General features: G+C 36.3%; 15 protein-coding genes across 29 annotated transcripts in view; 8 read left to right on the top strand and 7 right to left on the bottom strand.

Annotated features, from left to right (window-relative positions):
- LOC103933217 overlaps positions 1-2,528 on the bottom strand; it is an 8,202-nt gene extending 5,674 nt beyond the window's left edge. Inside the window, exons 1-2 of the mRNA XM_009342881.3 lie at positions 1,805-2,528; positions 183-282 (exon numbers count right to left, since the gene is read on the bottom strand). Of these exons, the coding sequence (XP_009341156.2) occupies positions 183-282; positions 1,805-2,004 (300 nt within the window). The 5' untranslated portion in view covers positions 2,005-2,528. The remainder of the gene's footprint in view (positions 1-182; positions 283-1,804) is intronic.
- Positions 2,529-13,074: 10,546 nt separating this feature from the next.
- LOC103933236 (probable peroxidase 26) lies at positions 13,075-16,979 on the top strand. The gene is made up of 4 exons (XM_009342907.2): positions 13,075-14,146; positions 15,135-15,314; positions 15,767-15,926; positions 16,114-16,979. Exons 1-4 carry the CDS (start codon positions 13,889-13,891, stop codon positions 16,539-16,541), a joined length of 1,026 nt encoding a protein of 341 aa, XP_009341182.2. The 5' UTR covers positions 13,075-13,888; the 3' UTR covers positions 16,542-16,979.
- LOC103933216 (small G protein signaling modulator 1) lies at positions 16,643-27,482 on the bottom strand. 4 transcript variants are annotated; one of them, XM_009342880.3, is made up of 12 exons: positions 27,333-27,482; positions 26,836-27,123; positions 24,472-24,570; positions 23,765-23,868; positions 22,322-23,130; positions 22,069-22,191; positions 21,837-21,925; positions 21,554-21,754; positions 20,631-21,026; positions 19,351-19,434; positions 18,221-18,415; positions 16,643-16,976 (listed from the first exon to the last, which is right to left on the bottom strand). In XM_009342880.3, exons 2-11 carry the CDS (start codon positions 26,962-26,964, stop codon positions 18,374-18,376), a joined length of 2,076 nt encoding a protein of 691 aa, XP_009341155.2. In that variant the 5' UTR covers positions 26,965-27,123; positions 27,333-27,482; the 3' UTR covers positions 16,643-16,976; positions 18,221-18,373. The 4 variants fall into 4 exon arrangements, with proteins under 4 accessions (XP_009341155.2, XP_009341153.2, XP_009341154.2 ...); XM_009342878.3 differs by having other exon boundaries at positions 16,643-16,969; positions 26,824-27,123; XM_009342879.3 differs by having other exon boundaries at positions 16,643-16,972; positions 26,824-27,123.
- An 8,264-nt stretch (positions 27,483-35,746) lies between these two features.
- Positions 35,747-39,004, top strand: LOC103933215 (ubiquitin-related modifier 1 homolog 2). 2 transcript variants are annotated; one of them, XM_009342876.3, is made up of 5 exons: positions 35,747-35,903; positions 36,929-36,978; positions 38,264-38,339; positions 38,452-38,534; positions 38,702-39,004. In XM_009342876.3, exons 2-5 carry the CDS (start codon positions 36,956-36,958, stop codon positions 38,817-38,819), a joined length of 300 nt encoding a protein of 99 aa, XP_009341151.2. In that variant the 5' UTR covers positions 35,747-35,903; positions 36,929-36,955; the 3' UTR covers positions 38,820-39,004. The 2 variants fall into 2 exon arrangements, with proteins under 2 accessions (XP_009341151.2, XP_048435805.1); XM_048579848.1 differs by lacking the exon at positions 35,747-35,903 and adding an exon at positions 36,538-36,633.
- Positions 39,005-40,086: 1,082 nt separating this feature from the next.
- On the top strand, positions 40,087-43,185 carry LOC103933214 (peroxisomal membrane protein 13). Its single transcript, XM_009342875.2, has 5 exons — positions 40,087-40,244; positions 41,269-41,505; positions 41,611-41,936; positions 42,240-42,332; positions 42,629-43,185. The coding sequence occupies exons 1-5, from the start codon at positions 40,220-40,222 to the stop codon at positions 42,860-42,862; spliced, it is 915 nt and encodes a 304-aa protein (XP_009341150.2). The 5' UTR covers positions 40,087-40,219; the 3' UTR covers positions 42,863-43,185.
- Positions 43,186-43,523: 338 nt separating this feature from the next.
- Positions 43,524-48,178, bottom strand: LOC103933213. Its single transcript, XM_009342874.3, has 5 exons — positions 47,954-48,178; positions 47,645-47,750; positions 44,764-46,408; positions 44,411-44,504; positions 43,524-44,209 (listed from the first exon to the last, which is right to left on the bottom strand). The coding sequence occupies exons 1-5, from the start codon at positions 48,043-48,045 to the stop codon at positions 44,170-44,172; spliced, it is 1,977 nt and encodes a 658-aa protein (XP_009341149.2). The 5' UTR covers positions 48,046-48,178; the 3' UTR covers positions 43,524-44,169.
- Positions 48,179-53,157: 4,979 nt separating this feature from the next.
- LOC103933208 (GTPase-activating protein GYP1) lies at positions 53,158-60,292 on the top strand. 2 transcript variants are annotated; one of them, XM_048579849.1, is made up of 10 exons: positions 53,158-53,316; positions 54,189-54,348; positions 54,449-54,629; positions 54,949-55,019; positions 55,720-55,857; positions 55,951-56,042; positions 57,148-57,419; positions 58,750-58,835; positions 59,016-59,117; positions 59,909-60,292. In XM_048579849.1, the coding sequence occupies exons 1-10, from the start codon at positions 53,201-53,203 to the stop codon at positions 60,068-60,070; spliced, it is 1,380 nt and encodes a 459-aa protein (XP_048435806.1). In that variant the 5' UTR covers positions 53,158-53,200; the 3' UTR covers positions 60,071-60,292. The 2 variants fall into 2 exon arrangements, with proteins under 2 accessions (XP_048435806.1, XP_048435808.1); XM_048579851.1 differs by having other exon boundaries at positions 54,189-54,345.
- Positions 60,293-60,552: 260 nt separating this feature from the next.
- LOC103933210 (pentatricopeptide repeat-containing protein At1g62350) lies at positions 60,553-63,567 on the bottom strand. Its single transcript, XM_009342869.3, has 3 exons — positions 63,124-63,567; positions 61,543-61,929; positions 60,553-60,866 (listed from the first exon to the last, which is right to left on the bottom strand). The coding sequence occupies exons 1-3, from the start codon at positions 63,484-63,486 to the stop codon at positions 60,840-60,842; spliced, it is 777 nt and encodes a 258-aa protein (XP_009341144.2). The 5' UTR covers positions 63,487-63,567; the 3' UTR covers positions 60,553-60,839.
- A 477-nt stretch (positions 63,568-64,044) lies between these two features.
- LOC103933211 lies at positions 64,045-64,713 on the top strand. The gene is given in 2 exon segments (XM_009342870.3): positions 64,045-64,433; positions 64,435-64,713. Coding segments are annotated over 2 exon segments (501 nt in total). The 5' UTR covers positions 64,045-64,130; the 3' UTR covers positions 64,633-64,713.
- A 2,238-nt stretch (positions 64,714-66,951) lies between these two features.
- On the bottom strand, positions 66,952-69,496 carry LOC103933212 (peptidyl-prolyl cis-trans isomerase Pin1). Of its 2 annotated transcripts, none has more exons than XM_009342872.3 (3): positions 69,318-69,496; positions 68,227-68,629; positions 66,952-67,317 (listed from the first exon to the last, which is right to left on the bottom strand). In XM_009342872.3, the coding sequence occupies exons 2-3, from the start codon at positions 68,465-68,467 to the stop codon at positions 67,193-67,195; spliced, it is 366 nt and encodes a 121-aa protein (XP_009341147.1). In that variant the 5' UTR covers positions 68,468-68,629; positions 69,318-69,496; the 3' UTR covers positions 66,952-67,192. The 2 variants fall into 2 exon arrangements, with proteins under 2 accessions (XP_009341147.1, XP_009341146.1); XM_009342871.3 differs by having other exon boundaries at positions 69,310-69,496.
- Positions 69,497-76,878: 7,382 nt separating this feature from the next.
- On the bottom strand, positions 76,879-80,739 carry LOC103957718 (peptide methionine sulfoxide reductase A5). 2 transcript variants are annotated; one of them, XM_009369915.3, is made up of 5 exons: positions 80,371-80,739; positions 78,437-78,787; positions 77,920-78,032; positions 77,680-77,824; positions 76,879-77,381 (listed from the first exon to the last, which is right to left on the bottom strand). In XM_009369915.3, exons 2-5 carry the CDS (start codon positions 78,737-78,739, stop codon positions 77,184-77,186), a joined length of 759 nt encoding a protein of 252 aa, XP_009368190.2. In that variant the 5' UTR covers positions 78,740-78,787; positions 80,371-80,739; the 3' UTR covers positions 76,879-77,183. The 2 variants fall into 2 exon arrangements, with proteins under 2 accessions (XP_009368190.2, XP_009368189.2); XM_009369914.3 differs by having other exon boundaries at positions 78,437-78,760; positions 80,371-80,736.
- Positions 80,740-87,852: 7,113 nt separating this feature from the next.
- LOC103957717 (peptidyl-prolyl cis-trans isomerase FKBP16-3, chloroplastic) lies at positions 87,853-92,151 on the bottom strand. The gene is made up of 8 exons (XM_009369913.3): positions 92,007-92,151; positions 91,735-91,897; positions 91,012-91,295; positions 90,221-90,304; positions 89,743-89,792; positions 88,732-88,780; positions 88,187-88,261; positions 87,853-88,107 (listed from the first exon to the last, which is right to left on the bottom strand). The coding sequence occupies exons 2-8, from the start codon at positions 91,769-91,771 to the stop codon at positions 87,988-87,990; spliced, it is 699 nt and encodes a 232-aa protein (XP_009368188.2). The 5' UTR covers positions 91,772-91,897; positions 92,007-92,151; the 3' UTR covers positions 87,853-87,987.
- A 12,738-nt stretch (positions 92,152-104,889) lies between these two features.
- On the top strand, positions 104,890-130,588 carry LOC103957716 (transcription initiation factor TFIID subunit 1). Of its 7 annotated transcripts, none has more exons than XM_048579854.1 (29): positions 104,890-105,133; positions 106,730-106,993; positions 107,300-107,419; positions 107,928-107,997; positions 108,856-108,930; positions 109,671-109,772; positions 110,982-111,047; positions 111,141-111,209; positions 113,451-113,508; positions 114,233-114,339; positions 114,568-114,630; positions 114,771-114,816; positions 115,650-115,901; positions 116,028-116,119; positions 117,241-117,388; positions 117,668-118,772; positions 119,394-119,596; positions 119,733-119,970; positions 120,248-120,584; positions 122,401-122,610; positions 122,739-122,831; positions 125,102-125,302; positions 125,475-125,681; positions 125,874-126,363; positions 126,734-126,918; positions 127,077-127,193; positions 127,644-127,703; positions 127,786-128,922; positions 129,892-130,588. In XM_048579854.1, the coding sequence occupies exons 9-29, from the start codon at positions 113,463-113,465 to the stop codon at positions 130,252-130,254; spliced, it is 5,700 nt and encodes a 1,899-aa protein (XP_048435811.1). In that variant the 5' UTR covers positions 104,890-105,133; positions 106,730-106,993; positions 107,300-107,419; positions 107,928-107,997; positions 108,856-108,930; positions 109,671-109,772; positions 110,982-111,047; positions 111,141-111,209; positions 113,451-113,462; the 3' UTR covers positions 130,255-130,588. The 7 variants fall into 7 exon arrangements, with proteins under 7 accessions (XP_048435811.1, XP_048435810.1, XP_048435813.1 ...); XM_048579853.1 differs by having other exon boundaries at positions 106,730-106,795; positions 106,900-106,993; positions 107,300-107,997; XM_048579855.1 differs by lacking the exon at positions 104,890-105,133 and adding an exon at positions 105,991-106,451 and having other exon boundaries at positions 106,730-106,795; positions 106,900-106,993; positions 107,300-107,997.
- Positions 130,589-131,691: 1,103 nt separating this feature from the next.
- LOC103957723 (peptidyl-prolyl cis-trans isomerase FKBP12) lies at positions 131,692-133,607 on the top strand. The gene is made up of 5 exons (XM_009369923.3): positions 131,692-131,848; positions 132,001-132,034; positions 132,195-132,256; positions 132,609-132,661; positions 133,231-133,607. The coding sequence occupies exons 1-5, from the start codon at positions 131,761-131,763 to the stop codon at positions 133,330-133,332; spliced, it is 339 nt and encodes a 112-aa protein (XP_009368198.2). The 5' UTR covers positions 131,692-131,760; the 3' UTR covers positions 133,333-133,607.
- Positions 133,608-135,855: 2,248 nt separating this feature from the next.
- Positions 135,856-138,998, top strand: LOC103957714 (transcription factor bHLH143). 2 transcript variants are annotated; one of them, XM_048579860.1, is made up of 4 exons: positions 135,856-136,014; positions 136,352-137,051; positions 137,273-137,442; positions 137,526-138,998. In XM_048579860.1, the coding sequence occupies exon 4, from the start codon at positions 137,543-137,545 to the stop codon at positions 138,650-138,652; it is 1,110 nt and encodes a 369-aa protein (XP_048435817.1). In that variant the 5' UTR covers positions 135,856-136,014; positions 136,352-137,051; positions 137,273-137,442; positions 137,526-137,542; the 3' UTR covers positions 138,653-138,998. The 2 variants fall into 2 exon arrangements, with proteins under 2 accessions (XP_048435817.1, XP_018505488.2); XM_018649972.2 differs by having other exon boundaries at positions 135,862-136,014; positions 136,363-137,051.
- Positions 138,999-140,101: the final 1,103 nt, after the last annotated feature.

Raw genomic sequence — 140,101 nt, forward strand, 5'->3', positions numbered from 1 at the left:
CGCAAATTTCAAATGTAATGTTAACAAATAATTTCACTAGGCTATTCACATGTTTTCAAACTTCCAAACCAAATATGGTACTTAACAGTTATATCAACATGAGTAAAACCTATAAGCCCAAACCCACACACATTTGAAGTCTTCAAGAGCAAAGGGCAGGAAATAAAGGTAATAAAGCTTACAGTCATCCATCTGCAACGTAAAGCCACATCTCGGACAGTCTTATTCTGCAGCTGCATGGCTATCTTTGCATACCGGATTACGTTTGATTCTGTTGGATATCTGTGAGAGAAAATACAAGGCAATATAACTAGATACCCTAATAAATGAACAGGAATAAGGAGGAAAAAAAATACATGAAAACTAAATTCCACATCACAATATGAAGGTTTTGTAAAGTGTAAACAACCATCATCATATGGACAGCAACTTAGATGTTGGTTTTCGCTTTTCTCTCTTTGTCTGGAGAAACTGACATGACTTACATCAGTTTTCAGCATATATTTTACTCATTTTTCGTGCATATGGTGAGGTGCATCTTTTCTCTGATTTGGGTTTTTACTTTTTGTAAGAAACTTCCTTTGAAAGTATTGGGAGTACACAACCTTACAAAACAATGACAATCAAGGAGCAATATGCACCAAAACAGGGAATCAACAAAATGTAATAAAAAAAGAAACAAGAATAGCAGCAAAGTTGTATGTATGGTGGTAAAACTTTGGCTTTGGTCTCCAGAAAGCTACATTTTTCAGACTCAAATCCCAATTCCTAACAAGCACACCATACCAATAACGAAATATCTTGCTTCAGTACTACCCTACTACATATCACAAACAAAAACTCCTAGATAACTGGAATTATTTGAACAACTGATCATTTAGGACATGAGACCCAAATAACGAGCAAATGAAACATATTTCTCAAGCTACCAAACAAGCAATTGGTCAATTTCAAATTCATCATTCCAACACATCCAAAACCAATTTGAATGTATAAAACTCCAACAGAATAGTGCGCTCAAATTACATGATCATCAATAAATAAGGAAAGACATCAAACGACCAACTATAGGTGTTAGACAGATGAACGTATGTATGTATCTGGCATGTGCATATGATATCCTAACTTCTACTCTGTCACTTAACTGAAATTTTCCAGCAACGTTTCTTACTTGACATGTATGTCAGAATGGAAAAATAAAAAGAAACCCTAGATAGCTAGACTCTGCATAAAAGCTTCGTTTTGATTTCCTTCAAGTACTCAAACTGAAGATTACCAAACAGCTTTGCAAGTACGCTGCCACACATCCTGGCATAAATTCACTTAGCATTGCATAATTATTGACCAGGTTAAATTCTTTATATGCTACTTAGAATCTGGTTATGGCACTCTACAGCATTCTTAAGTCATACATGCATTATATTTCATGAATCTTCCTCCAAACTATATATTGCAGGCTATCTGAAGGCTTCACATTCCATAATTTTCATTAAATACCATAATACCTGTAATTCCTATAATCTAAATATCAAAGAATTGTAAATAAATAAAACTTTTTATAAACTCGTACAAGCAAACAGTCGCCCACAAAAAAAGAAAAATATTATACTTTAAGACTGAAAATTTAATTTATAAGAATAGAAAAGCTCAAACTTCAGGCAATTTCCCAATTCAATCAAGCGCCCAAAAAATGACTACAATTCACCTAAAATTCAAAAGAAACTTTAAAATCCAAGCTGAGTATACACACTACAAGAACCTCAAAGAGTCAAAAAAAACAAAAATCCCCAAATTCACAACTTACTTGGTGAGCCCATCTTCAAGAATTGCCTGCTCCTCTGCGCTCCAATCCATAGAAATACCCGGGTTATGTTTCATGGCCATGGCGGTGCCGGAACTCTCCGGAGCCGACACCGGCACGGAGTTTCCGTTACTCGGGTTGGTGCCGTTGAAGGTGGACGAAGCGTGGCTAGGTTCTTGGTGGTTCCCAGATGGGTTCGCCATGAATAATTCTTAAACTTTTCCTCAAAATTCAAAGAAAAGTGAACAAACTTTCAATTTTTATGGCGAATCTGAGCAAAACCCAGTTCTCAGAATCACGTAATTCGGCCGTTGGTTCCCGCCAATTTCGTTGTCCCCCTCCACGAAATATCGAAAACCCAGATAGAATATATGCGTATATTGAAAACCAGAAAAACAGAGTACGGATAAATGAGAGAGAGAGAGAGAGAGAGAGAGAGAGAGAGAGAGAGAAAGAGAGAGAGGGAGAGAGAATTTACAAATTCAAATTATTTTACATGTGAATATACAAGAATTGAAGACTGAAGGGAGCTCTAGGCAAAGTGATGTACTGAAAAAATGGAGAGAGAGAGAGAGCGGGGGGGAAGAGAGAGGTGTACGGAAAATCAAAGGGGGAGGGTTTTGAGTCACGTTTGAAGGTGTACTGTTTTACTAATGATTAAATATTCATTAAGCATCTAATAAAATGATTAGAAATTAATAAAGTGGATTTGTATTTTCCGTTGATATTTTGTTTGGACAAGTTTCTATTTCGTTGATCCTGCAACTTGCTTCGCCGCAGCCCACACCGAATAAGGAATATCTTTGCACAGACACAAGGGAAAGAAAACGATTGACAAAAATCGTTCTTTTTCCCACTTTGGATTCTTGCTTTAAAGTTTTTATGAATTTACATTCCACATTCCACTTGATCGAAATTATCAATTTTCAACAACGTAATGTTTGTACAAGTTATTAAGGAATTTCAAAGTGAGACGATTGCAAGAAAGATTAACTTGTCTTGGTTAGTATATGTAGTTTGCTCGTATGATCATGTATTACTCTCACTATTGTCATCTGAAAAGGAAATGATTACAAACACTTTTTATGTCCTACACCACCTTATTTAATTTTGTTCTTAGTCAATGTGCAATGATCAACTGGCACCAAACTCTATCAAGGCTCGAGTCGTGGTAGACTTTATTGTGGAGTTCACCTCTTTTTGGAATAAATGACCAGCCAACTCTGGTTGGTCAACCTGCGACCAATGCATGCACAACTCAAGGATCCCAAGTTGGCAATCTCAACCAAGCAGATCGCTTGCATGACATGTAGCACTTGCATGCATATGAATCTTTTAACCATAAAGGCACAAGTGAAGGACTTGTACTGATAACCCTTGATGGATCTATGCTTGAACAGTAACCCTCGCTTGGATTCAAGGCCTTAAAAAACGAGGCAAAATATAAAAGCACTACTTGCTGGCCCACAGCTAGCAAATGAATTATCAGCCAAAAAGCTGTCTATCCATTCTGATTCTCTGCTAACCACCAATTAGGCATCCAGACAATACATGACAAAGCACTCAAGGGTGATCCAATACTTGAAAACAGTTCAAAGCTCTTCAAAGCCTTTCCAGTCTACACTATAACACAAGTTTCCTGAGCAGAAAAATCTCATGTTGATGCCCTTGCCAACCTCAGATAGACCATGAACCACCAATTCCGAAGCTCAATCCATGTCGAACACCTCGAACGACCTAGCATTGACGAGGTTCAACCCAAAGTAACGCAGATTGACATTTCGCGTGGCTGTTAAGACCTTATCATCGACTATCTCATGAACGAGACTTTTCCTTAAGAAAAGTTGGAAGCTCGCAAACTACAACACAAAGCAGCCTGCTTTTACATGAATGGCAGTGCCCTACACCGTCAAGGATTCACTAGCCTTGACTTGAATTTCATCCCCTACCCTAAGATCCTAGCCATCACGAGTGTCATACACGAGGCCAATTTTGGTAACCACACTAAGGGCATATATAAAAGCACTACTTGCTGCCCCACATCTAGCAAATGAATTATCAGCCAAAAAGCTATCCATCCATTCTGATTCTCTGCTAACCACCAATTAGGCATCCAAACAAGACATGACAAAGCACTCAAGGGTGATCCAATACTTGAAAACCGTTCAAAGCTCTTCAAAGCCTTTCCAGTCTACACTATAACACAAGTTTCCTGAGCAGAAAAATCTCATGTTGATGCCCTTGCCAACCTCAAATATACCATGAACCACCAATTCTGAAGCTCAATCCATGTCGAACACCTCAAACGACCTAGCGTTGACGAGGTTCAACCCAAAGTAACGCAGATTGACACTTCGCATAGCTGTTAAGACCTTATCATCGGCTATCTCATGAACAAGACTCTTCCTTAAGAAAAGTTGGAAGCTCGCAAACTACAACACAAAGCAGCCTGCTTTTACATGAATGGCGGTGCCCTACACCGTCAAGGATTCACTAGCCTTGACTTGAATTTCATCCCCTACCCTTAGATCCTAGCATCACGAGTGTCATACACGAGGCCAATTGTGGTAACCACACTAAGGGCATATCACTCACCTACAAGGCCCAACTCGCAGACTATTGCTAGCTTACCCCTTGCCAAGATGATGAAAACTTAGCCAAGCAATGTGACAAGTGCCAGCATTTCAAGCCCTTCAAAAACGCACCAGTTGACAAGCTTCATTCGTAGTTCAGCCCTTAGCCTTTCTGCAATGGGCCATTGCTCTAGTTGGCCACTAGAGATAGGAATTAAGAAAACCACCATGCTTATTGTAACCACATACTACTTCACTAAATGGGTAGAGGCTAAGCCAATCACCTCTACCACATAGGTGGCTATCAAGAAATTCTTATAGAAAAACATAATTTGTCATTTTGTAATCCAACATATTATCATTAGCAGTAATGGGCCCCATTTTGTCGATGCAAGATTTAATGAGTTATGCAAAAGATATGGCATACGAAAGCAAATGTTAACCCCTCAATATCCTTAAGGAAGTGAGCAAGTCAAAGCTTTCAACAAGACCATTCTAGATAACCTAAAAAATAGGCTACACCATGAGAAAGGAAAATGGGTCAAAGAATTTCCCTGAGTGTTATGGGCATAGCACACCACCAGAGGAAGACCACTTGGGTCATTGTTCTCCCTTGCTTACGAAATGGTCGCTATTATGCCTTCTCACATCCTAGTCTCTTTTCCGTCTACCAATATGTCAAACTTGGAGCAAAATGCATGAGAAATGGCAACCAACAATGATCCCTTAGAAGAAAACCGTGACAAGACTGTCTTACGAATCCTACTATCAAAAAAAGGTTTAGCCTATATATTTCTTAATTTGAGACATAGTTCTAAGGAAAGTTTACTAGACCGTAAGGGGAGAAGGATCCTGAAAGCTAAAGGCATCATAGAAGGATACTACATCATAGATTGAGTTGGTGAAAATGAGAATTACACCCTAACTACCATGAATGGCATCATCCCATGACTGTGGAACACCTCCAACTTGAGAAAGAAATATGCATAGGCAGTCTGTTGCCGTAAAGCACACCTAAGACTAAGGCAAAATCTATCTTTATTTTGATATTATTATCTGCCAACACCTGTGTAAAGTCTGTTTCAAGCTATCGATAGCCACACAGTAACACTCAAGGTGGTAAGAAAACTCAGCAAGCCAGACTACACATATGACAACTTATTTTTACTACTGCTCAAAGACATTTGAGAACATGTCATTGGTGCCTGATACACTATAAGGATGCCTAACTGAGGTAAAAATCCACAAATCAATGGTCAATACTTCCAATGATGTGCTCAAGAAGTGTAAGCTATTACCCTTATCATCATGGTCTACCTTATGAGCATGAGTTAACGCCGATCGACCAACTTCATCTCAAGTCCGCATGGTTTGCCCTAGGATACAAGATCTAATCCCTCATTTTCAAATATTATCTCTAGAATCTCGAGGTATGATTTGGTTTTACATGATCTGCTTTAAGTGCCTAAATCGAAACTAGTATGCATTTCCAAATATTAGCTCTAGAAGTGCTAGACACTAGTCCGCCTAACAAGCAAGTTATAAGCTAAAACTTCATTTACATGGTTTGTCATAAGAGCACAAGTTAATGCTATTCAGCCCAACTAGAAACTCTCTTCCGTATGGTCCGGCCTAGGAGCATAAGTTAACAATCAGCCTCTCAAAACTCGTCTCTACATGTTTTGCTTTAGGCATCTAATATAGAAACCCTTGCTTCTAATGATCCGCTCTAGAAACCCTATCTAAGATTTGGCCTCGCATGACTTGATTTAAGGGTTTAAGTTATAACTAGTTTTCACGTTCAATGACTCGTTCTAAAAGTGCTCTGCTAATTTTAACCTTTCTTCTAATGACCCGTTCTAGAAGCTCGAGATATGACTTATCTTGGCATGATCCACTCTAAAAGCTCAAGTCAAAATTAATCTTCACTTAGGACTAGCTCTAGAAGTGCTGGAACTAAACTTAACTTTGCATGACCCACTTTAAGAGTTCAAGTTGACGTTGATCATAACTTCCCATAGCAATCTCAGGAAGTTCGAGGGCAAAAGGAAATTCATCTCGCATGCTCAACCATCTCATTCGACAAAACTCAAGAGTTTACACCTTTAAAAGCTAATAAAAGGCGAAAACATGTGTAGACTGACTCCCGACAATAGGCCACACAACATGCCACCATTGCCAGTGTATAGTAGGTTGAATGCCAATTAATGCGAAAAAGTGTGCCTTACCCTGCTCACTGCTACCAGATATCGACAAAATCCATTGGCATGACATGTTCATAACGAGTTGTGCCAAAAAATGTTGATCAATTATGCCAAGACAAGTGTCCCACAGATAGACACAGACATGGGCCATCGGCAAAATGAGTCTACGACAGGCCAAGTTGAGTCAACGTTGTCACGCATAGCATTCGCCTACAATATGTCCTCCCAACAGTTTTGAGCTCATTACAAGATGACAAGTCGATTAATGAGTCATACTAAGTGGAAGACAAACGACATAATAAAAGACAGTTTCCAAAATATTTGAGTAATCAAGCAATAGGAAGGAGACAAAAATCTCTTTATTCAACAACAGAAAAGAAGTTCGACCAACGACCAATTAGGTGGAGGATACTCATTGCTCTTGCATTCAGAGAAAGATATTCTAAAAATTTCTTGCATAAAAATAGCCAAAAATATTCAAAAGACTTTCTAAAGAAAACAAAAAAATAATAATAATAAAAGGGCATCGCACCAGGCATCAGCCCAACTAGATATGGCGATTATATTGTGCGTTACCATATTCGTGTCGTTTTCGTGACATATTCGTATCTTAACAGATCATGTTGTGTAATATGGCCCAACTCGAACTTGACCTATTAAAATTAACAAGTAATATGAACCGATTTGTCACCCGTTAAGAAGAAATATATTTTACTTCAATAAATAATTAAATAAAAAACATTATACTCAATTAGTATCAACATACCACATTGTCACATAAATATTACTTCAAAACATAAAAACACAAAGTATTACATGCCCAAAAATAAGAGCCTAATAAAAAAATATTAATACATTAGTACATTACTACAAAATACTAAATGTACAAGGATATACAAATTGAAAAAATGAATGGATTCTTAATGTATCAAATCACATTAGATACGCTTGTGGTTGTGGTAGTGGCTTGGACGGAGACAGAGAGATGGTAAAGAGAGAATGACTATTGAGAGTTGAGATAGAGATAATAGAGACAAAGATGGTACTGGGTTACTCGCGGGTAGTAAGGTTTTTTTTAGTAGTTAAAAATTATCAGGCTAACTTTTTCTTAATAGGTTGAAACAAGTTACTTGCAGTAGACCTGTATTAACGGGTTCTTAATAGATAGCCTAATAATAACTCGATTAGTTAACGTGTTGATTCAAAACCCATTGTTTTCATATTGTTTCGTGTTTGATAAACAAGTCGTGCAAGAAATTGCCATGTTTAAGCCTAACGCGCCAGTGCACTTGGCAGAAGGCCCAACCGTGCTCTTTCTCTCCTTTTTTGTGAGCACACCAAGCCTAAAACCTCATGAGCCCCTTGCCTTATCTCCAAGCTCTACGACCCATTCTCTTATCCCTTACATAACCTAGCACCAAGTGCCAGCCGACTTCCTCTATCCTCATCTAAGCAGATCGAGACCAGCGCCAGGCCTAGTCAAACTTTGTAGGGTAGGCCTAATGCTCGCCTCTCTTCTTGCGACTTGGCCCGCGCCAATCCATTTGCATTGCGGTTCCCAGCCGCTTGGCTACAACCGAGCTATTCCAATTTTACACCACGCCCCATTTCACACAATTCTTCTCCTCGACTCCATACCGAGCCGCACCAACCTAGCCCCATGTCATCCAAGCGCGTCGTGGCACACAAAAAAAAATAAAAAAATAAAAAACTTTTCTTTTTCTTACCTTGGGTGCGGCGACAATGATGCAAAAGGTGATAGTCAACTCTTCAAAGGGCAAACAAAGAAGAAAACTAGAGGTGGGGAACAAATTCCTCTTGTTACCTCTCATTTTTGTTTGAAAAAAAAAATTGTTCTCTAGGTTTATTTAAGGGTAATACTAGGGAAACTAAATTTTTTAAACCCATTTTTGCAAACCAAATGATGTAATTGTAGATGGATTATTAATTATCAGTTAACGTGTTTGTTCTTATTGGTGACACATAATTTGGTCTTCCTAGCATTATCTTTTTTTTTTTTTTTTTTTTTTTTTGTTTTTGTTTGTCAAACAATAGATTTTGTTATATTAGATGTTAGATTAGCCACCGACGGAGTCCGAATCCACGCCATCATGCAAGGGCTCAACACCTTTCGTTAAATAAATTCAAGAATAAGTTGGATTCCCTTTCCCATAAGACCTTCATTTCAAATCAAACCTCAGAATGTAATGCAAATTAAGAAACTACTTTGGGCTAGCCTACTCAACTTGGGATTTCTACACCTCATGCACATTTCTACGCATAGCACAACAGGTGTTGAGGCATTTGTGGAGTAAAAAATAATCTCAAAAATCTTGTAGCAGAGATGTGGACTTTTTATATGCAACTGACAAGAATGCCATTATTAAATTGATGAGACCCACGTTTATTTCACCCTGAAGACCTGAGCTAATGACTACAATCTCTCCAAGCTTCAATGCCCATGGCAAGGAAATAAGACAAGGGAAATGAAGATAGGACTAATAACTAATCCTTATCTTTAAGCTTTTCTTATTAAAGATCAATTAAATCAAACAAAGAATCACAAGTAAGGATAGATAATCTCAAGATATTATTTAATTAATAATATATTTGAAACAATTCTTTTCTCCATCCTACGGATATCACACCTTGGTCAATTAATGAAGACACATGATGTAGAAAATCATTAGCCAAACTCCTATAAATACCCCATTCTACACTAATTTTAATAAAATTTTGTTATACAGTTAAACCTTAAATTCTATCTCTTTAGAGAAACTGACTAGATTTTTGCTACCATTGAAGGGACATCATGTCAGGGAAAATATTGAATCATAAGGGAAGATGTAACTAGTCCCACCCAAATAGATAAGAAGCGTAAGGGTTTTGGCTTTTGGTTAAATAAATGAGAATGCGAGATCCCAGAACTGAGTTGGAGTGAAAGGGCTGCAGGTCGGCCAGTAGCCGAACGTGTTGCTTCAGTAAGTTATGTCTTGTTGAACGCTTTATGCTTTACCCGTCAAGTAATCAATCAGAGATAAAGCAAATGGATGAGCTTTCACACCTGATTAGACTGCATTAATTAACATCTTAACTTAATAGATATTGCTTTGACCAGGAAAGACATGCATGTTGCTTCTATTTTCCATACAGAAATCTAATTAGGAACTGGCTTATCTGCCCTTTCAGTTCTTATACACTTATATTTCTTTCTATTTGTATGGTTATGATTAAGTTACGTTAATATTTTATATTACTATTGCTTTTTATCTTATTATCTCTACAAAAAAATTAATATAAAATGTTAATTTAATTTAATCGTGATCGTATAAAATAAAAGAGAATAAAAGTGATAGGAACTGTAAGGGTAGGGAAGCCGGATCCATCTAATTCAGCCAATAGAGTTTGAACTTTGAAGCATGCATGGCAACTTGCATGAATATTAATAATTGAGCTGCCTGGGGTAGACGGCCTTTTGTGGAATCCAGCATTCGCCGCCATATTATTATCACAGTTCATAAATTGGTCTGGCTCTTTAAATATTTTAATACTGAAACTAATACAACAGGTTCATCAATTTTGCTTTTTAGTGTAGCTTGGAATTGAAAATTTTATATTTCAGATGCATAAATGTAACGTATAGATTCTAACATATGAGTTTTTTATGCCCGTGCAGAGGTGTCAAATCCCACGTGGACGTTGGTTGTGTTTGAACGAACCCACTTAATAAAAAAATTAAGCCTAACTTATTTTTAGGCCTAATCACTTTTTACGAACCGTGTCATGCTTTGCCTTATTTAAATACGTCAGTGCCCATACCATGCTCGTGGTCCCCGACTTGTTTAACACCTCTGTGCTCGTGTGAAATGCATCCCATATCCATTTGCAGTTAACAAGTGTGAAAAATAATTTTTTAGTCAAAATGATTCATGAAATTATCATAACTCTTTATTTTGATCTTTGAAATTTAAAATTGACAAAAGTTGTCTTTGAGATTATTCACCGTCAATCACTTTGATCATTATGTGTGAAGAGCCTATGTTTCAAATCTCCAAGTTTACCATGAATGTGGTATTTTTTTTTTTTTTTTGGGCAAAAAGGAATGGAATTGTGTTCTTTGTCGACAAAAAATGCAGTAGCAAAATTGTGAAGTTTACAACAATCAACGCAATTAGTCGTTGAACAAAAAATATGTAAATATTAATTCCTAAAACTTGTCACAATGCAAAGCACTGATCCTTTTTGGTAACACTGTCAGGCCTTTCGTCTAACATATAGGGTTTTAGGATGCAAATAAGGGAGGTATCGGTCTCTCTCCGGATGAGGAAGTTGGCGACCTTGCAGGCCTCTAGATCAGAGTCATCCTACCGACCTCAGTCTTTTCTTCTGGAATAGGATCCTCTTCTAAGCAAATGTTTGGGATCCTCATGACCAACCAACACGGGCTGTTGGATTTTGATCCAACGGTTACAAACAGGAATCCTTTTAAAAGTTATAATAATTGTAGCAGTTGGATCAAAATCCAACGACTCGTGTTGGTTGGTCATGAGGATCCCGAGCATTTGCTCAGGAGAGGATCCTATTCCTTTTCTTCTCGTATAGAATTAGGCATATATAGCTAGGGCTCCTTCTTGTTGTCGGCGTCGCTTCCGACCCCCAAATATCTCAAGAGCGACCCCAGAATTGGCAATAAAATTAGAAGGTTTCTATGGGGCTTAGCTCATTTTAAATGGACGGTCAAAAGTGTTGATATGCTGTTGATGCCGATAAATTAGCTTCAAGTTTCAGAGTTTAATAACACGAGAACACAAACTGTGGTCTACTTTTAGCACGCGATTGCCAAGAACGATAAAAAGATATGTCGTCGGATACATATGCACACCAGACTTCACTTTTTGCCAGTCAACAATTGCATAGGTAAGTTATATCATTGGCCTTTGGCAGATATGCATGCATATTATATATGATATATTATATATAGAATAATGTTAGAGCAGTATATGTTTATACATTAGTCTCATTCTATTGGAGCATCTTTAAGTAACTTTAGTTGAGAGACACCTTGTGATCTCATTCTTTAACTTTTTTTAATAAGATTTTTTAATCAAAATGATCATTGAGATTTGCATAACTCATCATTTTGGTCCATGAGATTTGAAATCAATAGAAGTGGTCATTGAGTTTGTTCATCATCAATCATTTTGATCATTCCTTGAAAAATAAAGGACCAAATGACAAAAATACCCTCAATTTAATAAACAATTGGCCAAAATAATTTGACAAAAATTGAGGGTATTTTTGTCATTATATCTTTATTTAATAAAGATTTTTCAAGAAAATACCAAAATGATTGATGGTGGACAAACTCAGGGACCACTTCTATTGATTTCAAATCTTAGGGACTAAAGTGAGGAGTTATGCAAATCTTTAGGAACCATTTTGGTTAAAAAAACCTTTTAATAATTATAACCGTTTATATTTTAGTGTGTTAGTCAAAGATCATCCTTACAAAAAATTACCCGCAATCCAAAATCACTAAGACCTATCATTGTAGTGAAGAAAATGGACCAATAGGATCTTTGAGATAAACACTAATATGACTACCATTTAATTCAACATTCAAATGATATCGGATTTGGGTGATTTTTTGTAGAAGTAATTTTTGAATAAAGATCTAAAAGATAGATGCTTAGGTCATTGAAATACGATGTAGATTGAGAGATCGCTTACTGAAAGGAGAGTGTTATACATCATGATGATTGAATATATAGCCTTAGCAAAGCTTGTTCATGCCTTAGGAAAATGTCTTCAAAAACCTTCAATATTCTTCAAATAAGCATGATTCAAAAATAAATAAATATTAAAAAAATAATGGTTATGAACTAATGAGTCGCCATACCTTCAGCCATATCCAGCATGTCGAATAACTAAAGCCTATTTAGCACTTATGAACTTTATTTTCTTTACATAAGTCATAAAACTCCTTAAGTACCTATAATTCTCGTAAGTGTTTCTGTTAAGCGTGCTTTTATTGTAATTGTACACGTAAGATTTTAATGAGAATTCAAATGGTTAATGAAAATTCACTTTTAAAACACTTTTATGGGCCATTATAAGACCTTTTAAATATTTTCTGCAAAATACAGTCAAAAGTGCATTCGTTAAACAGAAAGGGCTAAAAGCACTTTCCAATAATCAAATTTTTTTTTTTTTAAGTTATAACGAAAAGTCTGCGGTACTATTCACTTTAACGAAAAATCATATTTTTACACGAAAAAGTCAATCATGATACTATTCCCTTTATCCTTTATTTTGTCTTTATCGTTAAAACTCAAAATTTTCAAGCACTTTTCATTAGTTTTTATTTTTATTTTTTACAGTGCTTGGCAAAAGTAGCTCGAAACATTTTTCTGTTTACAAAGTTATTAACCTAATCTGAAGGTAATAAACTAATCTGTCACAAGCTAGTGATCGACTTAAAATTCAATCAGTCAATTACTACTAACTTGGTAACTTGATCAACCAATACTTGCACCTATCAAATGTTAACAGCTGGTATATGCATCGAGTATCAGGGACATCGATCTAATCGTATAATTTATGAACCTCGGATTCTAAAAATTTATGGGATCACAGAATTTGTCTTGGTAATAAGATTAGATTTCAAACCCTAAAACCTAGGCTGAGCTCGCATGCATCGTTAAATTGGAGGAATTTTTCAATGTGCTGGGAAAACGACCTAATACACCAAATGTTATAATACAAATTGTTGGATACTTAAAAAAAAAATAAAAAAATAAAAAAAATCTACAACAACTTGTATTATAACACTTGTTGTATACGTCCGTTTTTTCAACACGCTGAAAAATTTCTCTCTAAATTGGTCCATGTTCCTTTGTAACTACGATATTATTTAGCTCGGTTATCACGTACAAGATAGCGTGTAAGAAGGTTATTGAAGCCAGCCCTTGCCCTTGGTGCATGTGAACAGCCTATTTTCCCCCGCACTTCCGTCACACGGTGCCGTAAGACTGGGATCTAAGTCACCAACATCTTATAGCTATACCACCCCAAGGCCTTTAAATAATAAATAATTAGAATAATGTACACAAAATTACATATCCAACTTGGCATTGTCGGTCACTCCATGTGTACGAACCACAGAACCCTGAAAAGTTCATGTATATAAACCCCCTTAGGGTTTCTGAAACAGTACAAGTCTCAGTGCATGCAGAAGAGCTAGTACTCGATCGGAACTATTTTCTGAAACGAGGGTTTTTTGGTAGGAGAGAAACAGCAGATTAAAGACGATGAGAAGCCAGATGAGATTTGTGCTTCTCGTGCTCCCATTTTTTGGTTTAGTTGCAGTGAGCTTCTGTCTAGGGTTTGTAAGTGCAGATGGTTCGACAGTGCCAAGGCCGAAGTTGACTTGGCATTACTACAAAACTCACAACACTTGTGATGATGCAGAGGTTTATATCCGGCACCAAGTGGAGTTGTTTTGGAAAAAGGATAAAAGCATCACTCCCAAGCTCCTCCGGTTGGTCTACTCAGATTGCTTTGTAACGGTACGTATTTCGTTTCTACTGTCTACCACCTCCTATTCGTTCTATCACAGATTGGATCAATTTAGTTTGACGTAATGCTAGAGATACCATTTAAAAAATATGATTTAGGTAGATCCTCTCCCTAGCATTTTCATTGAAGTAGCACAAAGAAAACAATATTAATATATCATTCCCTAGTCAACAATCACTCAACTTCCCCACGAACTACTTGTATAAAATATTCTAGGCCCTCCTGACTTGAAGGCAAGGTAATTATTAAAAAATAACACGACAAATTTCTAACATTGTTTAAATCCCTTAGTAAATTGTGATTTGAGTGTGTGTTGGCTTTTTTATTATGTTTTTTTTTCTAGTAAATATCTTACTTTTATTTTTATTATTTAAGTTAATGAAGAGAAATAAAGAGAGGAAATAAAGAGAGTTTAAACTTGAAATGTAGTAAGAGAGAATTTGTTAGTGAGTATCTGATTGACTACTTTTTTTTTTTGTTAGAATATCCACCTCATTATGGTAGCGAATAAAACATAGGGTAATACTATCAAAATCAAAATTTTAAATCAAATTTTGTAAATTTAATGATGTGGATGTTTAAATGTTGATTAACGTGCTTATTTTTTACTGGTTTGTTAGTTTAAAATTTTGATCTCTCTAGCATTATCCTAAATTATATAACACGCCGAAGGATAAATTCTCCATTTCCTTTTTTTTTTTTTTATTGTGTGTGAATATAGCCATGAATATTTCTTTCGAAAATTTCAATTGAGGTAAAAAATATATATTTTGGACATTAAATTAAGCGAACCTACATTTTATGACTCAAAAGAGAGCTCAGTAAAAAGAAATTTTAGCACGTAGTGTACAACTTTTTTTTTTCAGTAAAAAGTATTTCTATTTAAGCTATATGATGAAATAACAAATCATTTAAATTTCTCTGGTTTTTTTTGTTTTGTTTTGTTTTGTTTATATTTTTATACATATGGAAATGCAGGGTTGTGATGCATCAATCCTCCTTGATGGTGAAGACTCAGAAAAAACTGCACCACAAAATTACGGGCTTGGAGCTTTTGTTGTCATTGACAAGATCAAAACCGTCCTCGAGCAGCGGTGCCCCGGTGTCGTCTCTTGCGCCGACATTCTCAACCTCGCCACTAGGGATGCCGTTCATTTGGTACCATATTCTCAAACTATAAATGAATTGAGATCCGCTTAGGATATCGATGAGACATATTCCAAAATTCGAATCACTTATTTTAATCTTACGGTTCTAATTAACTAGCTCACATCACACAAATTAAGGGTCCATATCTCTCTCTCCATCTCATGAATAATCCAGATTTCTCTATATGCCGGCTCCAGACTACTAGATTCGAAGAGGATCTGAATTCTACTATATACAATCTTTTGGTCCGGCTTTAATATATGTAGTACTCAGTGTTACGAGTATTTTAACCGTTAGATTTGATTTCTAATTGTTAATCGTTTTTCATGATCCTCAGTGCTACGTACCATTAAAAAAAAATTGATGATTCTCATGAAAAACTACTATTTGCACCCAAAATTTATATTGTTATTATTTAAAAATAGTAATAATTATCCATGTATTTATTTATATATCAACAGGACGGCGCACCATCTTATCCTGTTCTGACAGGAAGAAGAGACGGTCTGACATCAACCAGGTCATCAGTGGACCTTCCCTCACCCTCCATCACATGGGAGGATGCCCTAAAATACTTCAATTCTAGAGGCTTGAACGTACTGGATATGGCAACCCTCCTAGGTAACACCATCATCCAAAATCGAACCTAAATCGCCGTTTCATTAAAAACCATTTCGTTTTCAGTTTTCAATTTGACTAATAACCAAAAACAAACGGCCCCTAAAACGGAAAATTAGATTATCGCAAGTGTAACTTTGATGTGGGATCATCGGTTTCTCAAACTAAAATGCATTTCAATTGGTTTCAGGTGCACATTCAATGGGGAGAACACATTGTCACTACATTCTTGATCGGCTGTACAATTTCAATGGCACCAAAAAGCCAGACCCAAGCATGGACCCTTCACTCTTAAACGATCTGAGAAAGAGCTGCCCGCCGAGAACGAAAAAGGGACAGACCGACCCTCTGGTGTACCTAAACCCGCAATTCGGTGCCAACTACAGATTCACACAAACCTACTACTCCAGAGTTCTATCGCACAAAGCTGTACTTGGAATCGATCAACAGTTACTGTATAGCAACGACACTAAGGAAATCACTCAAGAGTTTGCTGCCGGTTTTGAAGACTTTCGAAAGGCATTCGCTATGTCTATGTACCGGATGGGAGAGTACCAGGTTTTGACAGGAAACCAGGGCGAGATACGCAAAAATTGCCGAGTTCCAAACAAGAAGTAGATGGCGAGTAGCTGTGTGAACCGTTGAGAGATTCGGGAAGGGAAATGCTGTCATCTCGGTGGTGGTGTTTTGTGTTGGTTAAGGAGGAATAATTTGGGTAATGACCTAAAGAAAAGTACATTTCCAATTCATAAATAAAATTATCTAACAAAGTTTCTTAGATTGTCACTCAGTAGCTCTCAGCATATGATATTTTGTATAACCATCAAACAAAACTCTCCTTCCAAGTTTTCACATCCTCAACTCCGCAACATATAACGAAAACTAAACAGACTTTTGGAAGTGTAAGCGTCATGAAGTAACGAAGATTACAAGATTAATAAAAAAAATCCAAGTTTTCCAAACCTGTAACAGGTATCCATCAAAGCTTAAGCAATCAGAACTCCAAGCACGAAAACAGAGAAACTTCTTCCGACTTTGCAATGTCGCTGCTGGCTTCAAGATAAGTAAGAGAACAAAATAAGCTCTGGCAAATACTAACTGGAAGCATAGAGAGGAAATAAAGGAATATGCTCCTGAAAATCATTTCAGGAGTAACACCATAAATTTGTTAATATCGACCCACTCGAAAGTTAAAAAGGAAAAAAATAGACAATGAAGGAGAAAGGTAAACAGTTATGGAGTCCAGAGCCGACAGATTATAGGAACAAGTTTGTTACTAGAAATCTAGCAAATATTTTGAATACAATATCTGCTGGGGAACCAAATATCTCCCTTTTCTCATTGCCTTTCCATAGAGATATCAAAATATATGGTCAGACACGAAACTGGTGTAATTAAGGGTGACAATTCGTGTTAACAGATTGTTTTCGTGGCGTGCAATTTACAGTTCAATTGGAAAAATAGTCAACCTTAACCAGACCCATATGATCAACCCGTTTATAATAGCACGGTATCATGTTCAAGTTCTCCACCGTATGTTGTGAAACTAAAAACTTCAAACTAAGTTTCCTTTATTTCCAAACTAAACCTGTCCTTTATTGCTAACCAAACCTGTCCCATATTTCTAAACTAAAACTTCAACCCATTTATAAAAATTCACAACCGGTATGATTGTGCCACTCACTGTCCCTTATGTTTTATCCTAATTATATCTTCACCTAATTAAACTTTTTCCTCATGTGGCCAGAAAAATGACCACAATGCAAAAGCAAAGCATCAAACATACAAGAAGATCCCATCTGATCGGAAAGAAAGATCAAAAGATAAGATACTTGTATCTGCATGTGACCAACCAGTTCAAGAATAAGAAGAGTGGTAGAATTGGCAGGAGAGAAGGGACGTAGACCAAACTACGTAAGCTCAAATAAGATGCCCAACAAAAATCCAATTACAACAGGTCCTTTTAATAGGCAGTCCAATATTACCTTCCTATAGTATATAAGCAAATAATTACTATTAAATTAAAAGGTCCTAAAAATAAATCTAGATTCCACTCTGCTAAAACATAAATACGGATTCACTTTGACATTAACCCCATCGACAAATAATATAAAATAACACATCATGATTTTCAGACAAAAAATAATTATCATTTGATTGAATGTTATGTAATGTACCAAAACTAGGAACAGGAAAAGAGAAAGCACTCGTCTAGGAACATTTCCAAATCAGATCAAACTGAAACGATTTCGGGGTTTCCATACAAATGAAAGTAAAGAGAAGTACACGATAATTACCTTGCAAAAAAATGTGAAGGAGACAACATAAATGCAAATAACTGGACCAATCTGCAAACCGCAATGGCACTTCAGCTTGAACTTATGACTATAATTAGATCAGAGTGCCAACACTGTGCTTCAAGCATGATACTATCTGGGAATGAAGAAAGCCTAGTCACCATTCCGAGCTGCAGGGCTGTTTCTCCTGATAAGCTGGTTCAAACAGAAGTTTCAGGAAAAGCATCCACAAAGCAATATCCACAGTTTCAGGCAACAAAATGGTAGTTCCATACGCAGAAATGGAAAGTCTCTGTACATTTCTATTATCACCCGCCTGTGTTTTTGTCTCATTCTTTGTTTATTACTTATTTTCTTTACTTTTTCATCCACAATCACTCCAGTGCATTAAAAATGGTGCCTTCCGTTATATTATATTAATTTTCTAACTTTTCCAAATTATACGAGCAGACTTGCAGTGCATCATAATTATGCACATACAATCATTTGTAGACCTAATCACAACACCTTGTTGGATGCTTGAAAGTTGCACCTGTGGACATTATCTAAAGTGGACGTCCACAAAAGAGACTACCTCTATATGCACATATGTAAAATGTATATGTATAGTCCCCTCCTTGAAAAAATCCCTTTTTCCTAAAAAGCAAAAGGGATCCGATTGTTGGGGTCACCCCACAATGTTGTCCAAGGATCCTAACCGCCTATGTTTTATGTCCACAATTTAAGAAAAGTCTCTGCAAAAATTTAGGTAAACCGAAAATCGCTTAACAATTTAAATAACTAAATGGATTTCCATTTGGATATTATTTCATAATGATTTGTGAATAGGGAAATAGCACAATGAGGGTTGGCCCCCTCATGCAAGCCCTTTTGCTTCTAATCGAAAGAGATCCCTGTTTATGAGTTCCCCCCACATATTTAGACACACACATTGGATTTTAGATTGCAAATAGAGAAACTTCACGAATAACAGAAAGGGGACACGATAGCAATGTACAGTGCTATCCCATGATTTATTTCTTAATTTAGAGAATGGTGAGAAAATTCCCTTCAAAATTTACAGAGAACTTCCAGTCCTCTAACTCACTCACTAATTGTTAAGAGGGAAATAGTAAATCAAAAGATCTAACCTTGTAGAAATATTTCTTCCGAAGCTTGACCGCTGAGCGGATGCATCTTTTCACATTGATTTTCAGCAACTTATCATTGAAAGTCTGCGGAGCAATGAATAGTGTCAAATAATGATTGTAATACTATTAGCTGCGTCCAACCACACAACCCCCCCCAAAACCAAAAAAAAAATATACACATATACAGTAATTGTCCCTTGATATTACACACACACATAATTAATAGCAACACTTGCGCAGCTTTGACTTTAGGATACCCCATATCATTATAGGCCTCTATGAAAACACACATACTCCCAAAAAATTAATACATATACTCCCCGGGTACTAATCCAACATTTTCAATCAATATCATTTGACGCTTATACAACTTTGACTTTTTAAATCTGTATCATTCTGCAATTGTGTTCACAATGCAAACTTGGTTGCGGCTATTGGATGTGTTTGGAGTGGTGAGGGGTGTCCTTTACATTTCTATTTCCTGTTGGTGGAGAGATATTCCTTTTGGGAATGACAACAGGCAGTCACTTTCTTTTCTTTTCTTTTTCTTTTTTGAGAAGAACGATAACACTCTATTAAAAAATAACATGAATTACAAAATAGTGGATAAGAAATCCACCATCTAGCAAAACTAGCTAAGACCTCTCAAGTAGATCTATTTACAAGTAACATAACCTCAACCAAAATCATTAAACGGCTGCTAACAAGGCAGTCACTTTTGTGCAATATTAGCTCTTTTGTGGATAGCTCGGTTGAAATGAGCAATTGGATTCAGTGATGACAAGTGGGAATGAATTTTCTTTAGACATTCATTCCAAGGAAGTAAAAAGATATGCCTTTAATATTATTTATCTTGAATTAGGGTAATTTAAACTTAAATTTGATTTGAGCCCTTAGTTTGAAGGTGCATCTTAGATTTTACGAGCTTCTCATCCATTCTACTTAATACTTTTTTCCAGTCTTAAACAAAGGTTGTGTTGCCACTAGCACTTTGGTATAGTGGTATTCCTCTAAGTGGGAGGTCTGTGGTTCAACTCCCATGAAGGGCAACTTCCATACCAAATTATGGCAGCCCATTGTGTGGCTTAGGCCAATTCCCCACCGCCCAATATTGTTGTATAAAAAATATTTAAAAATAAAAAAAGGTTGTGTTTTATCCGAAAAACAAAAGTGCAGAAAATCTGACCCAAAATGTTATATCCCAGGTCACCAGAAAAGTAACCATTGACAGGCTGAAAACAAACAGAGAAATTGAATAATTAAGGGATAGCAGCACCTACCTTTATCATATCATCAATTGAACGCGTCTCGCGAATAATTTTCTGACGGTTCATGATGAGGATTGCTGCAACACAGAAGACCGGTAACTCATCATCTCCATTCCTCGTTGATGAGACCACAGAGCAGATGTGCATCCGGTCATTCCTTGACCAAAAATTCCTTGTCAACCCGCAAAAATTATAGGCTGATCCAGACTTCATTCCAGTGTCAGACACGGAGCATTCTAGATTGCCACTATTTGTACGTGATCCGCTCTTTGTATGACCACCACTCTCAGCAGTTTCAACCCTCAATTCTGCTTCAGAGTCACTCGGCAGTTGTACTACCAAGGCTTCCAGACAGTTGTCATCTAAATTGTAAGCCAAGGATTCTTGAAAATCAGCGGCCCACATCATCTGCATTTAACATACTGACAAGTTAAAACTATACAAATACACACTGCAGTTTATGAAGTAAATATGTAGTAGAAAATATCTCATTCTAACTTATCATATACATTCCGGCCAAAAGAAACAAAGGATAATAAAAATAAAAACAATATTATAGACATGCGTAGAGCTTACTCTCCAAACTCCTAACTCCATAGGCTAAGTTTCCTTCCCACTTGTAATTTTTATAACGCCAAGCTCATCATACGTACTACAATACAAGGAAATGCGCTTATAACCCTAAAACCAATATTATGAAAGATGCCCCTTTGACGTCAAATAATTCAGGAAAAGTCACACAGCAAAAAGAAGCAGCAAGCCATCATTTACTGTATGAAGTATGGCAAGGTCACACAAATTAATATTTGCATCTAATCAATACCATAGCTCATCCATTTTGTTACTGTCAATGCAGGCTATGTGGCCCAAATTTTCATAAATTCTTTGGGTAGTCTACCATATCAAGCATGAGAGAGCAACTGAAGAGCACAAACCTCCCACATACAAAGAGCATCATTAAAAGACAACTCCCGACGAAAGAGAACGAGCAGCATCCGGAATGCAAAATGCAGGCTTTCAGCACCTATGTTTGACAGGTGTGAAAACATTTCCCTGTCTGTGAGTTCCAAGATATTCCACAATCCTTGCAACTGCTTCATTACCCCAGTCGGTCCTTCCATTTGGAAATTTTCACGCTGAAAGAAAGGTTTGAAAAGAAAATGTAAGTGATGGAGTATAGAACTATCAAGCTCAATTTATATGTAAAGTTTAGAATACCATTCTTCTTAGAAGCATCTCAAAGCACCAAAATGCATCAGCATCATCCTCAAAGAGAACCACAAATGGAGACAGCAAGTCACTCATACCTAAAATAACAAATTTCCTTTCAAGTCAAACTTACGTCTGCAGCTTTTGAGATAAGTTGGTAGCTTAAGATTTTACTGTTAGAGAGAAATTATGTGGTGACAGAAAAGAGCCTTAAGAAAACAAAACTAATAACAAAAACAACCTTGACAATATCCTGTAGCTGGATCCACCCATGCATAAACAGCAAGAATATCTGACATCCTAGCTAAATTTTTAGCATCCTCGTAGAATTCAAGATGACTATCTGTTCTTACCACATCAACAACTGAAAAAGACAGATTTTGTCAACTTAAAACAATTCTTTAAAAATATCCATGGATGAGAATGAGTAAATTTCCCACCTCCATATAGAAGTACGTAAATACAAGTAAGAATAAGTAAGAAAGGAAACTTACCTATTCGGTGGAGAGTCCAAAGCCATTCAGATACCCTGTCTTCATTCACAGCCCCTCCTTGAGACATGATTGTATTTCTAAATTCTGTTTCTGGTACATCTGATATTTTCAACTCGTTTACCATTTCTGTCTTGTTACCCGTATTATTCGGCTGCGTCACCAATTGATGGGCATCAGTAGAAACCAATTCAATTTCAGAGTTAATGGCACATGAAACTTTCTTGGATGGTGAGCAGTTTGATTCAATAACTAAGTCTACATTGTTATTGACTTGAAAACTGTGCATGCTGTGCTTTTTCGACCTGGACTTATGTTGCAGAGAAACTTTATCATCGTGCACTCCACCTTCTTTTTTATCTTCTTCACACTTTCCAAACAAATCAGCAACAGGTAAAGGAGGAAAATCAAAATAACTTTGTGGTACATGTTTTGTTTCATCTGCTTCGCTCCCTAGCTTTGGGGAGCTGCAGTCATGTGGCCCTGAAGTACGTATGAAAGAAGAAGAATCATATGCTACACTATCTGTGCTCTCCCTCAGACTGACAAGGTCAACCGAATCGCTAGAACTCTCTTGTTGGCATGCATATGATGTATCTGTACAATTATTATTCCTATCACAATAATTCTCTACTTTGTTAGTATTATCAAAAGAAGTTTGTCTATGTTCAACTTTAGCTTCCCTCCCATCCTCCTCTTTAGACGGTGCCCTCACATCCATAACCTTGGACCCAACAACATAAGCAAGTGAACCAGTTCCAATGCTTGAATGGATCATTTGGCACTGCTTAATCAGGTCACTGTAACGTTCCCTGCATGCATAATGAAGATGATGAGTACAAACAAATCCAACAGATTGTACTTCAATTGCACTTACTAATTCAAAAAATAAATAAATAAAATAAAATTCTTTACTGAAAAGAAAAGTTCATGGTGCATTTTAATGTGTAAAAGGGGAATAAAAGCTGAATTACGGCTTCTGATTTATTTTCATTCTTAATCCCTGTCTACACTAAGGATAAATCTACTCCAGAATTTATTTTACAGACTAACTTACACCATGGCTAGATGAGATGAGGCCTGGTTTGCCATCTAGTTTAATAGCACAAGCAACATATCAAAGGTCGAGCTTGGGTGATATGCATGACAAGCCATATAACCAGTCACGTTATGGACAAAATGAGTCTAGAAAGGTTGGGGCATTTCCCTTCAGACCAAAGAAAAAACGATTTTGCATTGTCCTTATCTTTTGACTAAAGTGAATGGAAAGGTACTACATGCCCTGCATACATGACGTCAAATTGACCCATCATTGACCACATGAAGGCCAGTGAATGAAGATGAGGACTGGAATAAGTGATCACTTTCCCAGTGGTACAAGAGATTTAAAAAAGTATAAAATTAAACAAAACAAGAACACTAAGAACTAAGAAGAAAGAACTAGACCTCCGGGCTGTCCGCAACTGCCGCCGAGACTCTTCAGTGCTACCCAGAGCATAACAACCAAGTAAAAATTCCCAGACTTCTGGTCTTATAGATGGATCGACACCCTATAATGCAGCACCAAATTCATTGTAATCATAAGTTAAAAAGTTACATTAGCCATCTTTAACACAGGAATTTCAATACTTCAAAATCACAAAATGACTCAACATTCTTGAAACAAACACGTATAAAACAAAGTTAGCTTTCGCAAACAAATCAACACAGTAAACCAGACAATGATCACTGAAAATGCCAACAGAATACCACCTGAATAGTTAACGTTTATGCCATAGTGAAATGAGAGTTTTTTTTTTTTTTTCGGTTTTAAATGAGAGAATGTACACCAGAAATTCCATGCCTATTCACAGTTGATAGTACAAGTTGTACCAAATAAACAAATATGTGCATCTTCTCTTCAAACACGTTTACCACATTTCTAAAGGCAATGAAATCAAGTGAAAGGATTTGGGATGTTGCAAATAGAGGTCATCTGCAACCCTAATAATGATGTATTTATAACCCCAATCATGATCCTACTATTTGTAAAACAAATTAGTCATAAAAAATAACATAAACAGACCTTTAATTTATAGAAAATTCAATTGAAATGTTAGAAGAAACTCGCTACCTATGAGACACATATTATATTCCATGGTAAAACAACATACCCCCAATGCTATTAATTTGAGTGCCTTCTGAAAACCAAAATTCTTCCCATCGCTATCAAATGTTGCCTGCCACTTCTCCGGCTTAAGCATTTTGTTCACCTGAATCATTGGGACATAAAACATCAATGCTCCATAACAATACAACAATGAACAAAAGAAAACTCATTATGGTAATTTAATTACATGGAGGTCGATTAGTGGTCCACTCTTCACAAATTGTTCCACCCTACGTTATGGTGGTCAACTAATGGTCAGTCACAAAATGTTCCAGCCTAGCCATGACTCTAATATATCATACGTAACTCCCTCACCCTTGTTCCAAAGGCCCAAACTAATAGAAAGATCTGAAGTAGTTTATTTGTGACTCTAATATCACTTCCAATGCCCTCATCCTTGTCCAAACAAAACCCAAACTACCAGAAGATTAAGACGTAGTCTGTGACTACTGGACTGGAGGATTAACCTACCAACAAGGTACAAGTGGAGTTCCCTTGATTTAATAATGACATTGGTGCATGCAGCGTTGGAAATTTCTTCGATATGGTTGATACTCTTGTGGAATTATCGAAAAATCAGGGAAAGATATGGAAACTGGGGGTGAAAACTTCACCCCATATCTTTCGGGAAATCAATAAATTTCTTTGAAATCGTTTATATCAGTGCAGAAATTTCGGCAGAGAATATGCAGATTGGTGGTTGATTCATTTTCTTCTCTGTTTCTTTTTCACGTTTTCTTTTGGTATCATTTGCTTACTTGAAGATTGAGTTTTCAATCTGTTCCGTGAATTCAACTTGCTGATTTCTAGTGTAGCAGAGGTTTGGAAAAGTTTGGCAGATCAACTATTTGATGGGTTTCAGGTTTTCAGCAAGGTTATGGTTTCAGTCCTTCTCGGTGATATATTTGGAGATTCGTTTGAAGTTGTAGGCACGATGCCATTCACTAGGCGCACGTAATCTGTGATCATAGAGTTGAATTATTTTTGGGTTTTCATCTATACCATCTGGGGTTTCAAGATCAAGCGCCGAATTGGACACAGTTGTCTAGTGCACTCTTGCACGTAATCTGTTCGACAAAATGTCTTAGTGAATTGAGGTTCTGCCTTCTTCAATTTTACATTCAGTATTATTTCAAGATTCTATCTTTGTGACTCTAGTATGTTGCAACTGGTAATTTTGATATCAAGGCACGAAGCCAATTGTTAAAACTTAAAACTTGAGGTTTTGGGTACAAAGCATGTTATTGAATGTTCTCAAATGTTGAGCTTTTAAACATGATGCTTGCTCTCTTGTTTTGGGTTTGTTCATGTCTCGATTCATTGTTTGGTTTGCTGAGAGCCTGGTTGGAGGAGAAAGATATGTTAAGGCTTAAAGTTGTTAAGGATTTAGAATTAGGTGTCAAGAAGTTTGTGTAGGCATTGGTGCAATGGGAAAGTACTACGTTGGAAGGCCTAGTCAAAATGAAAGATTAAGATATCAGTTTTAACTACATGAGCCTATGCATTCTTTATGGCATTAGTTTAATTTAATAAGACTTGTGTTGCTTTCATGATGAAAGTTTCAATTAAGTTATGTATAATTTTATCCATTATATCCTTTACTTTATTACTTGTCATTAGAAGGAAGTTGTCATTCTCGCACATCACATACTTATTTTTTTACATAGTATTGAATCATTAATTCTTGATTCATACATAGTGTGGTTTCACATGAAATTCTCTCGAGTTTGATTTTAAATTTTGGCATTTTTGAGCAAATTTCTATCATTTCGATCAAAGGCAACCGATATCGATAATTGCACAAATTTGGATATCGATATTTCCATTGATGCCGATATTTTAGACATTGGGTGCATGATATGCTCCAAAAAAAATGTGGTGGAATGCACAATCTCACATCAGTCATAAACCAAATCCTAATATGTTATATGAGCTTGATTTCACCAGAAAAAGGCATGGCATTATACGGTTGTATTTGACAACTTTTTTGGAAACTCCTTGACTCCTTACCTAAATAAATAATACCCCACCCGCGCGCACACACACACATACAATGTATATACATATATCTAAAAATGTTCTCTAACGAGAATCTAAATTATAACAGATATGCTGGATAAAAAATCCACCTGATCAAGTTCAGACAGGTTGTCTAACAATATAACACGTCAAACTATCTGACAACGGAACATGTTAACATATATATGCGTGCAAAATTCAATATTCTCAAACTTAATCAAGCATTAAAACGAACCCAAATACGCACATGAAAGGTAGTTGGATTGACAATTCACAGGCCATAGACGGAGGTAAGTAAAATGCACAAAGACAAATATTGGTAATGTGAGAATCTTACAGTTATAACCACCTTTATAGGTGACTGAGAGAGGCATGGGTCGCTAATCTCTCGCACAATTGAACCAACTCTTTGCAAATTAATGGCGGCACCTGATTTCCCACAACCACATTGCTTGTCCTCTTCACCTCCACAAGACATGCCAATACCAAAGTTAACCGAAACCCGCCAATACAACCACTACCTATCCTCTTCTTCTCCTTCTCCTTCCCTCTTCTCCTCAACCTCCACAACTACCATTACACAGCGGGGAAAATAAATAGGAAAAACCTCAAATACCCAATCCAGAAATCCAATCAACTGCCAAAGGACAATCCACAACCAAAAAGATTAAGAATTTACGGTGAAAAATGCAGCAATGAATGGAAATGAAAATTGAAATTTGGAACTGGATCCAGGAACTGATTGATGATCAGACGGCGATCGGATCATTGATACAAAATGTTTGTGTGTGAGTTTGTGTCTGTAAATATCCACACACACAGAGAGAGAGAGAGAGAGGAGCTTACCTAAGGAAGAGAGGCTACGGAATAGCATGAGATCTTTGGAGGAGAGAGAGAGAGGGAGAGAGAGAGAGAGCGCGTTGAGGAGGAGCTCCTCCATCACCATTTAACTCACAAACCGTTTTTGTTGGATTCCCCCTGTGTTTTACTTTTCTTTTCTTTTTCTTTTTTTTTTTTTTTTTTTCATTTTATTCTACTGACACATTCTTTTTTTTAACTAGCATATGAGCATACACAAAGTATATTAGAAAATTTTTTATTTTTTTATTTTTTGAAATAAAAGGAGAGAGAAAGAAAGTGATAGAGAAAGTGGGAGTGGAAATATTTTTTTAATTTTTTTAATTAGAGACATATTAGGATTACATGAATGTGAAGCTTTGAAAAAAAAAAAGCAAAATTTGGTTGTGTAAAATTACATTTTTGCCTTATATTTCTTATTCATATTCTGTTTTAATTAAAAGATTAAACTAATAATTTCATAAAATTTTGGTTGATAATGGGTGTTTTATTAATTAGTAAAGATTTGAACCGATCAATCTTTAAGCCGTGAAACAAATATTATATCTAGATAAATGAATAGTTATTCAGATAATAAATTTTTGGAGATTTAGACTTAGTCAAATTGGAATTCTATTATTTATAAAAATAAAAGAATAAGGCAAATAATAATGGTTCACAACAATAATTAAATCGCCAATGTTGAAAATACTGATGGGTAGAGAATGTCCATAGTGTTTTGGTAGAGTTTTTCAATGCCTTCACATATTGGTCTTTAACATTGGCATTGTTTATGACTACACACACACATTGTCAATTCCCATAACATATTGAAATTGACTTTGGGATGCAGGAGATCATATTTTCCAAAAAAAAGTGGTGTAATTTTTCAATGTGTAATTAATGTATCAGTATTAGAGTTGCTCTATAAATAGAGCACTTCGTATGCTTTCAAGATATAGAAAGATATACAGACATAAAAAAAGAAAGATCAATAACATCATCTATTCCTCCGTATTTATTTGTTATCCTCATGTGCTATAGTTTCAGTGTGACATTTTACGCATGCTTTACTCCATTCACTAAAAGATTATCTCTCTAACTTTGACCTATTTATAACACGTTATCAGCATGAGTCTCTAAATATAATTATTCTTTCATTTCTCTTCGCTAAACGAAAGAAAGAAAAAATGTTTCTCCTAAGGTTTATCATGTTCATTTTCTTCCTCTGCCTCAACTGTGCGGTATACCCTCGCGATGAACTATTTGCTCAATGCCTATTCTTACTTCTCAACCTAACGGTTACATACATCTTTGATTTCTTATTTGGTTTAAAGATTGATTACTAACCCAATATTTATTTATGTTAATTTTACTGCAATACAAGATGGCATGGTACAATCGCCCATCTTGAACTGCAAATTTATTCTTACTGCGATCCAAGACGGTGCGATATCATCGCCTATCTTGGACTGCAGATTTAATTTTATCGCAAATTTTAGGTGAAGCGGTATAATTGCCCACCCTACCCTGCGTATTTAAATTTACCTGCTGTTTAATTTCATTGCAATTTTAGGTAATGCGATATAATCGCTCACACTGCTATGTGTATTTAAATTTTCCTGCTACTTGAGTGGTGCGGAATAATTGCCCATTTTATGTTACATTGTTTCAATGAGAATGGTGCGGTACAATCGTCCTCTGCATTCATCCTGAAAATCTCGAGCCAGAAGTTTCAAGTGCTTATCATTTTGGCCTGAAGATCAAAATGAAAAATTTGTAAGAACCAGAAGTTCTAACATCATATTCCTCCACGAATATATATTATTGCAAGTTCTTACACATCTTATTTTCTTTCAAAAAAAAAAATGGCGAACTTGGCGAAGCTTGAATTTGTTGCCTAAATATTACCGGGAAGAATTACCTGACTTGGGTACTGGATACCAAGATCCATCTGGAAGTAGGGAATCTTGGAGATACCATCAGGGAAGAGAGCAGCTCATCCTCTCAGGATCGGGCAAAGGCCTTGATTTTCATTCATCGTCATCTTGATGAGGCGCTAAAAAGCGAGTACTTAACGGTTGAAAATCTGTTAGCTCTCTGGAATGCCTTGAGAAACAGATACAATCACCAGACAACAGTGATTCTTCCAAGGGCCCATTATGAGTGGACTCATCTGAGGATCCAAGACTTCAAGGCAGTGGCAGAGTACAATTCTACGTTGTTCAGAATTACCTCTCAGATAAAGCTCTGTGAGGATACTATTACTGAGGGACATATGCTGGAAAAGACTTTCAACACATTTCATGCCTCTAACGTGCTTCTGCAGTTGCAGTATAAAGAGCGAGGCTACACTAAGTACAACCAGCTGATATCTGTGCTCCCAGTAGCTGAACAAAACAATGAGCTCCTGATGAAAAACCATCATTCATGACCTACTAGATCTGCACCATTCTCAGAAGTGAATGATGCTTCCCTCGAAGTGAACGCCACATCATCTGGTGGTGATAATCATAAACGAGAACGTGACCACAAGCGAGATAGGTGAAATAGGAAAGGCAAGAATTATGGAGTTCAGTTTCACAACCAGATTCAGAGGCATAATTCAGGCCCTAGCTTTAAAAATGTGAATCGCCATAAAGGCAAAGCTCATATTAACAATGCTCCTAGGAACTCTGAAGGAGCCTGCCATAGGTGTGGTGGCAATGGGCATTGGGAGCATACTTACCATACCCCAAAACATCTGGTGGATCTGTATCAAGCCTCCCTCAAAGAGAAGGGTCTCGAGATAAACTTTTTCGACCAGGCTAAACCAATGGATATACCTGATCCAGTGTTTGACTTATCATGGCAGTTGAACACAGCCCACCTAGATGTTCCAGACTTTATTATGGAAATGGGGAATGAAGTATTCCGGTCCGACTAAATCGTTTATGTTTGATGTACTTTTATTATGCTGAAAAATAGCATTTCAATTTAATAAAAGTGGCATTTCCTGTTATAAAATGTTTGTTAACTGTGATTCCATTTAATTAGAAAGCATGGATAAAAACTGTGGTTATTCTCAGAACATGAGAAATGGCAGAAATATTTGTCTTGCAGACAACGCAACCACACATACAATACTTCGTGATCGAAAGTATTTCTTAAGCGTAATACTTGCAAGAGTAAGGATAACAACAATATCAGGACCTTCAAATGTAATTGAAGGCTCAGGGAAAGTCCAGATTATGATTCAAAGGTTTACATGATTTGGCATGACCATCTGGGTCATACAGGATCTACTATGATGCGTAAGATCATTACCAACTCTAATGGACATCCATTAGTGAGCAGACACATTTTTATCTCAAATGATAACCCTTGCAAAGCTTGTTCTCAAAGGAAGTTAGTAATTAGACCATCACAACTAAAGGTTGATGCTGAATCCCTATCATTTCTGCAAAAAATTCTAGGGGATATTTGTGGGTCTATTCAATCATCTTGTGGACTATTTCGATATTTTATAATTTTGGTCGATGCATCTACCCGATGATCACATGTTTGTCTCTTGTCTACTTGGAATGTAGCCTTTGCGAGACTTCTTACTCAAGTAATTAAGTTACGAGCACAGTTCCCAGATTATCTCATTAAGTCAATCTGACTTGATAACGCTGGTGAATTTATTTCTCAAACTTTTGATGATTATTGCATGACATTGGACATTGATGTTGAACACCATGTTCCTCATGTCCATACTCAAAATTGTTTAGTATAAGTATTGATCCAGCGGCTTCAGTTAATAGCTCGCACTTTGCTTATGAAAACCAAATTGCCAGTCTCTACATGGGGACATGCCATCTTACATGCTGCATTATTGGTTCGATTGAGAACTATAGCCAACCATTAATACTCTTCAATACAACTCATGTTTGGACATCAACCAAACATTTCACATTTACAAGTTTTTTGTTGTGTTGTTTATGTGCGTATTGCACCGCCGCAACGCACTAAAATGGGATCTCAGCGTAGACTGAGAATTTACGTGAGTTTTGATTCACCATCTATCATTAGATATTTGGAACCCTTGACAGGTGATATGTTTACAGCTCGTTTTGCTGATTGTCGTTTTGATGAGATAGTATTCCTGTCGTTAGGGGAAGAAAAGATCGTTTCAGAATAACGGAAAGAGCTGACATGGATTGTTCCCACCTTGTCTCATTTTGATCCTCGCGGCATTTAATATGAAAATGAAGTAAGAATGATCGTTCATCTTCAAGGCATTGTCAATCAAATGCCAGATGCATTTAATGATGCTATGAAAATGACAAAATCACATATATCAGCTGCAAATGCACCTGCAAGAATTGATGTCCCTGTTGGACAAAATAAAGTGGCAACGAATGATTCATCTGGTACAAGCCTGAAGCGTGGTAGACCCCCATGTTCAAAACATTCAGCGCCTCGAAAGAGAAAGTTGAGGGCACAACTAAATACAAATGAAATCATTCAAAAAGAGAAAATGAATGATAAATCCATAATTCATGATTCTGGACTTCCAAAAAAAGAAAATATCCTTAATGAGACATATGTCTTTAGAGCGACAGAAGTATATGAAAGCAAAGAAATCTCCATAAATTATGCATGTATAAATAATTATGGGATCGGAATGAAATAAGCATCGATGATATGTTCGCATTCGCAGTAACCACTGAAATTATCTTAAATGATGATATTGAGCCCTGCTCTATTGGTGAATGCAAACAGAGACAGGATTGACCTAAGTGGAAAGAAGCAATCCAGGCAGAATTAAACTCCTTGGAAAGACGGAATGCTTTTGGACCAGTAGTCCAAACCCCGCCTACTGTAAACCCCGTGGGTTACAAATGGGTATTCATAAGGAAACGCAATGAGAAAAACGAGATTGCAAGATACAAAGCACGACTCGTTGCACAAAGCTTTTCTCAAAGACATGGAATTGATTATGAGGAGACATACTTTCCTGTAATGGACGCAATTATGTTTCGTTACTTAATAAGTTTAGTGGTTTCAGAAAGACTTGACATGCGACTTATGGATTTCATCACCGCGTATCTATATGGAGAATTAGATACTGACATATATATGAAAGTCCCAGAAGAACTTAAGTTGCCTGAAACAAGTAACAAACCACGAGGTATGCTCTCGATTAAATTAAGACGATTATTGAATGAGCTGAAACAATCTGGACGAATGTGGTATAATCGTCCGAGTGAGTATTTGATCAAAGAATGGTATATCAACAATGTCATTTGCCCTTGTGTGTTCATTAATAAATTCAATTCTGGATTCGCTATAATGGCAATATATGTTGATGATATGAACCTAGTTCGAACTACTGAATAGCTCAATAAAACTGCTGAATATCTGAAAAGCAAATTTGAAATGAAAGACCTTGGAAAAATAAAATTTTGTCTTGGCCTGCAGATCAAGCATTGTGCTAGTGGAATTTTGGTCCACTAATCAGCTTACATTGAAAAAATTCTGAAGCGATTTGGTATGGACAAGACTTATCCACTCAGCACGTCAATGGTCGTTCGTTCTTTGGACATTAAGAAAGATCTATTCCATCTAAAAGAAGATGATGAACTGGTCATTGGTACAGAAGTACCATATCTGAGTATAGTAGGTGCTTTGTTGTATTTAACACAATGTACTAGACCAAATATAGCTTTTTCAATTAACTTGTTAGTAAGGTATAGTTCTGCTCCAACAATTCGCCATTAGAAGGGTATCAAAGATGTATTGCGGTACCTTCGTAGGACAACAGACATGAGTCTCTTCTACTCAAAGAACTCCACAAATGACCAGGTCCTTGTTGGATATGCAGATGCTGGTTTTCTTTCTGATCCGCATAAAACCCGCTCACAAACTGGATATGTGTTTAAGAATGGACATACAGCAATCTCATGGCGCTCAACCAAACAAACATTAGTTGCTACATCTTCAAATCATTCATAAATACTTGCTTTACATGAAGCAAGTCGTGAATGTTCTTGGTTAAGATCAATGATCCATCATATTTGTAATTCATGTAGTCTAACTTCGAAGACAAACAATCCAACTGTCATCCATGAAGATAATGCAACTTGTATTGCCCAAATGAATGAATGATTCATTAAGGGCGATAAGACTAAACTGATATCTCCAAAAATTTTCAGTGCACATGAGTTTCAGAAGGCTAAAGTTATTGAAGTCAGACAAATTCGTTCAAATGAAAATCTAGCGGACTTGTTCACCAAATCTCTACCAAAGTGCACGTTTCAGAAGTTAGTGCAAAATATCGGATTACGTCGACTTTCAAACAGCTAAATTTGGAGAATGCGGAATCAGGGGGAGTATCCATGATACATGCTTGTTGTACTCTTTTTCCTTAGGATTTTTCCTACTGAGTTTTTCCTATCAAGGTTTTAACGAGGCAACATAAGCATGCTTGACACTATATCAACAATTCAGGAAAAGTTGTACTCTTTTTCCTTCGCTATGATTTTTTCTCACTGGGTTTTTCCAAGCAAGGTTTTAACGAGGTAACTCATGTTGATATGTGGGCATCCAAGGGGGAGTGTTGAAAATACTGATGGGTAGTGAATGCCCATAGCGTCTTGGTGGAGTTTTTCAATGTCTTCACATATTGGTTTTTAACATTGGCATTGTTTATGACTACACACACATATTGTCAATTCCCATAACAGATTGAAATTGACTTTTGGGGATGCAGGAGATCATATTTTCCAAAAGAGTGCTGTAATTTTTCAATGTGTAATTAATGTATCAGTATTGGAGTTGCTCTATAAATAGAGCACTCCGTATACTTTCAAGAGATAGAAAGATATACAGACAGAAAGAAAGAAAGATCAATAACATCATATATTCTTCCGTATTTAGTTGTTATATAGTTTCAGTGTGACATTTTACACCTGCTTTACTCCATTCACTAAAAGGTTATTTCTCTAACTTTGATCTATTTATAACAACCAAAACAATTTTCAATTTGGACGATTGACTCAGGATTATAGTACTAAATGGAAAGTGGGCTTCAACAAGAAAGTAAAGTCACAATAACTGATGGTCAGCAGTAGAGCATTCTTATTAAGAGAGATTTAACGAAAAGCTCCCGATACTATTCATTTTAACAAAAAATTATATTTTTACATTAAAAAGTCAATCTTGGTACTATTCACTTTACCCTTTATTTTATTTTTATCGTTAAAACTCAAAATTTTCAAGCCTTTTTCATTATTATTTCTTAGTATTAACTAATCATTTGGAAGGTTGTCATTAGAATATCAATCTTTTTTACAGTAAAAAGAAGCTGGAAGGTATTTCTTTGAAACCGCAAGCTTTTTTAGTTAGCTAATTTCCTACATTGTATCAATATGTGTATGTAATCATTCTACTTAAATTTCTTTTAGTCTTTATAGTTATATGATTAGTCTCTGATTACTTGGTTGACACGGCAACTTGATGAGAATATCTCATGGACTTCATAAGGTAATATTCATGTGCATTCACTTAGAAAATTAATGTTGAATGATTCAGTTATTTTAGGACTGTGAGATCAAATCATTTAGTCAATATATCAATATACGACTTTGTTAATTTAAGTTAATTATAGAGGGAAATCAGTTTTGATATTTGTTAACGTATGGTCCTTTAAAACCCTAAAATAATATATAGTTGTAAGTCAGACCTAGAAGTTTTATAAATGTAGCATTGTGTGTGGGCAATAGGCAAAAATGTGATAAATGTTATACATTAACCAAAAGCCATCAAGTATCTAAATGTAGCATTGCGTGTGGGCAATAGGCAAAAATGTGATATTTTGATTTTCTTTACATTGCGGAATTTAATTAACACATAGTATTTCAGTTCTTTTTTTTTTCTACAACTTATTCACGCACTCAAATTCATTTTTTTTTTAACGATAACATTTGAGTTAAATTGTTAGTTGTTTATGAGAAAGGAGATTGGTGGGATTCAAATCCGCACCAAGATGCACCTTAATTCCTGCCATCCTTCTAATTTCACTTACAATGAAGCACCTTATTCTTACACACTCAGTCTTACTTAATTAATTTTCTAGTAACTAGATTAATTTCAATCTCGTTTATTTTCATTTTCAATTCCTTTCACTTTCTAACATGACCTTTACCTTCACCTTCACCTTCATTCAAAGCCTTGCCTTGTGTAGAAAGAACTTTGGGCAAAAAAAAAGTTCCTTACTCGGTCGTTCAATCATTTTATTAGAAGTTAAATTCAAAGTGTAAACACAATCACTTAATCAAACGATTGAAAGGCTAAGCAACGAACCTTTATTGGGCCCATATTATTTCTTTCCCTATTATAAGCCCAAACTATTTAGGCCGGTTTGATTGATTAGCACAAATGGGTTGAACCGTCTGCTTCCCGCTCCTATAGCAATTAGCAGCACTACGTTGTTGCAAAGGAAAGGCTCCAACGAACAGAAGAAAAACGCTCTCGCCCCTCTCTGCGTTCTTCAATTCCCGTCGCGAACTCGTTCTTCTAACTCTCTCTGAGCCTCAGCCGTTCCTTCTTATAAAGGTAAACAACTCAATTTTCTCACTGTATGTTTGGTTGCATGTAACGATCCCTATTTCCCCAATTTAGGGTTTAGGGTTTAAGATTCAGGGTTAAATTGTTTGGTTGGCGTGGCTATTTAACTTATTTGAAATTGGGTGGGTTAGCAGCTACTTATTAATTTAGAAATTGGGAGGAAGCACGAGCTGTAATATAAACATAGAAGAAAGCATGAAGGATGGTGTCTGTAAACTGCGGCACTGAGCCTTTTTTTTTTTTTTTTTCCTTTCATTTCTCCATTTAAAGTTCATAGAAATTAGAAATTATAAAAAAGAATGAAACATGACTTATATTTTTGAAGAAATGAAATTACAAATCTATAATTTTTGAAAAAAATTACTCTTCTGCTGTGCTCGTTGGGTTAGTGATTTAGTGTTAAGGGTTTTAATTGTGGTAGTGAGGACATTTTCCGACGCAGCTATTTTATGAACAAAATGATGATGGATTACTGAAATTTGGGTGTTATGATTGATGATTTAGCTATTTAAATGATTGACAGCGTGGATAGCCTGTAATAACGGAGTACTAGCTTTGATCTCATCATAAAATTATTTAGCTTTTATCTCGCTGATATCATTAAAATTTTTGTTCACCGAGTGTTCGGAACTCGTGGACTGTCTTTCATGCTAGGTTGTAACCCATTGACTCAGGTCCAATCCCCTTTCTGCATATACAGTTGAGGGTTGTTATAAATGTAATGCTTATTCCATTGTGGCACTCACTTATTTGTTCGAATGTGGTTTCATTTTATTTGTTTATTGAGCATACCCTATTCATCGGCATTTCATTGTATTAAAGTTATAGCGTGAACATGCTTCAGTTCCTTTGGAATTTTGATCATGAGCTGCACTTTTACAGTGTGTATGAACACTTGATTTTGATTTAAATTTCTGAGAATAACAAGAGTTTTATGAAGCTGACCCTGCATGGGAATGATGTTTCAGTTAAATTGAGCTCTCATTCCTTCTTCTCACTCTCTTGTTCTATAGGTCTGTAAACTCTGCAGCTTTTACAATATGCAGCTGACCCTTGAATTCGGGTAATAAATTTATTTTCCCTGTGTACTATTTTTCAAATTTTATTAATGGTTTATTGTTCTTGAGCTGTTGATTGATCTTGGTTCTTGCTTCAAAGATTGTTTTACCTAATATGAGCATTATCCTAATTAGCTTGGAAAAATTTATTAAAATTTGATTTTATTGTACATTGTTATATATATGTTGTGTTCTTCAGATTTTCAGCAGTGGTTCCTGTATTGTTTTCGTGTAGAATACTAGAATGTGCAGGAGGTTATGATGTCAATGATTTTGAATTCATAGCTTGGTTGGCTACTTTGATATTGTAAAACTGAAGGTGCTTTTGCATTTACAGTTGAATGGGGAAAATAAAAACCTAGCTCCACCATTTTTCTTTTTCTGTTCTATAGAACAATGGTGAAAAGAATTTTTTTGGTATTCCATTGAATTGGATCTTTTCTGGTGATGGATTTATCTCATGATGAATATTGTACTTTTTTGGACTCACACTTTCTTTTTAACAATATCTTTGCATGTCACTTTGGTGGTCAATCTTCTATGAAAATTATTTCGTACGTTTCCTTTTTAGGGTTAGGTATTGTCCACTTTTGATGCTTTGGACATATAGTAAACATGACTGATGAAATTCAAAACTTCCATTAATAAAACATGACAATGATGAAATTCAAAACTTCCATTAATAAAACATGACATCCAGAGCAAGATTCACAATACCATTTTGGGTCTCTTTACACTATGTTCTAGAAGTTTGCAACTCTTTTGTGTTCCAAGAGATTTTGAATTTTTTTTTTTTTTTCCAGTTTTCTCAGATCTTAATTGTAGTGGGAATTGGCATACGTCATTACATAAATGAAATACTCTAATACCGTGACACATCACTAAAATAAAAAGAGGACAGCATGACAGTATAGCACCATTAGCTTTATGGCTATCTACGAGCCATTCTTAAAGTTGACCGGACTTGTTTCGGTATTGCGCTTGGTAGATTCTTAAAGTTGACCTTACTTGTTTCTGTATTGCACTTGGTAGTCTCCCTTTTCTATCATGGGCAAACTCTTATCATGGGAGAACTTTTACATCAATTTTTTTTTTATTAACTTTTATGCCTTTTATAAGGTATTCAGAGTTTGAGTTTGAGTTTTTGACAATATCTTTTGTGTTTTTATGGCAATCCGTTTCAATTGTGTGTGCTTGCACTCTTATCCTTTTTCTACCTTGTGCCTTTTGAACTGAGTGAAACTATGTTTGTTTCCTTATGTGGCGTGGAATCATGTTTTCTTTCTGCAGCGGAGGATTAGAGCTTCTATGCAACTCTGTAAAGATTCATAATGTCAATGTTGAATTGCAAAACGGAGCAGAAAAGGTAAACTTCAGCTTCTGTTAAGGCTAAGAAGAATAAGTAAAAATCTGAAGTGGATTTGGTCGCTTTTATTTATTTCTATTAGTCAACACTGTTTTCGTTTTCTTCTTCTCAGCTAACCATGAAGGATTTGCTCTCTTGGATCCGTATCAATTTGATCAAGGAGAGGCCTGAAATGTTTATGAAAGGGGATACTGTGTAAGCTAAAATCTGTTTCAGACTTGAATTTAAAGTGAACGTGTTCCTCAGTCGCTTTGATAATTTTGTAATAAATATGCGGTTAGTGGTTTTGATAGGTAAAACAAATAACTTGACACAGGGCTATAATACTCTTGTGATAACATGAAGCTTCGGTTGTCTTGCAGGAGACCCGGTGTTCTAGCCCTTGTGAACGATTGCGACTGGGAGCTGAGTGGGCAACTTGATACGACGCTAGAGGAGAAGGATGTCATTGTCTTCATTTCAACCTTGCACGGTGGATAGTATGTGGATCGTTGTATTGACTTTAGATTCTCACTAAAGCCTATATATGGCATGTGATTGTTATTTCGATATAGGATAATGACAAATGGTTTCGGATTCTCACCAAAACATCATACTGTGTGAGCTATTCTGTTGATGTCTCGACATAAAAGATGTGATGCCGGTTGTGATGGGGCTTGTTCGGTGATTACTACTTCGTTTTTAGTTTTTGTGCTGTTTTGTGAAAGGGATACAGTGAAAGTACATGGGAGAATTGGAGAATGGAGAAGAATGAAGTGGGGTGGTAGGAGAAAACAAAAACTTGAAAGTGAGGTAACATCAAATTGTTATTGATCGTTGATCTTTTAGTTGGGAGATTTCAACACGCTTTATTGTTGGTACACGGGAGTGGGGGAGATTTCAACACGTTTTAAAACATTTCACTTATAAGTGAAGATGAAAAATACTAAATTACAGTACTAAGTGAAATGCCCTTTGGTCTTTTAGTTTTTTTGTTTTACTAGAATTAGGTTTAATTCCCTTCTTCTTAAAATACCCTATTTCCTGCTTTATTACTTTTAAGTCTTTATATATTACTATTTAAAATAATCAAATTTCTGGTTTGTCTTCTTTCGTCAACTCATAAATTCAACAAGACTAAAATTCGACAGAGATCTTTTCTTAATTGAGGTTCTCTGCATCAATTTGACATCAGAACAAGATTCGAGTCATGACAACACATTCAAGTAAAAACTTAAAAGAAAAACATATAAAAAATATTCAAATTCATATGTAAGACGGAAATATAAGTAGGACGTAATCTTAATCAACTAACTTAATTCACTTTACTTTAGAATAATTTATTTCTATTAATTAATAAAATCCTATTTATCAATAAAAGATGGTGAAAAGGCATATTTAATCACACAAAAAAATGATAAGCAATAATATAATTTCATATGTGATGTTAAAATACCTTCAATATTAAAAAAAAAAAAACCGAAATAAAAAACCTCCCACTTCTCTCATGTGCTCTCTCTATCTTCCTCCCTCTCTCCTCATTTTCTAAAAAAATATATTTATATACACAAAGTATGTAGACAAATTTTAGTATTTATAATGTAAACTAGGAAATTTCCTCGTAAAAATCAGAGAAACTCCACCAAACAATTACAATGACCGATTCAAGGCCGCCATAGACGTAGGGCCCAACAGCATTGACGGTCCACACTGCAATATGATCGTTCTTCACATTACCCAACAGAATCAGAAGCCGACAAATCGCGCTGGCCAAAATAAATAAATAAATAAAAAGATAAATACAAATAAAAGAAAATAACAATAAAATCATGAGAGAAGGATAGGGTGTCTTGAAAAGTGGAACGACCTCCTCTGTCGGTTGACGTGTTTCTGCATTCCGGATGGACTCGAATTCCCAGCCCTCAGGTTCCAATCCCTAATTTTTCATGAATTTTGCAGCTAATCGGTTTAATTTCTTGTTATTCATTTTGAATTTCACGGTTTAATTTCTGGGTTCAGCAAAAATTGAATTTTTCTTATGCCTTTTTGTATGATTGCTAGTTTGGTATGGAGGGTTTTGGGAGTTTTGATTGGTTGTTCGGGATATTGGAGTTTTGGGGTTTTTGATTGTTGATTAGGGATTGTAATTTCTGGGTTTGGGAATTGTTTTTGAGGTTAGGGTATGTTTGTTTCCCGAGAAAAATTGTGAGGAAAATGGAACGGGTTCTAGTTTGGGATGATCTGTTGTTCATATTTTATCGCTCTGTGTAATTGACTGAAAATTACTCCCCTGCTTTGCGCGTTGGGTTAGTGTTAAGAGTTTTAATTGTGGTAGTGAATTAATTTTCCGACGTAACGATTGTATTAACAAAGTGATGATTGATTACTGGAATTTTGGTGATATCAATGATGATTTAGCTATTGAAATGATTGATATCGTGGTTGATTTGTTAAACAGAGTACAAGATTGTATCCAAGCATAAAATTATGTAGCTTTGCTTGTGCATAACTATCTTTCTCGCTAAAGCTATAATTAAAAGTTGTCTTCACCAAGTATCCAGAACTCGTGGACTGTCTTTCATGTTAGGTGGTAACCCCTTGACTCATTGTCCCCTTGCTGCGTATAACCACACAGTTAAATGTAACGCTTATTCTGTTGTGGCGCTCACTTCTTTGTACCAAGTTTGTTCTAAAATTTCAATATATTTGTTCATGGCACATACCCTATTCCTCGGCAATGAGTTGTGATTTAAATTTATGGGATAGCAAGATTCTGATGAAAACTAGGATGATTTCTTTTATTTTTGCTATGAAATGTTTGGCTTTTGTAAGACATTTGTTTGTGTAACTTCAACTTTTACTAACTTGGCAGATTGTGGTTAAGTTCATGTGGTGGTCATGGTATTGTTTTTGCTTTGGAAATTGAGTTACATTGTGTTCATTTTTGCAGCTAATGGTCCTCCCCCAAAACCATGGGAGAGAGCAGGTTCCTCATCTGGTCCTGCACCTTTTAAACCCCCATCAGCTGGAAGCACGAGTGATGTAGTTGAGGCATCGGGAACTGCTAAACCTGGAGAAATTGTTCCAAGTTCTGATAGAAATACCGCTGCTAATAGAAATGCTCTGGCTAGGCCGGTTCCCTCAAGGCCTTGGGAGCAGAACTATGGAAGCAGCACCAACTATGGAGGTTAGTGAAACATGATCTTCTCCATCCCCTTATTTTGGCTTTCCAAATTACTTTGTTGGCTTTCTAACATTAATTTAACATTAAATTTTGTTTTACCCATTCCAGGATATGGTTCTACTATGAACTATAACTCAGGTTACGGTTCTGGAATATCTGGAACGTCTGGAATGTATGGTTCATATGGTGGAAGTGGAGGATTATACGGTGGGGGGATGTATGGCAACAACAGCATGTATAGGGGAGGGTATGGTGGTGGTGGGCTTTATGGTTCTTCTGGAATGTATGGAGGTGGGATGTACAATGGTAGTTTAGGAGCCCCAATGGGTGGTTATGGAATGGGTATGGGTGGTCCTTATGGAGGTCAAGATCCAAATGATCCATATGGTCCTCCTCCATCTCATCCAGGGTTTTGGGTTTCAGTGCTTCGGGTGGTAAGCATTTGCTGTTTTTACTTGTTTATAGTTTCCTATTGGTCGGATGAAAAATGCATAAACATGAGTGCATTTATAAATTAGGTAGGCTTAATTGACTATGAAGCTTTCTAAATGGCTAAGATGCAGCAAAATGAGAAGTCTATGTATTTCTCGTTTATCTTGGTTTGTGGAGCCAGCTCACATGTCATCTGCAATTCTCTTTTGGGATGGGAATTGATAAAACAAGAAGAGGATGTAGTTATTTCAGGATTCTGATGACGTCCGTGTGATTACTTATTCAAAATTTTATTATTCTTGCAGACGCAAGGTGTGGTTAACTTTTTTGGTCGAATTGCAATTCTCATAGACCAGAACACCCAGGCATTCCATTTGTTCATGTCTGCACTTCTACAGGTTTTTCATCTGTCATTACATCTCTTTATCTGCCCTCAGTGTGGAATCAACTGTTGTACACATATGTTTTAGAGAATTGCATCTTGTTCAATTGCACACGGCACATCCTTATATTTTATGACCTGAACTCTTTAGTACATGATATTAAAAGTCAACGGTAGGATTTCCGGTTTATAAGTTGCCATATTCCTCATATCGTTTGGGTTGAATGGAAGACTAATGACAGATTTGAGACCATTTTAAGACTTAGAGCTTGTTTGTGCATTATGTAACTGTTTGACTTTACTTTGATGCAGCTTTTTGATCGTTCTGGATTATTGTACGGAGAGCTAGCTAGATTTGTATTCAGGATGCTGGGAGTTAAAACAAAATCCAAGGTTCATCCTCCAGGTCCGAACGGGTTTAATGGACCGCATGGACCCAACGGACCCCATGGACCCTACGGAGGAAACCAGAACTTCATCGAGGGTCCGAGACCTGCTCCTAGTGGTGGTTGGGACAATGTTTGGGAAAATGATGCCGGTAAATGAAGAGACAAGTGATATTTTGCCCGCCCGGTGAATCGTGCTTGCAACCAGGAAAACAGGGAGGAAGAAAGGAATATCTTCAACCCCCACTTTAGTGAACAAGAGTGCCAATAGAAGCGAATGTAGATGTGGAGTCCTGTATCTTTGGTACTGGTACCAAATTGTTTGTGGGTCGTTAGATGAGCCAGTGAAAAAAAAAAAAAAAAAAAAAAAGTGTGACAAAATAAGATATAAGCATTGTGGACGTCTTGAATCTGAAATGTTTATGTTTAATTATAAGTTATTACATTCTTAACATTAGTTTCATCTGGAAATTTATTATTCAACTAAGGGTGTGTTTACTTGTGAGGAATAGAAATTAGAATCATTTGTTTCTCGTGTATCCGTGGTTTACTAGAACAGGGCTGCATGAGAATCATTTCACTTTTTAACTTTCTCGTGTTCTTACTCATACATTTGGAATAAAAAAAAGTACCTAGTTTTCCTTGAAATCCGTAATGAAATAACTAGGAATTGGAAATTAAATCAACTAGTAGGGTTAGTTGATCCAATTTTCTTTCCTTCCCATATTTCTAAGCAAACTAAAAATGAAAACTCGGCTTCCTGGACGGCTTCTACGTTTGTGAATCTTTGCATAAACAAATAACTACAGCACGGTAAACTGTTTACAGTACTAAAACTGGTACTTCATATTATTTGCAGGGGAAAACATGAACCGTTGTATAAACAAATACAGAGCACATAGTCGCACTTGCAAGGTCCAACAAAAAAACTTCCTAGTATGAGTTCGGAGGTACAAGGCTTAAACTCGACGAGTAAGATTACTCGATCGGCTGGAACCAGAAATTAAAATTGTCTGCAACTAACATGATTTCTTGTTCTCAGGTATCAATAATTCTTGTGTAATTTCTATACATACAGCTATACATTTCGATGGTTTCCTCATGCAGCTAACAGAACTTATGATATTGTGGGCAGGGGTCACGGGACAAACCGTTTCATAAATAATTGCAGATCTCTGCCATGCAAGCACCTATGTAGCTCCAGTCATTTAGTTAAAGCTCAAATTTCCAAGATTTGATTGCTGGCTGGTCTTCTTCAATGACAAACAAGCGGCAATGACGAATAAGTACGTGTTAAGTCCATATTAAGTTCCTGACCTCATTGTATAACTAAGCTCCTTCAACTCGCACAGTGGCTCCTGGCGAGAAGAAAAACAAAGCCGCGGTACAAGCTTGAGGATGAGTGTGAGAATTCAGCATATTCTTCTGGAATCTTCTGAAAATGGACAACCAAAACCTCCCAAGATGCTATAGTAGGCTCATCAACTTCTTTAATGCTTCTATTCCACTGCATATACAGAAGTTGTGCAATATCAATACAGACATCAAGTGTTTTAAACAAGTTTTTGTTTAAGGCACTACACATCGTCTTCTGTCTGACAGATTCAGGATCTCTTTAAGAAAATAATTTCAAATGCTACACCAATCTAAGCAGAAATCTCAATGTAAAGCAAAGTTACAATCATCCAGAAAAGCGAAGCACTGATACCTTTTTGGAAAAGAGGGTATTAGATCCTCAATTACTCGAACAATTATTGTACCATCATCATTTTCCTGAGCAAATGTCTGTTTTTCTTCTACCTCTGTCATGAGCACAAAAATGAAGTCTTTATGTTTTCACTTTCGACCACAAAGTGGGGGAATAAGGGTAACAAAAACGTAAATCATGTACCATTTTATTAGGAATCTTTTTTATTTTGGATACAATCAAGTCTTAAGTAGTTATGAAAAAAAATTAAATCCTAATGATGGGTTTCATTTTTCTCATTAGGATTTAATTTTCTTTAGTTCACTCTCCATATGACATGAGAGAAGGAAAAAAGAATAATAATAGTTGGATACCTTGATAATCTTCTTGAGCTGCACAATTACCTCTCAGATATAAACAATCATCCCAGTCTAAACCCAATCCTTCTCTCTGTGCAAAATCATCCAACATATGACCAATGAGATTATACGCAATCATGCTTGTCTCATCACATACCTCTTGGACGGCAAGGTATTCATTCTTACAAGTAGTTTGCTTATTAAGCGCCTCTTCTGGGTTGAGATGCAGCGAGTTTTCCGTATCCATTCCAGTATTACACTCAGGTTCATGTCTCTCATTGAAATTTCCATCAAACCCTGTTCTGATACCACTGCAGTCTACAGAATCAGCTTGAGTGGAGAGCATATGTTCAAGTCGCTTACTGTTGTGAGATGTAAGGAGGGGATAACTGCAATTAGGGGTAGTATTAGCAGTAGGTGGCTTGCAAAAAGATGGCATTGACTCCCCAGTACTTTCAACTTCACCATATGAATCATTAGAATGAGATCTCTCACTTCCAGATATTCTATCTTCCTCGAGCCAACCCTTGTTGTCAATATTATCGTTGCCGTCGTCGTCATCATCATTATCATCACTTTCTTCCATTTCTTCCATATATGCATCAGAGAAATCTACATCCAAGTCATGATCAGGAAACGTATCCCAAATAATCTGCTTTATCTGAGCACTCACATTCAATATGCATTCTACCTCTTCTTCAATTTCATCCTTTAGGATGCGTCTATCTGATTTACTCTGGGAATTCCTATTGATAAAAACAAGTGCTTCTAATAAAGACTTGGGAATGGTATCCATATCACCACACTCGAAAAGAAATTCAGTTAGCATTTTCCTAATTGCTCTCCTCAAACTCCTGTTGGATACTTTAGCATTCGGGTCTAGCAGAATCTTCAAGTTTCTCAGCTCTGGTATTGTAATCTTTGTCTTAACTAACCAAATAGCTCTAGCTATCTCATCCTGCAATATCTTTATTTCTGGTGAGAATTGGTGAAACTCTGTTGCGGTGGAATTATGAAAACCTGGTATTAACTTCATTGATAAGCCTACTACTGCCAAGGCTTTGGCTAATGGCTGCTGCAGTTCATCACCTATGCCAAGTTCTGTGAGCATTTCCTGACTTGTTTCCCTCACTTGATTAATTAGTCTATCTCGATTCCATCCACTTTTTTTAGACCGTAGTTGAGGCAGACTTTGTCGCCCTCTAAGCTTTTTGTTCATTGCAATTAGAGTCTCAAGAGGCATGTCCGGGAGTCTATCCAACAGCTTTCTAGCGGCAGCACGATTAGATTGTGATCTGGAGGATAGAACTGTGATAAAATTATCTCGGAAATATTGTGGCTCATTGAGAAGTTGAGAAAGATATTGAGAAATTTCCACTTTATCATCATCTTTATCTTGGCTTCCGAAAACTTTTGGCAAAGATTCTCTGATAACCTTTTTCATCTTCCAACGAGTTTTCTCAAACTTGGCTGAGCCTCCTGTTAGTTTCAAAGCAAAAAGGTAAAGCCCCTTGTTAGTCAAGTCATCAAGGCACGATGACAAGACTCTGGATATATTTGGTGTGTCAAACAGCTGTATATCATCTTGAAATACTCGAGTCCCTCCAACTTCACATCCTAAGGCTGCATCAACACAAGACTTTGCAACTTCATAGAACATCTGACAGACAGATTGAGTAGATCGTAAGCATAATTGAAAAAAGGTAATCAAACAACTTTGGAATAATGCTAGAGGAACACAAGCCAGGTAGAAGAAACACAGAAGAAAACTAAAGTTCTGCCTGGTAGTGCTTCTTTATGAAGCACTTCCAACCAGCAGATCTTCTGTTGGAATCACAATTTAGAATACACACACACATTTGTATATATATTGATACACACACATTTGTATATATCTTCTGTTGGAATCACAATTCAAATACGTTTATTTGAAGGATATCTTTTAGGGCCCCCTATGTATTGTAGATTAATGATGCGACCATCAATTTTTTAAATCTTCCCTCAAAGACCAAACTCTGCAAAAAATTTACCCAAATCAGAGGACAAATAACCATTTGATCCCAACTAGATGTCTTAATGGTTTATAATTTGTCTTAACTTTTTTCCAAGGAAGATCTATGATTGAAGATTCCAAAACAAGGTTATTGGATTATTCAAATACGCTGGGGATTGTGCCCCACAAGGGGTCACTCAAATAAGCTTATTTGAGGGATCCCTAAATGGAAAGGGACTCATGCAGAAGTGCTTGAACTAAATCCCACTAGCACCTTAATGCAATCAGCTGACTATGTAGAACCGATACTGGTACAAGAACGAATGATGATCATATTAAGCATGCATTTTGGAAGACTAAAAGGTTAATACTGATGCATATTAAATTCTGTATAACAGCAATAAGCACTTTTATTATGCTGATGGTGCATGTTTACAGCAGGAGGATCTAAATGTCACTGTCAATCTTTTTGCCTTCTGAATAAGAAGCTCCAGCTTTAATAAGAGCAGTTCAAAATAAAGAAGATAAGGCATAAAACCTCTGTATGCATAGTTCCAAAAACAATGCATTGGTATCCAGTGTTTGTCTACTTAACACGCACTCCCACACGGCAATCCAATTATCTATGTTGTAATCTACATTACATAAGAAGAACCAATAAGAATGGCACTGCCACTTAATCTTAAAATGTCGCGACGAGGCCACACCTCTAGATTCCCGAATTGGTGAAAACACAAATTATTCATATTCCGGGGTTATCATATGCTACTGGACACTACATCTATGCCTAATGCACACATTATATGCACTCTTCTTTCAAACGCAGTAAATGCACACATTATATGCACTCTTCTTTCAAACGCAGTAAAAGCACGTATATATCGACAAGAGAAATAAACTCACGTCGTCTTCCCTAAGAAACGATTCGGGCAACGCCTTGTTTTCTAAAAACTCAGGATTCTCAAACTTCTTTTGCTCAGCATTGGAAGCAGGAAGCCCCAACAACCACCTACACAGAAAATTCAAAAATTCAAAAAATCAATCAATCAATAAGCATAACTATTGGTCAATTAAAAAACTTTTAAGAAAAACAAAATTTCTGGGCACAGAAGAAAGAGCTTAAATTTATCAATTCGCACACAACCAGGGACTGAATCGAAGAAAGGAAATTGGTAAATCGGAAAAGTAAAAAGAAAAGAAAATTTGAATGACCTCCTTTTGAGTTGAATCTGCTTCTCTTGGCGTTTAATTTGTGACCAAATAGAATCGTTATCCGTGTTGTAAATCTCAAAGTCTTCCTCCATCAGCTGCGATTTCGATTTGATATTTGTTTGAGAGACGGAGAAAATGTATCTGTCTGCACTCTCTGTAGGGTTTTAGAAGCCGAGGGGTTCTGAGGGGGGAAGGGTGCGGGAGGACAAAGTCTTGAGTTCCGCATCGCACGTATCTGTGCGGGCCTTAAGACAAAATCCCCAAGCCCACCACAACCGGGGTGGGGTCAAGAGTGATGTGTGAGAGGGAAATTTTGTAGTACGTCGAGAAAACAGCCCGTAAAGTATCATAATAAAATTGTTTAATTTTTTTTTTTAAATTTTCAATCAATTTATTATTATATTTAATGAGTCAGGTCGTGTTCTCAGCACACTGAAAAATCAAGAAAAGTGGGGTAGGGAAATTATTTTGTGTGTGGGGCCAACAAGTTGGGTCTTGTATTTTAGAATTTCTTTACCGCTACCTCATGTAATGACTCCATCCTTCTCTCACATCGCCCTTTGGCCCAACACCTTCGAATTCCTCACATAAGAATTTCTCATGCGAGAGAATCTTGACTCCGGAACAACCTTAGCACCTTTTACCAAGTTATTCTGCAAGTTAGTGCACCGTCTGAAAAATTCTATCCTCAAGATTTCTGAGTCTAGTTGCCCCCTTTGGACTCGCTTAAGCACGACATTGCCGCAAGACGAACTGATTTGGTACGCTAATCCATAATAGAAGTAAACGTACTTTGGCCCTCGGCGGCAAAATTCATAAGTATTACCCACATGATTTTCGAAACTCCCTTTGCATTATTCTCTCAAATGGTTAAAGCCTGGTTTGAATCGTATAACCCATAACCCTTGAGTTGCATAAACTTTCCAAAAGCCAAATGGTTGGTTGGATCATCGAATAGCAGGTTCAGGTCCCAAAATTCGAAGTATGCCTAATGTAACCGCTCTTAAGACGTTTACTAAAACTATTATAAAATATAATAACATACTATTATGTCAATTTTTGTATCATAATCTACATTTTGCTGTTATTAGGCATACTTATAAAATGATATAAAAAAAATTCATTAAGAACGTCCAATAACTTACATGAGACAAGCGTGTGAATGTGGTTAAAGCAAACGAGGCCACACATGCTAAAAGAAATAACACAACTCCATAACTACAAGCTTATTTAAAGAACAATACAATTCCTCAATCACAAAAAGATCCCAATCCTATCAACACAAAAGATAACAGTCACGAGAACTAAAATGTGTTAGTTGCATAACTATCGAAATCATCACAAGGTAATGACTGCAACATCATATGCTGATCTTGTAATTGTTGACAAAAAGCATCTGTACTATGAGTCAACTTGAAGTTATTCTTGATAGTCATTTACCATGCTTATAAACCACTAAACCACAATTCAAGATTTAAACAATAATCGTTGCTCTAAGATCCAAGGTTGAATGGTAAGCCACAACTGTTAACAAAAGTTCTTCTTAATAGAGCGAGAGAGTAACCACAATCTCAAAGACTACTACAAGAACGAGAGTGATCACCACTAAAAGCATGAACAAAAGGTTCTAGCCAACCCAAAAGCTAAAGGCATGAGTCGGAAGTGGCATAGCTTTTCTTTGTTTGTTTTTACTGCTTGCAATTTTTTTTTAAATTATTACTTTTTATTTAGGACACACTTACAAGATTTTAAGACCTAACTTAATATAACAGTTTTCGAATCTTCCTCTCTAATAATTTATTTAAAATAATAATAATTTATGGTCATTTGATAACCATTTCGTGTTTTTTTTTCCTTTTATTTTTTTAAAACATAAATCTTGTTTGGCAACTACATGCAGTTTAAAAAAGTGAAAACTATTTTCTCTAGTTTTCAAAATTTGCTCTTGAGTTTCAACCTTTGGTATACTAAACAAGATTTCAGCTTTCAAAAAAGTGAAAACTTAACTAAAACGAGATGGTTATCGAACTGTCCCTTAGACCATTTCCAACTCTTGGGTTAAAACTTAAAATTTTTAGCAAGAAAATTTAGTTTTAACCCAGAAACAACTTTTCTGCTCCAACCCTTTTGATCTAAAATTTTTGCCCAGATTATTAAAGAATAAATTTAGGCTTTTTTTTTAAAACAAAATTATGTAGACTATCCCAATTAATTTTATGAACATTTTAACCTTAAAATATTTAAATTTCAATAAATATTGAAAAATCACTAAATATACACATGAAACTTAAGAAACACAATAGAAGAATATGAAACACAAGATAGAGATGTATAAACACAAAACACACAAAGCACATATGAAGCATATACAAAACATATGATAGAGATGTATAACACATTAAACACATGAAACACACAAAACAAACGAAACACATACCAAATACATACAAAACACATGAAACACAAACCTATACACCTGAAACGCAAACCTTCAATCATCCTCCATATAAACATATGTTGAATATCTAACCATCACACAACATATTCACCAATCATCCAACTTTTATGGTGTTTTTGTTTTCTCAAAATTATCAATATCTCATCAATGGATGATAGAAGAATGCGTAGATTGGTAATGTAAAGGGCACAATACCAAGCAAGCCTTGCAACTAGGCATGCAGAAATGAACAACGAAGAAGCCGAATTAGCAAACTCGTTTATGCAATATGAGCACCATGTCGGATCTAGCTATCATGGTTCTGTCACGAGACGTTCATTTATGCAGCGTGATTTTCAGAGGCAATATTGGATGAGAAGAGAGTTTTTTTTTTTTTTTTTTAAAGCATCTTAAATGCAGTTGTCCATCATGACCACTACCTTGCAAGGAAGATAGATGTCATAGGCTAATAAAGTCTATCACCTCATCAAAAGCTCACATTTGCATTCAGATGCTAGCTAATGGGTACTCTGCATACTTAACTGACAAATATTGTCAACTTGCGGAAAGTACTGCTATTGAGAACCTTAAGCGCTTTTGTAAGACAATTAAAGCCATATATGGAGCCACATACCTCCGAAAGCCAAATCTTGAAGACTTGAAGAGGCTTCTACACAAAGTAGACAAAAAAAGGCTTCCCTAGCATGATAGGAAGTCTCGATTGCATGCATTGGGAGTGGAAGAATTGTCCTACTGCTTAGGCTAGCCAATTCAAGGGAGTGCAACAATATGTACAATAATTATTGAAGGCCTTTTGAATTATTGAAGGCATCTATTGTACATCAAAGTGCAAAAATATGTAGAATAATTATTCAAGGCATCTTGAATAGAAACAATAATTAATAAGCTATAAATTTAATACAAACAATAATTAATAAGTCATAAACTTAATACAAATGATAATTAATAAACTACACAAACTTAATACAAACGACAATTAATAAACTACATATACTTAATACAAACGGCAATTAGTAAACTACATAAACTTAATATAAACGATAATTAGTAAACTACATAAACTTAATAATGACATCCACCACCTTGACTTGGTGGTGACTTGGGATATAGCCTTGAGATGAATCATTATCTTGAAAGATACTCTTTGTGGCATGCTTTCGTAAAATTTCCTTTTACTTATCATGTAAGACTTTCTTCCTATATGGAGTGTATTTGTTGAGGTCCTCCTTATCAAATCACATTCGAACCTTTCTTGCTCCCTTTCCCCTTCCTTCATAAAAGCCAAGCGCATTCGGGCCGCTTCTTCCTCCCAAGAGCTATAGCTTTAAGCCAATTTTGTAAATTTGATAGAAATCGTTGCACTAACCGGATCTTGGAACTTCCCTTTTCTCTTTGCTTCCTTTGCTTATCTCTTCCCAGAGGCCTTGCAAAATAAGAAATTGGGGTCAACGAATCGACACATCATTGACATCATTTGTCTTCGTGGCTTCACTACCAAATAATTTTCCTCATTATTGGTCCACATCGGTTCCCCACCTTTGACAATCCTTGAGGACATCCCAAGCATGATGCAACTTAAAAGCTTGGTTTTTTTGCGTAGTTCTTGTCTTGTAAATTGCCATTGCTTTGTCACCCTATGCAAGAAATACACAAATACAATTAGTTACAAAATAAGATTATGTACATGACAAATAACATATCAACAAAGAAACTCACCACTTATATGGCACTCGTTTCACTAGCCATGTCAATCATAACTTTCTCCAAGCTTCCTTTCTATAAAGTGCATACTTTGTTGATAACCTTCCACTAATCGTAAACACCACCAAATTCCCTTCGGCCAGAGTTAGAATTTTCATTGAACTTATCAACGATTTTAGCCCACAAAACCTTTTTATTTTGATTCATGCCAATGGCATAATAGCAACTCATGCCACACATAAAGCAAAATTTTCCTCAAATGACCAATTATGACCTCTAATATGATCTTTTGCCATCTTGAAAATTTGAAATTGGAAGAAATGGTTTTGGAAGATGGTAGAAAGAAAAATTGAAAGAATTGTTGGAGAAAAGTGACTTTTGTGTGGATATTTGAACATGTATTTATAGAGTTTTTGGGTGAATTTTGAGTTAAATATATACTTTTTTGTTTTAGCCGTTGGATTTAAAGTTGGACCGTTAGATCTTTTTTTTTTTTTTTTTTACCATTATATTTGATTATCGATCTCACATTGGATTCAATAAATGTATAAATATAAAACTATAAATTGAATAAATTAAAGTGGACCGTTCGATATCCAAGGTCCATTTGATTTATGGCCATTGGATCATAAAAATGAGTCGTTGGGCTCGTGTCACGGGGCGACAGCCCCACATGGGTGGGCTAGGGAAGCTAAGGTGGGCAAGCACTGTGCAGGCTGTGCGCACGTTTAGGCTGGGCGAGTTCAGTTCACTTCCCTTGTTCCACTCTCAAATGTGGGCTTCACCACTAATTTTGGGCTAAATTTTGGCCGGAATTTGGGTTTTTTTTTATGAGTTCTAACCCTTAAACCCCATTTTAGCACAAGGGTTGGAATGAAAGGGGGGCATAGAAGGGGAATTTTAGGACTTACTCCAAGGGTTGGAGTTGGTCTTAAGAACTAACCTGGGAGGAAAAAAATGTGGAAGACTAAAGTAGAAAAACTCTAAAATTTAGGGGCAAATATGAAATAAAGCCGAACAAATTAATGTTGTAACTGGTACTGAGGTCCAGAGCAAAGGATCACTGAGCACAGAAGATCTAGTCAACCATGAAGAACCACAGCAACCAAAAAAACAGCAGAGAAGAAGAAAATCACTCCAAAGATGAAGGTTCTATCTCATCCCTCGATTCAACATTCAACCAAACGCTCCGAAATGTTCAAGGGTACCTCTCCCTCTTCCCAACAATAGCTCTTTCTTTTTCTTTTTTTTTTGTCGTTTTAAATTTACAGTTTGTTTTCTCATTATTTGTGAATTTTGGTAAAGATTTTCCTCAGATTTGAAAACCCATTTGAAAAAGCTTGTTCTTTTACTACAATTAACTATTGGGAATTCTTAATTCGACTGTCTATTTCACACCCACAAATGATTTCAATTCCTTGCATTTGGGAAAACCCATGATGGAATTGGTCCAGTACGTAAATTATAGATTTTTTTCTCCCAATTTCTACAATTTGGCCGAGGAACGAATGTGGGTTTTGGTGGTTCCTTTTGTTATGTAAATCAGTGGAAAGAGTTCAGTGATTTGTGAGATCTATGTGCTTAGATTGAAGAATCCATTAATGCACATTTCTGTTTGGTTGGTGAGAAAATGGGGACAACAGATGCAATCAGACTATTGGAATTTAGAGTTAACGGGCGATTCACAGTTTTAATCCCGCTTATTGTGCTTTGTTTTCCGTCGGCCTATTGTATAAATGAAACCGTAAATTGATGTCATATTGCTGAAAATTGGTTGTAGGAGATTCAGTTTTTTGCTGGATTTGTTTCAATGACTAAGAAGCATGTGTGTCTCAGATTTACTGATTTATGGTAGAATGGTTATGTGTAGGATAATTTGGTTTGTTATATTGAAGTTCGGAAGAACGATTCAGTTCTGCACTAGTACTGACTTTTACATTGTCTTACTCCTGCACCTTCCATCAGCATCATAGTTAGATATTAGTTACATTTGGTATAAGTCCGATTGTGTTTTGTCTTAAAGTTAGCTAAATATCTTATTTTATTTATGTTCTGATTCTATTTTCTGATATCTAGGTTGCTCAAAGGGCGTAGCATTCCTGGTAAAGTGTTACTGAGTCGGAGATCAGACCCGCTAGATCAGTCAAACATCCAAGACCCCTCTCCAAATTATGAAAGGAGCTTCTCATACAACGAATCTGAAACAAGCGATCGTATGGCCAACGAACTGGAGGTATATTTTGATATATCTTTTGTGTAATAAATTTCTATATCATAGTATTTGCACTAAATGATTAACTCAGAATGTAAAAGCTAGGATTTTACTTCTAAAATAGGAAGTGCAGAGTTCAATCAAGCCAAACAATAATGAAAATTCAAATAGCCTAAATTCATCCACTTCCGATACTGAGAATACTTCCAAAGAAGCTCAGAAATCCACCACGGGTGCTAGATGTACTGATTCTGCTAGAGTTGCAAAGTTCACAAAGGTTCTCTCAGGGACAACAGTCATACTAGGTATAATGACTTTCTCATCACTCTTTCCCCTGTTATTTTCTCCTGCATATATGGTGATAATATTAATATTATAGCAGCAGGGTGGCCCTTGGACCTGTTAGAATATGCTCTCGATTATGTTTCTTTACGTTTTTTTATAAGCGTATCATCATGATTAAAGGACAACCTTATCACTTGAAATCTGAATTTTCCATTATTTTCTTTATGATATATCTATCACTCCACAAATTTTGGTTCGTGCTGAGCTGACTGAGCTCTGTATTATTTTAATTCCTCTTTCCTTTTTCTTTTAAAAATTAGTTTTTAATTGTTTGTGTAGAGAAGTTGCGTGAGTTGTCTTGGAGTGGCATACCACCATATATGCGACCAGACGTATGGAGGCTTCTTTTGGTAAGCTCGAGGTTTGGATCCTTTTAAGAATTTGAAATTTTTTGGATGCTAATAATTGGTTTATTGGGCATTAGCTTGTACGGATGCTGAAAATATTGAAATATTGCCCATAGAGCATTATGCATGAAAAGTATTCACTTTGTGCGGGCATAGTTGATGTTGAATTTAAAGGATCTACTGCTGGATAGATACCTTTTGGCCGTAATCCTCTTGGTAGTAGCATGTAATGTGTAAATGTGACGACCGGATACTTTGTGTGGCTTGCATATAGTATACTCTGTGCTAACATTGTGATAGGAAGCATAATGGACATTAAGGATGCAAGGTTCTCCTTAAGGTCCACTGTATTGGCTTTTGTAATTCTACAGTTTTGTTCATTACAACCATATCTGCAGCTGGGTCATGGATGTCAAGTGCACCCTGTGGGTGGCCATTGTTCTGCCCATGCTTTGAAATTGATGTTTTATGCATTTTTGATCCTTTTGTGGTTATTTTTCACTTCATATCGTTGACTTTTTCTTGTTTATGAATTTTTTGTTGCTTTGTTTTTTATAATTGGAATGGAAGTTTTAAAGAATTTGTTTAGATAACATTATGTCTTAGAAAGGGAGTTCATTTTTTATATCCCCTTGTAATAACCTGGGATATCTTTATCTGGTAAGTTGTTACTTGTATGAAATTAAACATGAACTGACAACAGGGATATGCACCACCTAATTCAGATAGAAGGGGGGGAGTTCTGAAAAGGAAGCGCCTCGAGTATCTTGATTGTGTTTCCCAGTACTATGACATTCCGGATTCTGAGCGCTCAGATGATGAGATAAACATGCTTCGCCAGGTGCCTTGATATATTCCAAAATGCCCATCTGCTTAGTTCTAAATTTCTAATACGTTTTTTGGTGAATTTAACAATAACTTATTGTTATCTTAGATTGCTGTTGATTGCCCAAGAACAGTGCCAGATGTATCCTTTTTTCAGCAAGAACAAGTCCAGAAATCCTTGGAGCGGATCCTTTACACATGGTTAAATACTATTCCTGGTCCCTTTTGAGTTTTATTAACATCTTATGTGTTAATGTGAGAAAAGGTGACATGATGGCTTATGGAATATCTTCTTCAACCTATGTTCAGCAGCTCATGAACCCAAATATGTTTGACCTTCTGTTTTATATTTTTATCAACCTTTGCAATAGCCTGTATCTATTGGACCACTTATGCCTAACAACAAGCATAAAATACTGATCCCAGATATATGGTTTATCTAGAAAGTTCAGACCAATTGTCTTAGTTTAGGGTTCATGCAAAGGACTTTGGTTCATTAAACATGCGGATAATTACGCTGTAGTTACAGTATGAAACATATATCATTTTGGCTCTGCATTGTTGTCTTCCATCTTGAGTAGGGTTTAAAAACCAGCCTATGTCCATGTCTATACTTTAGAGGTTTCTTATTAATAAAGAGACGTAGTTGGATATTTCTGACTTGCCTTAAAGGATTTCCTAAAGTATTAGTTTCAAATTGTGTGGTTCGCGGATGGTGCTTTCAAGTTTGATAGCTACTTGTTTAAGTTCATATGTTCTAGTTCAACTGCGCTATATTTTTGGGTAGGATTGACCGTCTATTTAGAGGGATGGGAATACAGGGCCTGATTCTCATACCCAAACTGTTACTCAACTATTAGTGAGTATTATTATTATTTTTTTTAGAAGAAACTATAACAGTTTATTAAAAAAGAAAAGTGAAATACACAGAAGTGGATAAGAAATCCACCAAGAACAGAACAAGAAAATCTCGCAAGAGGATCTTTTTGTAATCAGGATGTTTTAAGGTCTAGGTCTATTCCATTGGCTTTCCATGGAGCATCTTTTTGTAAATGTGGAGTGTGCGCAGATAGTATGTGATACAACATTTACTTATCGAAGTGAAAATGATTATGCGTTTACTTATTCTGCTAGCATTACGAATTGGGTGAGCAGTTTTTGGGTTTCTGTAATTTAGATTTTAAAAATTGAGTCAGATATGGAGCATGGTTATTATGATCATTTTGAGTTATTTGTTTCTTGAATTTTTTTGTTATTATGATCACTAGTGACATGTTTTCAACTTACTTTTCCTAATTTCTTTCAGGGCCATTAGACATCCTGCAAGTGGATATGTTCAGGGAATAAATGATCTGGCTACTCCCTTTCTAGTAGTTTTCTTGTCAGAATACTTAGAAGGGAGTGTGGATAATTGGTCAATCTCCGATCTGTCTCCCGATAAAATATCTTACGTTGAGGCTGATTGCTATTGGTGCCTATCAAAGTTACTCGATGGTATGCAAGATCATTACACATTTGCTCAGCCGGGAATCCAGAGGCTAGTTTTTAAGCTAAAGGAATTGGTCAGGCGGATTGATGGTAACTCCCATATTTCAGTATCTAGTTTCTCCTTCTTGCACCTCTTTTCCTGCATGACCCAGTACTTTTTTTATAATGAATTTACAAGCTACATTTGGTTAGTTTTATTATTTCTGTCAATTTTTTGAAGAATTGAAACATTTCCTCTGTCATGGTTTTCAAAATGGAATTTTCTTCTCTTTGTTATGCATATTAGGACTTATGGGTAACTACAAGCGGTGAATGAGAGAGCCAAAGCAACATGCTCCATTTCCTGTAGGGTACTTTATAATAATTTTTTGGGTGTTTCTGGGGTGTATGTTCGTATGTTGTCAAAGAGAATAAATAGGATGTGTGGAAGGCAGAATGATCTGAGATTAGTATGGCAGGCGTTGCTTCACATATGGATGCTTTGGCTGCCTAAAGATGGGGCGTTCTAATCATGCAGGAATTAATGAAGGGACATATAGAATTTGTTTTAAACTTATCCAAATTATACTAAAATATAAGCTTATATTTTATTGCCCATTAAACAATAGAGGACATGAACCAACAAAAAGAAATAGAACAATTTATTTCTAAAATAGACCCTACCAAAACACAGACATATTATACACACTGCTGTTTGCCAATATGAGCAATTATATTGAAGATAATCCCTTAATTTAACAGAAACAGTTGCCCAAAGAAAGGACTTAAACTGAATTGGTTCCATAACATCTCAGAGCCCAAATGCGATCATATGCTTCAAACTCTTTCTGTTCCTCTCCTACCAAACAACCCAAAACACAGTCAAGAGCATGGAGTCCCATATAACTCTGGCTTCTTTCCCCTACCTGGTACTTATCCTTCTCAAAAAGAAGGGAAAATAGTCCCTTGGAATAACCCAGCTTACTTCTATTTCTCTAGACAGTTTTAACCAAAGATTTGAAGTCACAGGGCACACTTTCGAATCCTTCTTACACATTATGCACCATTGAGAGTTTAGGCAAACATTAGGCTAAAGTTGGGCTGTGTTAATAACTTAATATATGCTATACAGCTATGGAGGTGATTTTCTTTGCTCTTTCTGTTTGTCCAATTTTTCATGTGATGCAATAAAATGATGGTGCACGTTTTGTATTGTACCAAGGAAAATTCTTTTATTGGTGAATGTGAATTCTTGATAGTGTATTTCTAGGGTTTGTTTTCTTGAAGGCAAGAACAACTTTTGCTTGTATGACGGGCTTTAATATAATGCATTCCAAAAATACCAGTACCTCATGCTGTGTGATGCAACAAACATGTAAAAGTTCTGCTATCATCTTTCATGTGTATACTACTATACTCAGTATTAATTCTATTGTGCTAGAACCCGTATCTACACACGTGGAGGAGCAAGGGCTAGAATTTCTTCAATTTGCTTTCCGCTGGTTCAACTGTCTTTTAATACGGGAGGTATGATTCTAAAGATCTCTTCTCCATGCCTTTCTGTAGTTTTCCCTATTTGAAAGAGATTCACATATGATGGGCAAAGTCACTCTAACTAATCTTGAGGTTACTGGAGTAACAGAAATTTGGTGCTTTTATCATTTATTGCAAAGCTAATAGAGATTTTTTTTTTTTTTTCCTGTTTAGATTCCTTTTGATCTCGTCACCCGCCTGTGGGATACCTATCTTGCTGAAGGAGATTCATTGCCTGATTTTCTTGTGTATATATTTGCCAGTTTTCTTTTAACGGTAAGACTTCTTGCCTTTGCAAGGATAGTTTCCTTGGTTACTTGTACGGATGTATTCACTGTGAAAAGGAAATGCATCTATCGATTTATTGTCAATTAGCAGTGTGGTTTCTTTGCATTAGGTTAATAGTGGAGAGGTCTAAGGCTAGCATTTTGATTCTCGGCCTTTTGGCTAAGTGCTAGTGTGGTAAGGGAGGCTAGTATGTTACCAGCTTTGGTTATGGAAGAAATCCTGTTGCTTATGCTACTTTTTATTCCTTTCATGAGGTTTTAAAGAAAACTCTGATCTGATTAGCATTTAAGAGATATACAACGTGTTCAAAACTGAAAAATTATACCGTCTACCGCTTCCCATTGACAGAAGTAATGGTTTCATTCTTTCTATTCATTTAAGTGCCATTTTGTGCTTTTTTTTTTCCTTTTGAGTTTCTGTCGTAGTTTAGAATTTGGGAATGGTTGCATATGGGGCAAAAGCGTAAGGCCATGCATGATCTTTTTGGTCATGACTGGAAGGCGGAGGCCAAGGTAGTATTGGCTTTTCTGCTAAATTTTTCCTTGTCCATATTTGCCATTTCTCGAGGGTGTTTCTGCACACACCTTGTGGTCGAGTCAATTTGACCGCAGAGAATCCAAGGGGCCATATCTGTATTCTTTGGCCAATTAGATTCCATATGAAAACTTAATGCCTTTCGTTTATTGCATGTCAACCGAAATTGCTTTTCAGTTTTTATTATGATTATATAAATGAAGTAGAGGTCAATGAGTTACAGACCACTGTTGTTTGATATGCAGTGGTCAGATAAGCTTGTGAAGCTGGAATTCCAAGAGTTGGTTATGTTTCTTCAACACCTTCCGACAGATAACTGGACTCACCAAGACCTAGAGATCGTGCTTTCAAAAGCGTTCGTGTGGCATAGTATGTTCAACAGCTCTCCCAGCCATTTAGCCAGCTAAAACCAATTTGTAATGTTCACTTTGTATCTGCAGCTTTCGAGTTGTCTCCCTTTTTCCTGTCTAATTTCCTTTTCGTTGTGCTTTAATTCGTTTTATACAAGTGTTCTCTTATGGTGGAGGACCATGCTCGTATATGTATCCGGTGTCTCTAATATTTGTATTTTCAAGCATTTCTTTGTCGATACGCCTTTTGATCAATTGAGGAAAAAGAAAATTGATGTATTTCTGTTTACTTTTGATTTATTTCTTAAGGAAGGTGAGGAAATTTGTGGCCTAATATTAACTGTAATTGTTAAAAACTCGGGCTTCAAAGAGTTTGGGTAGAATTAACCGAATCCAGGCTTCAAAACTCGAGGTTATGAACTGGAATCCGACTAACTTGTATCCGAAAACCGACAAGTTCTCAACCAACCAGCGTAAATGGCTTCAAAGTTTTGGTGTAATTTTTCTTCTCGATACAAAGAAGACCGAACAGAGAGGGAGAAGGGAAGGGTCGGAAATCTGACATTGCTGTAGAACCATATACGGTGAACAAGATATGTAAACACAAACTTTACTACTAGGATATTTGCCACAAGCCGTACTAGTTCCACTTTTTTTAAAACAAGGTCCCAGAAGAGGATTACTGAACACCCGCATGTAGAACAGAGACAGAAACAGCGATGTTGAGCCATTTGCTTTTGTTCCTCAGATGTATCCGGCAGCTTTCGGTAACTGGTTATACCGCTGTTAACCAACCCTACATTTGCAGTCCCCTGAGTGAAAAATGTTAAACAAGATTGAGTGATCTCCTCCCCTGCCATGATAAAAGGAGCAGTCAGATTCTTAATAGGTCAAAACTAAAAATACCTTCCCGATAAAATTATGATCCAAATTGATGTGATTTTGTCATTTGATGTGAGTGGTGAGAATTTTAAGGAGAATGAGTTGCCCGAAGATTTTGCTTGTGAGTTGCCGACCAAGTACATGGCCATTCCAGCTGCTGGAAAGTCTATTGCCGTGAAACGCTATGATCAAAACAGACATAGTATTTGGATTATGAGAGAGTATGGGGTGGTGGATCATGGACAAAGAAATTCTCCATTGATACAAATGTCATCCCGAATTTCCGAGTTGTACTGGTTATTGGGTGCAGGGCTGTATGACCATGGAGGGAAGACCGGAGAGGTAGTCTCTCATGATCCTAAGAATACTACAGAAATGAATTTCTAGGAATTCATACAGATCCAGGGTATGCATGCATTGAATATTACACGGAGAGCCTAGGTTTACTCGATAGAGAGGGTTGATGAGCATTCCATGAAAGAGGAAGAAAACAAAGATATCATCGCATATATAATACTGTATAAATCCTTCTTTGCCATTCTGTGTTCAATAAGGCATGTAGACCTTAGGTGATATCCTAAGAGATTACTCAATAAGGTGCTGATGAAATGATAGTGAAGGTGAGAACCCAAAGTTTGAACACTTACATGTTTGCGTTCAACTTCTTCAAAAAATTTCTCAGGAGAATCTACATATTCAGCACAATCTTGCCTGACAGAAGCCGCCCAATCTTCCTCTCCAGCCTTCTCAAGGTTTCTAATCAATATTGTAAACGTTAATTTATCTGGGGCACAGCCTGATGCCTTCATCAATTCATAGGTCTTCATTGCCTTTTCCGTCATGCCCACTTGTATATAAGCTCCAATCATCTCAGTGAATGCCCTTGTGTCAGGTTCTAAGCCTTCTTCCTTCAATCCAGAAAAAAGCTCTTCCGCCATTTCAATCAGTTTGTTCTTCCCCAGCAGTAGGATCATGCTACAGTACAAGGAGAGATCTGGCTTATACCATACTTCCTCCCGCACAAATTTGAAGACCTAAAACCTGAATCCAGTTGAGATAACATAGATAATTGAAAAATACAAAATGCTCAAATATTATCAACTTAGTTAAACATTATGAACAAACTAGGTCACAACTTAGTTAAACAGCTTCCAAATTGGAGTCCGACGTTCAGAAACTGACAAACTAGCCATTACCGAAAGAACAAGGAACCACCAAAAGTTCAGATGGTTAACTGCAAAGGTACAAACTATGAACTGATAACAACATGCCTTTTCAAAATAAATAAAGTTCCCTACTTGGTTGAATGAGAAGGCAGAGTTGACAGCCAAGGACTTGTTTCTATTTCATACTTGAAAACGACTGCTTGGCTGCTATTTCTAAGAAAATCGGAAACTGTCTCTCAGAAACACTTGAGGTCTACCAATGTTCTCCTATATTTCACCCCAAATAAAGTTGTCAAATAAGGACTTGCAAAGCATTTCTCAATTGAGAAGCTCTCTTACATTTAGAATATCGTAGACATAATTCCTTGCAAAGATGCATCCTTAGATAAGGAAACCATACATAATTCATATCCTTATAATTAGACTTGTATTAACAAAATATACTCACAAAAATAAGTGTTCCATTACTTACTATCTGATTAGAAGAACAAAATTCATTGAAATCATAGACTGAAAATACACTTATCAGTGTGAACAAATCCATTTGTGGTCCTAATTTCCTCAAATTTCATTTCATTTGCGCGGAGAGAACTCTATTACTTAGTTCCCAGATACAAATGCAGAAAGAATATCGAACCTACTCTCACGCATCACGCTATTATATACAGGGTCCCTTTGGAATTGCTTCTGGAAGTGTTCCAACAACCAAAAAGAGCTTATGGAAGAAAAAGCTGAAAGTGCTACTGGATCATAAACGCAGCTTCAGAAGAAACACCTGCCAGATGCTTTAGATGCTTCTTCAAAAAACACATTGGATTCTTAATAAAATGATCAAGGTGTTTCAAATTGTATAACTTCCAGAGTAACTGCTTTTAAGCATAAGTGCTTTCTAAATAAACAGTCCCAAAAGAGTCTAAATTTGTTCACGTCCACCACTATTACTATTGAAGAAAAATTAGGCCTACCATTTTCATCTCGAAATTTTGTAAATGTAATGCAAGAGAAGAAAAGAAAAGAAGATAGAGAGAGAGAGAGAGAGAGAGAGAGAGAGAGATGAGAAACCTTGAGTGCTAATTGGACTTCATTTTGTCTGTGCAACTCAGCCAAAGCGTCCAACAAGTCAGCTTTCAAGAGCCTGGAGAGTCTTGCATCAAAAACCTCCTCGAGTTTCGATGGGGTTGATTTGGCAAGCTTCAGAGACTGAACTGCCTGAATGGCTTCTGTGGAGAGCACCCTTGACTTCCATAGAGGCTTTCTCGGTCCCCCTCTCAGGCCGCCACAGACGGTGGTGAATTTTGGGGAAGAAGAAGAAGGTGTTGCGGATAAATAGCGCAGGTGGTTGAGTTCTGGGTGATCTTGTTTCAAACCCTGTTGAGGAAGGTGGAATTTCATACAACCCAACAAACCCATCACAGCAGATTTCATGAATGCTGTTGGATGTGGATTGTGGAGTGAGGTTTCGGAAGATTAAAAAGAGAGAAAATGGTAAAAATGGTTTATCAATTTTAAGCTAATTATAACAATGGTGTTTTAACTAAGAATTCATAATTAATGGCCTTTAACGCATCAAAACATATGACTACCGTTATTTTTTGTCAATTTCATCAAAATTTCATAAAAAAAAGTCATATTGAAAGAATTATTGATACAATTAAGTTAAGTTAGAAACCATTACTCTAATTAGATTAAATTTGAGGAACTATTGTTCTAATTAGGTTAAAATTAAGAGATCATTTCATCAATTAGTTTAAAGTTTAGGATCATTGCTATAATTTTTTTTTATTTGGCTTTCCATATTTTTCCTACGTGACTCGTTTTGACAGAAGTTTTAACAAAATTGACAAAAAAGACACGTTTTAATAAATCAAGGAATCAATGATCACGGATTTTACCTAATGTTAAAAGATATTATTCTAAATTGAGTTAAATTAAAGGACAAAGTTTACAATTTCCTTAAAAAAAAAACATCTTTCTTTTCGAAAAATTCGATTCAAAGTTTTGTTGTATCAAGCGTGTGAAACTCAAGGCACAGGCAGTCAGTCGCACGGAACACAATAGAGTGAAAGAGGATGGGAATCTCGGCCTCAAAGCGAGTCAAATCCTCGCTATCCAACTCGCCCGCCTTCGACTCGGCCTGCGACTCGGCCTTCACTCACTGCCTCTCCCTAACGGAGCACGCTTTCGACGGCGTCTTCCCCTACCAGCTCCCCACAGCGTCCGACCACCTCCACAAAACCCTCCACACCCTCCACCCGCACCCTCTCATCCTCAACTGGGTCCCATCTCCCCCGACCCGCTCCCTTGTCGACTCCGCCCTCAAGGCCGTCACTCGTCCCGACCACGCCCAAACTCTTGGGCCGGCCCAGTTCAAGCAGGTGGGCAGTGGAGCTCTTCGCCGGCGCTATCGTCGAGAATGCAGGGAAGGCCGTGATGTTTCGAGTTCCGATCGGCATCGCCGGGATTGCTGGGATTGGGGCTGCGACTCGGTCCGGTAAAGACTTGGTTGGGGCCGTGATTGGCGTCTACTCACTCGGGGTTGCGACTTCGATCTTCCTGAGTTTGTCTGGATAGGATACTTCTGTAGATGAAATTGTAAAACTGAAATAATGGAATGCAATGGAATTGTCGATGCTAAATATTTTTCTTTCTAAATTCTCGTTCCTTAAGCAATTATTGGCATGATTTGTGTATAATCCGAGCAGCTTCATCAACCATCAATACTTTGAGCGGTTTCATTCCTTCTGTGTAGCTCGAAAATGCACATGTACCGTTATTCTAATCGATGTTTCCACCTGCACAAAGCGCCGTGATTATCAATCGCTCATCGTTCCCAAATAGAATTTTATCTCCAATCTCGTGCTTGCTATAATCTCAGCACGCGTGCTGTTACTTCTAACGCGGTTGGAGCGCGTGTTAATGTTCTGCGCTTGAATTTAACTGGGGCAAAGAGTGACCGACCGATCACTGTCTTCGTTTTATCAGCCCCATATTTGTTTTATGGTGTTACGGAGATTGCATTTACTTAAACTGATACAGTTTGAAACTGCAGCTTCTTGGGAATCATTTAGATCGGAGCACATTGCCGGAAATGTACCAGACAGGTAGCATTTTTCGTTGTCAAAGTAAATTGAACTAGATTTCCTACCCTGTAAGAAACACAGACAAACTGGATTAGTAAGTTAAAGCATGAAGACGGCTTCCACACACGAACAGTTGTTGTCAGGTTCACAAGATAGACCGCACAGGGCGTATCTCTCTTGCTCGTAATTTGCATGTATCCAACTCTATCGATAAGCTTTGACGAGCGTATTGAGAGATTATTGCCTCTACTCCGATGAACATATGCAACAAGATACGAATTTCTGGGCCTGTTGAAACGATCAACGCATTTTGGTTTAGTATCAGTCAAGGCAATGAGATCTCCGACCTGTGGCATATATGTTCCTACCATAGTTGCCGGATACGGTGAAAGTGCATCCGAGTTCCTCAACAGGTGGAGGAATGAAAGACTTGTAACTCGTCACGGTTGAAAGAGCATCCGAGTTCCTCAACAGGTAGACACACGGTACAAATTAACCTGATTTTGGTGAAGATGTGGATTGAGAACATCCTCAAGTGACCAAGAGAACACGACATTGATTAAGCCTCGACCTGCTGTAACTTCATAATTGTTCAACTCGCTAGTCTCCTCCTGACGATCCATTACGTTACGTATAGACTGATCGATCCATTACGTACAAATAATATCTCAATTCTAACCAATGTTTCACTTAAGGAAAAAAAAAAAAAAAACATTTAGACCATTTCTCGATTTATTTCTGTTGGCCAATTGCGTTTTCTTAGGAAATAAGAATATAAAGTTATAAGATGATTTTATAGAAATGTCTTATTTTCAGTGTATTGAGATCTATAAAATTATATTCAAAACAAAAAGTCTAACAGAAAAGAATATATTGAAGGAATATGCTGAAAGAATATGCTGGACAACTAAAGAACAAAATGGGTCAGTTTAAAGAGAAACAAATAACAAAGAAAACGAAAAATCAGCCAAAAAAAAACTCCAAACAAGGCTGTCTTCTTCATCTTCTTCAAAATGCACCGGCTCTACAACTAAAAAACTTTCAGATTTCAAATGAAAAAATTTCACATTTCGGCAACTTTTAAACAGTAAGGATGCTTAGTTGAATGCCTCAGGCAAATCTAAGTTTAACCTAATCCCGTTGGGCAGAGGCGTTTTCATGATCCCCCCCCCCCTCCCCGCCTCCAAAGCCGCTTACGTGCATCTTAAGGCGCGTTTTTTAAAACACTGATTCTAACCAATGTTTCCATCCACTCAAAGGGGAAAAACACTTGGTCAGAATACTAATACGGCTATACTGTAAATCTTCATTCGCTCACCCTTCCCAAATAGATTATGTATCCCAAGCCCATACTTGATTGTCATACTAAAGAGACTGGTTAACCAATCTCACGAGTAATTGCGCTGTGTAGCTTCTAACACAGCCATATTGCTTGGGGCACATGTTAGCGTTCTGCACTGCAACTTATAGAGGGCAAAGAGTGAGATGTCGACTGTCTTCGTTTTCCCAAAACACATTGGGTTGAGCAGATTGACCCAAAACGATATTTTTTATTTTAATACAAACGATATTTCTATTTTAAACTTATGGAAAGGGATGGGTTTTAAACCAAAACGCATTGGGTTGAGCAGATTGACCCTAATCACCAAAACAATCCAACTTGCAAATCACTTCCTTTAGCCACCTTTCCGCATTCATGTGCATGTGCAGGACAGGACTCAGGAGTGCATACAACACCAAACAATAACATCACTGCAAACTTATCAACTCGTACATAAGCATAACATCAAAATTCCGAAAACACAGAAAGTGAGAGGAAGAGGCAAAGAAAACCTTAAACAGAAAATCCAAAGCACAACCATTACATTCTCAGAATAAACCGTATCAGAAACGGTGCTTAAATCCATCTTTAGGTACTCAAACGCCAACGAGAAAACATCACTTCATACAATAAGAGTGCCAGCCATAGGCATTAATAATATCAAGGAACAAATTGTGTTTCAAAAGATACTTGGATTCACCCAAAGATCAAGAAGTTTCACTTTCGGTGCTCATCCAGTTCTCTTGATGATATGGACACCACTATCTGTATCCACAATGTCACTCATCTCACCAACCTTGAGAGCAAATGTTGCTTCTTCAAAAGGCTTCTGCATCTGGTTCCGACCAAAGGGACCTGCAACCACAATTTGACATACATTTCAACAATGCCCGTACCATATAATTATTAACGGAATCTTATTTATGATGAGGCGTTATTGTCAAGTTATATTCACTAACACAAACTCATCAAAACAAGGTTCATTTGAGGAATCAAAGTCAAACTTCTCATGCAAATATAGACATTTTTGGGAATTAATCCCCTTCCATTCTAAGCAAGTCACCTAGGAGAGAAAGGAAATATCACTAGTACAAACCCACATTTATGTTACTTGAAAAAAAAATATTTCACTTTTAATCGATTTCTAATTAAGTGAATGACATTTATTTGCTGAAGTTGAAGTTAAAACAATAAATAATTTAACAAAAACATATACTAAAATGTTGGGTAATTCTAACAAGCTTGCACAAATCTGTGCGAAGGCAGAAGGCTTTTGGGGGAGGAAAAAATTCAATGGAACCCGGAGGGATGGGAATTTTTTTGGGTGTTCCGGTTGGAAAGAGTACTTGGACTTGTGATGACTTTAAAGTGGAGACATGGAAGTTTCATGGGGTAACACAAGTTTTTGTACGGTTACTTAGGGCTTTGTTTCTTCGGAGTTTTGGGTCAATTTTAAGCTAGAAAGCTGTTCGGACCTAGATAAGTTGTTGGATAGCTAAAGCTTTTTATTGCAATTATTTGTGGCCAATCAAATTATGCTTGTTAAATAACAATTGTAACTACTTTGGCAAATCAAATTACGCTTCTTTCCAAATAAGAAAATCGAATAAACAAAAGCAGCTCGTATTTCAGATATGAAATGCTACAATTTTTCTGTTTTGGACTTTCAATATGTTGATTCCCTTATCTGGGGTACTTTCTAAGGTCAAAACACAAATGCGGACATAAACCCTAATTATGAACTTCGTGAAGTTAAGTGCTAACCGAGATCGCCACCACGTTTGGCAGAGCTGCAATCAGAGTAGCGAGCGGCAAGATCATCAAACTTGGCCTTTCCAGAAAGGATGTCATCGCGGAGAGCCTTGAGTTGAGAGACGGCAGAGTCTCGGGTGGTGTTCCTGATGATCCGCCCTTCAGGATCCTTCCACGATGCCTTTCTTCTCGAACCCTGGTGCTTGATGAGTATATGGGACGCCCTCACCTGATTCCCCTCTGACGAGGACATTTTTGTCCTTTTGGTCTTTCGAGCAGCCTGCCTTTTTTCTTTGTCCTTGTCCGTGTGATCTGATGCACAGATCAAAGGAGCTGCTTTCTTACGCTTATGCCCGGACGAATCTATCTTTGCAGCTCAAACACACAATTTTGATAATGTTTGCTTACCTGTAGTCTGCATAAGGACATTTTACCGAGAATTATTAGCTTCTTCCATTTCAAGTAAAATTATATTTTCTCACTGGTATGAAACAACATTGAAAGCAGAGCTCGAACAACATTTGACAGGTTTGACATGTCACGCGTTTAACAGTGTCAATTTTCCCCGCAGCTATTCAAATCAGTTGTTAATAGTTATCAATACCAGAGCTCAAATAAAGTTTGATTCTTTCTACTGCACAAAGGCACTTCACCCATAAAATTCTAAATCGAAAGATATCAGGAAACCGAAAAACCAATGTTTGAATTCATCCCTATCCTTCCCCTTAAAACCTACATTACCTCATGGACATGAACCCTAAAATTAAAGGATACACAGAACAAAAAACAATGTTGCAATCAGTCCTTGCCCATCATTCAAAATTCAAATACGAGTTTCACTGTTGCTTGCTATCATACTAGCAATAAAAAAAATACATGTTGAAACAAGAAATTCAGTAAATTTCCGATATTTATACGCATAATCTAAAGTTAACAATAAACAATCACAAAAGTAACAACAATTATCCGCAAAAAATTAAAGCTATTAATTTATAAACCCAGAAACCAAATCACAGCAGGAAACGCTCATAGTAAAGAGATTTCAGCAGTCACAGAAACTAGAAGAAAAAAAATCATCACGAAATCCAAAGCTACCGACAGACCTGCAACGAAGCAATCCAACGGCGGGTGTAGTGAAAGACCTGAGAGCGGGGGATCGGGCTGTGGGGAAGGGGATGGCAAGATAAAGATGCGAGGTGAGAAACTGAGAGACAGAGAGGACGGCGACGGAAGAAGAAGAGATGGAATGGGTTGTGGGAGAGCGACTGTGCGAGGGCAACTCAATATATAAATAAATAAATACACACATTTCTTACTTTACAATCAACGAATAAGATGCGAAGATGGGATGAGGTCCAAATCCGACTCCGCTCTATTATTTTTGTTTTAGATTTTGGCAAATTCATATTTATGTTCACATGGGAGTACACATACTTAAATTCTTAAAACTCAAATTTTGTTATAAATAAGTAAAAGTGAGAGAAATAACATTTATAAGAGCATGAGCGAAGCAGGTGCAAAATATTATATTATAACTTTAGTAGCTATAACACAAAAATGATGACAGATAAAGAGAGGGAAGGATACTGATATTATTTCTCTTAATTTTTTTTGCAGTGCATTTGATAACAGACGGAGTGCTATAATTATAAAGAGACTCTCGTAACTACAACCATCCACAAAGCAATGATGATACTTTTGAAAGTATTAAACATTTTGCCTAGGTCTTGTTCCTTTTGAGTGGACATTCGTTCATCCATCAATCCATTAATTTTACAACATTCCTTCTTGGATGTCCACATATCAACATCAATTACCTCATTAAAAACCTTGCTTGGAAAAATCAAGTGGAAAAAAACCATAGTGAAGGAAAAAAGTACAACTTTACATGAATTGTTGATATAATGTTAAGTACGCTTATGTTGCCTTATTAAAACCTTGATAGGAAAAATCCAGTGAGAAAAATCCTAGTCGAAGGAAAAAGAGTACAACAAGCATGTATAATGGATGCTCTCCCTGATTCCGCATTCTTCAAATTTAGCTGATTGGTAAGTCGACGTAATCCGATACTCTGCACTAACTTCTTAAACGTGCACTTCGGTAGAGATTTGGTGAACAGATCTGCCAGATTTTCATTGGAGCGGATTTGTCTGACTTCAATAACTTTAGCCTTCTGAAGCTCCTGTGCACTGAAAATTTTTGGAGATATGTGTTTAGTCTTATCGCCCTTAATGAATCATTCATTCATTTGGACAACACATGATACATTATCTTTATGGATGACAGTTGGATTGTTTGTCTTCGAAGGTAGACCACATGAATTCCGGATATGATGGATCATTGATCTTAACCAAGAACATTCATGACTTGCTTCATGGAAAGCAAATATTTTTGAGTGATTTGAAGATGTAGCAACTAATGTTTGCTTTGTTGAGTGCCATGAGATTGATGTATCTCCATTAGTGAACATATATTCAGTTTGTGAACGGGTTTTATGCGAATCAGAGAGGAAACCAGCATTTGCATATCCAGTAAGGATCTGGTCATTTGTGGATTTTCCTGAGTAAAAGAAATCCATGTATGTTGTCCCACGAAGGTATCGCAAAACATCTTTAACTCCTTCCAATGAAGAATTGTTGAAGCAGAGCTATACCTTACTAACAAGTTAATTGAAAAAACTATATTTGGTCTAGTACATTGCGCTAAATACAAGCACTTATTGCACTCAGATATGGTACTTCTGGACCAAGGACCATTTCATCATCTTCTTTTGGACGGAATGGATCTTTTTTTAATGTCCAAATAATGAACGATCATTGGCGTACTGAGTGGATAAGCTTTGTCCATGCAAAATCGTTTTAGGATTTTTCAATGTAAGCTGATTGGTGGATCAAAATTTCATTAGCACAATACTCGATCTGCAGACCGAGACAATATTTTGTTTTCCCGAGGTTTTTCATTTCAAATTCACTTTTCAAATATTCAACAGTTTTATTGAGCTCTTCAGAAGTTCCAACTAGGTTCATATCATCAACATTTATTGCCATTATAGCAAATCCAGAATTGGATTTCTTAATGAACACACAAGGGCAAATGACATTGTTGATATATCTTTCTTTGATCAAATATTCACTGAGACGATTATACCACATTCGTCCAGATTGTTTCAACCTATACAATGATCATCTTAATTTGATCGAAAGCATACATTGTGGTTTGATAGTTGTTTCAGGCAACTTAAGTCCTTCTAGGACCTTCATGTATATGTTAGTATCTAATTCTCTATATAGATACGCAGTGATGACATCCATAAGTCGCATGTCAAGCTTTTCTGAAACCACTAAACTTAATAACGGAACGTAATTGCTTCAATTACAGGAGAATATGTCTCCTCATAATCAATTCCAGGTATTTGTCAAAAGCTTTGTGCAACGAGTCGTGCTTTGTATTTTGCTATATCATTTTTCTCATTGCATTTTCTTATGAATACCCATTTGTAACCCACGTGATTTACATCAAGCGGAGTTTGGACTACTGGTCCAAAACACTTCGTCTTTCAAAGGAATTTAATTCTACCTATATTGCATCTTTCCACTTAGGCCAATCTTGTCTCTATTTGCATTCATCAACAGAGCGAGGCTCAATATCATCACTTAATATGATTTCACTACGAATGCGAACATATCATCGATGATTATTTCATTCTGATCTCACAATTCATTTGTACATACATAATTTATAGAGATTTCTTTGCTTTCATGTACTGTTATTTCTTTAGAGACATGTGTCCCATCAAGTACATTTTCTTTTTCTAGAAGTACATAATCTTGAATTGTGGATTTTTCATTCATTTTCTCTTCCTGAATGATTTCATTTGGATTTAGCTATGCCCTTGTCTTTCTCTTTCAAGGGGCTGAATCTTTTGAACATGGGGGTCTACCATGCTTCAAGCGTGCACCAGATGAATCATTCGTTGCCATTTTATTTTGTCCACCAGGGACATCAATTCTTGCAGGTGCATTTGCAGCTGGTATATGTGATTTTGTCACTTTCATAGCATCATTAAATGCATCTAGCATTTGATTGGCAATACTTTGAAGATGAACGATCTTTTTCACTTCATTTTCACATTAAGTACTACGTGGATCAAAATAAGACAATGTGGGTACAACCTATGTCAACTCTTGTCATTCTTCTGAAACGATCTTTTCTTCCCCTAACGACGGGAAAACTATCTCATCAAAGTAACAATCAGCAAAACGAACTGTAAACATATCACCTGTCAGGGGTTTCAAATATATAATGATAGATGGTGAATCAAAACCCACATAAATTCTCAGTCTACGCTGAGGTCCCATTTTAGTGTGTTGCGGTGGTGCAATAGGTACATATACAGCACAACCAAAAACTCGTAAATGTAAAATGTTTCGATGATGTCCAAACACGAGTTGTACTAAGGAGTATTGGTGGTTGGCTATAAGTCTCAATTGAACCAATGATGCAGCATGTAGGATGGTATGTCCCCATGAAGAAACTGACAATTTTGTTTTCATGAGCAGAGTGCGAGCTATTAACTGAAGTCGCTTGATCAATGCTTCTGCTAAACCATTTTGAGTATAAACATGAGGAACAGGGTGTTCAACATCAATGCCCAATGTCATGCAGTAATCATCAAAGGTTTGAGATGTAAATTCACCAGCGTTAACAAGTCGAATTGACTTAATGGGGTAATCTGGGAACTGTGCTCGCAACTTGATTATCTGAGCAAGAAGTCTCGCAAAAACTACATTCTGAATAAATAAGAGACAAACATGTGACCATCGGGTAGATGTATCAACTAAAACCATAAAATATCGCAATGGTCCACAAGATGGTTGAATAGATCCACAAATATCCCCTTGAATTCTTAGAAAAAATGATGGAGATTCAGCATCAACCTTTAGTTGTGATGGTCTAATTACCAACTTCCCTTGAGAACAAGCCTTGCAAGGGTTATCATTTGAGATAGCAATGTCTCTGCTCAATAATGGATGTCCATTAGAGTTGGTAATGATCCTACGCATCATGGTAGATCCTGAATGACCCAAATGCTCATGTCAAAACATGTAGTTTTTTGAATCAATGAACTTCTGGTTCATGACAGCATGTGATTTAATTGTCCTTATGTATGTATAATACAATACACTTGACAAACCATGCAACTTCTCCAATATACGCTTCTGAGTATCATTGAAGGTAATGCATAAATACTCCACATTTTCTGCAATTTTCATTTCAATGTGGTATTCATTTAAACGTATGTTTTTGAAACTCAACAAATTTCGAGCAAATCGAGTAGCATACAATGCATTCTATATGGACAATATTGTTTCATTTGGTAACATAATATGGGTTTTCCCTGAGCCTTCAATTACATCTGATTGACCTGATATTGTTGCTACCCTTACTATTGTAAGCATCAAGCTTGAGAAATACTTTCGATCACGAAGTATTGTATGTGTGGTTACGCTGTCTGCAAGACAAATATCTCCGCTTCTCATGTTTTGAGAATAATCATAACTTTTATCCATGCTTTATGAGTAAAAGGAATCACGATTAAAAACAACTTAGAAATTCAAATGCCTCTTTTATTGAAATGCGAGTTTTTAAACTACAAGTTCAGAATAATAAAAGTACATCAAATATAAATGATTCAGTCGGATGGATACACTTCATTCCTCATTTTCACAATGAAGTCCGAGACATTTAGGTAGGTTGTGTTCAACTGTCCTGATAAGTCGCACACTGGATTAGGTTTATCCATTGGTTTAGCCTGGTCGAGGAAATTAGTCTCGACACCCTTCTTCTTAAGGGAAGCTTGATATAGATCCACTAAATATTTTGGGGTACAACAGGTACGCGCCCAATGCACATCGCCATCATACCTATGGCAGGCTCCATCAGAGTTTCTAGAAGTATCGTTCATACGAGCTTTGCCTTTATGACGATTTCCATTTTTAAGGCTCGGGCCTGAATTTTACCTTGGAATCTGGTTGTGAAACTGACTACCATATTCTTACCTTTCCTGCTCCATCGGCCTTGCTTATGGCCACGTCTTCATTTATGACTATCGCTACCAGAGGATGTAGGCATTCACTTCTGGGAATGATGCAGATCCAGTAGGTTGAGACTGATGATTTTTCATCAGGAGCTCATTGTTTTGTTCAGCTACCAAAAACACAGATATCAGCTAGTTGTATTCAGCGAAGCCTCGTGCTCTATATTGCTGCTGCAGGAGCACGTTAGAGGTATGAAATGTGCTACAAGTCTTTTCCAGCATATCTTCCTCAGTAATGGTATCCCCACGGAGCTTCATCTGAGAGGTAATTCTGAACAATGCAAAATTGTACTCAGCCATTGACTTGAAATCCTAGATCTTTAGGTGAGTCCATTCATAGCTCTTGGAAGAATCACTGTTGTCTGGTGATTGTATCTGTTTCTCAATGTCTTCCAAAGAGCTAACGGACCTTCTACCGTTAAGCACTCGCTCTTTAGTCTCTCATCAAGATGACGACAAATAAAGATCATGGCCTTTACCCGATCTTTAGAGGATAAGGTGTTTTCTTCCCTAATGGTATCTCCAAGATTCCTCGATCCTAGATGGATTTTGGTATCCAGCACCCAGGTAAGGTAATTATTCCCAGTAATGTCCAAGGCAGCAAAATCAAGCTTTGCCAAGTTCGTCGTTTTTTTTTCTTTCTGAAAGAAAAGTGAAATGCGTAAGAACTTGCAATAATATGTATTCCAGGAGGAATATAGTGTTAGAACTTCTGGTTTTTACAAATTTTTCATTTTGATCTTCAGGTAAAAAATGATAAGCACTCAAAACTTCAGGCTCGAGATTTTGATGATTAATGAGAATGACGATTGTACCGCACCATTCTCATTGAAACAAGCATAGGATGAGCAATTATTCCACACCACTTGAACAACAGGAAAATTTAAATATGTAGAGAAGTTTAAATATGCAGGGCATGGTATGCGATTATACCGCACCGCCTAAAATTGCGATAAAATTATGCAAAGCAAGATATAATCGATTTGAATATGCAGAGTAAGATGGACGATTATACCACACCACCTAAATTTTACAGTAAAATTAAATCTGCAGCTCAAGATGGACGATTGTACCGCACCATCTTTGATTACAGTAAAATTAACATAAATAAACACTGGATTAGAAACCAGGTACTGCACCAAACAAGAAATCAAAGATATAAGTAACTGTTAAATTTAGAACGAGAAGCAAACATGAGGTTAGCAGTTCATGGCGAGGGTGCATCACACAAATGAAGCAGAAGAAGAAGAAAAACAAGAAAAACCTTAAAGGAAGCATTTTTTTTTTCTTTCGGTGAAGGGAGATGTGAACTATTTAAGGTTAGAAAGTCATGCTGATAACGTGTTATAAATAGACAAAAATTAGAGAGATAACCTTTCTAAGGACAAGAGCAAAGTAGGTGCAAAATATCACACTATAAATTTAGTAGCTATAACATAAAAAGAATGATAGATAAAGAGAGGGAGGGATACTGATATTATTTCTCTTACTTTCTTTTGCAGTTCATTTGATAACAGACGGAGTGCTCTATTTATATAGAAACTCCCGTAACTACAACCATCCACAAAACAATGATGATACTTTTGAAAGTATCAAACACTATTCCTAAGTCTTGTTCTTTTTGAGTGGGCATTCATTCATACATCAATCCATCAATTTTACAACAAATTTGGGCTTTTTTTTTCAAATGTAAATTTCATTATTAAGAGAGCACAAGTACATATATGGAGGCCTAAATACATTTCAAAGCACAAAAAAAAAAATAAACCCTCAAGGCAACACAACACGAGAGTCCAACCCAAGCTAAGAGCCCAAAATAGAGAAAAACTGGCTTCCTCTGCCGTCGTCGAAGCACCTATTGCCGACCACAAATCAGCACCCCACGCCGGAGATCTCACCAAACACATGCCCCTAATCGGAAAAGAAGAAGACTCCATCTTCCTCCTCCAAACACCATAAAAATTGAATCCACAACCACCAAAGAAAATAAGCCAATTGGAAAATACTTTCTCGTAGCAACGAAGCCAAAAACGGTGCATTTGGAAGGTGGTAGTGTGTACACCCGAACCGTAGCTCTAAACACCTTCCTAGAAAGCAATGAAACGCGGGTGGAAGATATGGTCGCAAATCCGAAGATTTGTGAGAACAATGGAGGACGGAAGTGAACGGAATAGTTAGAAGATTGATGGATTAGAGTCATGGAGGTGGAAAAAGTGGAGGGAGAAGAAAATTGAAGTTGGCATTAAGGCCGATGAAAGGCTTACAGGTCAGAAAACATGGAGAAAACCAAGCGTACAGAGAAGTGAAAAAAGGCAAAAGAGAAGAAAAATGGATGCCACCAACTCTGGCCACTCCTAGGGCCGGGAATTGAAAGAGCTGACGAAATTAGGAGCACTCACACACCAATGAAAAAACCCCTCACTCAAAGAGGTGGTCTCACGCAGAGCCTCAAAATTAAAACTCCAAATTCTCCCACCATTATTTTTTGGACCAAACTATAAAGGTCTAGGATTTGAATCTTTACGTTGGAGATGCTCTTAATTCTGCCAAAATGTGTGGACAATGTAAAAAACCTAATAAGTATTTATCTCACAAGTCTTTTTTATTTGGTTGTCTCACAACCCAAAGCCATCAAAGAATATTAGTATATTACCCTTCAGAATTCAAATGCATTTCCCTTGGCGACCAACAAGCCTGAAAAACTAGATATAACCAGCCCTAACGTAATGACATTGACAGAAGCATATTACATCAATGAACTCAATTGGATTGTCTATTCTAAAGCTTGGGATTCTCAGCAACTAAGGTTGAACATGGACGGGCAGAGATCGATAGAGGGCGTGTTTGTCTAAAGTTCTAATCCGACGACCAGCTACAGGTCTCTCAAAATGGGCCATCCCTTTTTAATAATTTCATTGATTTTTGCATCAATCTGTCTCTGGATTTTCGGAGGGCAAAGCTCTGCAGCATATCCATTCAGTTTTGCAGCCAAATTTGACCTCTCAAGTTCCTCTTCTGGCAAGTTTCCAATTAACTGGAGAAGAAATGGCCTACGTTTCAGCTCAAACTTCTGCATTTTAAAATCAAATCAGCCACGGTGAATCTGAGTTGTTTGTATAAAAGTGATTAAGCAACCCCTGTTTTCTCCAAGTCGAGCACAGAGTTCATTTATACCATACCAAATTCTAATTTATGGCTTACTATGCTATTATCTCTTTTTTCACAGCTCAAAAGAGCTCCATTTCAAAAGACGCTCTAAAACTTCAGAAATATGAGTGAGGACCAAGAAAGTTTTACAATACAAAGATCTGACCCCAAAATGTCCTGTTAAAGATTGAGGAGAAGAAGAAAAGGATATTGAGTTGTACCTGATGTTCAGGCTCGGCAGGATAAAACGATCCCAGAGGTAGGATTTTAGTAGTTACACTGCTACTTTTTGACTTAGTTTGCTCTCTATCTTTGCTTGTAGCGGCCAATCTGGACTCTTCAGTTCCATTCGTAAAAATGATAGATCTGTTTACATATGATAAAATCTCACTATGAGTGGTGACTGCAAGTGATGAGTAGATGTTATGCAAGAAAGAGTTGTTTGCTGTCCCAACTTTTACCTGTATTGGTTACCCACATCAGGACCTTGCCCAAATACTTGCCTATAATCATGACTGGACCAGAAAACCTCCAAAAGTTGCTTGAAGCTAATTCGCCTGTGATCATATACAACCTGCACAGCATTTAAAGGATTACACAAGTCACAATCATTCAAACAGAACAAATCAGCCTGAGTTAAAGATGATGAAGTATATGAAACCGACTTAGTAAAAATTGCATATTTGTAATCAAACTAAACTTTCGCATACAAGCCTCATTCAATTCTATACTAAAAAAGAAAAGCAAATTGTAGGGATTCACCTTCTCTAATTTTTTCGCCAGGAAGCCAAATAACGATAATTATCCTATTTGGTCTAAATCTTGACAAGAAATAAAACAGACACCACTTATAGATAATTTTCTCCAATTTGAGCTTAATTAAACCCACCTTTGAATTGAGCCAAAAAGAAAAAAATAAAGGAAAAAAATAAAATCATTCATGTAAATCTAAAACCAATAGACAAATGGAAGACCAACCTGGATAGATTCGGCATGATCACCCAAGCTTCTGTACTCAGGGTTGGTTTTGGATCCGCCAGCATAACCAACAGTCGTCTGTACAACTCCATTCAAGCACCCAAAGACAGCTTCGGATCTCCAAAAGCTTCCCAGAGCGAAAACTGCTGTTTTCAGGGACTGGTTGTCAGGTAGGTCTCTTGTGGTTTCAGTGATCCGATCTGGGATCCTGATGGACACGCGTCTCTCGGCCGTAAGAATTGTCAGGAGCACAAATGTTGTCAATAGACGGCTAAGGGAAATGCTGCTGTGAAGAAAAGCCATTGGCTTTGTCTTAGACAAGGTCTGAAAGAAAAGGGCATAAGACTTCCTCTGTTTGGTAAAATTTCCAAGATGTTATGAAACGAAAGCAAATAAAGAGAAATACAATATAATATAGAGAATTGATGTCATATCAATAATGCCCTATTTTTCCAAGTTACAGTGTTTTTATTGGATAACTGAAAATTCATTAGCTCCTAAAATTGATCAAGTTCAAAGGCCCAACCCAGAATAATCCTCTTCTCATTTCAGCTGATTGTATCTGGAAAACAATACAGTATTATGCCAGACCTTTGATCAACCATCTTTTGAAACTCAAATGACCTGAATCAAAAGAAAATGACGATTGCGTGCCAACGTGACACTGACCAGATGCCTCCAATCTTTTATCAAAACTAGACAAGATGACCGCAAATAGTTCTTTGAAAAACCTAAAAGTAAAGAAATTGAATACGTATTGTCTATGGATGGTTGTCACCATGACAAGTGTTGGACCATATGCCAAAAAGTTTGCTAATACGTCATCCATTTTACAATGGCTTTGTTCTTAAACATGTCCTACATGTAGCCCAGGCATGGTATTCCTAATTATAGCTCGGTCATGTTAAACTAGAACATGCACTTGAATAGAAGCTTGGGCTATAGAGTAGGCTTGTGTGCAAAACGCTCAATGCACAGCACTCCAATGTAGCAGCTTTTTAGCTTGTGCCTATATCAGCATGCATGGGGCATTTAGCGTGTGACGAGAATTGCATGCTTAGGTTGTAGCTCAGGCATGCACCAAACATGACCTGACCGAGTTACAATCTGGGCCTGTCTTTGATCTAAACTACTTGGCCTGGAGAAGAAAACTCCTGATAGCACACGTAGTCCTATAAGGCTATAACCAAAACATACTTTTGATCTTCTATGCATCATCTCTTTTATTCTGAGTCCACTCATCCAAGCATGACAATTGCTGAACTTCCTACATCTTCCTCAATTCCATCCATGAGCACACCACATATTGAGGCAATCTAGACAAATGACGAGTAAGCATCTTCAACCCTAGAATCTAACACCTTGTAACTTATTCTAGTGTAATTTTTCCGAGGCGTATTTTTATACCAGTGTCATTGATCGTTTAAACCGTAATCAGGCATTGCCTACCCCAACACGCATAAGAAAAGAAAATGCAACCATATCCAAACCCATCGTAATTTCTAACCAATAAGATTCTAACAAAAACAAAAATCTAACCTTGCCTATTCAAATTCACTTTTTAATGAAAACCATGAACTCAAAACTAGCAGACGCATCACTTCAAAATGGTTATTAGATCCAATCCTAATTCCAAACAGAAATCCAAATTCAAGTTGATGTAACAATTTGTATAATTACACATATATTTCATATGAAATCACTCGATCTCATGGGTATGAATCCAATGTGGCGCATTGCTATGTTAACGGTATGATTGCCACCACAATTCATACAAATGATCATCAGATCTAAACAAAGCCCATTACAAATTGAAATTAAGCATTGCATTGCACCAATTTTAGGAGATTTAGATGCGTGATTCAATAATTCCGAGCTTGATCGATCCCAAAAGTTTCAGCAATCATTAAATTTTCAAGAAATCCGAGGCTTACCTGCAAACCGGCAAGGAAGGAATCCAACGGCGATTGAAAAGTGAAAGACCTGTCGGTCGGATGAGAGAGGGAAAGGGGATGATTGAGCTTCAAAACATGTATTTAATGGGTGAAAAGGGATGGTATGAAAGACTGAGAAGGGGAAGGAAGAGAGCACTAATGGCGCTGTGATGGGGAACGAATGCAATTACACATTAAAAAATCTGGATTTTTGGGTAAAAAAATTAGAGCCGGATGGGAAGTGGGAAAATTGTGGGGCTTCCTCATCAAATATGGTTAGTAACGTTTACATCGGTGTCGGAGGTTAACTGAATTTTGTATGATGTAAATGTTAATGACCGACAATCTGAGTCAATCGGCCGGTGAATCTGACTTCAGATTTTTATTTTTGAGTTCAATAAATAATAAGAAGATAGTTAAAAGAGATCACCACTGATCATTTAACAAAAACCTACGATACTGTTTATTTTAACGAAAAATCATATTTTTACACTAAAATATCGATCTTGTACAATTCACTTTACCCTTTGTTTTGTCATTATCATTAAAACTCAAAATTTTCAAACCATTTTCATTAGTTTTCCTAAAACATAAAGAAAAAAATGGATAAGTCTCATGTTTAATATAAAACTTAGTCGTCATTGAGTACTATGATCTAGAATTATTTTTTGTTTTCGTTAAAACGGGGATAATTAGTGGCAAGTGATGACTATCCACCTTTCAGGCCTGGAGTGATTTAGATTTGATTCTCATAAAAGACAAATTTAAACTACATTATTGCTAATCCATTGTGAGAGACCCACTCTTAGCGTAGATAATATCGTTTTCTCAACAAAACAATAAAATATATATATATATAACTTAGTCATATCAAACTCAGCTACAAGTTTTAGAGGAATTAGGATCATCTTCAAATTATTGTACATCGTACGATCAGAAATCATTTAAATACTTTTATTTAAAATTAAATATGAATAATATTTAACGAAAACTGGCTGCATAATGTACGATAAATAAACACGATTTAAGAATCTATAGGATCCTCATTTGTTTTAGAGCATCTCGATAGCAAAAATTTTCTTTAATAATGTCATTTGCTAACTCATTCAACATTTTTATGCTACTTTAAAATTTGTCACTCTAACTCACTCTTCAACTAACTCTTCAAGTTTCACTCTTCACCTTAAAATATTAATATTTTAAAGTTTATCTTAGCTTGTGAAGCCTAAATGTTATTTTCAAACTCTTTACTAAATAATTTTTTTAAATAAAATATAGCAAGACCTAATTTACTAACTTGAAGTAGCAATTAATCTTGTATACAACTACATTTCAATTTCAAGGGCAGAGCTAGGATTTTTTTTTTGGGTGGGCTAGCTAAAATTAGTGTCCTAAGATCATATGTGTATTTTTTCTTATATAAAATTATATAATCTTAACTAAATATTAATAGAACATTATTGTCAACCAAAATCTTATGAAATTATCATTCAAACTATGTAATTAAAATTGAATATAAATAAGAAATATGGGCAGTAATGTAATTTCATACAACTGAAAAGAAAAAAAATCAAAACCTCACCTACATATATCAAATAAAAAATAAAGCTCTGTACCTTTTCTCCCCACTCTCACGTTTATCTCTCACACTCTCTCTCTCTCTCTCTCTCTCTCTCTCTCTGCTTCCATTTAAAAAATAAAAAATAAAAAAATTTCATACACATTTTATGAGTGCCCATATGCTTGTAATCAATATAAAAGAAGAACAATACAATATAAACAATTCTTGAAATCATAACCTTAACCGACAACTTCAAGGGAAGAGGATCCTCTCTAGATCCACTTTGTGGGGATCCTAGGAATCCCCACATCCTAGCCATTCATTGTGACAACCCGTTCCAAATTTTACATTTTTAATTTATTTTAAAAGCGTGAGTTTACGAAATTGCCCTAGAGGCACGGACTTTGACTTCTGTTGACCATTGACTTGAGAGATGTGGGACTTATTCTTTTAGCATATCCTCGTAGTACTCATTGGTACGAACGTATAGGCGAAAACCGTTTGCGAGTCCGAATTATAACGGTATAGTTACGGACGTTCGAAATTGGTTATTCAAGGTGAGTGTTTATTTAAATTAATGGAAGCCCAATCAGAAAGAAGAAAGAAAAGAAAAAAAAAAAAAAAAAAGGGAAAAAGGCTTCCCGTGCACCATACCCGCACCACCGCGAGGCCATATTCCAAGGCCGATTCCGGCCAACTCCGGTGGAGTTTTTCGATGCCACCACCACCATTTTGAAGCTCTCATTCCCCTCTACAAAACCCACCCAAGAACCACCTTGATTGACCACGGGATGTGGAGGTTTGAGGCCACGAAAGTTGACGAAAATCAATGGTGCTCCGGCCACCCTTCTCCATTTTCCGGCAAATCGGCAAAGCGATGGCCGATGCCACCACTTGGGCTTTGTAGCCCATCATCCCAGGAGCAAAACCCAACCAACCTTGACCCCGTTGGACCACCGTAGACGACGAATCGACGTCGGGAAGTTTTAGGCACCCGCCGGCTTCGTGGGCAAAATTGACCATCTTCCGTCCACTTTTGGACTTCGTGGCAGGTATGAAAGTTGCTCCACTCACTGAGATCTTCATTTCTGTGAAGTTTGATAATTTTTGGAATTAGTTGGATTTTCCGGCGAGTCGGGGCGGCCGACCGCCACCCGCGGCGGCGCGTGCGGCGGCGCGTGGCCGGTGAGCCGCCAATGCTATTTTTAGGCTATGTCGAATGTTTTGAATTTAGTTTTGTCATTTGAATGACGTAGGTTGATCGTTGGAACCTAAATTCGTTATAAAACGCTACTTGATAAAAATGTGAATCGATGATCCGACCGTTGGATCGTCACCAAAATTGGATACATTATAATACGTAATATTTAAAGATCATAGGAATTTACGGATCGGGAATCCGACTTACGGATCTTCCTGAATTGGATTTGTAAGTTAGTAAAATAAATGTTCACGGCCACTTGTTTTAGGCAATTGGCGAAGATCTGACCGTTGGATCGTAATGAAATTTTAAGATGTTATTCTAGAAACATATTGTGGATCATTGGAAGTTGCAGATTGGAAATCTGATATGCGGATCTTCCGGGTCAGGTTATACAGGGTTGTAAACCCTACCGTCGATCTTTGATCGACGGTTGACTTGTGGTCAATAGGTCTCAACCTATTTTAGAAAGTCGTCGAGGTTGTGTTTTATGTGAATTGCATATTCTTCAGATAAGAGTTCTGAGATGTGATTTGATAATTGGCCACAGGGACCGATCATTCAGGACGCCTCGATGCGCGTGCTAGAGTAGTATAGCGTGGACTCCAGGTGAGTGGATCTTTTCCTTTTTATTGTGCATATTATTGAGAGTTCTATCGACACCTTTAAATTGATTAGGCATATTACTTTCATATATAATTATTGTGAATGCTTGACGTACAATGTGAACTACGGATGGCTTGATCCCTGTTTAGGGTACGTAGGCAGTCTAACGAGACGTTAGATGCAGCCATAAAATATTTGAGACAAAAGCCTTGCTTGGGAAATTGAGTAATGCGAAGGAAATTGGTAAAGACAAGTTTTAGTTTTGTGAATTAGTTAGTTAAATTAGAGTTAATTGGATTGTTATGGATAAGTATCCCTGAAAATAAGTAGTTTGGGAGTATGGCGTTATTGATTGTACACTTCACACCATATTGTTTATAATTGAAAATGCTACGATATGGTTGAGTAGTAGATTGCATCATGATATATCCATATGTATATTACTTGCTTATAATTATTGGGAATGCTTTCAAGTGCAAAGGTGAACTCAGGACACCCAGGTAAGTTCAGGTGAGTTTATGGTATTAATTGAATCGATTGAGTTATAGCATGACTACAGTTATGAGTTAGGCAACTTCGATACTGTCGTACTGGTTGCCATGTGCTGCACATGATTGATGAGATATGGATAAGTCGTATAGGTCACTATAGGTGACTCCGACTTATATGCTAGCCATGATTGATGAGATATGGATAAGTCGTACAGGTCACTATAGGTGACTCCGACTTATATGCTAGCCAGGATTGATGAGATATGGATAAGTCGTATAGGTCACTATAGGTGACTCCGACTTATATGCTAGCCAGGATTGATGAGATATGGATAAGTCGTATAGGTCACTATAGGTGACTCCGACTTATATGCTAGCCATGATTGATGAGATGTGGATAAGTCGTACAGGTCACTATAGGTGACTCCGACTTACATGCTAGCCAAGATTGACGAGATGTGGATAAGTCGTACAGGTCACTATAGGTGACTCCGACTTATATGCTAGCCAGGATTGATGAGATATGGATAAGTCGTATAGGTCACTATAGGTGACTCCGACTTATATGCTAGCCATGATTGATGAGATGTGGATAAGTCGTACAGGTCACTATAGGTGACTCCGACTTACATGCTAGCCAAAATTGACGAGATGTGGATAAGTCGTACAGGTCACTATAGGTGACTCCGACTTATATGCTAGCCAGGATTGACGAGATGTGGATAAGTCGTACAGGTCACTATAGGTGACTCCGACTTATATGCTAGCCATGATTGATGAGATGTGGATAAGTCGTACAGGTCACTATAGGTGACTCCGACTTACATGCTAGCCAAAATTGACGAGATGTGGATAAGTCGTACAGGTCACTATAGGTGACTCCGACTTATATGCTAGCCAGGATTGACGAGATGTGGATAAGTCGTACAGGTCACTATAGGCGACTCCGACTTATATACTAGCCATGATTGATGAGATACAGATAAGTTGTACATGTCATTTTAGCTGACTCTGATTGATATATCATTTTGTATTGATTTAGTTCATTTGGCCTACTTATTGATGTATGGTGGAGTTGATGGCGAACCGTGGTTTTGGTCATTTCCGAGTATGGTTTGGATATATGTATATATGTTGTACTGTCTTACGGAAAACGATACGGGTTGTACATTTAGGGGCATTACTTTTAGAGAGGTAGTAACTTTGGGAAGCTTGGTTTTATTGCTTACTCACACCTTCTCTTTGGTGCCCTCCAGGTTTTAGCTGCTGAGTTTGTATCGACAAAAATCTGTGGCGAATCTTAGTATTGATGGATATTTTTGAGGGTATGATTCTTACTCACATTACTGTACCTTACTTATGCTCTGACATCGCGCGTGAAATGGGTTCGCTCCCACTCGTAGCGCACTCTGGTATTTAGACACTTTTAGTTTCAAATTTAATCACTTTTTATGCACTATCACATTTTATGGCTTCGTCACCTTCCAGGTGTCGGCCAGCACAGCTCGATTCAGGGTCCAAGTGGACTTTCTGGGTTGGGGTGTGTCATTCATCGTACATCGTGTGGCCAATTTTTGTCAAGTATTATTTATGTTTAATTTTAAATAAAAAAAAGTCTAATGATTTCTAATAGCACGATAAATGACTAAGATGCGAGGATTTCTAGGATCCCCACAATTTGGATCCGAGTGGGATCCAAATCCAACTTCAAAGACCATATAAAGAATTAACCTACTAAATAAATCAAGAATAAGTAAATAAAGCAATTAAGAACGTACCGAAGGTTATATTCATTGGAAAATCGTAAGGAAACGTAAATAATTGCAGAGATAGGAATTTAATTGTAAACTAAATTCTTGAGTAAGAAGTACAAAGTCTAAATCGCATAGGGTAAATGGTAATTTTCTTCAATGAACAGGATAGAAGGGGGAGGGGTGATTCTAATTTATTATTTTTAGCGTAAAAAAATATTATTTATTACCTCCTATACTAAATATACATGAAATAATAATATGAATTGGAATTGGGTGGGCTATATAGGCTACATCATTAACATAAGCCATTAAAGCATGAGTTTATAAAAAGAGTAGTGCTATTCACACACCCTTATTAATTTTTTGACATTTATCTTCATCAATTCATTCCATGTGAAGGTTGAAAACTAAGAGGGATGTGTGAGAAATAGAAATGGGTGTGTAGAGAGCACTGCACTTACAAAAAACCTCATTGGGCTACAGTCTACCTTACCCTTGTGGGTGGCTCTGCTCGTGATCAATTTGCTAATTGGGTTGCTACTTTCGTTTGAGTTGCATTTTTACTACATGGCATAGTAAATCTAATTGAGTTTAAAGAAATTGACGAACACTTCATTCTATAAAAAAAATTGAAATTTCATCGTAATAATTAAGTAGGCAAACGATTTTGGATTTAATTTAATTTCTTCAAGAATGATCTATGAATCGAGACTTACAAAGTAGATGGTTCAGATCGTTGAATTTCAATGTGGAATGAATCCTACAACTAATCCCCATTTAAAAAAAAAAAAAAAAAAAGAAACTCCTTCCCTTAAAGCGCACATATCAAATAGACAAATACATAAAATTCAATAGTTAATAAAAGCACTTTTCTATTTATACTTTATTTTAATAATAAAGTTTAAATATTAACTAACATGTAGTGATGCCCATGCTCACATTAGGAATAAAAAGTAAAATAATTAATTCCAACTTGTAGAACCCACCCATCCAAACCCACGTAGTTTGGGTGGGTTGGTTTGCCCATTTTCTTTGGGGTGGCAATGGGTTCTAACATTGCCAACCTGAGGCTATTAGGTTGGCCAATGACTTGAAGCCTAACTCAAAATCCACCCGAAGCCTACTCCTAATCCAAAAATGGGTCAATCATAACTATTTGGTTCGAACTCGTTGGCTATGGTACTAAGTGTCTTAACGCAAATAGTTATTGAATTTACATCTTAGGTTTGATTCGCCTCACTAAAAGAATAAGGCTATTTATGATTTAAATCCATCTCAAGTCGGGTAAAATGATGTAAAATAATAATTTTGGGTGAAAAATGTAAGTATTTATATGAATTTGCATCTTCTTTTTCATCTCATAAGAGAAAAGGAAAGCAATAAAATGGAAGAGGTGGGTCAAACCACATTTACATATCTCCAAAACACAAGGGCTTGTACTTAAAATGTTACTCCCAACAGAGATGCTGCTCCAGCAACCACCTATATATCATTCAGCAAACTCAACTCTTAATTTAGGAAAATCAAACAGTTTGTGCCTCAACGATGAACCCCGCCTCCCACCAGCAACCACAGCTAGTTGCTTGAGAGCGACACGAGTCTTTGTCTCTCAGTGGCTTCTAGGTACCAACTATCGCTTAGTCTAATGGTGCTTCTTTGATTTCTGTTAGTTTGTGTAATGAGACATCCATGTGCGGATTTGTCCTTCTATTAAGGGTTGAAAAGAAAAGCAGCAACACCAAAGTGTGGAGAATTTGGACTTAACTCATCTTAAACAATCAAACTGACATGGATTTGATCAGCATAATATTCTAAAATCTCACGAAACAATTTAAAGAAAGACAATTTAATATTTTTTTGCAAAAAATATGAAGAAAAAATTGAATTAATTGACATATTCAATGCAAGTGCTTACATCATGGATCTTTTATGTTGCTCCTGTGTTCAGAAAAGATCAACAACTACAAAGAAAAAATATATAAAAGAAGAGAGGCATCTGTTCTCTTACTCTTCCTCAATGTCAAGGCCTGGTACGTATTCCAAGCTCACATCGAAAACAACCGGACTGCTTGGAGCCACCCTTGGTCTTCCCGGAGCTGAATTGAGACCCTTGGGAAATGCCAACTAATCAAAAGCAGAGTAAAGGCACAAAGATTAGAACTGCCATCCTATGATTTCTTAGAAAGCCAAGTAAAAGCCTTACCGATCCTGGGATGTAGAGTCGTCGCTTCCCTCCTACTTTCATGGACAAGATCCCTTCATCAAGTCCCTTGATCACCTGTTCTACTTTGAATTACAAATATTAGCAAACATCCTTTTCCCCCACGAAAGTTGTTCCGCTTTGGAATTCCTATAATGAATTGAAAATGTGATAAAGCACTTCAAATGATGCAGTAAGAACCATTGAGACATCACTTTAGTCATGCACATCACATGGCTTTCATTCTTTAGGGTTTCTTCTTTTTATTAATTTTTTGCTTGCGTGATTGTATGATAACATGCTATCCCCAGAACAACTTCAATACCTCTTATTCCATTGATTACTGGGAAACCAAATAAGTCGTATTTGGGGCGTGTTAATTGTTTCAAGAAGAAGAATCAATGTTAAGTAGACTGAATTTGAAATCTACGCACAAACAGACCACAATATCATAAATCCAAATTACTCTTCTCAAGTGACGAGGTGGGGTGATGGAAACAAAATATCATGAATAAACATATATGCTTGGAGACATTTGTAGAGCTTACCTGACCAGAGCCAACACGAAATATATAAACTTGACCCTTCTCCAATGAACTGTACAAATGAAGAAAGAGTAAAAGAGTAAGAAACTGAGTCTAGTCCTACCCGCCATCAAAACTTGTCAAGTACAAGACATGTTCCACAGAAAAAAAGATAAAAATGTACGACGGCTCCACAAATTAAGCCCGGCGCAGCTAACCTTTAGAAAATAACAAGACTGTACAGTTATACATTACCAATATGAATTTTACTCTCTCAGATACCTTATTGTTGGATAATAGTAGCCTTTTATAAATATCATTAAGCAGCATGCAAAAGTTATGCACTGTGGTTTTGCACTAGTTAGTCTACACACGATACAACCAGTAATCAGCTCCCTGAAACCCTGAACCCTAAGTCCACTGTGATTTGATCCGAAGGAGAAGACCCACATTTTGTCTTTTTTCCCAATGGTGCACAAGTAGAGATTGAAAATGTGGATCATTTGTTTCTTCACTATCCAATAGCATTATACTGGTGGTCGAGTCTGTTCAGGGAAATTGATTGAGTTGGGTAAACCCAACTACATGCATAACCCTTTTTTGTGAGAAGCACAATACGTTTAGTGATGGTAAGAAGGCAAAAGGCATTATGGAGTAGGAGTCTGTATAAACTCGGATGTGGGGGATATGGGCTGGAGGTTTCATGGGACAAACTCAGAATTTGGTGTTCAAAATTTTCAAACAAAAAAATAAATAGAGGATTAGGTGAGAGTATCTCCTCATTACTGGTCAAAGGCACAAACTGCCACTCTCAAACCTGAAGGAGAGGACGATAATGACAAATAGAAACGAGGGCTCCAACGTTCTCTTTGTTGATTCAGAAATTCAGATCTTTAGAGGGACAACTTGTCTGCAGTGGTTGTACTATATTTTATTTTTCATAAACTTATGTTTCTTACCAAAAGATCATCTGATCTACATTAAGCCATTTCATTTCTATTTTCCACTTCTATCAAGATATAACAATATGCTTACCTGTCAAATATTTGTCCAGATGGAACCATGGCTACATAATTCGCTGCTACCTGTTAATACAGAAATTATGCAAACAGCGCCAATGTAATAAGAGTCAGAAACACAAAAAACAAATGCCCATAAATCAACGGGTAGATTTAAGTATGCACAATCCTATCTGCTATGGCTTCAGAAGAAATAACCACATGTGACTCTATAAAGGACTGTAAGAAGTCTATCGGTAAGAAAGGGGGAATCACAAAAGAGCCGAGATGAGGGGGCCAGAGACAATATCAGATAAGAAAAATTCATTCAATTTTTTTTTTTAATAATCAAGCGCGTGTTCATAACACAAACCAAGTATGAGAATCAATCAATCAATCAATCAACATACTCAAGAAACCCACAAACAATAAACGCTTTCAGAAAATCCCCTTTTTTTTCTAGATTGCAGTGAAATCTAGTTCTCACAAGCCAGGATGATTTAAATCTTACACACCTGAAAACCGACTGGTGGACTGGGGCCTTGACCAACTTTAATATCCTTGTACTGCAAACCAGACTCTGTAGTTACCATAGGCACCTTCAACAAAATGACAATTTCAAACATCATTTACCAGTACAATTGATAGATCATATCAACAAAAGGCATTTGCCACTGACAGACACCCACTGAACTCCCAAAAGAAAAGAATCGGTATGACCACTTTAATAAAAAACAATCCAGTCCTTACCAAATGAAGGCCACAGTGTGTATTCATATGAGCTGTTATAAAGTTGTGCAAGTATTTCTCAAGCTTAAGATGGCTTCTGCGGGAAGCGTTGTGAAGACCTCACTTCTACTCAATTTTCTTTAACTTGGTGACATGGTTGATTGTTTTAGGGTGTAGAATCATAATTTAGAACTTAGATTTATAACCTTGGATTGGTTAATAAATTAGAGATAACCCCTATCTATTTTGAACCTAAACGTTAATGCCGGGAAAATATCATTTAAAGCTGATTCTAAAAGACCTAAGTAGAACTTTTTCTTTGGGTGAGCTACAGAAAAAAAACTTCCCCCTAAAACATAACTTCGTTCATTCCAGTTTGAGCTAATTTTTACTTAAGAGTTTAATCACGATATTATTTCCTAAACTTTATATTATTTTCAAGGACTTAAGAGAAAATATCGAGAGATCAGTAAAATCCAAGTTTTACAGCCTGCTAGAGTTTTGAAGTGAATAATTAACAACTGAACTCCCATAGCATATAGAATGCAGCCAAGGGATCAATTCAACCTCACCATACATTTTCAAGCTCCTTCTCGCAAGAATTATCACACAGTCGAGGCTTCTCTTCTGGGGGCAGACCAGCTCCCTCAGCTTCAAATGCGCCTGTCACAGCGCTTGAAACTCCGAAAAGCAACCCAATCATATCTCTTCTTTTGATTACATTAAACTCATCCTTACATACTCTTGACCTTGTAGCATTTATAGTAACTTGTGAATTAGAACATCGGATAAGCATCCCTTGAACTTTGTTGCAGGAAACGCCTTGGTAATCTGCGGACATCCCTTTTCCAGAAGATGAACCTAACTTGTAGGAAAAGCAACAGAACTAATACTGTGATATTGCATTTCGGTAGAACTTAAAAAACAGAAACAGCATATCTAAAGCCACGACACACACACACATGAGCAAGCACAAAGCTTCTTGGATTGGATCACACGCCGTTTAAAACACCATTTTGATGTATCAATTTTTAGGCCTCGTTTGCTCTCGAGGATTGAACTGGAATGGATAATTCACTACATTCTCGATTGGTCTCAACATTTTCGTCTCTCCCTCCAAACAGAGGGGCAAATGTTACAGTTATGAATTTAGGGTTTGTATTAGAACGAAACAGAAGATCGTTTTCAAAAGTTTGAAATGAATCGCACTGAGATTGATAAGAACTACGAAGATGTTAAAGTAATGCATGGATTGTAAATAAATAAATGAATAAGAAAAATGAAGAACAAAAGTGATTACCAAATGGAAAGAGCAGAGTGGAGGAAGACGAAGCCATGCTGGAAGTGAAGAGTTTGTAACGTCCACAAACGGATAACGAAATCTTGGTGTTTGTATATATATGGTCAGTCCAGCAACTGAGCGCAGATCTGCTGTGCCAAGGTTTCCTCTGCCCACCCTCTGCCTGCATTTCACACCAACTTAACTCCGTTAACTCTATAAAAAAATAAAAATAAATAAAAAACTTAGAAAAAGACACTACAACCGGACAACACCAAAGCTCCCCAGCCTACCTCCGCCGCCGACAACCGCTCATCTACGCCGCCAGTTAAACCTCATCTTGCGCTCTCTCTCCCTCTTTCAAAATCTTCAGGGAACTTGATCGACAAAATGGGATGGGAGCCCGTTCACTGTTTTGGGCTTTTCATTTTCTTTTAAATGAAGGGACAGTTGTCAATATCAAATTGCAGGCGGAGGGTGGGCAGAGGAAATCTTGCCACACCAGATCTGAACTCCCAGCGACTCCCTTTGTGCGGCTCTCTGATGACCACATCAGATTACTGATTTTTTTTAAGTCAGTACTTAAAATTCCTTTAATACAATCGATTAATTGGTGAAAGTACATAAAAAAAAATGATAAAGTACAAAAAATTACCTCAATTATTAATGTCACAATACTTTTATACGTCATCTTTTTAAAATGACAATGTCATACCTCTATTAATTTTTCTGTTAAATACTGACATGGCTAGATACTAGGGACACTCACTAATCCAATTAGATTAAAATATAATTAAATATATTTTTTAATAATTAAAATTTAAAAAATTTAAAAAAAAATTATATATATAAAATTGTGGATCCACCTTCTTTCTCCTGTCTCTCTCACCTCTCTTCTCTCTCTGGACACCCACCTGCATCCCCAAAACCTTCCCACCCATTCCCCCCAACCTTCATCCCCCTCACCCTTTCTTCCCCTTGCCCCCATCTTCTCTGCGCAACCTCTCCCTCCAAAAACTCTCCCATCTAGAGCCCATCAACCTCTCCGTATCCCACCTCTGCTTCACCACTCTCCCGCCCCGCCGTCCCTTCCTCTCAATCACCTGCCTCGCCGTCAACCACAACCTCTTCTACGCCGCATTGGGCCACGAGAAATGCCTCTGGATCTCCGCTGTGTCGAGCCTGAAGATTTGGCAGAACTCAGATCTCCGTTGCGTCGAGTCGGTCAAGGCGCATGAGGACGCTGTGAATGCGTTGGCAATGTTGAACAATGAGACATTGTACACAGGGTTAACGGATTGTCAGATCTAGGTGTGGTCCAAACCATTCGGGGAAGACGGAGAAGACGGGAGCGTGGGATCTAGGTTGGGTGGTTCTAGTTTTGAGTTTGGGGCGGGGTGGGATATGAGTTAGGTGGTTCTGGTTTTGAGTTTGGGGAAGACGAGGAGCGAGGGGAAGAAGGGGTGAGGGGGATGAAGGTTGGGGGGGACGGGTGGGAAGGGTTTGAGGGATGTAGATGGGTGTCCAGAGAGAGAAAAGAGAGGCGAAAGAGAGGGGGTGGTGAAGGAAGGTTGGGGGGACGAGTGAAAGGGGTCGAGGGGGTCGAGTGGGAAGGGGTTTTGGGGATGGAGAGAAGAGAGAGAGGCGAGAGAGATGGGGGAGAGAGAGAAAAGAAAGAGATTTACTATAATCTTTTTTTTAATTTTTAATTATTAAAATATATATTTATTATATTTTAATCCAGTTGGATTAGTGAGTGATCCCCGTATCTAGCCACGTCAACACTTAACAGAAAAATTGACGGAGGTATGACATTAACACAAATTCGTAAGATAAGGTATGACATTGTCATTTTAAAAAGATGAGGTATGAAAGTGTCGTGACACCAATAATTGAGGTAGTTTTTTGTACTTTACCCTTAAAAAAAAAAGGAAAACTAACCAAAAACCCCAAAAAACTTTCTTTTTCAACATCAGGACATGAATTTTCAAAAATGCCGATCCCACCTTTCAAACATCCATACAAGATTGCGTCAATACTCAACAAAGTTCACATGACTTCACTAAAGAATATATCAAAAAGGAAGAGAAAAGAGGACTGACATTTTCATATTACATTGGAATACAAAAAACAAGGTGGCAAACATTGTAGCAGCCAAGGCAACATGGATTCACATGCATAAAGACATGTCAGCCAGCTTTCAGAAATAGTGCTGACAGCTTTCAGAAACAATGTGTTGTCACTTTTCAAAAAGTTGTAAATAGTTGAAACGTATTCTATCTTAGGATTTGTATATAAAAGAGTTTTTCCTCCCATGCAGAACATACATTCTCTCAACATCTGAAAACATATCTCAACCTCGCAAACACTTAAACACCCTACTCTCGTACCATCTTCATATTTAGCCTTCATGACATTATTGTAAACGCTTTCTTGTAAACAATTATCTTTGTAAACATTCTATATATTAATAAAAGTTCAAGTGTGCATATTCAAGCAATCTACAAGTCTTAAGTAAGTTTTCTTTTCTTTCTTTAGTGTGTTTGTTTAATTAGATTTCTAGTCCAAAACATGGAAACATTATTGTAGTTATTTAACCTGCTAAACTGACGATCATAATTTGTTCGAGCACTCTGTTATAGTTGAATGCTTGCCATACAAATAATTGGACATTAACCAAGGTACCTCTGAGTTCTTCGTACCTCTGAGTTCATATTTGTATTGTGAGTGGCCGTCATACTGAAACATGTCGAGTTCCATGTGCAAGGTTTTATGTCTAATTGTTCTAATGGTCATCCGACTATTAAACTGGGTGTTGATGTGCGATTGTGGTATCAGAGTCAAGTTTAGCATTTTAATAGTTTAATTATAATAGTAAAGTACCTTGAGGATGGAAGTCATTAATACAACTGATATCACACTTGTTCATTTTGTATGAACAACATATATTATTGTCTTTGTAGACCTTGTCAACCACAACCACCAGGTTTTTATTGTCCTAAACGCCCAACTATAACTAGCATAAAGAGAAGATTAGCATACATATCCAAAAGAATTAGCACGACTTTGAAGAAGCAAAAATTTTATTTTGGTTATCTTGAACATCCTTCATTTATTAGTAAATATAATAACACTGAAGTGCATCATAAAGTTTTAGAAGCGAAATGAGCAACTAATCAAGTTTTAGAGACATTAAGAGAAAAAAGAGAGTTTCTAAGGAACCAGTTAGCCGTAACTTTAGAGAAAGGTAGACTGTAGTTTATGATAAAATACCTTAATTTAGAAATTAGTGAACCTCAAAAAAGAAAAATAACCTTAAACCAAAATAGTTTATTTTGTTATTTTCCATTAAGAAAGCATAATCATATTTTGCATAGTGAAAAAAATTCACAAGCTAATAATATTGTAGATCTTATTATTAGTCAAGCAGAAAATATAAAATTAGAAAATAATAAGCATGATCATTTATTAAACCAGTTGTTAGAACATTTTTCAGAAAAATTCCACAAAAACAATTAGACAAAATTTAGATTATATTATATCTTAGTTAGAAGATAATAATAAAAATATTCAAAAATTTCCTAGCAAAAGAGAGATAAAAGAGCTTATTGATCTCATAAATAGTAAGCCTAAGCAAGTAGAACTTACATCATTAGAAATAGTAGAGCAGTTAAAATTAGAAGTTCAAAAAATTCAACTAGTGCAAAAAGATTTGAGTGAACAAGTAGATAAGTTGCGTAGTAAAATAGATAAATTATTAGTTTAATGACCGATTCTAGAACTAGCAGAAGATATATTCAAATTTTAAAAGAAACTAGTAAGTTAGATAAGGAGCCAGTAGGTTTAACAGTTTTTTCAACACAAATAGTTAGTAGTAATATTTCCGTTAGGCAAAATAATTTAATTATTCAATTAGTTTTAAGTTTGGCTGAAAAATTAGATCAAGTTGAAGAACAAATAATATAAATAATCCAAGTTTTACATAACGCATCTTCATCACTTCCACTATCTTTGTTAGAAAAATTAGAAATTTTAACTTTAAGTGCAAATAATCATATTAGAAGACATAAGATAAATCATTTTGATAATAGAAAATGCAACTCTTTAAGAGAAAATGAAAAAAAGTAGTTAGAGCTGAAGATATTTATTCAAATGAAGAAGAAGCACAATAATTTATTCGAAGAGGTTTTGAGATAACACAGAAAAATAAATATAATTTGTACCAATTAGGTTTATTTGAAAATAAAAGCAGAATTGTAAGTAGCATCAGTCAACATGAAGTTAGTTGTATTGATAAAGAAGTTACATTTAATTTAATTAGTAAAGAAGCAATTACTCATTTGAGAAAGTCACAATTTAGTTAAATTCATATATGAACAATATTAATTGGAATATCAAGATTAACTAGAGCACAAGTAGGCACAAAAACATTAGTATTATGTATTAGCTTAATTTATTTTGGTAAAGTGTCTGATAGATATAATCACAAGTTTAATTTAGAATTTCAAATTTTAGTTCAAACATTTGGTAGTAAACATGTAAATATGATAGAAGCAAAACCCGTAAATAATAGCTTTTTAGAATGAACTTAGTCGATATTACCTAATTTACAAGTAGCAAGAAATAGACGATAAGATAAAGTACAAAAATATGAAACTAGTACAGGTCAAGCAACAATTAAGTTTATTAATTACAAGCAACTAGAAAAAATAAAAAAGGATGAAAGGGAGATTGAAAATGAGAATATTCATATAACTTTTGATAATTTAGATATTAATTTAGTTGAGCAAAATTTTGATCATATTGTAGATAATATATTAATCCTTTAGATGAAGAACAATATTTAGAAAATATAAGACATATGATTTAGGACTACACATAATTTCAAATGAAGAGATGAAAAAATTAATTTTAGAAATAGGAGTGGAACATATATTATGATCAAAAGAATATAATAATTTATTAGAATTGGAAGAAGGATGTAATCCAACAGAAGAAAGTAGTACATCAGGAGTAAAAAATCCAAGACAAGCAAGTAGAACTGATCAACAATTTTTTAGATCAATAAATGAACACTATAATGAAGAAGCACAAGTAGACCACATAGAAGAAAGCATGATAAAACCTAAAAAAAATAGAATTTTCATATTTGAGAGGGTTAGAACAAATTAATATACCAGGAAATATATTAAACTTAGATAATGTAGATCTACAAGATTGGGAGAGAACAATTGAGAGATGAGAAAAAGGTTGCATACATGCAACATTAATGTTAGATTTTAGTAATTCACAAAATATGTTAGATTATTTTGAACATACTTTACATGGTTTAGTTTTTGATTATTTTCATTTATAGAAATTCAAAATCCAGAACAGTGTCACATCCCCGCCTGGGGGGATCACTTCCCGGGCTCGCTCCACCACCGTAGCACGATATTGTCCGCTTTGGGCCCCGACCATGCCCTCACGGTTTTGTTCTTGGGAACTCACATGAGAACTTCCCGATGGATCACCCATCCTAGGAGTGCTCTCGCGCGCTACTCGCTTAACTTCGAAGTTCCAATGGAACCCAAAGCCAGTGAGCTCCCAAAATGCCTCGTGCTAGGTAGAGATGAGAATATACATATAAGGATCACTCCTTTGGGCGATGTGGAATGTCACAATCCACCCCCCTTAGGGGCCCGACGTCCCAGTCGACACACCACGGTCAGGGTTAGGTTCTGATACCAAATTGTTACATCCTGGCCCGGGGGGACCACTTCCCTAGCCCGCTCCACCACCGTAGCATGATATTGTCCGCTTTGGGCCCCGACCACGCCCTCATGGTTTTGTTTTTGGGAACTCACATGAGAACTTCCCGATGGGTCACCCATCTTGGGAGTGCTCTCGCACGCTACTCGCTTAACTTCGGAGTTCCAATGGAACCCGAAGCCAGTGAGCTCCCAAAAGGCTTCGTGCTAGGTAGGGATGAGAATATACATATAAAGATCAGTCCCCTGGGCGATGTGGGATGTCACAACAACATCAGGCAGCTAAAACACATTTTAATATTGATGGTTTTGTTACTTTGATTAACTAAGAATTTTTAGATCATAATAGGTTAGATGGCAGAAGCGAACAAGAACAAATAAGAACAATTAGAAATTTAGAACAATTACAAATTTGTGATTTACAGTATATAGCTGAGTATACAACAAATTTCTTTAAATATTTAGGAAGAACTGGTAGAATTAGTGATATTAATTTATTAGATACTTATATGATGAAAATAAAAGGACAAATAGGAGAAAAAATTTGGAATGATTGACAAAAACATCCAAAGAAAAATGATATTGCAATAGGACTCGAATTCAACATGTATATGACATATTTAGACAAGAGTGTAGCCAAATAAAAGCTAAGAGATAGATTACAAAGCAATTTTACATGAGCTCTAAAAATATAGATTTACCATAATAGTATGGTTGTTAAAAGAAAAATAAGCAAAAGAAAATATACAAAAAGAAATATAGGTCATATAAACCCTATAAGCAATATAAAAATTTCAGCATAAGACCTTCAGGAATATATAGGAAGAGAAAATATATTCTGAAACAATTTAGAAAAAGAAGCGGCAGACATTGGATTAGAAAATATGAAGCACCAAAAGATAAGAGTAATTGTAAATGTTATTCATGTTGAGAAGTTGGACATATATGGACCTAAATGTCCAAAATTAGGAAAACAGCCTAGAGATAAAGTACATTTGATGGAGTTGTTTAAGTTAGAAGAGGATGAGGATATACAGTCAATATATAATTTAAATGATTTTAGTGATAATGAGAGTATTTATAGTATATAGAGTATTAACATAATAGATTCAGACTCGAAATATTTAAGTAGCACAAATAGTAGAAGAGTATATGTGCATATTCATAGAAGAACAACATAAATAAGAATATAAATACATTAATTTAGATTGGCCAGAAAAATATCATAAGTGTAGTAAATTAGTTGCAAATAAATACTATAATACATATTCAATATTATGTGAAAAATGTTATAGTAATAGGTTATTAGAAGTTAATTAAGTGTAATCACAAGAAAGTACTGAAATATTAGGAAATATTGTTTATAGTATAGAAAAGCCAAAACATAGTTCTTTAATTACCATAAATTGTGAAATAAAATTAACAAAAGAACATAAGATACAAACAACAACTATGATAGATACATGAAGTACAAAGAGTGTCATAAGAGAAGAGTTAGTACCAGAAAAATATAGACAAAAATTAGCAAAACTAGTGAGAATAACACAGTTTGATGAGAGACCAATTTATTTAACACATTGTATTAATAATGAGTCTATTAAAGTTGAAAAACAACAATTTAATTTACCACTAACATTTATTTCACCAGTAGAATCATACCCATTTATTTTAGGTTTAAACTTTTTGAAAAGCTTATAAGGTTTTTTATTTATGAATCCTTGCATAACATTTTTTAAAAAATACATTACAATAATTGATCAAAGTAATACTGAAGAAGCATACAAAAGTATAAGTATAGAAGAGTTTAGTGGCCAAGATGGTTATTATTTAAAAAATTCAAAAGAAAATGATGAGCATAATAATATAGAAGGGTTTGATGAAGAAAGATTTGAAATGAGTATCCGATTTTAGAAAAATGAAGCTGTATAGAAATATAATAGTTAGATAGGCCAAAGAATTTAGAAGAATTATTATAATTAACAAAACAAACTAATTGTAGGAGAAGACCAACAGTTACATTGGAATAAAAATAAAATATTAGTAAAATTAGATATAATTAATCCAGATTTAACCATTAAGATAGCTGATATGCCTTGTAATTTATTAGCTAAAGAAGAGTTTAAGTAACAAATAAAAAAGTTGTTAAATTTGAAAGTAATTAGACCCTCTAAGTCTAGACATAGATCAGTAGCATTTATTGTAAGAAAACATTCAGAACTAAAGAGAGGTAAAGCTAGAATAATTTATAATTACAAGAGATTAAATGATAATACATATGAAGATAGTTATAAGTTACCAAATAAGGATGAGCTATAAATAAAATTCAAGAGAGTAAATATTTTAGCAAATTTGATTGTAAATCAGGATTTTGACAAAAACGATTAGCGGAAGAATCAATTGAGTGGACAACTTTTACTTGTCCAGAAGGACATTTTGAGTGGCTTTTTATGCCATTTGGACTTAAAAATGCTCTATCGCTCTTTCAAAGAAAGATGGATCAAATTTTCAAGAAATATAATAATTTTTGTAGTGTTTATGTATATGATATTTTAGTACATAATACAAATATAAATGAACATAGAAAGCACTTAGAGATATTTTTATAAGAATTCATCAATAATGGAATTGTTAATAGAAAAAATAAAGTAGTATTAGAAAAGTAAGATATATAATTTTTAGGAAGTATATCAAGTCATATACAATACAATTACAATATCATATAGTTAAAAATGTCTTAGAATTTCCAGATAAATTAGAAGATAAAAAACAGTTACAAGCATTTTTAGGATTATTAAATTATGCAAGAAATTTTATCCCTGATTTAGGTAGAAAAATAGCAGCATTACATAGTAAAACTAGCAAAACTGGACAAAAGTATTTTAATAGTGAAGATATTAAATTAGTTCAAAATATAAAGGAAGAAATTACTAAACTTAAGCCATTAACATTATCATTAGATGATAGTTACGAAATAGTGGAAACAGATGCTTCATTATTATGATGGTCAAGTATACTATACAAAAAAAAAAAAATAAGGAGTCACCAAAGTCTGACGAACAAGTTTATAGATATTCAACAGGAAAATTTAGTGATGTACAGTCAAGATTACCGTAAACGGATTTAGAAATTTTAGGAATAATTAACTCACTAGAAACATTCTCTTTATTTCTACATGATGAAATATTTACGATTAGAACAGATTGTCAAAATATAGTTTCTTATTATAACAAAATACATGCTAATAAACAGGGAGTCTAAAAATGGGTTAATTTTGTTGATTCAATTACGGGAAATGATTTTAACCCAATTTTTGAACATATGAAAGGTAATGACAATACATTACCTGATATCTTATCAAGATTAATTTGTTGAATATGAATGGAATATCGTGGATCATCATCCTCAAATAGCACAAGACCATAAGGTAGAAGAGCACATTTCAATAGCATAATGATGCACCATGAGCTTCTGTCATTCAATGGTTTTCAAAATAGCATAAGCAGACCAACATCACCACCATTACCCACTTTCAATTTTATTGGCAATATTGTTGAAGAAATCAGAAATCCAACTCTGAGGTATAGGACAATGGTACCAAAACTCTCTGATAAGCAACAGGTTCTCTTAAATAATTTTTGGAACATTCAAATCAAATAGCCAAGCATGAGGTTAGGTCATGAAAAACTAATTAAAGCCTTAAAACATGAGTTTGATAGTTTTACTTTCAATTTCCATCAAAGCCAACATCATATTCATTCTCTTGAGCACAACCTTCAAGTCATTTCTAGAGATCATGAGTCATTACTTAGTAAGTTTACCAAAATGAATCAAGAACTCCAATCCCTTATAATGCAGTAAAAGACAAGTGACATCCTGAAAAAAGAATTGAAAATAGGTTTGAAAACTGATCAACATAAGAATAAAGAAAAAGAAGTTATTGAACTCATAGAACAAGAGGCTAATGTGCCCATATAAGAGATTAAGATTGAGTTCTTAGAAAAAGATATTGAAATGGAACAACATCAAAATAATGAGCTAGGATTAACATGAAAGATTTTAGACCATGTCATTTTAGTTATGAGCATTGAAAAAAGCATAATGTAGTAAAAGTTACCCTGGCCTTACTATTAAAGTTTGACTACTTTGATAAAATCTTTATTAACTATATTTCCCAACTAAAATCATACCCTGAAAAGCTTACAAAAGTAACAAAATATTATCTAGAGCAGTGGAAAGAAATTCGCATAAGTTTTTATGAGTAGTCATCCAAACTGGTATGCACATATGCATAAGGAGAAAACTAGACATATAACCATGATTAATGAAGAGTCCTTTAGACTATCCCCTATCTCCTCACACAGGTGGACTCATTCATACAAAAATATTCTAAAATATTGAAGGATCCAAATGTTCATCTTAGACGAATTTGAATATTTTAGGTATGATATGTTACTAGTAGTAGAAGAAGAAGAAATACATATTTACAGTAAAACAAAACTCAATCATCAGTCCTACTGGAAACCTCAAATTTTCAAAGAAGAAAAAACAAACATGTATTACAAGGTGAAAGAAGATAGAGAAAGTGATGCAGAGCTACTGGAAGGCGATAAACAGTACTGGAACAACTTGACAGAAAAAAAGCTGCATAATATTGACAACACGATGGAAGCATGAAAAGCTGGCAGTAAATCAGCATAAGTTGAATAACATCATATAAATAATGTATTTTCAGACAGAAATGTCAACATCATTGTGGACTCCACTACAATAATGAAATAATGATATAAAAGTAAATAAAGAAAAGTACTTGATCTATTGTGGACTTTTCATACACAAAATGTCATTTTGATCAAGAATAAATAGTGCTATCCCCTTTTTGTTAAAACTCTAAAAAAAAAAAAATTTGAAAAGAGAGGTAGAGTTTAAAGTTTACCCAATTTCGAATAAACTTTTAAATTTTTGTTAAAATTGGCAGATTTCGTTAATACTTCTGACATATCCGTTAAATTATTATATCCGTCTAAATTAATGTTTGACATTCCCTAAAATTTCATTTTAAATTTCTATCGAAATCAACTGATATTGATATCGATATTTACACAAATATTCATTTTGATATTTCTATTGATCCAAGGACGTTGAGGATGTGCAAAAAATGTAGTAGCACAAGACTTCCGAATTTATGAGGTGCCCCAAAATTTTTTATCTTTCTATATATTACATATGCATATAAATTTTCTAATAAAAAATTTAAAACTGAAAAAAAAAATCACCATCAATTTAATTTGGGTTTTATTACAAATGGTCTCTGAAATTGACCCTCACCGTCAAGATGATCTCTAAAATTGAAAATCAATCAATGTAATCCTTAAAAATAGATGTTGCAAATCAATATGGTTATTCTGTCACAATTCTTTTAAAATTTTGTTAAGTGATAATGTGATACATAAATGGGCCCCATAAGTTATTTTCTCTCATAAATGGTCCTTGAAATTGACCTACGACATCAAAATGGTCCTTAAAATTGACCCATAACATCAAAATGGTCTCTGAAATTGACCCGCGACATCAAAATGGTTCCTGAAATTCAAAATTGATCAATGTAGTCATGCAAATAAATGTCTCAAACCAATGTAGTCATTCCGTTACAATTTTGTTAAAAATTCTGTTATGTGCCGATGTGACACATAAATAGGCCACACAAGTCTAATTAAATTAAAAAAAAATACAAATAGGCTTAATAATTTAATAGTTAATAAAAAAATTGTCAACCCAAAAATCCAGTCCTGCAATCACCTCTGATCCTATACAACATTTCTCTACCTCATTCGCTCTCTATTCTCAAAAGAAAAAAAAAAAAAAAATTCTCAATACACTCATCTTTACACACTTCGACATCCTTCACCGAATTGAACCTGGATCGAGATCACATTTGGTGACAGCTTGGCCTATTGGCAACGACTTTTGGAACATAACCATTAACATTTGGGTGATCAACATCAGCACAACCTTTAATCTTAAAGAGCTTGTTTGATGCTTTCCTGATGGTCTGGTGATGCAAAGAACGACGAGGTTTGCCTTTAGACAATGAGGTTATAACCGATGTGTGTATATTGTTGGTTGAAAACTATTTCCACACCCCTTCTTAGGCCTTGGTTAAGCCTTATACATTTGAGAATTTATGGAAGAGATCTCTATTCAGAGTAGGCCCTACTATAAGAAATTTTTTTTTTATTGTGCAAAAAGGTATTTAGACAAAATTTTTAATTATTGAACCCATATTAGCACATAATAATTTTTTTTTGTTTTATTGAATTGTGACGAAAAAATTATATTGATTTGCAACACTTATTTTCAAATACTACATTGATTGTATTCAATTTTAGGGACGATATTGATGATGTGGGTCAATTTCAGGGATCATCTTGATGGTGTGGGTCAATTTCAGGAATCATCTTGATGGTGTAGGTCAATTTTAAGAACCATTTGTGATAAAAACTAGTAAATCTTGTGGGGCTCATTTATGTGCCACATCAACATTTAATGAAAATTTTAACAGAATTGTGATAAAATAATCACATTGATTTGCGATACCTATTTTCAGGGACTACATTGATTGAATTTTAATTTCAGGAATCATCTTGATGGTGATGGTTAATTTCAATGACCATTTGTGATAAATTTTTTTTATCACAATTAATTAAGTGGAGCTTATACTTAATATATTAACTTTCCACCTTTATCTAGCAATAGAAAAAACTTGTGTATTACTTGCCACGCGTACATTCTGACAACAACAAGAAAGCGAGGCGTGTATTTGTCTCCCCACTTTTGCCACAACTTCCACATCCACCTTAGGACTCCATGGAGACTTGAGTATATTGATAACATTCTAAACTTTCTTCACTTTTTTTTAGTAATAAAAAATTAACCTGTGTATCTTTCCGTCACAAATACAAGCGTATTTTCGTATCTATCCTTTAGTCATGCTCTATCTTTTCATGGTTGAACCCTAAATCATGATTCATGGCAATTGGATATTATTCAATTTGTAAAAGTGGGATACTGATTTTATTAACTTCTTGAGCTTTGTATAAATATATTGTCCAAACAATAAATATGTTGTTCACCAAAACAAAACAATAAATATGTTTTTAAATAAGAAGAATTTTTTTTTTTTAAAATTTGCACAAGATCTCAAAATATTAAAGACAGCCCTGTATGATGTCGATATTTTCTATTGTCGAAATCGATACTAATATACTACGTTATGCCACGTTTACGTAAAATGATTTTCGTCAAGTGAGTTAATAAAGGTAGAATGACTTAATTAGCCTTGTGCATGACGTGGACTTTAATTAATGGGGTATTGTTTCGTACAATTCAAATACATTTTTCTTATAAAAACAAACGCAATGCAAAATACAGGAAAAATTGTGTCCCCTCTATCGAAGTCCTTCCTCTGCCCAGTTCTTCTGATTCGCGTGCCTCCACATCCAATCTCCATCTCCCGTTGCTTTCTATGCTGTCCGCATTGAGAATTTTCGAAGCTGCTCTCCGGTTTTGATCGATGCCAATTGAGGAAAAGAGTGTGGAGGATTTAGGGCTTGCTACAGTATCTGGAATTCAAGAAATCGAGCGCTCAGAAGAAGGCCAGGTTTCAAATTAAGGTCTGTATCTGTTCATCAAGCCCTAGTTTATTTATGTGAAATATTCGGAGAAATACCATTTCGTCGTAGAAATTTAGCAATTGAAAGCGGTGTTTTCTGGTAATTTCCTCTTGCTGCTATTACTGTTTCTGGAGATTTGTATATGGAAATGGTATCCCAAACCTGCTCTCGGTCCAAGAAATGATTTTAGATGTTTTGGAATGCGATGTCGAATTCTCAATTGCCCTTAAAACTTGGTGTTTCCATGGTTCTTTTTCTGGAGTCAATAAATAGTTGTAAAATTTCAGCGGTAGATTGATGGAAATTCGTCTAATTTGCGCCGTTATTCTCACTGAATCAAAGCCGAGCTGCCCAACCTGCCCATTGTTCTTGTATAGTAGTTCTTATTGTGTTCGCAGAAAAGTAGGGTTTAATTCTCCTCTCTCTTTCTTCCCATCTCCCTCTCCTTATTCCACTGCCTCCCTAATTCTCTCTCCATACTCCCCCTTCGTTGCATTCGAATCCTCTACTGTTCGTACTGGTATAGAGAAAGCCAAAAGTACGCTGCCTACATAGGTTTATCCTGTCTGCATCTATTTGTAAAACAAGCGGCAAGTTCTTCCCAACTGGGTATTCAAATGTTCTTCTGAGTTTTCCTTTCCTCTTTCCTTTCTGATTGATTGATTGTAATTCTATCTCGTTATTATTGTGATTTGATCTTTTTATTTTTTTGCCCTTGCACATTTATGTTGTTTCTAATTTTTTTGATGGATTCTCCTTATATTTCGTAAATGAGATTTGTCCGGTATTTGTTAGAGAGATCATCTATATATACTAAAACCCAATCAGGTGGTACTGTGGATGACCAGTGGGCGGACGATTCTGCCCCTGGAATTTTCCTTCGGTTGTTATTCTCTTTGGTTTTTGGGGCACCGAAATGCCGCTTTTGCCCATTGCTTCCACGCGTCTGTCATCGATGGAATCCTCCATTTGGACTCTGTGTTCTCGATTTTTCTTTTGCTTTCCGTTGCTTTGGCTGAAAAATCTGGGGATGTTACACCTGCTCCCTTGCTATTCTTTTCCTCTTCTGGACTCTTCTTTTCCATCGACTTCTTTGTCACTATCTCGCAACCATCTACAACACTGATTCACCCTCCATTTCTCCCGCTTAGCAAAAGAAAATCAAAGGGGTTCACCTCCGTGGGTTCTTTCTTCTTTTCTTCCACCTCTTCCTTCGCTGAAGCAACTAAAAATCAAAAACCTACTTGCGGCTTCTTCCTCCCGATTTTGGAGCTTCTCTTTCTCTCTCTCCCCTCCATTGAAGCACCTCCATACACAGGTATCGTTTCTCCCGTAATTATATATTTAATTATTTGAAAGTTAGTTCTTCTGTGTAAATTTCTTGAGCTTTTGATTACCTGCAATTTTCAATTTTCTACGATATAGGATTTTTGGATAATTTCATGATTTAGCGATCCTACTAATTATCAAGTAGAATCAATATGAGGAATAGATTCTTCAATTTCGTAGCTTCCAAGCCTAGACAAGAGATCATATACGCAGTTTTTGCGTTTGTTTATGTCTGATTTGGATCGATTTTGGTTGGATCTATTTCAGATTTGGTTTTCTGTTTGAGCACCGGTTGTTTTTGCATCACTGGGAAGTTAATTTTCTACAACTGAGGTATGTTTTGTAACTACTGTGTTTTGATTTTTATTCTGTGTTTTGATTAATTTTGGATGGAATTGTAACTGTTTGGTTTTGGGTTGGCTCTGTTCCTGTGCTAGAGTTTTCCTGGCTAAGAGGATATTTTGCGGTTTGGTTCCTTGCTTGGTCAGTCTCAGATTTACCGACGGTTCCAACGGTCCTGTTATTTTTTGGGTAAGTTTTTTCCCTTTTTGTTTTTTCCTGATTTGACAACTCCTTAGTTGGTGTTAGATTAAAATGTGTGTAATTTTTTCGAAGAATTACTGGTGAGATGGATTGACAAGATTCTTGAGTGAAAAACAGGCTTTTTAGTGCAGTTAAACAGAAATATAGAGCTTTATTGTAAGAAAGTTTAAACAGAAATATAGAGCTTTATTGTAAGAAAGTTATGGACGATTTAATTAAATTAATTGTACTGATAGAGATATGAATGAGCCTAATGTTTATTCTTTTCACTCAAACATCGTTATACCATTACAGAAAATCAGGAATTTGAACATCAGCTTGCGACTTCGCCGTCGATTTGAACGCCAGCAGCTTTGATGCAGTCCTTGGAGACACCCCTGCCTCTTTTGCCATAGTGGAATTCTTTGCTCACTGGTCAGCTTTTCTAATTTCTATGTAAACCATTGATTTTATTTGGGAAATAAATGGAACCCCTTATGTTTTTGCTTAAAGTATTGATCTTTGAGTGTTACTCAGTAGATATTAGATCGATTGGAGGCTACCCATTTGAAAAAGAAGAGAGATCACATGGATGATGGATCATGTGAGGTTCTCCAATTATTTGAGATCACATGGAAATATTTAAGTTGTCATAACTAAAATGACCTGAAAGCTTATTGAGAATTGTTGTAATTTGCTTTTCGTTGTAGCGTTACTTTCTTAAACTGATTAGAGCTAAAGATTGCTAATTCCATAGCATTCAGTGCATATGCTTATTAATGTCTGTTTGTTATCTTAGAGGCATATGGTGATTTAGTTGCACCCTGCACATGTGCAGCTGAAGGCTGACCCCAAATTGTTCCCCCTGAAATGATGTTGTGCTTATTTGTAAATTTTGTTGCTCATCTGCAATTCACCTTTTGTCTCTTGATATCTTTTACAGGTGCAAAACACCATAGAGTATTTAAACATCATCGGGGCCTTGGATGAGAATGAGAATCTGACTGTTTTCGGTGGGGAGAGATTTATTATTCTTTTAATATTTCAATTATGCATTGGGATGCTTGCAACTCTTTGTAATGGTTGAGTGTTTAAATTTGAAAATCATTAGCCTAATGCAGTTTTAATCACTTGACAGTTTAAATGCAGGTTGTTATATAGAGCTTAGGATTTAGGTTTTCCAGTTCAATCAAAGCTAATTGGACAGAATCATGAATTAATTAAATGTGGTGTCTTCCTTTTTCCCTCTGTTTCTTTTGTTGTTGGGTGAAAGTGAGCATGGGTTTATGATAACCTATTTAAAAGGAAAGCTGGAGAGAGAGAGAGGGTACTAAAGTAGGTGCATATAGGGAGTCAAGGCATACTGATAGAGAAAAATGCACAGATTGGAATGGTAAAAATGAAAAAAAATGAAAAGAAAGTGAACCCAATAGAATATAGAAAATGAAGTGTTCATCCAGTGGAATAACCCATATGTGGTGTTTATTTTTAGACAAGATGGGAAGATGTAAACAGTTGGAGGTCCATACCATTTTCCAAGTTCTTTATTAATGTGAATGTGTATGTTATTCTAATTAGGAACTTAAGTGAATAAATCGTTTTCGAATTTGTAAACAAATAATTGCTTACAAAATAATGAGCTCTGTTAAACAAAAATAATTGCTTACAGTAGAGAATTACTGTAAACATTATTGAAGTATATATTTAAATATTTTTAATTTATATAAATAGTTAGGTTGCTATTGCATTCTGTGCCTAAATCAAATCACTAACTTGAACCATGCTCTTTATTTGGGAACTCTTTGTATTTCTTATTTGAATTAGTATGGTTTGTTTTTCAAATTTGATTTTAAGTGATTTCATTTTGATAGATATTTCAGAATTTCCGAAAGCAGGTGTGGTTTGATCAATTAAGACCTACCTGATTTACAGAGGTCTGATTAGAGGTACGCTACTAATTACCTCACTTTTCTCCCAGGAGTATGCTGCTTTTTCCAAAAGGAAAAGATTAGCTTCGTTTGATCTCTTATTTGAGTTGTGTAGATTTGGTTTGATCTCTTAATTTGTGTTGTGCAAATTTTGTATGAATTAATTTGGGCTGGGCAGAGGAAGCAAATAATTTTTTAAATTAACAAATTTAGTTTGGTTTGTACATATGTTGATGAATATTATTTACTGAAGCATGAACATGTCAAGAAATTGTTCGTTTCAAACTATTCATTACAACTTTGCACCAGCTATTTTTGTTATGCCTAACGGTTTTGAAACCCGCAGCATCGCGCGGGCTCCTTTGCTAGTATATACTAAATGTGAGTTTCCTCCGGCACTGTAGATCACCAGTGTCCGAACGGAACTGCCCTCGCTTCTCTGTTTTCTTTCCGTTTGTGTCCCTGTTTTCCACGTGTCGCTCATCTTATTCTCTCGACTTCGAGAGTCTTTTTGAGGAGTTAGGGTTTTGTTCCTTCGTTGCCTTTCCAGATTTCGGCTTTGCTCTTTTCGTTTTGGCCGTTCTTTCTTCCAATCCTCTGTTTCTCTGTGATATGCGTGCCTTCTTTTGCGGAAAGGGTTGCTGATTTTCGTGGTTTAAGGGATTTTGTGGTTGCCAGGACGTTGTGCGTCTATTTAGATTTGGGATTTTTTGCGTTCCAGAGGGTTTCGACATCTCTAATTGGAGGTATTTTTTCAGTTTGGGATTTCTGGGTTGTGGCTGGGGTTTTGGCTGATTTACACCTTTTTTCAAGGGTGGCGTCTTTGCAGCCCGCTGTGGAACAAGTGTGATCCAACTAAGGTATATTTTATAATCATTTTCTTTTGGTTTTTATTTTTGGTTTTTCCTTTGTTTTGATGAAACCTTAATCGTTTCCTTTTAATTGTCAATTGTGGTGCTCTCTTGGGTTTTCCCTGTTAAAGGAGAATTTTGTGTTTTTGTTCTTCAGTTGGCAAATCTCTGATTTGCTGGTATTTGCAACGTTACTGTAATTTTTTGGGTATGTTTTTTGCGCTTCTGCTTTTTGCCGATTCGGACGTGGATTGGTAATTATTGGATTTAAATGGATTCGTAGTTTTTGATGAGAGGAGTTGTTTAGGTTGTGTGAAGGTTCGGTTTTCTGAGTTTTATGCTGCAGTGGGTTACAAACACGGAGAGGAGGAGAGGAAACATTAGTTTAGATTGTGATTTAAATTTTATTTTTATTTTTTATGTTCTTGGTGGTATAAACTGTGTGAGTGCAGTTGTTTTAAAATTATTTGGGTGTGCTTTTTTATGGTTTTGCTTTTTTCCAGTTTGGATTAAAATGGATTTTGAATTTTTGAGAAGAAATTAAAAGGGTCATTGGAATTTTGGAAGCCTTTTTGTTTTTGGTGAACACGCAGACAATCTTGAAAATTTGTGTTAAAAGACTAATGTTTGTATATAAAAATTGCAGCCATGTGGTAAAGAACAATGGTTCATTAAGCTAAATGTCAATGGGATAATCCATGTGTTGACTCGACTGCGTTGAAAGGCACAAATTTTTTTGACATGTTTGGGTTTCATCTCATGTGGATTAGTGGAAAAACAAAATGGTATTGCTCTGACGGATTGTTGGTCGCTTATCCTTAGTTCACAAATACCAAGATCGTTATTTATCCGTGAGTACATGTGATTTATGAATTGACATTGTCCCTGGGTTTTTTCTACTAATTAAATTTCTATAATTAGTTCGGTGTTTTCATTTCGTTTGCTTATTTTATTTTCTATTGGACCGCATGGATTAAGTTGCAGACAGAGATAGGAAACTCTGTTCATGCTCTTTTTGGGTTTTGGCTGCTTTAGGTTTGATTTGAAAGAAACTCAGAAGTAAAAAAAAAATGAAGGGCGGTGATGTAGAATGGTTAAATTACAATTTCAGTTTTACATACTCAAACTTAAGATGTGTGCGCTGCAAATTGAGTTGGCTAAAGAAGCCCTTTGGACGATTTTTGTTAATATCTCATGGGCTTTGCTCTTTGATTTCAGAAATTTTGTGCCCATCTTGGGTTCACTTCGAACTTGGTTGAGACCGATCTAATCCGGCGTTTCCAGGTGAGTTTTGCATATTTATCAGCTTATATGGTTTCGATCTTTTGTTTTTTGTTGGATCGTTATTGTGCGTGTCTGATGCATTTTGTTTTCCAGATTCGGGAAACCGTCCCTTTCAGATTTTTGGATTTTCGATTCTGATTCTTGGAACTCTCTGTGCTAAAGGTATATAAATGTATTATTTGTTTTTTCCCTTGTTTTCTTTGCGGCTGAATTTTTTTTTTTTTGGTTTTGTTTTGGTGATTTGGGACTTTTTTGTGCGTGTTTGGGTTATTAATTGGCAATGCATATTTTCTTGCTGATTTTACTGCTAGCAATTTTATTTAAATCCACAGCTGCTTTTTTTTATTTGACTTGCTGTGATGGTTATGCTTGATTCATAAGATTTGAGGTAGTCGTGATAAAATTAGAAGAGTGATATCTTCGTTATTTTGGATTTGTGAGAGTGATTTGTCAGAGCAATGAGTAAATTTTCATATTTAGTGTAGGGTCAATTTTAATAATCATTAATGCGATTTGGTATATGTCTGGTATAAACGCTATCAAATTGTAGATACACAGTTTGTTGGTGCAGCAGGGGGCTGGAAAACTTTTTCAGTATGCTTTTTATGGTTTGGCTTTTTTCTGTTGGGCCTTTCCTGGCTAAAAGAGTATTTTGCATTTTGGTTGCTCAGTTAATAAATCTGAGATTTGCTAGCACCTGTGACGCTCTTCTTATATTTTGGATAAGTTTTATGTCCTGCTGCTTTTTTCCAGCTTTAAAATGCATTGATAATTGTTGGATTCAAATAGATTTATAATTTTTGCGAAGAAATGAGAGGATTCGTTGGAATTTTGGAAAGCTTTGTCTTCATGTTTTACAAACAGGGAGAGGAAGAAAGAAAACATTAGTTTAGATTGCAATTTTAAAACTTTTTATGTTGTTAGTGCTGGAACCTATGTGTTTTGTTGTGAAATTGATAATATGTAAAGTTATTAGAATTTTGGAAAACTTTGTCTTTCTCACTTTTATCTGGTAGAGGGAACACAACTCTTACGTATATGATTTCAAGTTTTTCTTTTAGAAATTCAAGCTCTTTTGTATACATGAGGTATAAGAGTCTGTTTAGGATATTTTCAAGTTTTACTGATTCCTGAAAAAAAGCATGCTTAAGAGTAATCATATTTCAGTTCTTATTGAATTCAGGTAAGCATCTTCAGTTTTTTGCTTTGATCTGAAGGCTTTGTTTTGTTCAGATTTGGGAGCGTTTGTGATTTCGGATTTTTACACTCTCTTATCAAATCTTAATGTTGAATTAGACAGCTATTAATGTTCGATTAATCACAGTTGGGCATGATTTCATATGTTTTTCAATGTTTTTATTCCGATTTAATAATGTGATTTAATGGTGCGATGCTGATTTAGGCTATAAATTCAGAGGCAGATGTATCATCAGCTGAAATATACTAGATGTATTCCTTAGACATCATTTTTCACTTTAATTAAGATGTGTGCCTGAATTCTTAGTACAAAACTGGCTTACATATCATTTCACACCATGTTCTCATGTTTTTTTATGTATTTTTACATCCAATAGTTTCAACACCCGCAGCAACACGCGGGCACTATTGCTAGTTTCTTCTATTTCTTGGTGTTGTTGGTTTTGGAATTTTGATTCTTAGTTCTTATTCCATTGGTAACTTCTACTTCTATTTTGTTGTGTGAGAGTTATATATTTTATGAGATTTTTTATAATTAGAGGTTTATTTTGTCTTTTTCTTTTTTGTATGTATGAAGGTCACCAATTAAGAGTAAATTGTAGCAATGGTCCCTCAACTTTAATCAAATTGGAGTAATGGTCCCTCAACTAAAAATCTGTTACCATTGGTCCCTCAACTCATCAAAATATGTAGCTATGATCATTTTTGTCAACTTCGTTAAAATTTTGTCAAAATAAGTTATGTTGGAAGGACCATTGCTACAATTGGGGTCCATCAACTCATCAAAACATGTAGCTATGGTCATTTTCGTCAACTGTCGGAATTTTGTCAAAATGAGTTATGTTGGAAGGATCATTGCTACAATTGGGTTAAAGTTGAGGACCATTTCTCCAGTTGGATTAAAGTTGAGGGACCAATGGTAATGGATTTTTAGTTGAGGGACCGTAGTTGCACGTTTTGATGAGTTGAGGGATCAATGGTTATGGATTTTTAGTTGAGGGACCATTGTTCCGATGGAGTTAAAGTTAAGGGACTATTGCTACAATTTACTCCCCCAATTAATTACCTTGCCTATGGCCCAAGAACTTCAGGGCTTGCCCTGGATGCAATTATTAGGTTCTTAATTTGGATTTTTGTTATGTGCTAAGCAGCTACAAATTTATATTCTCATTTCAGTCTTTTGAAATATCTTGATGGTTATTGCAGTGCTGTTACAACATGGGTGGTGATTCATATGATGGTTCTCAAGATGGAAGGGATGAAGGTACAGTTGAATGTTTATCTCAAAATTCATATATGTGTTTTGCAGTTCAATGAGTTGTTTGCTCTTTGTTAAAGCGTAGACAACACACACATCCATTATATAAAAAAATAAAAATCGAAAAAAAAGGGCAGAGAGACGATAGTGCAAGGAAGAGGTATGAGGCAGTTAAAACCCTACCCAAAATTTGGGTTTGGGAGTTTGGGAAAAAAAAAAAAAAAAAAAAAAAAAAGACTGCAGAGGTGCGCCTAGGTGGCTCCGGCGAAGCCTTCTGCCCACTCCCTCAAAACAGAGGCGACAACCCTCACGCCCAACCTTAGAGGACACCTAGGCGCGCCTTGAGGCGAGCCTTTTAAAACATTGCTGAATTCTTAGTAAAATGAAGCCCAAAGAGGAGCAGCAAGAAACAGAATCCTATCCAGAGCTCCGCTAAACCAACTCCAGCAAAATCTTGAAAGATCCTTCTGTTTCTCTCCGCCTAAATTACCCAAATGACCGCATGAAACATTCAACCCCACATGACCTTGGCTTTCGTACCCTACCAAGTCAAAGCACGAGGTTTACTAAAGAGGAACAATCCTTTGGGATTACCCAAGTGATACCCATCTTGCTAACCATCTTTAGCCAGAAACTCAACTTTAATTGTTTTGACCTTTGTATTTCAGTACTCATTTACTGTTATTTATAGTCTTGCATACTGTGTGTTCTGAAATTGTTGATATGATAGATGATGAGGAAGAATACGAGGACGTTGGTAAGGGTAGTCGATTTCTTGGATTTATGTTTGGCAATGTCAATGACTCTGGTGGGCTTGATGCTGATTACCTTGATGAGGTAAGTTTACCCCCCCTTAATTTCTCTCTCTCTCTCTCTCTCTCTCTCTCGCTCTCCCTCCCTCCCTCCCTCCTTTATATTTTATACTTTTGTGGTTTTGAGCAAGCAATGAAATTTGTTAGCTATAACATAATCAATGATGTGGATATTCATTGGTGTTTCCATCTTTCTCATTTTGAGTGTTTTGGGTTCTAATTTAGTAATGTAATCTTTGTTGCTAACCCACAGGATGCAAAAGAACATCTTGCTGCACTTGCTGACAAGCTGGGTCCATCGTTAACAGGCATAAATGTATGGATTCCTTATCCATTCATTTTGAACTATCTCTTAGTTGTAGTCATCAATATTATTTTGGGCCCGGTTGTCATGACTTGTAATCTCTTCTTTTTTACTTCTATTCCCTGATACAAAATTTTTTATTTTATTTTTAGCTGTCAGTAAAATCACCACAAACATCAACTGATGCTGTTGAAGAAGGTGAGTGTTGTGAGCCTGGAAAAATGATCTTATGCAATTTTGTGATGTTTTGCTATTAACTCACCATCCACCCCACTCCCCTGGTTCATATTTATTAGTTATATTTGTGCATGACATTTTCTTCTATCGGCTATCAAGTAAGTTCATTTTGAGAACAAAAGGTATCTAGTGAATGCACTATGTCTACTCCCCCTAATTTTATTTGTAATGCAATATGATTACTCTCTCACGGTTTACTTGTGAGTGCACTATGATTTCTCACTCGCAATTCATTTGTGAATACACTGGGGTACTTTTGTGATAAATTTAATTTAATTCGTATGTGATAAATCAGACTTTTTCTCCTTCCAATCGTGCAACACCCAGATGAGTTTGGATGCCACTTCATGATCACAACCATTTGTTCACTCCTTTCTCTCTCCCTTTCCTCTCCCTATTTTTATGCTAATGAAATATTTTATTTCCGGCTGTCTAAGTTATATCCTTCATGTCCTATTATCCACTATGAGAGGCCGCTTGTGTCTCCTAGCAGATGGATTTTGCGACAATGGTCATAAAATAAAAATTGTAGCGGCAAATGAGATAAGTTTGTTTCTACTATGTTGCTGAGATGTTTAACCTCATATGAGTTTTGTGTTGCCTGTGCCTTAGGGCTGTACATTGTACAATTTGAAATTCTGCACTGGATGAAGTTAGGGTGGTTCTTATATTCTTTGCTTTTTATTCGACCGTAGCTAGTCTGTTTGTCTCATAACAATGCGGGAATAGGAAAGAAATTCAGTGTTGTCATTCTGATGTTCTGAGTAAGCACTCATTTTGCTCTCTTGTGTCAGATTATGAAGAGAAGGCTGAAAATGCAGTTAATTATTTTGATATTGATGAGGATTTTGAGGGACCAGAGATTCAAGCTGCTACTGAGGAGGACCATTTGTTGCCAAGAAAGGAATATTTTTCTGCTCAAGGTTCATTGGCTACTTTGGAGCCCACAAATTCTATGTTTGATGATGAAGATTATGATGAAGAAATTGAACAGGAACATGAGGTGGTTGAAAACAACATAGATGTTCAAACTATCTCTTTACCAGGTTTTTTTTTTCATTTGAATAAGTTTTTTGTTTTTGCCAACTTTTTCATTCTGCATTCGTCAATGTGTTAGTGATGGATAAAATACAACTTGATGCCGTTGTATAATTCAATAGATTGTCTTGCAGGGGTTTCTACTGCAGAAAAATATTCTGAGGATGATTGTCAAATTGGGGGTCTGGACTCTGAAAATTTGGCTGCTCGTGCAGAAGAGTTTCAGGTCAGATTTTGATAGTAGGAAAAATTCTATACTGTTTCTGGCTTTTGGATAATATTTAAATTGACATGTTAAGTTATACAGAAAGGATTATCTTCATTCATGTAAGGCTTCTTTTCTTGTATTAGGTGCTTGTTTAAAGCTATTCAAATGGATAGATTATATTTGACGGTAATTATAAAACCAAAACATGATTTAAATTCTAGTAAGGCATGAAAAGAGTGGTGGACTACAGTATAAACGTTAAATGGTTCAAGGAGTGAAATAAAAAAAAAATGAAGGCGATCACAGGAGTTTCACTTTGCAAATCTTAATCTAATAGCACATCCTAGCCACTCTGTTTTATAGCATTGGTTCCTTCACTTGTTGCAGCTCCCCATGGTGTTGAAGTTATATTATTATCTTAGAAAATAGGTTTTCCACTTGGTCCTGGACTCCTGGCGTATGTTGAGTAGATGTAGATTCTTCTTAACATTATGTAGGATAGATCTTTTGTGCTCATTCTGGGTTAAGTGAATACTAGAAAGCATCATGGCAGAAATTAATTTCCAAAAGAGCCAAGCTGCAGTCTCTTGGTAGTAGGTTTGCATGTGTGTTGGGATATTGGCCAATGAATTTTTGGGGTTTTCTCTAGGTGGAAACAGGCTCTTGGGATCCTGTGAGAGAGTTTTTGCCAAGGGTGGGTTGGTCGGTAGACCCACGAAATGGCCACCCCCAGTGCCAGTGGCTTTTTATGTCACTGATGTTGTGTTGGAGCTTGAATTTTCTGTCCCGGTATATTTTAATTCTGTTTCGTATTGAGAAAATCATCCGTTCTGGCAAGTTGGGGCATTATCGGGGATATTATGACATAGTTTTTGTTCATTGGTAGGATGCCAGGCAATACGAACTACATTACACTACTATTTTATGTGATATGGCTATATTTTCTCTCTCATTTATTTGAGACGCTATAACAAATGTTGTTGGGGGGAGCTAATTTGTGAATGCAGGTGTTTTCTTTGTCATGGGAACGTGTCTTTTTTTTTTTTTTTCCTCACTCTTCAACTTAATTGTATATTAACAGTGCTTATCACTTTTCTATTAGTCCTCATTGATGTTTACATCTCTCTCGGGTATTACAGGAAGTGCTTACAGATAAAAGTGCCACACCGCTGCCAGTTCTATGCATAGAAGATGGAAAGGTGATACTACGGTTCTCAGAAATCTTTGGTATTCATGTGCCCTTGAAGAAGGCGGAGAAAAGAGATCATAGGTACTCTGTTCCTAAAGGTACGGGGCTTGTATATGTAATCATCCTTAATAACGTAATTTTGCTAGGCAGAAGTTACATATCTTGATGGCGGCAAACTACCATCTCAAAGCATATTCTAGGAATTATGTGTACTTCTTTTCTTTTTTGGTTAAAATTTTGGTAGCAATTAAGGTTATCTTCCTATTATGTAGGCCTAGTAGTTTTGTTTTGAAAAAAAAAAAACGTTTTAGTTATTTTATATTTTGCTTTATCAAGATATCTTTAGTATTTTTTTTATACAACTGGCATCCTTTCAGATAGGTACAAATCCATGGATGTTTCTGAGATTGTTGAAGAGGATGAAGAGTCATTCTTAAAAGGATCTGGTCAAGGATTTCAATCTTTGAAACAGGCAGATGCACTCAAACATGACATTTTTTCAGCACTCTATGATGAAGACTCAGACTTCGCAAAGTTTCGTGTTCTAAAAGGGGCAAATTCAGTGGATCTGCTGGATGACAGGGCAATAAAGGACTCTTGTCTCATTGCGGAACCAATGAAAGAGAATCAAATAGTAGATATTTCTGTGGAAAGTCAATCACCTTTGTGTTCAAAATTTTATCCTCTTGATCAACAAGACTGGGAAGAGGGAATTGTTTGGGGAAATTCTCCTATAGCAAGTGACAATTCTGTTGAGAGTTGTGAAATTTCGGGACCTGATGAAGCTTCATTTAATAGTGAAACAGAACCTTATAGTGGGACACAAAATATTCAGTTAGAGCCCAAAAAAGAACCTGATGAGAAGGATCACGCTGTTATGCTGCGTAGCTCATGTCTATTGGAGCCTTTTGGCTCAAGAAACTCATCAGAAATTTCATCTCTTCCTTTCTCGGAAAGCAGACGCCATCCCCAACTTTTAAGGCTAGAATCTAGATTTGAAGTGGATGACCATGCTGATGGTGCAATGGAGAGTGTCAGTAAGAAGCTTCATCAGAGTGACGCTGTGAGGCAATTTAGTAAACTCACTTCACAGAACAGAGACATGCTGGAAGGATCTTGGTTAGACCAGATAATATGGGACCCAGATATGCCTACTGGGAAGTCAAAGCTTATCCTTGATCTTCAAGATGAGCAAATGCTTTTTGAGATTTTGGATAACAAGGAAAGTGAACATCTCAGGCTTCATTCCGGGGCCATGATTGTGACTCGCCCAATAAAGTCAAGTAATGGGGATTCTTTTGAGTTTCCAGGTCATGGAGGTCAATCTGGGTGGCGATATGTTTCTAATGATAAACACTATTCAAATAGGAAAACTTCTCAGCAACTGAAATCAAATTCTAAAAAACGCACAGCGCAGGGCATAAAGATTTATCATTCACAACCTGCAATGATGTTACAGACAATGAAACTGAGGTTAAGCAAGTAAGATTTATTCTTTATAATACTTAATTCTTTTTTATTTAGTATCGCTCCATGCTTTTTTGTCTTGTTAAATTGTTGTATTCTTGATTTTCAGTAGGCATGGTTTACAGTCATTTGGCCCAACTCTGTTTGTAAATGGTGCTTCTCTGCACAAGTTACTGTTAGCTATACCAGGTCGCCATGAAAATATCCATATGGGTAGATATATTGGCAGTTCTGTATAAGCCATGTTCCTTCACAAAGAAATAAAAAGTACAGCTAATCTGTAATTACTTTTAGTTGTTTAAAAACAGAGTAGGTCTTGCAAGTTCTTTGAGATTTTGAATTGATGATTGACTTTAGGTAGTTCTGGTTATTGCTTTCAGAAAATATGTCCATCTAAAGGTTATCTTACAATGGGCATGATGGATTCTAATCATTTTTATTTGGGCAAGCACATAGATGGAACTGGTTATAATAGTGAATAAGCTTTCGTGTACTTGTACCTGATAGATATCCTATGGGTTTCATGTTGATTTTTATTTGTTAAATTTGTACTTAAATATTGTATTCCATCTGACTCCTGCTCATACATGCTACACTGCCTTTCTTAACTTAATTATACATACATATATTTCGCAGCAAGGATGTAGCAAATTTTCACCGACCAAAATCTTTATGGTATCCTCATGACAATGAAGTGGCTGTAAAAGAGCGAGGAAAGCTCCCCACGCAAGGACCAATGAAAATTATTGTTAAAAGCTTGGGTGGCAAAGGAAGTAAGCTTCATGTGGATGCTGAGGAAACAATATCTTCTGTTAAAGCAAAAGCTTCAAAGAAGTTAGGTTGTCACTTCTTTTTTGTCTGTGTTTGTTCTATGTATATTGAAGTTTAATGATTGATGAGGATCTTATAAAGAATCTACTGCATTGAAATTTGTATACAAGTCTTAAAGTTTACTCAGTCCTATTTATTTTGTAGATTTTAAGCCATCCGAAACAGTGAAGATGTTCTATTTAGGGAAGGAACTTGAAGATGATAAATCTCTTACTGCCCAGAATGTTCAACCAAATTCTTTGCTTCATCTTGTTCGCACAAAAATATATTTGTTGCCACGAGCACAAAAGATTCCTGGTGAAAATAAATCGTTGCGGCCTCCTGGAGCATTTAAGAAGAAATCTGATCTTTCTGTGAAAGATGGTCATGTCTTCCTAATGGAGTAAGCAGCTTGAAATACCTGTTTTCAATCTTTTATGTGGTAGCCTCATTTCCAGTACGAGATGGTTTGCTTGCATTTTAATTTGGTCAAAATTACATCTTGCATATAGAAGAGTGTCATGTTAGTTTTCATTTCTTTGGTAACAAAACTTCATTACTACCATAAATACGATATAAATTTCGTGAACATGCAAGTGGTTCTTTTGCCTTGCATGAACTTTTTTCAACTGTACAGATATGAAGGTGTGCCTAAACCCTTGTTTTTATTATCTTTTCAGGTACTGTGAAGAAAGACCTTTACTTTTGAGCAATGCTGGTATGGGTGCAAGATTATGTACTTATTACCAAAAATCAGCCCCAGATGATCAAACTGCTTCTTTGTTACGCAATGATAACAACAGTTTGGGACATGTCATTTCACTAAATCCAGCTGATAAATCACCTTTTCTTGGAGATACAAAAGCTGGTTGCAGTCAGTCATCTCTTGAAACAAATATGTATAGAGCACCTGTATTTTCTCATAAGGTGCCCTCAACTGATTATTTGTTAGTTCGTTCTGCAAAGGGGAAGCTTTCAATTAGACGTATTGACCGCCTAAATGTTGTTGGGCAACAGGTTTGTTCGAGCGAAACTCTTCATTGCATAACCCTTGAATATTTTTATTTTTCCTCTTGGGTTTTCCAAATTGTTTTTTTCCCTTCACTCTCCTGTTGGTGATTTATTGGTGATGGGTTTTAATCCCTTGATTGATCTTGCTTTTCGATGGGGTATGATGTTATGCAAACCAATTGGATGACATGTGAATTTGGGGTATTGTAGTAAACGAATTATAATGTTAGCTTGGTCTGATTTTGTTTAGAGTAGACGGCTGTATTGGAGCCTCTTTCTATTGGCATTGGATGTGAAAAATGGTACTGAAACTTTGGATGACCTAAATGCTTTGTTGCCCTCATTACATGTCGTTGTGGTGAAGTTTTTCAGGGAGGGGTATTGTTGTAGACAAATTATAAAGTTAGCTTGGTTTGATTTTGTTCATAGTAGATGGCAATATTGGAGCCTTTTTTCCCATTGGTACCAGATGTGCACAATGCTACTGAAGTGTTTTGTTGCTCCCATTACATGTCCTTATGGTGAAGTTTTTTCAGGGAGGCCAGGTGAATTGGTGAAGTTTTTTTAGGTGTAGTGTTGGGGAGATGTACTGTGATGTCAATTTTTTGGGTGGTGTTGATGGAGCGGAATTAAAAATAATTTAAGGGAGTGAGGGATGAAGTTTGCTTTTGTCCTTCCCTTTGGATGCTGCTATATGCAGAGTGCAGGGATATTTATTTTCAGGCTTTATGTTATGATTTGTGTGGTGCCATTTTTATATTTAATTCCACTCATGTTTTCTAATATTTTTTCTAGGTTAGTTGCATAAATGGTCCCTGAACTTTTCCTCATGTTTCATTTTTGCGCCGGAATTTTTGTTTACTTAATTGGGTGTGATTGTGGTGTCAAACAGACTCTTTTCCGTTAACCCTGTCCAGTTTTCTGTTAAATTTAGGGGTAAATTTTGAAATTCATCCTACAATCTTAAAGCTGAATAGAACATTAAAAAAAAAAAAAGAAAAAAAAAACTGAAATAAATATTGTGGGGATTAGGCTCACAATAGGTTGTCTTTGGGAAGGGGTGGTTAATTTCCGACCAAAGTACACTGGAACTCCCTCTCTTTAACTCCGTCAACTTTCTTGACCTTCCCCAACACGGGTTTAGACGGTACCACCACAATATGACGGACCAGAAGCTCCAGGACCAGATCTCTAAAATTCTCACTTCTGTGACCTCACTAATGAACTCGACTCTCTGCCAATGAGAACGCTCATCTCTGATCGACAATCAAATTGAAGTTTAATCTTTTGCATTTCGCTCTGTATTCCTTATCCACCTTTTGTACATATTTTCCTTAAAATTCAATATCTTGTTTCCTTGCAATAAAATATACATATATACTATATAGTGATAGTGATAAGACTACAGAAGGGTCGGGTGAAGAAACTGTGAATGGCAATAGGTCCTTATTAGTTGAACTTAAGGATTTATTGTTTTCTTCTATTATTTTATCTAGGAAGGCTACTTTTATGTCAGTTGCTTTCTATTCTAGTATTCATTTGGTTCATAAGTCTTTATAATGTAGAGTTGTGTTTTTTATTTGACATGGACTCCTTGTCCACAGTTTTCTAATATCTCCAGGAGATAATAAAATTGGTTTTGTTTCAAAAAAAAAAAAAAAAAATCCTCATCATAATTGCATGGTCGGAGTATTATTCACTTTTGTGTCTAATTGTGCACTGCCAGCCAACAACAATATCAGTATATCTATATGTGATACAAGGCAATCTTTCGAGAGCAAAATATCTTTAAAATTGACCTCTCTGCTTTCATTGTTTGCAGGAACCACTCATGGATGTAATGTCTCCGGGAACTAAGAATCTTCAAAATTATATGATCAATAGGCTTCTTGTCTATATCTGCCGAGAGTTCCGTGCTGCCGAAAAGCGCCATTTGCTTCCTTGTATCCGCGCAGATGAGTTACCTTCACAATTTCCTTATCTATCTGAACCCTTTATTCGGAAGAAGCTGAAGGAACATGCAAATTTCCAGGTGATTTTCCTTTTGCTCAGTTCTTTCATGCCAAATGTTCTCTTTTGATTCATTATTTTTTTTAATTCGTTTTTACCATTTTCCTCACTCAACTGAACGTTGTAAATGGATATGCAACACATTTCCAGAGAGCATCAAATGGACAAGTTATGTGGGTTAAGAAACGCAACTTCCGGATTTTGTCGGAGGATGAATTAAGGAATTTGGTGAAACCAGAAGAGGTGAGTTACACTTCAGATCGTTTTCTTTTATGTTTTTACTAAGTGAGTTATACTTACTAAATGTTGATTTTTGATGGGGAAAATACATATAAAAACTGATTTCAATTATTTCAAAGTTATGTGATAAGAGTATTCCATTATCTGACTTTGTCGTGGGGTCAAATTATCAGTTTCTTGACCTGTTAATTGCCCTGCTAGTAGCCTTCTATCTAGTTTTCTTCTAGGCTTGAATGGTAATCCTAAATATGTTCTTGTTGACCCCTAATATTTGTATTATCCTTAAGCTGTTGGTTTTGAACTTCTGATCGTTCTTCACCAAAATCTTATCTAAATGTAAATAGGGTGGTTTTATTGCCACCCCCAATCTGTTCAAGTCACATCCCGTGCTGAAAATACCCGCCACATACTTTTAAATTAACATATTAACTAAAATCACCCACCCAACTTAACCAAAATGCCCTTAGTAGTTATCCACCGATTGTTGAAAAATAGATTACACCACCCGACACAGTCAATTGCATCAACTTGTGAACTCCTCCCGGAACCCATAAATTCTCATCTTGAATGACAAAAACACTGAAGATCTCATTGTTGCTGGAAATTGCAACGTCTACGGCAACAGTGATGCCTACTATTGAGCTTGTGTTCATTAGAAAAGTACCAAAAATGGGGAGGAATATTGTCGGGAACTACTGAAAATTTGCACAGTTTTTGGTTATTTGCGACCAAATACTGGGACTCATGATGGACTTCCCGTATTCAGCAGAAAGAAATTGAAGAGGATTTTCGGTTTCTTGCTACTGAACAGTTTCATAGTTTTCGGTTGATTGTTATGATGCACTTCTAGTATTTAGTGGATAGCAAACACATTTTTGGGTTTTTGGTTGCTGGCCACTGAACCTTTACATACTTTTGGGTTTGTTGCTACTGAATACGGTGCCTTATAATGGCCTCAGTAGTCATTTCATGTTGAGAACATGTATTTTTCATTTGAAAAATTTAGCAGTTGCCATCAGTAGATTGGGGGTGGCAATAAAACCACCTACATATAGATATGCTTTGACTTCCTTGTATCCATCTAATGCATCAGAGTTGAAGTCTTCCTTTCTCATAAATCCTTTCTCATTTTATCTGTTTGGAGTTTAGCTGACCTGTGATTTATAGGATTATCTATGTTCTTGTTGTACTGTCTTTAGCCCAACGCTGGTACAGTAATCTCTTGTTTGTACTGGTGGACTTCTTGTTCACATGATTGTACTTTTGGCTTTAATGAAAGTTTTTGTTACTCTTAAATAAAATAGAAAGATTTCTCTTTTTTTTTTTTTCAAGGACAATAAAACACACCCTTTTTCTCCTCCTACACACCCCTATTTAACCTGTCCATTGCTTTTGTTTGATTTATTCAATCCCATGGCCAGAAAAAAAGATGGGTATGAAAATCAGCTCCCTAAAACTGTAGTTGTTCTGATTTCATATCTGTTAAAGAAAAATTGTTACCCAAAATTATGAGTCAAATTTATTAGTGTATAAGGGCCAGTGCCATTTCTACCTCGTCAACCAAGGTTTTTTTTATTTTAATAGGCCACATTGAAAAAATTAAAATGATTCTGGCACTTGACTTGATAGATCCCCATAATTCCACGATTGCATATTCTTCAAGATGCATTCATGTTTGGAAACACTTCTCCTTTTTCTGTTGGAAGAGTCGTAGCCATATTTTGTTATTCTGTTTAAATAGGCTTCTTTATGCTCTATTTGGAGAGTATATTTGCAATGTTTTTACATTTGTTCTTTACTCTCTCTCTCTCTCCTCCTCTCTCTCCCCCTCGCCCATAAGCTCGTATTTTTTGCCTGAAGTTTGTTATAGAGTCCTGGACTGCATGCTTCATTTTCCTCTACTTTTTCCCCACAAAAGATTTTGTTGATGATGGTGATAATATCAATGTTTAGAGTCACTATAATTTTTTTGTGTAGCTACATATACACATAATAGTGTTCAGTGTTGTGATTGATAGGTAACAATGTCTTTTCTTTTATCTCGTAAATATTTTGTTTGAATCCTCTGAATATTAGATATATGGATGCACCATAATTTCTATCCTGATGGCTGTTGTAAAAGATGGATAAGGGAAACAACTCATATATCTGTCCTTTGTAATTCAAGTTTGCAATACGCTATTGGTTTGATGTATGAACTCAGTGTGTTAAATGGTTATTACCAAATAGATATGTAGCTCATGTCACTTTGTTGTTTTTACTTTTGAGTTTAGGTGTGCGCCTATGAAAGCATGCAAGCTGGTCTTTACCGGCTCAAACATTTGGGAATTACTGAAACACATCCGTCTGCCATATCTTCTGCAATGAGTCGTCTCCCTGATGAAGCAATTACTCTGGCTGCTGCATCGCACATTGAAAGAGAACTGCAGATCACTCCATGGAACTTGAGTAGCAACTTTGTAACTTGTACACAGGTAACCTATCTCTTTGATTTTATGATAGTTGATTTTCATCATATTCTCTTTTATTTGTTTTGCATCATATGCTCTTTCTATTCTAGTATTCAATTGGGAATTACTGAAGCCATCAGTACCTTTCTTTCTATTTATATATTTATTTACATGAGTTTCTTTGTTCCTTTCAAAGGGAAAAGACAATATTGAGCGTTTGGAAATATCTGGTGTTGGTGATCCATCTAGCCGGGGCCTAGGTTTCAGTTATGTTCGTGCTGCTCCAAAACCATCAATGTCAAGTGCAGTCGTGAAGAAAAAATCTGCTGCTGGTCGAGGAGGTTCCACTGTTACTGGAACAGATGCTGATCTACGCAGATTAAGCATGGAGGCTGCACGAGAGGTGCATTAAATCTGTTCTAATTTTTTATTTTTCTTTTGTTAGATTTTTTGTCTATGGCCTCTCAACATAAATTTATCTTCTTTTGTAGAATAGGATATTTATGCATCACTGTTCCCTTCTGAAATTTTTTTGTGTAATCTAATTTTATTTGTTTTTGTTGTCTTGCATCTTGGATTGTGTTCTAATTCCCAGGTTCTTCTTAAATTTGGCGTTTCTGATGAGCTGATTGCGAGGCAGACTAGATGGCATCGTATTGCGATGATACGCAAGCTTTCAAGTGAGCAAGCTGCATCTGGGGTTAAAGTTGATGCAAACACTATCAGTAAATATGCACGTGGCCAGCGTATGTCCTTCCTTCAGCTGCAGCAGCAGAACCGGGAGAAGTGTCAAGAAATTTGGGATCGTCAAGTGCAGAGTCTTTCAGCTATAGATGGGGAAGAAAATGAGAGTGACTCTGAAGGAAATAATAGCGATCTAGATTCCTTTGCTGGGGATTTAGAAAATCTGCTTGATGCAGAAGAATGTGAAGAAGGGCTAGGTGGTGATCATGAATCCAACCATGATAAATCAGATGGTGTTAAAGGGCTTAAAATGAGAAGGCGCCCTTCCTTGGCTCAGGCAGAAGAGGAAATTGAAGATGAAGCAGCTGAAGCAGCTGAGTTATGCAGGTTGCTCATGGATGGTAAGGATATTTTTATTTATTAACTAGTTACATTTGTGATATGAAGAAAATGCTAAATTGGAAGATATTTTTATTTATTAACTGGTTACATTTGTGATATGAAGAAAATGCTAAATTGGAAGATTTCCTTATCCCAGTATAGGTTGTGTAGAATGGACTATGGAAAAAAAAAAAAAATTAGTTGCAACAAAACCACAGTACATAAGTGGGATTTTTTGTGCTTATAAATATTTGGGCAACCACTTTTTTCTGGTGAATGGGGTTCTTGGAATTTCTAATGGTCGTATGATATTGAGTTCTATCTGCTGGATGTCATTGTGGTGCTGCTGCTACTTGTGATATATGGTTGACCATGACAGCTTGTACACAGATGATGAAACTGAGAGGAAAAAGAAGAAGAAAACAAGAGTTTTGGGGGATGAAGTTGGGCTGGCTCCTGGCTTGCGAACAAGTTATATCTTAGAAAATGCAGATAGGGGAAAAAAAATAATTGCTGCTGTACAACCTGATGGATTCTATACTCCAAAAGATAATCCAGTCGGAGATGCGAAAGTGGTAAGAATGATTCACCTTTTCGTCATATTTATTCTTTATTTATTTTCTCTTTTAATTCCACTCTTGTTTCAACATGTAGGTCATGTCCGATCATGAAGATATTCATTCTCAATGTATGTTGCTTGAACTGTGTGTGATGTTCTATGTTTTTGTTGCAGGTGGAAAATCTTCTTAAAAGAAACAAGATTGGAAAACTAAAGGGAATGAAAAAGAGTGATACTACACATATGGGTCTGATGAACAAGAAACTAAAAATATCAGGAGACGGTGTCAAGGCAAGTGTTCTAACTTTTTTTTTCTTTGCTTCGTGTTTTGAGTTTATTCCTTTTTCTTTGTATTTCTAATCTTCTATATTACTTAAGCTGTTACTGACTTGCTGTATTTAGTTTTTTTTTTTTTTCTTTTTTTTTTTAAACTTATTTTGGCCATAGCTTTCTTTTTACACATACATTTCCCTGATTTATGTTTGAATTTACATTTACAAGTAAACTTCCTACTCTGGGAAGGTCTGCTTGTCTGACATTTAAAAAACCTTGTTCGCTTTTGTTTGTAACCCATACTTTGATATGCAGTTGTAGATTTTCTTCTATTCTATACCAATATGAGACTCAATCTGGCTGTGACTTTTGGAGGCGATAATGTGTTATACTGTTGTTCTGATGTGTCCTACTTTAGCCTTTAACATGAATATGTGCTAATAATTTTGACTTCCTCTTTGGACTCAGAGTACTTTTAAGGAGAAGAAATCAGCACGAGAGAAATTTATCTGTGGAGCCTGTGGTCAGGTTAGTGTAGAGTTTGGGTAATATTCTGCTAAATAATGTGACTACAAATCAAATGCTGATTGCTCACCTTTTTGATGGCTAGCTTGGACACATGAGGACAAACAAGCATTGCCCCAAGTATGGATACGGAGAAGATCAGGAAACACAGAATGATACTCCAGACCTGGATAAATCATCTGGAAAGGCAACTGCTCTGAATTCATCTAGTCAGTCTCAACAGAAAACTACTACAAAGAAGCTGGTACCTAAAAGTGCAACTAAAATTGCTGTGGTTGATGCTTCGGAGGCTGAAAACCTTGGTCCGAGCACAAAGGTTCTTCCATTGAAATTCAAATGTGGGTCAACTGAAAAGCTTCCTGATAAACAGCCTCTTGGAGAGACAGAGAGTTCTGAGCGGGTCACATCTGATCCCGAAAATGGGAAGCCCACTATGAAGGTGCACAAAATAATAATTTCGAACAAGATGAAACCTGAAAATGTACCTGTTGAATCTCAGAAGCCCCCTATTGTGATGCGACCTCTGACAGATACAGATAGGGGTTATGTTGAATCACAGAAGCAAACTATTGTTATACGGCCACCAGCAAATACTGATAGAGAGCAGGGGGAATCTCAAAAGCTCTCAGTTGCTAAACGGTCGTCAATGGAGGCAAAGAGAGAGCAACATCACAAGAAAATTATAATTAAACGTCCAAAAGAAATTATTGATATAGATCAGATCAGTCAGGATGGGGGAACTCCTGTTGAACACAGGAAAACTAAAAGAATTGTTGAATTGACAAGTTCTGAAAAGCACAGGAAGCAGGAGAACGTGTATTTGGCTAAGGAAGCAGCAAACAAGAAGGCTAGAGATGAAAGGAGATTACGAGAGGAGCAAGAGAAACGGATAAATGAAGACAGATTGAGAGAAGAGAGGGCCAGGAGGCTTTATGAAGAGGAAATGAGGATGATAGAGGAGCGAGAAAGACTAGCAGAGCTTAGAAAATATGAAGCATTACTCAGACAAGAGAGGGAGGAAGAAGAACGCCAGAAAGCAAAGAACAAAATGAAGAAGAAAAGGTCTGAGATAAGAGATGATTATTTAGATGACTCACGAGCACGAAGATTAGACAAAAGGATGCCAGAAAGAGATCGGGGTGCAAAAAGGAGGCCAGTTGTTGAATTGGGAAGGCATGGTGGAGAATCTACCCCAGCAACAAAGCGCCGTAGAGGGGGCGAGGTAATATGTTCATGCTTACATTCGAGTACTTTTCATTCATTAAATTTTTCCCTCGCACACAGAACCCATATTACCACTGGTTGTGCACTCATTCTACTCTGCCTGCACTTGGATGAAATTTAGTAATAGATTAAGTAATCGCAGTCCACCTGCTATAAATTGTAACTGTTCTTTCTTTTAGAATTAGAATCCTTTTCCAGTAGGTTCGGCTTTTACACCAACTTTTAACTAAAATTGAGTTGGTGTAGTATTTTTAAATCGCGTGATTATTTGTGCCTTTGCTGGTTAGGATTCTCTTTGTTCTGCAATGGAGGTAGGTCTGAGACCTTGAAGAAAAAGGATTTTAGGGTGCAAGGTTATCTCACGTTGGACATGGGGTGTATTTAGAAACAAAATAATTTTGTAAAGGGGGGTGTATTCAGAAAACATAATAATTTTTCTAAAAGGGGGAGTATTCAGAAAACAAAATTGTTTTGTATAACTTTTTTAGGCCTCGTTTGTTGTTTGGGATTGGCTTCATTTGGATAATTCACTAGATTCGGATAACGTTAAATAAAAATATGGATGCCAACTTGCATATTTTGTCCAAGTGAAGGTGGAACATGGATCCCTCATAATTCCCACAAAAATGTTTGGATTGACAGGGACAAGTTTTCTTTATGACTTCTCCATCATCTACCTTCACTTGGACAAAGTATGCAAGTGACGTCAATTTTTTTAATCAACATTCATTGAATCTAGTGGTTACCTAAGCCAAGCCAATCCTTGACAACAAAGAGTCATTTCATGTTAGGGCATACAAGTCATTCAACATTAAAATTTAAGGGGTGTATTTAACAAATTTGTGGAGTGCGAGTGTCAATAAAACCGCCTTTTATTTTATTTTATCTTAGCCGGTCTACATACCAGTGATTTTAAGAAATTGTTTTTGTACAAACCGTTGTAATTATGATCTTACATTTTATACAGGTCGGTCTGGCAAACATCTTAGAGCGTATTGTAGAAACCCTCAAAGATCGAATTGAAGTATCATATCTTTTTCTGAAACCTGTATCCAAAAAGGAAGCTCCTGATTACTTGGACATCATAGAGCGCCCCATGGATCTGTCTACAATCAAGGAGAAGGTGAGGAAAATGGAGTACAAGAGCAGGGAGCAATTCAGGCACGACGTGTGGCAGATTACTTATAATGCCCACAGATATAACGATGGACGCAACCCAGGCATACCTCCCCTTGCAGATCAGCTCTTAGAGCTTTGTGACTATATGTTGGTTGAGAACGACGAAAGCTTGACTGAAGCTGAAGCGGGCATTGAATATGTAGATATCTAGATAAATTGATTCTAATTTATATCGGCCATTTCTTTATTTTGTGAGAAAAAAAGCCTCAGTTTTGCTGGAGCATTTTTTTTAGGTGTTGGGGAATGGGGCTCAAATGACGGCTTTGACTTCGTCTCATGTCAGGAGGGATCGATGAAAGAAACAGTTGCCCTCCGAGTGCTCGGTAAATTTGTGATTGCCAGTTGAAATCTGTGTTTATGTTGTTCAGTAGCATTTGGTTGCGAAATTGTATTAGTTGTACAGTGCAATGCTTAAAATTTACAATGATGTATCGGTACTTCCTTTGAAATGTCGGTCTTTAGAGTGCCGGATTCCGGCTTGTACACTTTTGCAACGAGGCGTTCTTTGCACTTATTGACTTGACGACTTCAATCGAATTATCTTGGAAATGTAATGGGATCACAATCTAAAAGTACAGCAAACTGGGTAGCACCATTTTCATCAAACAGGACCAAATTTCCCAAACTCATGTAATAGTGTCCACTATCTGTCCCAAGCTTACTTATTTTGGAGCTTGCCCACACCTTTTAAGGCTTTTAAAAGTGATGATATTGCTTTTGCACCCTGTTTGGTGTTCTGAAAGAAAAAAACATTTTCAGTGTGCCTGTAATAGAGGATATTTTTAAGTGTGCCTGAAACAGAAGATAGTGCGTCATTGGTTATTATACAAGTTGAGAGAAGATTTTTAAGTGTCCCTCTATTTGTATAATGACATATGGCGTATATGCTCCCATGTTGGACATGTTGAAAAATCTCTCTAAATTGACAGAAGGGAAAAGGAAAAACGTATGGTTAAAAATCCTAATGTCTTTGAACCTACTTACATAGGTGAATTGAGATCATATCCGGATCTTTGTGTCCAATGCCGATGGATCTGGACGAACCAATCATTTTCAATCATGTGGTCCTTACTCGTCCATTCCACTAGCCTACTTCACACAAATCAAGGGTCCAATCTCTCTTTCTTTCTGTTCAACAGTTCGGATCTCCAAATCCTTGGCTCCGACACTCTACGTGGACCAATGGAAAAGAAGAGAGAGCCTTCTTTAAGAGTATTTGAATTGAGAGGTTTGAGGTTTTAGGTTTTAGGTTCGCTTGTAAGTGAGAAGTTTTAGGTTCGATTCTAATTTGAGGTCTTAAGTTCGATTCTCGTCAAAAGTGAATTTGAACCACATTATTGCTAACCCATTATGAGGTTTAGCTCACCCTTTAAAAATTTGAGGTGAGATCTACTTGTATTGATGGACATCACCTCTATTAGAGAAATTGTTCTGATTATATCTACAAAACATATATTTTATTAGCCACACATTAAGTCAATTATAATTAGATTTGAACTTGCCGTGAATACAAGAAGCTGTGGAGGGACTAGTTGATTTACATAGTTACAAGGCCCACTAATACAGATAGCAGGCCCAAAATGGTCACCGATTAGATTGTAAGAAGGATTGGACATACAAAACCCTAAGCAAAGAGAAGCAGCGAGAAAAGAAGAAAATGGGAGTGGAGAAGGAAGTTGTGAGGGCTGGAAGCGGTCCCAAACCCTCCGTCGGACAGAACGTCACCGTTCACTGCACTGGCTTTGGTTTGTCTCTTCCTTCTTTTTCTCTTCTAATTTCCCCACTAATCCAACTTAAAAACATAAAAACAAATTTCTACTTTTTTTTTTTTTTATTTTAATTTTTAATTTTAATTTTCTTAATGATTGAATGATTAATTTTACTGCCCTTATCGTAGGGAAAAATGGCGATCTGAGTCAGAAATTCTGGAGGTAAGCCTTTTTTTTTTTTCCCAATTTTTTTAAATTTTTTTTATTGTTGATGGAAAGAACAAATGGGTAATCTTCTTTTTTGAGGCTTGTATGTATATATATATATATATTTTTTTTTCTAAAAAATTAGTTATGTATATTTTTTGTTTGCGTTTTGTAGCACCAAGGACCCTGGGCAGCAGCCTTTCAGCTTCAAAATAGGCCTCGGATCTGTTATAAAAGGTAACTAACTACGTTTGTGTGTATGTGTTGTGTGTGTGTGTGTCTAATATATATATGAGGAGGAGGCTTCATCGTCGGACTCCTCATAGATGATGTTAGGATCGGCTGGCTCATTCTTATCCATATCTAGCTACTGATTATGGTACACAATTTTCATTGTTCACACATCACGTGGATTGGTGGATTTCTCATGGTTGGTGCGAACTAGATGAGAATCATTCTCAATGAGTCCATAAGAAGTGTGTGTGTGTGTGTGTATATATATGTATGTATGTATATATGTGGGTGTATCCATATATGCATGTTTATTCTTTTCGAGTTTTTTTAAATTTCTTTTTCACTTCCTTTGTAGGATGGGATGAAGGTGTTCTTCAAATGCAAGTGGGAGAAGTTGCTCGTCTGCGGGTATGTTAATATTTTGTGCTACCAAAAATTCGTACTCTATGACTTATCAAATAGTTTTGATTTACGTCGTTGAAGTTTCTTGTAAATTGTTATAGTTGAATCGGAGAAGGAACCATTTGGCATGATGTTAATGACTCATTTGGAAAACTTTGAAGTGCCCCGTATGTGTGTCATTATGATCTTTTGCATTTTTAGCAATAAAATTCTATAAACTTGTCATGCTATCATAATTCTTGTCTCATTTATTTCGCTCGTCTAATACTAATAGTCCTGCATTGTTTTGTATATACCTTTTAATACAATGTTAAGTAGTCAAATACTCTATGACCGATGTTTTTAAAGTAAAAGAGTTGATTTCCCTCTTCACCGATTTACCTTTTAAGACACTGAATTTGTGGCTTCATAAAGTAAGAGTTGATATGGCATTTCTAAATTAGTGATCTAAGATGTAAGAAGCTAGGAATGCGTCGTGCCCTTATTTTCATTTGGTATGCATTCGTTTTAAAAATCTGGATCTGGAAGGAGATCTAATCATTAACATCTCACACTCCTTGTTGATGGCTTTGCAGTGCTCTCCAGATTATGCATATGGCAAAGATGGATTTGCTGCATGGGGGATACAACCTCACTCGGTTCTGGTTTTTGAGATTGAAGTCCTGAGTGCGCAGTAACATCCTGGTATGGAGTTGAGTATCCCGCATATCCTTATGGTTATACTAAGATATAATTTCGAACATCAGTATAACCTTCGTGACCTCTTTCGTTGTTAAAATTTGGCTGATATATCCGTATGGTTACCCTACGAATAAATTCTCGTTATGCCCTATTATATAAGACATGTTTTAAGGGTTAGTTCTAATGCAATGTTACGAAATGCCCCTTGTTTTGAGCATGGTATGATCATTATGGTAATTGCTTGGAAGCTCAACCCTGAGTCATTTCTTTAGTTCTTTGCTTAGCTGCTTCAGTGATTCTCATTCCTGTTTAGGCATGTTTACTTACTGTTTCTGTTACCAAAATTGTGCCGCGTCGTTTAGGTATTGGAATTATATTGGGCATGACATGGCTAATTTCAATGCGAAATAAATTGTAGCGATGGTCTTTAACTTTAACTTAATTGGAGTAATAGTCCTTTAACTAAAAATTCATTACTATTTGGCCCTTAACTTATCAAAACGTGCAGTTATGGTTCCTTAATTAAAAATTCATTACCATTGGTCCCTCAATTTTAATCTAACTGGAGAAATGATCCCTCAATTTTTACCCAATTGTAGCAATGGTCCCTTAATTTTAATCTAATTGTAGCAATGATCTTTCTAACATAACTCATTTTGATAAAATTCTGACGAATTTGGCGAAAATGACTATAGCTACATGTTTTGATGAGTTGAGTAATCCAATTGGAGTAATGGTCCTTCTAATATAACTTATTTGGACAAAATTCTAAAGAAGTTGACGAAAAAAATCGTAGTTACACATTTTGATGAGTTGAGGGACTAATGGTAATGAATTTTTAATTGAGGGAGCATTGCTCTAATTTGATTAAAGTTGAGAGATCATTTATACAATTTGCTCTAACACAAGATGCACTTACCATTTTTTGTTTAGTATGATAGTAGGATATGTCTGAATTGGGAGCGTTGTTTTTGGTATACACTCGTCAGATTGTCAATGGATTCTTGCCCGGACATACAGCCCTCCATTACTTGGAGTACGTCATGTGGTGTAGTAAAAGCTAGCTGTAGTGTAAAGTTGTATCTCATTGGTTAATAAGATCCAAAAGGTTTATAGATCCCAGGGGGTGAGGGACGGAGGAGGTTAGGTTAGCTAAAAGATGGTTATCAGCTCAAAGACACATGGTGTCCTTGATTTTTTAGGGTAAGCATGGGTAAAGAAAACGCCTCGAGCCAATGTTAATCCTTATTTTTTATTTATTTTAAATATATTATTGTTAAGGGTAGAGGGAAGGATTCGAAATTATTGCAATATATTAGGGAAGGGGAGAGTTTCGAATTTGGGACTTATGGGATATTGGACCACATGCACTCCAATGAAGCCTTTCTTCAAAATTGCGCTTTCATGATCTTTAAATTTTGAGAGAACTCAGCTTTAACTGACGTTTGCGACTTGTATACGACAACCATGACTTGGGCTGGTTTGGAGAGGCAACAGTGGCAAGGGCAAGGGCCATTCCGGCCGAATTCGGATTCTTGTCAGATTCTCTTTGTGAGGATTTTGTGAAGAACCCGAAGATTCGTAAATCATATATGTTCATCGTACATCGTGCCATCAGAAATTATTTTAAATATTTTTATTTAAAATTAAATACTAACAGTACCTGACAAAAATTGATCGTACGATGTGCGATGAACAAACACGATTTACAATTCCTCAGAATCCTCATCAAAAGAATCTGGAGAGAATCTTGTTGGATTCCGCCATCGCTTCCCCTTCGTCGTTTCTAATGACTGCACCAATGTCACCCTCTCCGGTAACGGGTAAAAATACTCTGCATTGAGCTTATATTTACCTTCGAGAGGAGGGATCCAACGTATCTCCTTTCTGATAGTATCACAACAGGTTCCCAAATGTAAAATTCCTTTTCTGCCTCTCACACCGTGACACGCCTCCTTGTTGAATCTTGATCATTGTTTTTTTTATTTTTTCAATATTATAATTAAAAAAAATAAAAAATGGTGCGTGAGAAATTAAAAGAAGACAATTCTCAGTTTACTATTCTCAACTATTTTAATTTTTAAACTTTCATATATTAATTTTTATTCATCCCAGTTCCATAAAGATCGTGTAACATTTTGATACCATTGTTAGTCTTTTTGTCAAGACTTCTGTTAAACCTTAACTTAGTGCTTACGTGAATAATAATTGGAAGCCACTGAAGCCACGTGTTATTGTAACCTCACGTATGAAAAATTATGTCGTACCAAATTTAGTTGGATCTTTTTGGTTTTTTTTATTAGGAAAAATAATGAAAAAGATTTAAAAACTTTAAGTTTTAATGATAAAAACAAAATAAAGAGTAAAGTGAATAGTATCAAGATTGACTGTTTAGTGTAAAAATGTGATTTTTCGTTAAAAGTGAGTTGACTTTTCGTTAAAACTCTTTTATTTTTATTTTTATTTCGGTGGTAAGGGCAAAAGGGTCATATAGAGGACGATATAATGTTACCAACCGTCCAACGCATGCGCTCCTTTAGTCTCACTATCTCACTCTTTTCAACTCCGAAACAGTTCACTTTCCTCTACTTTTCTGTGCTTACCGTGAGCAGGGAGCCTGTAAGATTCTTCAGTTCAGATCAGATTTCAGATCCATCCAAATCCTTTCACTTTTCACTGTAAGTCTACCATCATTTCCATTTCGTTCGTCTTCTTGTTAATCGTGGTGTTTGGTTTTTTTTTTTTTTTTTTTCCTTTCCTTGTATTCGTTTTCGATATCCAGTGTTTGGTTGCTGAGAAAATTGAAGAGATGGGCTTGGAATTTGGATATATTGCTGCTTAAAATTTTGATTCTCTGGGAGCCATGAAACTTGGATTTCTTTCCGTACAAAAATTCAGGAAATTGTTGAAGAAAATAAACATCTAAAAGTTATCGATTTCTTTTATTCTACTTTCCAAACAGAATGGATTTTCTGATAATTCTCTGATCTTACATATACAATTATATATATGTAGTTTATGTGCAGGTAATTAATTGGTGAAAGATCCATAGGCAAACAATCGTTGGACATCCAGTGAAGAATCAGATAGAACAATATGCCTTGGTTGAGTTTGTCAGTTGACGTCTTTCGTAAAGTTGTGCACTTGAACTTGTATTGCAGGGTTATTCTGTAAATTGTTCGTTCTGATTTCACTGAACTCAACCCTCAAATTGTTCATCCTTTTGTTGATTTTTCTTCAAGCTTTCATGGGGTCGAATCAGTTTTTCGTTGTGTGTCCCGATATCTATAGAATTAGTTGAAGGTAGAAAGCCAGACCTGTATTTGTCTTCAATCTCAAACCCCCTTTAAGTTTCTCTTCAAGTTTTGTTTGATATAATCCTCACTGTATCGGTCTCATCGGTTGTCGATCATCGTATCTAGCTTGGCCTCTATTATTCTTCTCTATCAGCACCAGTACAATCTTTTTCTTACCTTCTGCTCACATAGATTAATCCATTGTTGCTTTTCGCATTCTGAACGTCGGGTATCCATTTAGTCTTCCCTCTGGAATCTTCTGGATTGAGTGGTTCCATCAAGGTTCAAGTGTAGTTATGGTGTGTCAAGGTGCAAGCCAGACGAAATTTCGGGCTTTGAAACATGAAAGTGGGATGGCTGGAAGACCAACAATTATAGTTAGAGTTATTGCTTGCTTTCAACCTTTGCAGGATTGCCAGGTTAGTATTGCGTAACCAACTTTCAGTTTCTCTCAGTTCTCGAATTTTTGTAAACTGTTGGCGTGGTCAGTTGCTGGCCTATTTTCCTTTAAAATATGCATTTTCTGAGAATGAATTATGATTACTGGTTTGCACGGAGTTATTTACTCTCATATCCGTAAGAGTTCTGTTAAAAGTTTAGACTCTGTGGTTAAACTGTGTTTTTTGCTGGTTTTCCGCAGGCTGAGTACTTTCGACAGCTGCTTAAGCCTATTACGTAAATTGGTTCGAGATTTCCCGTCATTTACCAAGCCAGAATTTGTAGTATTTTTTTCCTTTTTGTTTGTATGCTTGAAAGGACCCAGAAAGTAATTGAACGTTGCTGATCAAAGAACTATCTATCTCCTGTCAGGTATTGTAATGTCGTGCTTGTCATTGTAGCTATGATATTCATGGGTCATGCATAACTGATCATCTTTGTTCTCTCTTGTATAGGTGATCCTTTTAGTTGGATGGTCAAGGCGAACAACTCTTGCCCTTTTACACAGCATTCTGCTCGGAAACTGCCTTATCTGAATCGTACAAGCATGTTGCTGGAGCACGTGCAACATGAATGTTTTCCATCATCTACCAGCGAGGGGATTTGGCCGGTATCTGGACATATGGCATTGCCAGCGTCTACAGTTTCTGGTATTCGGAGTCTGAACGCTAAAGAAGCAAATGAAAACCGTGGGTTGCTTCAATACTTACCGCCACATTTGCAGACCTTATTTCCTCCTCCAAACTCGTACCTTCATGAAAAGCAGTCACCATTTTCTTTTGAATTTGGTGGTGGGATGGCTGTACCAAATGCAAATCCAGGGTCTTCTCAGAAGGGGTTCTTTATTTTCGACCAGTCTGGGAATGAAACAAGGCTAATATACAATTCTGTTTGCCCTTCTAGCCAGTATCCACCTATGGCCAGTGCGAAGCTTGGGTGTGGTTATGATTCACATAAACTGGGACAAACAACCAGCATGGATCAAATTGGTCCAACCAAGTACTTCTTACGTGAAGAGACCGGTGAGAATCATATAATTGAAGAGAGTGAGATGCATGAAGACACAGAAGAAATCAATGCATTGCTTTACTCTGATGATGATGATGATGATGATGATGATGATGATTGCGGGGAGGATGATGAAGTAAAAAGCACGGGTCACTCTCCATTCTGCCGTCAAGAGAATTATGGGAAGAACGAAGATGTTGAAGAAGTAGCAGAGAAGATGTATAGTTCTGAATCAGATCCTCCAAACAAAAGACACAAATTGCTTGATGGTGGCTACGTGCAATTATCACCAGTGAAGACTGTCATTAATTCGTTACAACTCGATAAGTCTCATGAGTACGGGAACAATACGGAGTCAAGCAACACTCTTGGCCAGAGCCAAGGAGAGGAAGGAAGTTGGAGTAAGGGTAAGATGAAGTCGAAAACAGACAAGATTTGCGAGACAGTTCGAGTTCTTGAGAGCTTAATTCCTGGTGCTAAGGGCAAGGACCCGGTGTTGATCATTGACGAAGCTATAGACTACTTGAAGTCTATGAAGCTTAAAGCCGAAACTCTGGGAGTGAGTTTCCACTAAGCCACGATGGTCCTTGGATAACCAATGTGTAGCTGTAGCAGGGTGGTAAACGTGGTAAGCCTCAGAATTCTAAATTGCTATTTTCACCGCATTTTTCGTATTATATTTGCACCACTTCTCTAATAGAGATGTGATCTACGTGTCGGTGGATCCTACTTCTGTTGGAGAGCTGATACAAATGTTGAAAAATGTGATGAGATTAGCATTGCTCGATGAATTTGAAATCACTAGAGGAGGGGTCCTTCTCTTAGTATTTAGTAAGATAATGTGGGGCCTAATAAAAAGTAAGAATGATTATGTTTAAGCTTTATTTATGGGGTGGGATTAAAGATAAAATAAGTCACCAGAGATTTGATTTGAAGGCATGTGGGGAAGGAGGGATGAGAGTGGCGGGGACTGCTGTTCCCTCCTCTTTTCATCAAAGTGTTGATTTAGTGCATGCGCGCTAGGGTCAGGTGTATATCGGGTCCCATCTTCACCTGTCTTTAAACTTTTTTTCTGGTGATGGAAATTGGAATGATGCAGCAAAAGTTTGGGTTTGTTTGTTTTACGTATGATGCGAGTGTGAAAAGAGGAGGGTAGAGAATCTTAGTCCGAAAGTAAATGCACTTGTACGGTGGGATTTATGGGATGGGTGTGGTTAATAACAAGACTCTTCTAGGAGTCCTAGTCTGTAAGGAGTGATTGTGTGATGCTTTTCTGAGTTTGTAGACAAAGTGTCTGTAAATAACTATGGTGTGGAAGAGTTGAATGGATATGGGTTCCGTAGGGAACTGATTTCTGTACGCTCATGTTTTTCTTCTTTTCATTTTACACCTGTTTTGTTTATTTGGCTCATAATTTTTATTTATTTGTTTAATTCATAAGTCTAACTAACGAAGGTGTGCGGAGAGAGAAAAGCATACTAAAATTGTCTTGAGAGTACAAACCCAACGCCTAGTTCAGTTTGGATTTGGATCCTCTCCTGAGCTCAGGGGGCTGAGCCTCCTGAGCAAAGAACGTGGACCATTGGATTTTGATCAAACGGTTACAAATTGGGGGCTCCTCTAAAAAATTATAATAATTGTAGCCGTTGGATCAAAATCCAACGGTTCAGGTGCTTTGCTCAGGAGAGGATCCAAATCCGTTTAGTTTTCCCTTTTGAGTAGACTTAGAAAATGGAACGTGTTTGTGTTTAAATATGTTATTTTAAGAGATCGTATCGTGTCAAACTTACTATCTTAATGGGTTTAAAAACTAAATCCAAACCCGACCATTAAAATTAACTTGTTACCCGACCTGACTCGATGCACCCATTAAGAACAACACATTGCCTCAACAAATAATCAAATGAAAAAAAACTTCATAATTCATATTAAATTTCCAAACATTAACATTTGAAGTCTGAAGTTTCTTTTGATTCAACAATGCAATTACCATCAATTCATTAAGCACTACATCTACATGCCA

This window comes from the organism of the source record quoted next, unplaced genomic scaffold (assembly GCF_019419815.1).
Source record: "Pyrus x bretschneideri cultivar Hongxiangsu unplaced genomic scaffold, Pyrus_bretschneideri_v1 Contig14, whole genome shotgun sequence".
NCBI lineage: Eukaryota > Viridiplantae > Streptophyta > Magnoliopsida > Rosales > Rosaceae > Pyrus > Pyrus x bretschneideri.

Bases quoted from the DNA above. Each gene is read 5' to 3' on its own strand.
- LOC103933236 (XM_009342907.2), top strand. From the start codon at position 13,889: ATGAGAAGCCAGATGAGATTTGTGCTTCTCGTGCTCCCATTTTTTGGT. The intron at 14,147-15,134 runs GTACGTATTTCG...ATGGAAATGCAG, and splicing joins ACTCAGATTGCTTTGTAACG to GGTTGTGATGCATCAATCCT. The intron at 15,927-16,113 runs GTAACACCATCA...AATTGGTTTCAG, and splicing joins GGATATGGCAACCCTCCTAG to GTGCACATTCAATGGGGAGA.
- LOC103933216 (XM_009342878.3), bottom strand. From the start codon at position 26,964: ATGTCTTGTGGAGGTGAAGAGGACAAGCAATGTGGTTGTGGGAAATCA. The intron at 24,571-26,823 runs GTAAGATTCTCA...CCAATGATTCAG, and splicing joins CTATAAAGGTGGTTATAACT to GTGAACAAAATGCTTAAGCC. The intron at 23,131-23,764 runs GTCTAGTTCTTT...TTATGCATGCAG, and splicing joins CAGTTGCGGACAGCCCGGAG to GGAACGTTACAGTGACCTGA.
- LOC103933215 (XM_009342876.3), top strand. From the start codon at position 36,956: ATGCAGCTGACCCTTGAATTCGG. The intron at 36,979-38,263 runs GTAATAAATTTA...TTCTTTCTGCAG, and splicing joins CAGCTGACCCTTGAATTCGG to CGGAGGATTAGAGCTTCTAT. The intron at 38,340-38,451 runs GTAAACTTCAGC...TCTTCTTCTCAG, and splicing joins TGCAAAACGGAGCAGAAAAG to CTAACCATGAAGGATTTGCT.
- LOC103933214 (XM_009342875.2), top strand. From the start codon at position 40,220: ATGGACTCGAATTCCCAGCCCTCAG. The intron at 41,937-42,239 runs GTAAGCATTTGC...TTATTCTTGCAG, and splicing joins GGGTTTCAGTGCTTCGGGTG to ACGCAAGGTGTGGTTAACTT. The intron at 42,333-42,628 runs GTTTTTCATCTG...ACTTTGATGCAG, and splicing joins TCATGTCTGCACTTCTACAG to CTTTTTGATCGTTCTGGATT.
- LOC103933213 (XM_009342874.3), bottom strand. From the start codon at position 48,045: ATGGAGGAAGACTTTGAGATTTACAACACGGATAACGATTCTATTTGG. The intron at 46,409-47,644 runs GTGAGTTTATTT...TCTGTCTGTCAG, and splicing joins CGTTTCTTAGGGAAGACGAC to ATGTTCTATGAAGTTGCAAA. The intron at 44,210-44,410 runs GTATCAGTGCTT...CTGTATATGCAG, and splicing joins ATACCCTCTTTTCCAAAAAG to TGGAATAGAAGCATTAAAGA.
- LOC103933208 (XM_048579849.1), top strand. From the start codon at position 53,201: ATGAAGAACCACAGCAACCAAAAAAACAGCAGAGAAGAAGAAAATCAC. The intron at 54,349-54,448 runs TATTTTGATATA...CTTCTAAAATAG, and splicing joins TGGCCAACGAACTGGAGGTA to GAAGTGCAGAGTTCAATCAA. The intron at 59,118-59,908 runs GTAAGACTTCTT...TTTGATATGCAG, and splicing joins TTGCCAGTTTTCTTTTAACG to TGGTCAGATAAGCTTGTGAA.
- LOC103933210 (XM_009342869.3), bottom strand. From the start codon at position 63,486: ATGAAATCTGCTGTGATGGGTTTGTTGGGTTGTATGAAATTCCACCTT. The intron at 61,930-63,123 runs GTTTCTCATCTC...TTCAGGTTTTAG, and splicing joins AAGTCCAATTAGCACTCAAG to GTCTTCAAATTTGTGCGGGA. The intron at 60,867-61,542 runs GTAAGTGTTCAA...TTATCATGGCAG, and splicing joins AAGAAGTTGAACGCAAACAT to GGGAGGAGATCACTCAATCT.
- LOC103933212 (XM_009342872.3), bottom strand. From the start codon at position 68,467: ATGTCCTCGTCAGAGGGGAATCAGGTGAGGGCGTCCCATATACTCATC. The intron at 67,318-68,226 runs GTTAGCACTTAA...TTGTGGTTGCAG, and splicing joins CAAACGTGGTGGCGATCTCG to GTCCCTTTGGTCGGAACCAG.
- LOC103957718 (XM_009369915.3), bottom strand. From the start codon at position 78,739: ATGGCTTTTCTTCACAGCAGCATTTCCCTTAGCCGTCTATTGACAACA. The intron at 78,033-78,436 runs GTTGGTCTTCCA...AATGCTGTGCAG, and splicing joins ATCATGCCGAATCTATCCAG to GTTGTATATGATCACAGGCG. The intron at 77,382-77,679 runs GTACAACTCAAT...TTTAAAATGCAG, and splicing joins CTGCCGAGCCTGAACATCAG to AAGTTTGAGCTGAAACGTAG.
- LOC103957717 (XM_009369913.3), bottom strand. From the start codon at position 91,771: ATGGCTTCGTCTTCCTCCACTCTGCTCTTTCCATTTG. The intron at 91,296-91,734 runs GTAATCACTTTT...CCTACAAGTTAG, and splicing joins CACTCTGCTCTTTCCATTTG to GTTCATCTTCTGGAAAAGGG. The intron at 90,305-91,011 runs GTATGGTGAGGT...ATTTTGTTGAAG, and splicing joins GCGAGAAGGAGCTTGAAAAT to GTGCCTATGGTAACTACAGA.
- LOC103957716 (XM_048579856.1), top strand. From the start codon at position 113,463: ATGGGTGGTGATTCATATGATGGTTCTCAAGATGGAAGGGATGAAG. The intron at 114,631-114,770 runs GTATGGATTCCT...TTTTATTTTTAG, and splicing joins CATCGTTAACAGGCATAAAT to CTGTCAGTAAAATCACCACA. The intron at 127,704-127,785 runs GTTAGTGTAGAG...TTTGATGGCTAG, and splicing joins TCTGTGGAGCCTGTGGTCAG to CTTGGACACATGAGGACAAA.
- LOC103957723 (XM_009369923.3), top strand. From the start codon at position 131,761: ATGGGAGTGGAGAAGGAAGTTGTGAGGGCTGGAAGCGGTCCCAAACCC. The intron at 131,849-132,000 runs GTTTGTCTCTTC...CCCTTATCGTAG, and splicing joins CGTTCACTGCACTGGCTTTG to GGAAAAATGGCGATCTGAGT. The intron at 132,035-132,194 runs GTAAGCCTTTTT...TGCGTTTTGTAG, and splicing joins CTGAGTCAGAAATTCTGGAG to CACCAAGGACCCTGGGCAGC.
- LOC103957714 (XM_048579860.1), top strand. From the start codon at position 137,543: ATGGTCAAGGCGAACAACTCTTGCCCTTTTACACAGCATTCTGCTCGG.